The sequence below is a fragment of the Lemur catta genome, chromosome X (assembly GCF_020740605.2).
Source record: "Lemur catta isolate mLemCat1 chromosome X, mLemCat1.pri, whole genome shotgun sequence".
In the NCBI taxonomy this organism is placed as follows: Eukaryota; Metazoa; Chordata; class Mammalia; order Primates; family Lemuridae; genus Lemur; species Lemur catta.
The window spans coordinates 6,504,228-6,626,123 of NC_059155.1; the positions used below are offsets into that span (position 1 = coordinate 6,504,228).

A 121,896-nucleotide genomic window follows, 5' to 3' on the forward strand; every position below is an offset into this window, starting at 1 on the left:
CATGAAACTGCCGCGTCCGAGGGCCAGTCAGCTCTGCAGAAGTTGGAAAGAATCCACTGCCCACAATACTGCGCTAGTCTCAAACTGGCCAGGTTTTTTTTTGTTTGTTTTTTGTTTTTTTTTCTAGTAGCAGGCTGTTTTACCTGCAAAGTGGGCTGACTTCTAGACTGTAGCATTCCGTGGCCTACAGCTGACAACAGATGCCCTAAATATTTCACCTCCGCAGAGACCTCATGTCCCCGCCAAGGAGAAAGTGCGGTAAAGCCAGAGCACCGGTTGTGCGCTGCTTTGTACTTTCTGGGTCTGCTAGCAAGTCATCTGCATGCTGAATAATCAGAGATTCCTCTGACGGGACAAATTTCCTCTAAGTGACTAGACAAAATAACAGCAGAGTCCAAAACCCTTGAGAAATCCTTTGCTGTAAATATTGGACTTTCTCATTAGCAAAAGCAAACAAGATCTCAGACCTGTCTGCCAGAGGAGCGGAAAGAAAGAAGATGTGGGAAATGCATCAACCACAGAGAAAAACTTCCCGACAGCAGAACCCGCGCCAGACCCATCACTGGGGCTGATGGAGCAGCACGTTCATTGACTTCTCCGGGAGCTCGCACACAGTTACATAGTGCCTGACTGTCTTTATCAGATTTCCCTTCCTTCTCTTTTGGAAGTGTGACAGCAGGACAGGGCAGGTGCCCTTTGTAAATTCTCCCTTGTTTTTGTTGTTCTTTTATAACCAGTTTCATTCCTTTGAATTGAGCCCTCAACAAAGGATATTGTTTTACACACAGCTATCTATGGCTTAGCCCTTGGCAAACTGATTTTATTGGTTCTATTTTTCAAATCAAACTGGTGTTTTGATTTTCTAGGGTTCAAAATGATGCATTGATTTGTTTCAGCTCGGGGAGGGGGCTTTTCCAGCACAGACCTGGTAGGTATTAAGGTGCACAGCAGGTTTCTCACCAGTAGGTTTACAGGAGACTCAAGAGAAAGGAAGAGCATGTTCCTCAGGCAGAGGACCAGTCTGTACAGGCATCATGGAGGTCATGGAGCAGGTAGAAGAAGGCTGAGCCAGATACCAACAACCTGGACAGATGGAACTGTGTTGAGAACCTTCCCAGAAAATTGCAGACTAAGTAGCACGAGTGTCTACCAGAAGAGGCAGGGATGGATTAGCCTGAGCAACAGTGACGACACATACCGCCAACTCTAACCCGGTCCCACCTCCACCATTCCCTCCATCTGTCCATTTTGAGCCACTTGCCAAACGTTTCCTAGCTGAGGGTTTTGTCCTTCTAGGCTCCCCTGATTCTCTTGTCCCTGCCATCCTGCATGTTCCAAAGTGTCTTTTGACAACCTCTCTTCCAACATCTGGCTTCTTGCAGTAACAACACAGTGTCTTGCTTCCTTTCTTCCCTTTCTAGGTTGGCCAGAGCAAGAATTATTCATTTGAGTAAGGAGTTCTAACTGAACAACTAACACAACAGCTTTTCAGTTTCTTCTGTCTTCATTGCCTTTCCCTAGAGTCCCAAACATTGAGTAGCTGCTGCCAAGATGGAGTCATAGTCCTTGCCATCCTACAACCTTTTCCCTTTTCCATTATTTGAGTTTTGAGAGTCGGAGAGAGAGCTGAGACAAAGGCGGTTAGGGCGGGAGGGTGATTGGGTCTGCCTTGGATCCACGCTGACGTTTAGAGAAAGCCTCGGCCAGCCACTGATGGAGTCAGTGAGGGACTCTTCCATCTTCTGGGCCCACCACTGCAACTTCTCCCAGCTCGCCTTTAGCAGAAAGGCTTCCGGTGTGGCCCTGAGCAGCCCCTCTGGATGGGTTTCCAATGCCGTCAGTCCTTCTCTAGTTGTGGGACGGAGGCAGATAGTTGGCTTCCCCTGGCCACCAAACCTCGAGATGTGGTGTCCCAATCCTGACATGCTTGCTCTATCAAGCATGTTTCCAAAAGTCGACTCACTCTTACCGTATGAACCAGCAATCGCACTCCTTGGTGTCTACCCAAAAGAGCTGAAAACTTACATCCACACAAAAACCTGCACATGCATGTTTACAGCAGCTTTATTCATAATTGCCAAACAAACTGTGGTACATCCAAACAATGGAATATTATTCAGTGCTAAAAAATAAATGAGCTATCAAAGCATGAAAAGACATGGAGGAAGCTTAAATGCATATTACTAAGTGAAAGAAGCCAGTCTGAAAAGGCTACAGGATGCATGATTCCAAATTCACGACGTTCTGGAAAAGGCAAAGGTATAGAGACAGTAAAGATCAGTGGTTGCCAGGGGTTGGGAGGGGGGAGGGTGGGATGAACAGGAGGAGAACGGAGGATTTTTAGGGCATTGAAACTACTCTGGATGATACTTTGTATTTATTCATTTATTTAGAGGCAGGGTCTTGCTGTGTCACCCAGGCTGGAGTGCAGTGGCGCAATCACAGCTCACTGTAACCTCAAACTCCTGGGCTCAAAAGATTCTCCTGCCTCAGCCTCTAGAGTAACTGGTACTAAACATATCTAAACATAGAAAAGGTACAGTAAAAATATGGTATAAAAGATAAAAAATGGTATACCAGGCCAGGCAGAGTGGCTCTCACACCTATAATCCCAGCATATTGAGAGGCTAAGGCAGGAGGATCACTTGAGGCCAGGAGTTCAAGACCAGCCTGGGCAACATAATGAGATCCTGTTTCTACAAAATTAAAAAAAAAAATTAGCCAGATGTGGTGGTGCACACCTGTAGTCCCAGCTACTCAGGAAGCTGAGGCAAGAGAATCACTTGAGCCCAGCAATTTGAGGCTTCAGTGAGCTGTGATCCTGCCACTGTATTCCAGCCTGGGTGACAGAATGAGGCCCTGTCTCAAAAAAAAAAAAAAAAGAAAGAAAAAAAGAAAAAGAAAAGAAAAGAAGGGTGCACCTGTATAGGGCACTTACCATGAATGGAGATTGTAGGACTGAAAGTTGCTTTGGGTGAGTCAAGTGAGCGCTGAGTGAATGTGAAGGCCTAGGACATTACTGTATATCACTGTAGACTTTATAAACACTGCACACTTAGGCTATGCTAAATTTATAAAAAATAATGTAATTGCACTACAACATTATGATTACTACAACATCACTAGACCATAGGAAATTTTCAGCTCTATTATAATCTTATGGGACCACCATCGTATATACAGTCTGTTGTTGAGCAAAACGGTTGTTATATGGCAAGTGACTATAGAGTGGTAATGGTTCGCAAACTACACTCTCAGTAGCACTGGTCTAAATGATACTTCTCTGGTCTGAATGTCCCCCTAAATTCATGTGTTGAAACTCATGCCAATTTGATAGTATTAATAGGTAAGGCTTTTAGGAGGTGATTAAGTCATGCAGGTGGAATTCTCATGAATGAAATGAGTAGCCATATAAGAAGGCTTAAAGGGGCGAGTTTCCCCCTTCCATCCCTTCTTCCATGTGAGGACACAGCGTTCCTCCCCTCCAGAGGATGCAGCAGCAAGGCACCATTTTGGAAGTGCAGACCAGGCCCTCACCAGACACTAAACCTGCTGGCAACTTCTTTGACGTTCCAGCTTTCAGAACTGTAAAAAATAAATTTCTGTTGTTTATAAGTTACCCAGTCTGTGGTATTTTGTTATAGTGGCACAAATGGACAAAGACAAATTACCCTTTAGTACTTTCTTTACTGAATTTGTTCAAGGTGGTTTTCTCTCTGTCAATGTCTTTATTTAACTTCATCCTCAGAGAATATTGTATCAGTTAGCTTTTGCTACATAATGAACCACCATCAACTAATTTATTAGTTCACAATTATATAGGTCAGCAATTTGGGTTGGGCTCAGTGGGGTGGTTCTTCTTATGGTCTTGCTTAGGCTCACTCATGTGGTTATAGTCAGCTGAAAGGTTGGCTGGAGTGACTGGGTTGACTGGGGAATGTATTCCCAGCACACAAGCCCAGGTCACATGGTGGCCACAACATTCCAAAGAGAAGCAAGGGAGAAAGGCCCAATGCACTAGCACTTTCTAAGCCTCATGTTTGTTAACATTCTATTGACCAAAGCAAAATCACACGGCCAAACCCAGATCTGAGAGGGTGGAAAAATGGACTCCACCTCTTGAGGGAAAGAGCTGAAGAGTTTCATTGCAAAGGGGTTTGCATCCAGGGATGGGAATAATTTACGGCCATATTTCTGATCTGCCCAGATATTTTCATTAGGCATAAAATTCAAGGCTGACAATTTTTTTTTTGTCATCATATCAAATGTACCATTGCCTTCTTTTCTGGTTTCTGTAGTTTGTGTTGAGAAATTGGCTGTCAGTCTAACTGAATAACTATTACTATAAAAGTAATCACCCCCACCCCTGCCATTTTGAATATTTTCTCTTTGTCTTTGCTTTTCCTTAGTTTTATTATGATGTGCCAAGATGTGGTTTTCAATTTTTTTTATTCTTCTTTGGTTTCATATGACTTCTAGAAACTGTGACTTGATGTCTTTCCATGATTTTGGAAAACTTTCAGCCATTATCTCTTCAAATATTATCTGTGCCCCATTCTTTTCCTCCTTTTTTCCTAGACTCCAATTAAATATACACAAGACCTTCTTTTTGTATCCCCTATGTCTTTTACCTCCTTTTGCTTTGTCTTTTACTATTCTCTTACCTCTCCAAGCTTTATTCTGGCAATTTTCTTCTGACCTATCTTCCAATTCACTAATTCTCTCTTTAGCACCTGTATAACACACCCATTGAGCTCTTAATTTTGATTAGTATATTTTATATTTCTAAAATTTTCATTAGTTTTTTTGTAGTTTCAAATTGTCTGCCAAATTTCTCGACTTTGCCTTTTATTTCTTTGAATGTATTAAGTGTAATTATTTTAAAGTCTGTATCTGATAATACCATCATTTGGAGTCCCTGTGGCTTAGTTTCTATTAATATTATCTGTAACTTTTCTAATTTTCTTTTTATTACATTTTCTTCTCTCCCTATGGCCTGGCTATTTTCGATTGAGTGTTGGACATTGTATATGGAAAACTATAAATAATTTGAGGCCAAGGACAATGTTATCTTCCTCCTGAGAAGATTTATATTTGCTTCTGGCAGGCAGCTGGGACACTAGAAATCCTGGATCACCTTAATCCAATTTCCAGGGATTGAAATAGCTCAAATCTTGACTACAATCCCTTAGGTGACAAGGCTACCATCCTTTAGAGGGCTACTCTATTTCCAGTTTACATTTATTCCTAGACCTTTGGGATTCCAACCCAAAGCATGAGAGGTTTACCAGGGTCCCCCTCCTTGGTGGGCCCTGAACTCCAATTTTTGACCCCTTACCTCATAAGTCTGTTAACAGCTCTATTCAGTTTCTCAGGCTCTCAGCTGCCTCTTCTCGAATTAGCAGGTGGCCTTTGGGGATAAGCAGCCTTAAATGCTGAGCTCGTCCCTTAGGTCATTTCTTCTCTCTCCTGTCCCTTGTTCCCGTACACTTCATTGCCTGTTGTCATTCGGATATTCTCAAGCAAACATTTTTCCTATTTTGTTGAGCTTGTCTAGTTGCTCTCAGTGGGAGCTGTGGTTCAAATTACTTATTTTGTCATTATTAGACACAGAAGTCATTCAGCACTATGTTTTTAGGCTCTATTTATATTACTGGGTCTACACATAACCTTGCTTAAAGTACTGCACAGAGCTGCCTCCAACTCCCAGTCACTGCAAAGAATGTTGCAATGAACTTTGTCACACGGGCACCTTACACCTTGTGTAAGAATTTCTTTGTGATGTATAACCAAAAGCAGAATTACAACATCTTAGGTTTGACCTAGTGTATACTTAATTTGACTAGATACTGACATATTGTTCTCTAGAATGGTTGTGCCAGTCTATATTTCTACCAGCAGTATATGAGCACCCCTATGTCTCCAAATCCCTGATAGCAGTTACTATTACCTGCATTTCTAGGTGTCCGTGTGCATGTGTGTGTGTGTGTGTGTGTGTGTGTGTGTGTGTGTGTGTGTGTGTGTGTCTAGCAATGTAGCAGGCATAGTGATATCTCACTGTTGTTTTCATTTGCATTCCTCTGATAATCAATGGGCTTGTGCATCGTGGGTGCTGAATGGCTGCAACACGTGGTAGGGTGCATAGATCTGGGACTCAGACCTCTTGGGAGGGTGTGTCGTCTGGCTGATTCTGAGAATGCTGAAATTAGCTGGAGACTAAAACCAACTGATGGTGCTACGGCAACAGGAACAGAAAGCAAAAACAGGAAAGAGCAAGACCCTTCTCTCCTTCCCCAGCTTGTCAGTCTCCTTCCAGTGTCCCAATTGCTGGAAGCTACCAGACAGACAGAGACAAAGACTAAATGTGAGTGCAGAGCCCCAGTGTCAGCCTCACGTAGCCTAGTGCAGCACAGTCTCCACCCCCACCCACCTTGGCTTCCCAGAATCAATTCAAAACCTTCTGCGTATATTTGAACTTCCATCAGCAGTGATGACAACTTTATGTTCCTGCGTAACAACATGCAAGTATCCCTCATAAAAATATGCTCCTACCCTCTCCCCAAGAGGGGAGACACAAAGTCCCAACATTCTTTGTAATCATCTCCAAATGACAGTCACAGTATTGATGATATTACTTTCTCCTCTAAGTAAATCGTAATACCACGTGAATATTCTGTGACCTAGAGACTAAGTTGTAAAGTTAACCATCAAAATAATTGCCATATAAAGTCATAAGGAGAAGGAAAAGAAGAAGAAAATAAATTAGTTAATAACATATATACTGGGCCAAGTGCGGTGGCCCACACCTGTAAATCCAGCACTTTGGGAGGCTGAAGCAAGAGGATGGCTTGAGGCCAGGAGTGTGAAGTTTCAGTGAGCTGTGATGACACCACTGCACTCTAGCAGGAGTGACAGACCCTGTCTCTAAATATATACATATATATTTAACATATATTTTAGCTAATATAATCAAGAAAGAAATTATACATAGCCGTTCTTATTTCTATAACAACCAGGAGTCCAAAATTGATTTGTATAACTTCCTTCTACTACTCCATATTTCTTTTGCCCTCAGCTGGCATCTTGGTGGGTTGGGGTTTTCTGCCTGGCAGAGTAACTCAGATCTTCATTTCCAAAGGATCTGAATCCTCCGTGGTCTTGTCTTTCAGGGAGCCATCTTTGGCAGAAGGCTGGCTGTCCCCCGGGGAATGGGGCCACATCTGGGGCAGAGCTGGCCTTGGTGAGGGATGTCCATGTTCCTGAGCCTGTCCTGGCTGCTGTGGCCACCTTGCTCATGGGCCCATCGAGCACGGAGGTGGCTGGCAATTATAGAGCCTGTCATTTAGTCCTCCTGCTTATCGACAGTCTCCTAGGCAGTGTGTGCCCTTCTGAGAGGTCCACCCACATTCCTCTTCCTCAAACCTTCTGTCACCAAACTTCCACAATCATTCAGCCAAATTACTGGCACTTTCCTATGACTCAACATAGAGCCATACTTCTGGCTACCTTAGTCCCTTCAGAAACAACAGTCAGCTGTACGGCTCAAGGTCCTTCCCACTTGAAGGATTTTCCTTTGCTTCTGTCCTTCGGAGTCACCATCTCCAGCAGGCTTGAGTTACTCTCCCATAGTCAGCTGGCGATACAGAACATTCCAGGAAGCCAGAGGCAAGGCATGAGTGAAAGAAGGACATGCTGTACAGTTGGCGACGAAGGAATCAGAGCCACTTGCTCGTGCAGCTGTGCTTTCTGAAACCGCCTGAGCTTATGTCTCTTAGATCTCATTGGCATGGAATGAGATGCCAGTGCTGCATGTGGCCACCCTGCGACTCAGTGGGTCAGAAGGCCCCGGTCCTGTGGTCACTGTAGTCCTCAGAGTCTCCACCAGGACCCAATAATAGGTCAAATCTGTTTCTCAAAAGGAGAATAGTTGTGGGAAGTAAAGGGCATGGCTTTTCTAGAAAACCCTAGAGGCCTGTCCAGTGATTTCCTGCTGGTGCTTGCCAGAGGCTCCACGTGACCCCACTATTCACCAGACACTTTGTGTGGGTCGTAAGGCTGCAGAGCCATCTCTTGCCCTGGTCCCTGTGCAAAGCTGGTGGCCTCATGAAGCATGCAGTAAATGTGCCAACATAGCACCCACATGCGTGATGCATATTCCAAAATCCAAACAAGTCCACCAAACATTGTTTTTAGAAGTGGGTGGTGTGAGGTGCCTCAGGAGCACTGAACTTCCAGAAGCTGCTGAGGTCTGATGCCCCGGGCTCATCTGTCTTATGGGGGCATTTAAAGTGCTTTCTGCTTCTTGCTCATCAGATGCAATCGGGATGATGTCATCAGTGCAGTGGTGTCCCAGGTGTAGCACTGGCCCACCAGGTTAAAAAAAATAAGTGCTCTGGTGTCTTTGCAAATTGGTGTGGGGCACGAACGTATTTGCCAGGGCAGTAGCTGCACGTCGGAGCCAGGGGCTATGATGCTTTGCTTCAGTAAAGAACGACCTCTGGGCCGGGCGCGGTGGCTCACGCCTGTAATCCTAGCACTCTGGGAGGCCGAGGCGGGTGGATCGCTCGAGGTCAGGAGTTCGAGACCAGCCTGAGCAAGAGCGAGACCCTGTCTCTACTAAAAATAGAAACAAATTATCTGGCCAACTAAAATATATATAGAAAAAATTAGCCGGGCATGGTGGCGCATGCCTATAGTCCCAGCTACTCGGGAGGCTGAGGCAGAAGGATCACTTGAGCCCAGGAGTTTGAGGTTGCTGTGAGCTAGGCTGACGCCACGGCACTCACTCTAGCCAGGGCAACAAAGTGACATTCTGTCTCAAAAAAAAAAAAAAAAAGAAAAAGAAAAAGACCTCTGGAACAGTAGCTACAACTAGAGTCACTGCCTGATTAACTTTACATTAATATACTGTCATTCTCCAAGAGCCATCCACCTTCTACACAGGGCCTAATGACAAATGGGCACCTGAGGGATATCCCAACTGCAACCTTCAAGTTCAAGGCACCAATCTCTGCAATTCCCCTAAGAATTACAACTTCGGGTTCCTTTCTCTACATCAAGCCAGAGTTGTTCTGGCATCTTGTTATCATTGAATTTAGGCCACAGTTGAGTTCAAGTTTAAGTCAACCAACCAAATAGGCTGTTAGAGTCACTCTCAGTTGCATGAACTAACATTAAACAGACTCTCTGGTAAAACGCACTCAGCTCAATAAATTGTGCCCAACCCAATGTTACATTCCATCCCTTTTGGTATAACATCCTTAGAATTCACTCCCGCACATATTTATTAGCAAAAAGCTCGGGATTTTTTTTTTTTATAAGCTATTTCCTCCTGGGTCTTGGTGTGTACCTGTCCCATGGAGTGTGCTGAGACTGGACCCCAGTTACGGGTCTAATGGGTCATGAGGAGAATGGTTGTCCTCCTACAAGGCACTAGAGGGCTTCCAGGACAGGCCTAAAAGTTCTCTTGCTCCTTGTACCTGCAGGGCTGACAGTGCTAAAGTCAAACACAAAGGCAGTGTCAGTTGAATTCCCAGCCTTGCCGTGTGTCCCATATGAAATGCCAGACAGTGGCTGGGAGGATCAAGACCTTCAAACTTATCACTGCTTTCAAGGCAAACCAATCCCCAAGCCCCATATTTCAGGATAGGGCTCCTGACACCACTCCAGGTACCAACTTTTTACCAGTCTGGATCCAATCGGGAAGCAGAAATGTGACAGATGCTCCCCTAGGGCACGCAGGGGACCACAGACCTGCAGACATCTTATCTGGGACTTCTGCCCTCTGGAACTGTAAGAGAATCGATTTCTGCTGTTGAAGCCACTCTGTGGCACTTTGCTTGGAAACTCTGGCGAACTAGCACGGCCTCCACAGCTGGGAACAAAGGGAAATAGGTAGAACTCTTCAAACTTAGAAACCCGGGAGCGGGGCCAGCAGAGCTGAAGCACTGGGGTCTCCAAGCTCCGAGGCTCACCTGGTGCTCTGACCTCCGAGCAGGGGTGCTGGGTGCCTGGCGTTGGTGTCTCAGAGCTGTGGTGTGAAGAAGCTGGTTTTGCAACTGTCGGAAAATCTGAAAATTGGATTCAGCTGGTACCACGAAATGCCCCACTTGCTGCCACGGTGAGAAGCCGTCTAAAGCGGTGCCTACAGAAGGAGCAAGCACCCTCTGCCTCCTCCAGCCCTGCAGTCTCCCTCGCACACCCCTCCTAGCAAAGCTGAAGAGGGAGCCATCGGCAAAGCACAAACATCCCTGTCCCCCGTCACCAAGCAGAGGACAGCAGAGTGGTTGGCACAGCGACTTCACATCCAGCAATTCTCCTAGGGCATAGATCCCAGAGAAAAGATGGCATGTGCCCACTTCATCCACCGTGGCTAAAACTGGAGACAACCCACACGCCCACCGATGCGAGAACGGGCATGTGGTGTGCAGCACGGCTGTGCGGTGGCGGCTGCTCGACAATGCAGAGGAGGGCACACGAGGGCGCGTCTCACGGGCCTGAGGAGAGAAAGAAGCCGGCACAACAGGTTCCAGGGCATTTGGTTCCATTTCTACACACAGCAGGAGCAGGCGAGACACCTCTAACAGCCACAGGTGGCAAGAGAGGTTAGCTCTGTGGCAGGCTACCGGCTGGCTGGAGGCAGGAAGCTTTCTGCAGTGATGCGAACGTGCCGCTGTTTGATGCGGGTGCTGGCTGCACAGGTGCACATTATTACATGCACACTAGCCCTCAATGAAGACATGTAGAGTGGACTCTTGGGGCAGCGAGACTACTCCGCATGACGCTGTGATGGTGGATACGTGCCATCAGATATTTGTCCAAACCCACAGAACACACAACACCAGAGTGAACCCTAATGTCGACTGTGGCCTTCAGTTAACGTGAGTGTCTCACTATTGGCTTATCAGTTGTAACAATGGTCCGTGCATCAGCAGGATGTTAATAATAGGGGACATGTCGGGGGGCACGGGAACGTCTACTTTCTGATCAATTTTTCTATAAACTTAAAATTGCTCTAAAAACCAAAGTGCATTAACTTTTTTTTTTTTTGAGACACAGTCTCACTCTGTCACCCTGGGTAGAGTGCAGTGGCATCATCATAGCTCACTGCAGCCTCAAACTCCTGGGCTCAAGGAATCCTCCTGCCTCAGCCTCCCGAGTAGCTGGGACTACAGGTGCCATCTTGCCTGGCTAATTTTTCTATTTTTGGTACAGATGGGGGTCTCCCTCTTGCTCAGGCTGGCATCGAACTCCTGAGCTCAAGCAATCCTTCCTCCTCCACCTCACAGAGTGCTGGGACTATAGGTATGCCCACCATGCCCAGCACTAAGTGTATTAATTTTTTAAAATCCAGAGAAACAGCCCAGGGCCACTGCAGAAGCCCTGGATCCTGAGGCCCATGGGCTCCCTTTATGTTGCTGCTCTCTGCCATCCTCATCCTCAACGTCCAACTTCCAGTCGGCGCTCCCAGGTGGCTCCTCACAGCCAGGAGCACAGATCACATTTGCCTTCCGGCTGGCGAGGAGACAGAGAGGGACTAGCTGAGGCAAGCTCTGCCTCCGTGCGGGCACAGCCCAGTGGCGCACACGGACTCACGTCCCGCCAGCCACAGCTCAGGTGCACGGCCCCCGCTGGATGCAGAGGAGGCTGGGAAATGGATCTTCAGCTGAGCCGCCACGTGCCCAAGCCCAAAGTCTAGTATTATGGAAGAACAGGAAGACAGACATTGGAGGCCAACAGACAGACGCTGTTACAGGTGGGGCTCAGGTGTGCTTGGTGCATGTAGACAAGTCTGCAGGGTTTGGCTGTAGAGCAGTGACCTTGGGCAAGAGCAGGAGAGGCATGTGTAGTTAGGAGCTGGTGCATTAGTGACAGCAGCTGGTACAGCATGTTTATATGCTGGGACTGACCCAACAGGGACAGAAAAATTAGAGCTACAGAAAAAAGGAGGCGAGGCAGGGCAGGAGAGAAAGGCTTGGGTGGGCCTTGGGGGCAGGGGTGGTGCCTGGGCAGAGGGGCTGCCCGCAGGGCTGGGGCTGGGGCGCAGGTTTCACTGTGGGGATGTGGGAAGGAAATTCTCCTCTCATGCTCTCTACCTGCTCGGTTAGAGATGAAAAAAAGCCCCCAGCCAAGGGTGCAGGGGCTGCGGCTTGGGGAGAAGGCGTGAGGCCGCAGAGGGCCAGCGAGGAAACCGTGAAACTCCCAAGGAGAGCTGGCCATCCCCGGGTCCACTCAAGGTTTGTGGTCGTTAGTTTAAAGTGCTTCACAGCGGTCTAGAGGGCAGAGGACCGCAGGGAGGACCACTCCACCAGAGCACGTCGTGCTGCTTCTGCCAAGCCACGGAGCCAGGCAGACGCTTGTAGGTGGCTGTGGGTGTTCATGTGCCCTTAGACAGCGAAGAGGCCCTGGGACCTCAGGGGCCTTGGCCACACTCTACTCCCACATGTGACCCCGCAGAGATGAATGGCCCAACCGTGGTGAAAGCCTAAGCTTGGTCCCACCAACAGTGTGGCAGCAACACCCGAGGGGCAGGCAGCAAGGCCTGCAGAGCAGGCAGAACGTGTGGGCCCCCGGGCCGTGGGGCTGTCCTGGCGATCCCTTGCGGTGCGGGGCGTGGATGGCAGACACAGAGCTCGGCACAGTGACGAAAGGCCTCCTTCATTTCCAGGTTTTATTTACCTGTTATAATTCTGATATTTATGTACATATATATATATACTTTTGTTTTTTGAAGAGGGCTCATTGACAGACCAAGCAAAGGCATATGGGGAGCCCGAACTGCTGGGCGGGGCGCAGCAGCGCTGGGGGGACCAAGGTTTCCTTTTTTTTTGTCTGTTTTTATTTTTCTGGGGATGGGTTCATCAAAGCTAATTGCTATAAAACCTAGAAACCACCTAGAGACTCAGACATCTGCCTACACACTAGTGGCATATGGGGTCAGGGCGAGGGTACAAACTCTCAAAGTCACGGTGTATTTACATTCCCAAGGTGGGGTTCGGGAGGAGGCTGAGGAATAAAACTGTTCAGACAACAGGGCATGGTGGGCAGGGCTGCTAAGGGTCCTGGGGGGTGGCGGCAGCTGGGAGGGGCTGGCCGGTGGGCAGTGGGAGGAGGTGTGCCCACCCTGCACCCCGGCAGTGACAGAGGCCACTTGGATGTTGCGTGGTGGGTACTGAAGGCAGCGTGTGTATGGAGCTCCTGACAGCCAGCCGCGGGGTGGGGCGGGCGGCGGGAGGAGGGTGGTGACCTAGTGTGATTTGGGGGCGGGGACTCTGGGCTCTGCAGATGGCCTCCCCAGCACTCGTGGCCAGCTTGCTCAGCCCTCTTCCTGGTTGGAGCAGAGATGGCAAAGAAAAGGGAGCAGATGGCAGGGACACCGAGTTCCGTCCGCAGTCCCAGCCAGGCTGGCCAGGGAGTGGCTGAGGGTCGGGAAAGGTGCCAACCCTGGTCCTGGGGAGACCCCACCATGTCTGCCCCAGGCAGAGAGCGAGGAGGACAGCGTCATGGAGATCGTTCCGGGGCCACCTCACTTCTGCTCCCCGAAACCATGGCCCGTCTGCCCAAACAGGCTGGCAAGGCAGCACCCAAAGGCCCCTGACACGTAGGTGATCTGCCCCTGAGCTGGAGCAAAGCAGCGTGTGCCCAGGAAGGGGTGCAGCTGGATTTTGGCAATAAAGTGGGGACCAGGTGGCAAGAAGGGGCCTGTCCTCTGCCCCAACTCAGGCTTCCCACGGGCCTGCTGGAGAGAGGGAGGGGCCTCAACCCCAAGGTCACGGGCACAGCACAGGCCCCGCCTTGCCTAGCTGGACTCCACTATTCTAGGGTCACAGCAGGGTTGATGGGGGAGGTGGCCCCTGAGCTATCGTTGCCCCCTGCCGCCTCCTTCTCCTTCTTGCCGCTGTACTGGCCAATGAAAGAGCCGTCCTCGTTGAACTGTACATCCACGCTGCCCCCATAATCAGCCAGGCTGTCGTCACTGCCCAGGGGCTTGATGTCTCCGTTGAGTGATGGCTGGCTGCTGCCAAAGGCCTTCTCCTCGTTGTCACTGCAGAGGCAGAGGGTGGGTGCAGGTGAGGGGATGAGGCAGGTTCCCACCTGCCCTCCGTTTGCTCTGAGTGTGTGCGGGGAAGAGCAGCTCTGAGCACCCTGGCAGGTGGCTCTGGGGTCTTGTCCTTGACATACTCCCGGGAGGGCTGGCCTGGGCATTCGCAGGGTCCTGATGACTGGGCAGGAGCGAGTGGGCGCTCGGCCTGGTAGCTCACAGGGCCTGGCTCCGTGCCTGGTCCCCTGGCACTGTGTACGTGAGCCTGACAGGGACACCACTCTGGCTGTCAGCCCTTGTGGTGCCTGCTGTCTGGGGCCTCCCTTAGGGAGAGGAGCTGGGAAGGCGACAGGGAGGCCCGGAAGCTGGGATGTCAGTGTGGGGAAGCGGGGCTGGGGTGTGTTAGCTTCTCCCTGAAATGGGGGGTGCTGGGCCAGAGGGCTGGGAACGAGTCCTGTCAGAGCCCCGGCAACCAGGGGACAATGGTGCTCCCAGGCGCACACTGTGCATAGGGGGTCCCTGCCGTTGGGGTCTGATGTCCACCTCCACCGCCCCTGCCTTACCTCTCCAGGGACCTGAAGTCACCCAGCAGCACAGAGAAGAGAGAGAGAGAGGGTCAGGCGTGAGAGCCAGGGTACAGCCGGGCGCCGGCAGCTGCCCCTGCCCTACTCACCTGTACTCGCCAAACGTCTCGTCTTTCATGGGTCGGGCCTCGGAGTCCACCTGGGTGTCCTCCTTGTCCTTCACTGCAGACACACAGACAGGCCGGCTCCCTCCCCTCTGTGCTCTGAAGCGCCCCGGCCTGGGAGGAAGAGCCCTGGCGCCCTGCCCACCCCCAGCACGCCGTGCCGCCCGGCCACCCTCCCCCCAGCGCAGCAGTCACCTGAGTACTTGCCCCCCTTGCTGCGCTTGATGAAGCAGAAGATGAGCAGGATGAGCAGCAGCAGGACCACGGCGCTGACGAAGCCGATGAACCAGCCCTCGGTGGCGAAGCCCGCGGCAGGGAGGCGCACGCGGCCTGCGGGAGGGCAGGAAGGACACGCGGCCCCAGGTGAGCCACTGCCTGGCGGAGGGACCGCTGCCCTCTGGGGCCGCGCATGAGGCTTGGGCGGCGGTGGCCATGGCAGGGACGGGGAGAAGCGGACTTGGTGCCTCACCGGTACCGTTGGTCTTCACGACCATCCTGTGCAGCAGCTCCCGCTCCCTCAGCAGGTGGATCTCGTAGTCGGTGTCGGGCTGCAGGTCCCACTGCGTGTAGGAGCTCTGGTTGTAGCTGACGTACTGCGCCAGGTAGGCGCCCCCCTTCTCCTCTGCGCGGGCGAGAGGGCAGTGGCGGGATGAGGGCGGTGCTGGGCAGCCCCCAGCCCAGAGCCCCCTCCTGCACCCCGCCCAGGGCCCCCTTCGGGCTCACCTCCCAGGGCTTTGAACCGGATGTGGAACCGGAAGTTGCACTGGCCCTCCTTGGGAACCCAGGAGACGACGCTGTAGTTTTCGCCCGCCATGGCAGAGATGTTGCCGAAATCTGGGGTCCCTGGGGGGCGAGGGAGTGAGGGGAGTGTGTGGGACCAGCCAAGCAGCCGAAGGCTCACCCTCCTGGGCCACCTCCCGGCCAGGCCCTCCCTCCTGCTCACCAGACAAGGCCATGGTGCCTCCTTCCCGCACAATGGCCTCGCCAGGGCCCTTCTTTGTGGTGGCCTGAAGCTGGAAGCGGTACCGCAGGTTCGGGCTGAGGTTGGTCAGGTTGTGTGTTCGAAGCTCAGGGTCCGGAAGGTCAAAGGACAGCTGCTCCTTGCCCGCCTCATCCACTGTGGGGACGGGCGGGGGTTGGCTTGGGCTGCCAGTTCTGGCCCCCCCTCCAAGTCACACCCGCCTCCCTGCCACTGCTACACGCACAAGGGTGGTAGGAGAGCACGTAGCCGGTGAGCACGCCGTTGTGGCTGAGTGGCGGCTGCCAGTGCAGCAGCAGGCTGGTGTCAGACTGGCACTCCAGATGCAACGCCTCAGGGTGGCCGGGCACTGCGGGACACAGACGCCGGCAGGTAGGTCCTTGCCCAGTCTGGGGAGGAAGGGTGGGAGGTGGAGGCGTGGGCTGAAAGACTCACCTCCCTCTGGGGTGCTGAACGGGAAGTCGCTGGCAGGCCCCAGTCCTCGCCCGTTGAAGGCCTGCACCTCCAGGTGGTAGAAGCTGTAGGGCCGCAGGCCCCCAAGGATGACGCTGGTGGTGTTGGCAGGCACCACCACGTGGCCCTTGTGGACGTGCCTCTTGCTGTGCTTCCTCTGACTGCCCTTCCACCAGTACGTCACCTGCACAGGGGGACAGCAGACCTCGTAGGGTCAGAAGACATCTAGCAGGGACTCCTAGTGCATGCGCCCCATCGCCCTTGACAGGGGCTCTTTCCTCTTGACCCCAGGCTACCAGGAGGAAGCCCCCGATCCTGTGACTTCACCTGGTGATCGCCCCAACCCCAGCTCACATGCCTTGGGCCCTTACATTGTATCCCCGGAGGTGGCCCTTGACCTGGGCCAGGTCCACAGGCCACCACCTGACCAGCACGGTGCTCGAGTTGAGGATCTGGACGCCTTCCACCTCGGGGCTCACCTGTGGGTCTGGAAACAGCCGGGGACTTGCAGAGGGCCCACATGGAGCCCTCCCACATGGGGAAGATGGCCCTGCGTGCTACATGGGGGAGTCTGGTGAGGAGCGGTGCATTTGCATGGTCTGGAGATCTCTCCCTGGACTGCTTATTAGTTGTAAAGGTGAAAACAGTAACTTAGAGGAGAAACCAGAAAAAGCCTTGACAGGGTGGTTAAAGTTAAGGTCTGGTAACGGTCCCGACTCAAGGACAGCAGAGAAGCAGAGTGACTAAATGCTTGTTGTACTGGGTTCCTGTAGCGCAGGGAGGAAGTGCTACAAATGACATCGTTGATTGACACCACTGGAATATTGGTTGCCAATTATAGAATTGTATCAGTGGGAAGTGTCCAGAATGTCATATCACTCTGGTTATGTAAGAGAATATCCTTATTCATAGGAAATGTGCACCCAAGTATTGGGAGCTGGGGACCAGCATGGTGGCGGGCAGTAGGCCACACATGTGCACACAGTGACACGCAGGTGGACTCCACCGGATACTCACAGTCCTCCCCGGAGTAGCCGATGGTGACCTGGGGCTCAGGGCCTTTGCCCTGGCTGTTGACGGCCTGGACTTTGATTTCATAGGGCACAAAGGTGGACGTGTTGGACACCACCAGGAACGGGTCACTCACAATCTGCTCCTGCCAGGTCCCCCGTGTCCCCTGAGGGCGCCACTGCACACGGTACTGAACCTGGGGGGCATTCCAGTCCATCCACCGGAGCGGCTGGAGGGAGGTGGCAGAAAAGGAGCTGATTGGCCAAGAGCACAGGCCTTCTGTGGCCCAGCCCCAGCCCAGACTTGCATCCCCAGCCACTGGCCTCATCCTTAGCACAGCCAAAGGAGAGCGGCAAACACCTGGGGCCCGGCCTCCTGTCCAGGGCGAGCTCAGCCCAGGGCTCCTCACCTTCCACGTGATGACCATATTGTTGGTCTCATTCCCTTCCCCCTTCACGTCCACAGGGTTCTTCTCTGGGGCTGGGAAGTAACATATTAGCACATCAATGCTGCAGGCAGACAGGGGCCAGCAGCCCCAGGGAACCCCGCTCCCCCCAGCTCCCCCTGGAAATTTGAAAGCAGAGGCACCTGGGCACAGTCCAGGGCCCTGGGGACTGAGGCCCCCTTCCAGGTGGCATGGGAGTGGGCACCATGCTGGCTTACCTGCCTCAGGCGTGACCACAGTCTCGGAGGCCGGGCTGGGCTCCCCGGGGCCGTATTTGTTGATGGCAGTAACCCTAAAGGTGTAGTGGACATAGGGCGACAGCTTGAGGGTGGTAGAGGTCTGGTTCCCTGGCACCTTGCCCAGACTGTACCATTTCTCGGGTGCCATTTCCTTGTCCTCAAATTCAATGTCATACTCTGCCAAGAAGTGAACCGGCAATGCAGTCATCGGCGTGTGGCTTAAGGGAAGGGCCATGGGGTTGCTGGGTACAAGCCTGGCTCTCCCCTGAGCACCCCAAACACAAGCGCACGCCGAGCGAGGGGAGGCCCTGGGGGTGGGGCGGTGGGGTGGCACCATGCTCGGGCCTCTTACTCTCGATGGGAGCATTGTGGTCTTCAGCGGGGCTCCAGGACAGGCGCACCTGGCTCTGCTTCAGCAGGTGGAGGTCAGACAGCTCCAGCTGGGGCACCGGCCCAGGGCTCCCTGAGGGCCACGGAGGGTGGATTCTCTGGCACCCTCGAGAGCCACACCCCCCGCCCGCCAGCTCGAAAGGGCCCAGAAGTACGAGCCTGGGCCCCCGATGCCCCAGGACCCCATCCTAGGACTCACCCACCACCAGGAGCTGCGCCCTGCTCTCCACCACGTCCAGCTCGGTGCTGGCCACGCAGCTGTAGTTGCCCTGGTCGCTGTAGTCCAGGCTGCGGATGACCAGGTGCCCGTCCTCTATGAAGTACCTGGGGAGAGGGCCCTGTTCGCCCTTCGGCTCCCAGCAGACCCAGCACTTCCCTCCTCTCCCCTTCCTCTCCTGCCAGAACCTTCCCCGCAAAGCACGGAGGCTCCTCCATGGATGAGGCCAAGAGGTCTGGCCTTCTAGTTTTTCTCACTCTGCCCTTCCATCAAGCCTAGCTTAGGGCTGGGCCCTCACTTGTCACTGTCCCCAAGCTCCTGGAGGTCTCGACCATCCCCACGCCAGGTGATGCTGCGCTGCAAGGAGGGGTCAAAGGAGGCCTGGCACGTGAATGTCACCCTCGAGCCTTTCTTCTCGATTGCGCTCCGGGGCCCCTGCGTGATCTGAGTTGCATCTGAGGGCAACGTAGGGGAGGGTCAGGGTCACTCCGGAGATCCTGACCCTCCCTCCCAGAGGCACTGCCAGTCACATGGTGGAAGTCATCTGACCTTTAACCTGCAGGTTAGCCACGATGGTCACATTGTTTTGGTCATTGGCAGCCTGGCAGAAGTAGCGTCCTGTGTCATTGGCCTGGAGGTCTCGGATGCCAAGGGTCCCGTTGGCATAGGGGAAGAAGCGCTCGTCCTGAAGCACTGTCATCCCCTCCTCGTCCAGCCTAGAGTGAGCAGCGCAGGCCTGGCTCAGGCCCACTGGGCTCCCCGGGACGGGTGATGGCTTAGAGGTCCCCGCACCAGGAAGGGGCACTCACCACTGGACACTGGGCACAGGGGCTCCGAAGGCCTTGCACAGAAGGTAGGCGGTGCTGCCCTCGACAGCCATGTATGTCTGATTGTCGCTAGTCAGGATCTTGGCCGGCAGCTCTGGGGGAGAAACGGCAGGACTCAGGGCCACGATCGTGACAGAAGCCAGTGACTCTCCATTTGGCATCCTCAGGCCCCCGGGAACCCTGCACATCTTCCTGTGCCACTCCCACCTCTGGCCCCCACCAGGCTGAGGCCCTCTCTGCCTTCAGACACAGATGTGTCTCCAGTCCCGACCGTCCAAGTTTTACCAACGATTCGAGGCCAAACTGACAGTCTGCCTCTTCCCGAAAGCCTTTCTGGCCCAGCCCCCAGTGTCCCCTGGGGCTCATGTCTAGGGTGAGCCTCCACGTGTCATGGCTGCTGGCTGAGTGGCTGTGGAGGCCTTCCCGGCGGGCTGCTACTCACGGACGACGTAGATGTAGGCATTAGCCAACAGGAGCCCATGCCGGTTGCGGGCCTCGCACTGGGTCACCATCGTGTCGCTGGGCTGCACGTTGCTCAGGATCAGGGCGCCACGCTGGATCTGGTACTTCTGGTCCTTGGCCAGCTCTGTGCATACAGCAGGAGGCCCACGGGCCCAGGCAGAGAGCACTGAGCTGTGCAGAGGCCCCCACTCCCCTTCCTCCCCTACAGTGCCCGGGGCTCACCACGCTCACCCTGCCCGAGGCCCTGCTCACCCTCCACGGGGATCCCGTTGATTCTCCAGGTGACCTCTGGTTGCGGCCTGCCCTGGACTTGGCATTCCAGGCGGGCAGTCTCTCCTGGTCCGTACAGGTGGCTCTGGGGCTGGCGCAGCCAGTACGGGGCGGCTGTGAGGAACAGGAGAACTGTCCTGAGCCCACAGCCCACAGCCGGTTCTTGCCCCCGGCACAGACCCTGCTCTCCCCGTGACAGCGGGCACTGCAGGCCACCATCCCAGGAGGTCGTTCCGGGGAGCCTGCGGCAACTGGGGGAGGATGCACCTGGCAGAGCCACCATACCCTCCACAGTGACATAGTAGGCGTGCCGGGCACTGCCCAGCGAATTCTCGGCCAGGCAGCGGTACTCGCCGTCATCCTCCTCGCCCACGTTCAGCAGTTGCAGGGTCTTGTTGTGGTTCTGGTAGGTGACGCGGTCGGCCGGCATGGGGCCACTGGGGCGCAGCCACTGGATGGTGGGTGTGGGGCTGCCCAGGGCCATGGTGCAGGGAGGCCAAGGGAGGAGGGCAGAGGGGAGACAGGACAAGGCTGCTCAGCCCAGCCCCCTTCAGCCCCCCCACAGAGGCCTGAGCCCCTGCCAGGCCCCTCTCACCTCCCGCCCTGGGTGCCCAGACTCACAAGCCCTCGGCAATGCACTCCAGGACTAAAGGCTGGCCCTGCAAGGCCACCAGGTGGCTGCTGGAGTTGGTGGGGAAGAGCAGGCGTGGCTTCCTGTCAATCATGCTGTTGGCTGCATGGGGGGGCGGTGAGCAGTGGGTGGCTGGCCCACTCCTCCCTCCCCACCCATGGACTCACAAGGCCAGGTGGCTCTGCGCACCCCAGCAAGGCCCTGGGGCCTCAGTGTGCTCCCCTGTTAAACAAAATGCCCTATCTCTGCTCTGGCCACCTGGGAGGGGCCTGGGCGGGCTCAAGGTGGGAGCCAAGCCGTTCTTGAGGAAGACCAGGGTTGTCCAATCTGCTGTGGGGGAGAAGAGCCAGGGAGGGGGTGTCAGGGCCCTTGAGACTCACTGGCCTTGACCCGGAGGTCGATGGGCTCCTTCTGAATGATGGTGCGCGTGCCTGGGAAATGGGCGTGGCAGATGTAGTCCGAGTGGTTGTCCGAGGTGAGCACGTTGGCGAAGTACAGGTTGCCGTTCTGGCCCATCGTCACCCGCTCATCCTGTTTGATGTGCAAGATCTCTGCGGGGGACAGGGAAGCAGTGGTCAGGACTCCCACCCAGGAATACATCCCCATGACTCCCAGGCGTCAGCTCTCGCCGGCACCCACTGCTGTTCATCCAGTAGATCCGAAGCGGCTCTGCGCTGGGTGGCGGGTGGCAAGGCAGGATCACAGACTCCCCTTCCTCCACCTCGACAGGTTTCACTGTCTCCTTTGGCCACTTGGGGGCACCTAGAAGGGACAGAGAGGCTGGCACTCTCCTCCCCATCAAGGAAGTGCAGGGCAGGAGGAGGAGGACTATATTGGGGAAGGACCAGTGGGTGAGGGGTCAGGCCACATGAAGGGCGGCAGTGACTCTGGTCCTTTCTGGGCTCTGGGCGGAGGCTGGCGCCCCACAGGGAGGGACAGGGTGAGCAGGAGCCCAGGTGGCCGGGAAGGGTTAACCCCGCGCAGTTCTCAGCTGTCCCTGCCCGCCCAGGGAGGACGGGTGGGGGAGGCTGAGGTGCAGTGCTGGGGGAGGGGAGCCGTGGACGGATGCGGGAGTCACAGACCCTTCCATCATCCTGACACGGAAACCATGGCAATGGTTCCCAAGGTAACGCCAGGGGCAGGGAGGGGAAAGGAGAGCGCTCAGGAGGCAGAAAGCTCAGGGAGGATGGAACGGAGGAAAAACCCCAGGGAAAGGGCGACACAGATAACTACGGAGCCCAGAGCAGGAAGAGAGGGTGGACGCCAGCAGAGGCCAGGGAGCAAGGGAGAGCCGAGAGAGGAGGGAGGCAGCAGAGACGGAGGGGAAAAGCTGAGGCAAGAGGAGCCAGATAAGCACGGGAGATGGACAGAGATGGCCTGAGAGGGGTGAAGGAAACCAAACAGAAACACAAGCCACCAAGCCCAAGGCCACTCAGTGACTCAGACAGGGTGCCATTCACCCCTGGGCCCAGCGGCAGCTGCCAGGCAGGCACTGGAAAAGCCCGAGGGAGCGCAGGGGACGGGGGACGGGACATCCCACAGTGCAGAGGAGAGAGGGTGGGGAAGGAGGACACCGCGGGGGAAGAGGCCGGGCAGGGGGCTGGCAGGGCACTCAGACCCTTGCACACTAAACAACCAGCTGCAGGACAGCGGCTTCCAGCCAGACTCCCACACGAGCTCCCGGGGCCTGTCTGAGGGAGCCTCCCATGTGCCCAGGCCCTCCCTGGCCCCTGCAGGGCGTCGCACCCTCGGCCATGAGCTGGATCTCGTGGGACATGGCAGTGCCCAGATTATTGCTGGCAAAGCAGCGATAGATGCCCTGGAATCTCTGGGCAAAGTTACTGTTGTTGCCCGTGATGGTGAAGGAGCCAGAGTGGGGTGACTCGTGCACGGTCACACCCAGCTCTTCCTTGGGTTTGAAGTGGACACCGTCCTTCGTCCAGCGGAACCTGTGGGCAGAAAAAAGCTCAGAGGCCAAGGCCCTAGGGGGCCAGAGCAGGCCCACGGCAGGAGTGTGAGCAGCTGGAGTCCTCAGGGGACGGGCGGGGAGCAGCTGGGTGCAGAGGTTTGGTGGCCCGGGGAGGCGTGAGGGCTGGAGGCTGAGGTTGCAGAGGCCACTCACTGCACTTCGGGTTTGCCACTGGCCTCACACTTGAGGCTGATGTCATCTGTGGGGAAGACGACCAGACGCCGTGGAGACTGTTCCGTGATGACAGGTGGCTCCATCACTGGGGACAGGATGGGGAGAGTAGTGGTGAGGATGGGCCTCCCACCACGAGGGACACAGGAGCTTGTGGGACACAAAGAGATGGAGAGAGAAAGAGACACACACAAAATGTAAAAAGAGACAGGGACAGAGAGAAGACAGCAAGAAACGTCACAAAGGCAGATGCCTGAGAGAGACAAAGGGTGTGAAAGAAAGAAGACAGAGGCGACAAAAGCCAAAGACACAGAAACTAAGGACAAACCTGTGTTGGAGAGAGAGGGGACCAGACATAAGGACAGAGACAATACAAAGACAGCCCCACGCAGGTGACAGAGAGACAGGCTGAGAGGAGCCTCTGACACAGGGACCCAAGAGCACAGGGCACATGGCCCCTTCTGCGACTTACCGTGGTGTCCCTCATCTGAGCAGTCCCAGGCAGCAGGGAGAGAAGGAGAGAAACTCTGAGAGACAGCACCCCCGCCCCAGGAAAGAGAAGGCGAAGAGAAGGCGGGAGAGGAGGCTGAGGTGGTGACAACAAGGGGCACATGCTGGGCTGGAGCAGTGGCAGGTGCCCAGGGAGAGGGGTAGAGGCACAGGGCAGTACTCCAGGCGGACCCAGCTCCAACGGGCAGGGAGAGAGAAATTCTTGCCTTTAACAAGGAGCGTCCTTGCAGCCCGCTGGCAGGGCCTGGTGGGGCCCACAGAACTGACCCCATCCCGGCCAGGAGGCCCTGCAAGGCTGGAAGGCAGACAGCCTCCAGCCAGGGCACCCTCCCTGGCTCCAGCCCACTTCCCCGCTAATCCAATTAGCACAGCTCAGTGTTTTCAATTACCAATTACCAAGGCCTTCAGAGCCCTGCGCCCCTCCCCCTCAAAACTCTCCCAAAGGCCTCGCTGCTGCATCTGAGTCTTCACAGCCTGCAGGGCTGGTGCCAGCCCTCCTTCCCTTTCCTCCTCCCTCCCAACCAGCCACCAAGCTCCCTGGGGCAGAGGCCAGAGGGATGGTCCCAGCCCCAGGACTCAGCCCGCACTGGCCAGGGGCGCTGGGAGGCAGGCAGGCAGGGAGGGAGGGGGACAGGGATGGAAGTGAGCCGCCTCTGAAAGCTTTGTCTCTGCAGAAGACCTCGGTGTAAAGCCTCTGGGAAGAAGGACCAGGCTCCCTGGGGATGCTGCGCAGGGCCCTGAGTTGGGGAGGGGCCAGTGTAGGCAGCCCAAGAGCAAGAGACAGGGACAAGGATGACAGGGTGGGGAAAACCAACCAGGTGGAAGAAGCAGGAAAGAGACAAAGAGGCTGGGGTAGCTGGGAAGGGACAGATGGAGGGCAGCTTCCGGCAGGGAGGCGCCTGGCTGCCTCGTAGCAGGGTCAGTACAAGTGCTGGTCAGTGCCCAGGGCAGCCTTGGTACTGCCATGGTCTTTGGCCTCGTGCTGTCCCCACACCCATCTTCCCCTACACAGAATGCACTACTTGCACGTCGGTGGATGATGTTGTATTATACGTCCACCTGTGTCCTCTGTGGCTAAAAACCTCACTGTGTGTGTTTCTGCTCATGTGTGTTTCTCCCGGTATCTTTGCCCCTTTCCTGTCTCTGTGCCTGGCAGGATACAAGTATCTGGCTCCTCTGCATCTACCTGTGAGTGCGTGTCCACGTGCACCTGTGGCAGCGGAGTCTGCCTGGGTGTGACTATGGGGACCTCCACGTATGTCTCTAAGGGGCATCCCAACCTTTGTCTCATCAGCCCCTCTTCACCCCCTCCACACCCTTGCTGTCCCTGATGCCAGGAGCCCCTGTCCTATTCCTGGCACAGTGTTCCCCACCCCTAGCCCCCAGCTCATCTCTCAGTGACACTGTCCTCCCCTATGTCCAGGCTCAGAGACAAAGGTGGCAAGGTGAGGTGAGGGAGGCACTGGAGCCTGCCCTCAAGATGCCCTGTGAAATGCCCCCTCACAAAGCCCAATGGCCCCTTAGAGCAGTGTCTTTACAAGTCTTACGCTCAAGAGAAAACATCACCGTAACACACTCCCCACGTGCAAATAGGTACTCACATCCAGCCCACCACACATACTCACAGCCCACCGCAACCCAACGTCACAGTCAAATGCCTCAGCCCTTCACAAACCCCAACTCAAGTAACAGCCATCGTGACTCACAGACTTGCCCATACAGGAAGTCAAAACCACACTCGCAAAGACCCATGCTCTCAGTCCATCGCAACCACACACACTCACACATGCAAAGACAGTCTTTCCAACTGACAAGCATACACAAGTAAGTTCAGTCACAACGCTACAGCTGTACTCCCCGACAGCCACATACCTGCCTGTGGCCTCCCCCTACAAGTGTGACAATCACAGACACATGCTCCAGCAGCCCCGCCCCCATCCTCACCAAATAACCACGGGTCGGAAAGCACCCAGAGGGCTGCTGGGCCGGGCCGGCTGTCTCAGTTCAGAGACAGGGCTACCAAGGGCCCAGAATTACCCAAGTCAGAAATAGGGACAAGACTCGAATCTGGACCTTTGCACAAGCTGGCTGAAGACAGGGGACAGCCTCAGTCTCCTGTCCGCCACAGCCCTAGGGTGTGGGGTGGAAGCGTGAGTGGGAGGGAGGTGGGCCGGGCAGAGCAGGCGTGTGGAGGCGGCCCAAGGCCTCGGCCCGGCCGTGGTTGCGCTGTCCGCGGTGCTGAAACCTCCAGCCGCCCGTCCTGGCCCTGTCTGTGGTGCTGACACACCCCACGCCTTCGACCCTGCCCCTCTCCAGAGGTACGCGTCGTCGGGGTACCTCCCGCCCTCCCCATGCCCAGGTGATCAGGGTGCGGGCTGAGGGCCCGGAACAGGGAGAAGGCGAGGAGGCTACTCACATTCCTCGGGGATCTGGATGAGCAGGCAGGGGCTGCAGAGGAGCAGAGGCCACACGTACCGCAGCGCCACGACCATCTTCCTGCCGGCGCTGGCGGCTCAGCGCGGCGGCACAGCCGGCCGGCTCGGCCGAGGGAAGCGGGCTGGTGGGCGGCCTGGGGCGGAAGCTGGGGTGGGGGCACTGGGAGAAGGGAGAAGGGAAGGTGGGGTGGAGAGAGGAGAGAAGGAAGGATGTTAGCGACTAACATCTGCGCGAGCCCGGCCTGGCCCCGCCCCCAGCCCCGCCCCCGCCGCCGGCTTCCCGTCCCTCCTTCCCCCCCACCCCGGCTGGGCCTCCGGGTTGCCTTTTATTCCCTCTCTATTCTCTGCCAGCTGCTTCCCCAGCACCAACTTGTTGCCCCGTCAGCTGCCCAGTGCATGCCACAGGCCACTCTGCACGGCATCTCCATGTGCCTGTGAGCAGGCATCCGTGGGCATCCGTGTGGGTGCGGATCTGCACGTGGGCAGGGAGCCAGGTACGCTGGTGTTTACGCGCCATGTGTGCAGCACAGGCCATTTGCATGCGTCTTCCCTGGGAGGGTGCACTCAGCAGTGGCTGTGTGCTGGCGTGTGTGTCTGGAGGAGTCCATACGTGGGTCTGCTAGCTGCCTGTGTGTCTTGTGTTTCTGTGTGACTCTGTGGGGGTGAGTCCCTGTGTCCACTATCTCCGTGTGCACACACAAGCACAGTGTGCACGCTTATGTGGATAAGAACTCTCTTTGTACTCCCATTGCTATGGCTTTCAGAGCCACCTGATCCTGGGTGCTGTGGGGCCCAAAGAGCTGATGGGGGCTTGAGGAGCAGAGTAGAGAACAGTTTCAGGATGAGAAAGAATGGGAAAAGAAGCCTTCCCTCAGAATTGGTGGGACAAAGAGAGGAAAGGAGGAAAACACCTCCCTGCTGCCCCTCAGTCCCCTGGGGGGCAATAGAGGTGACCGTGGCCTCCTCCCTTACAGATGCTCCAGGGTCAGGACAGCGCTCACGGAAAGCGCTGGGACATTTCTCAAGACAGAGTTTCTGACCCCTCTCAAGCACCTCACAGTCCCAGCTTGCAAGCCATTTTCTGAGTCAACTGCTATCTGTGTCCACCTAAGCCTAGGCAACACCAGCCATGCCCACAGCCCACCTGTGTGCAAGAGGGGACTCCCCTGACAATGACAAGAAGAAGAAACAGACTCCCAACTGGACAGACCACGTGGATTCCAAAAGGGAAAGGGCATGAGAAAGAGGCAAGGGGTCGAGGTGCAGGAGAGGCAACAAGGGGCGCTGGTGGGTGACCGAGAGCATGGAGGCTGGAGCCCCAGACCAGATGCCCCCACTGCATCTGTACTGGGCATGTCCCCTGTGCCCAGCTAGGACCTTATCACAGGGGGACCAAGCCTCACACAGAACACTGAAAGTGGGCAGAGAAGCCTGGCGTGCTGTGCTGACGCACCTGAGCTCTGTCAGGAGCCACAAATCAATTTTGTGTGAGGGAGTGACCGAGCAGAGTGGGGACTGCAGCAGGTCACGTGGCGGAGAGCAGCAGTCAACGTGGAGCTCTCAGAGGCCCCCACCCAAAGCTGGAGAGAGGGCTGGGGAGGCACGGGGGGCGGGGTCAGCGTGGCCAGCCTGGAGGCCAAGAGAGTGACTTGGAGGGTAGGAAGTAGCAAATGGCTGCAAGAGCTGAGCTGGGGCCCAGAAGGGAGGAGCCACAGTGGGTCTGCTCTGCCCCCACCTCCTCCAACAAAGCCAGTGCGATGAGGGCAGGCCCCAGGCGGCACTGGCCTCAACTTCAAGGCCTGTACGAAGCAGTGGGGGACTCAGATCAGAGAGCGGGCGATCAAACAGCAGCCTTGGGAGCTCCGAGCACTGGTCTTAGGAGGGGGAGGGGAGAAAGACTGGAGCGAAGGGGAAGCTCAAGAAAGGACCCTCCTGCTGCTGGGGGCTCGGGTGCTCTGTTGAAACGATGGTTTCTGCCGTGCCAGTTCCTCTCTTTGTCCTCCAAATCAAGGTTCCCGGAATGCTGTTTGGCATGTATACCCAGGGGGTACACACAGGGTCCATACAATATCCCTGACCCTCTGTTCCCCACTCTCTCCCCCATCCCAGCCCCAGCTCGACTCCCCACAGCCTCACATCAAACCTCTCTTTGGTCCCCTGGTACTTGCTACCGAGCCAGCCACCACCCTGGGCACTCAGAGCTAGGCAGGAAGGAACCAGAAGGTGAGAGGCCCGACAGCCAGGAGAGGGCTCTCGCTCCTCCCCTGCCACTGCCGCGGGGTCTCTGATCTGCCTCATTCCTCAGGCAATTACAGAGCAAGCGCTAAGGTTGTCATCTCAGCAGGCGCCTACCCCCATCAGCCACCGAGGGCAAGGGAGCAGAGAGGGGGAGCGCTCCACAGATGGAGCCAAGGTCGGTCTGCCGAGGGGTGACAGACAGAGGGAGACAGGCAGGAGGGAGCAGGGGAGGCTGAGAAGTGGGGCTGGGGAACAGGAGACAAAGACAGGCATTGGAAGACCGTGATAACCAAGATGGAAACTGTTAGGGAGCCGGAGAAATCCAGAAACAGAGACCTAGGCGGCGGGAAAGGGAGACAAGAGGAAAAGGAGTACAAAGGCTGAGAGCCAGCAGCAGAAAGCACTGCTGAGAAACGGCAGAAAGAGCGAGAAGAGTGAGGGGCGGGGGTGGGCGGGTGCGCGTGCGCGCAGGCCGCCTGCGCAGCATCCTTGTCCCTGGGGGGGTGTGCCAGGCAAGGGGCGGGGGAGTAGGGAAGAGGAGCCTGGGTCAGTGGCGGCCTTCCCAGGCTTGGAGGTCAGGCTGGACTGAGAGGAGGGCGGAGAGACAGACAGAGGTGGAGCAGCCGTGAGCTGGGGCCAGAGACACCAACAAAGCCCTTGGTGACAGCGGCAAGGCCCCGTCCACTTGTGGCACTGGGGTAAGAGGCCGAGTGTAAGACAAGATGAATGACCTGCTGCTGGCTGCCCCATGCCATCCCAGGGAACAGGTGGAGGTCCCTGCGGCGGGGAGGGGTAGGGGAAAGACAAGCACCAGGGAATCGCAGAGGATCCTTCCAAGGTTGCTGCCAGCCCGGAGTGGGCACGACAGTGAGCGCGTGTGCCCGTGTGCATGCATGCACACGCACTGTGTACACCGGCCGCTGTGCTGGGGGTGCAGGACAGAGGTAGGGCTGCTCCAAACCCACACTGCCCAGGTGTGAGGGCCTCACACACTGCACTGGGCAGGCAGGAAGACAGGGCACTGAGGCGACAAGGCCAGGGAGATGAGGGCAGGCCACCCACCCCCTGCCCCTTGAGCTGCCCCTGGGTCCCACAGGGAGTCCTCTCCTCTCCTCTGCACCAGCATTGTCTGACCATTGTCTGACCGGAAACAGGTTGCCAGGGAGGGATAGGGAGGTGGTGGAGCCTGTCTGAGACGTGGGTCGCTACTTCCCTTCCTGAACGTCCAAGAGTGCCCTGAGCATGCACACTGCACCACGCCTGCGGCTCCCGGGCTCTGCCTTGAGTTCTTCTCAAAGGACAAGCAACAGGAGGCCCTCCAAGAAAGGGGCAAAAGATCTCCTGGCCCTCCTGCCCGTCCACTGTGGATGGCAGCGCCTGCTAATTGGGACGCTGGAGCGGGGGTGGGGCTGGGGGCTCAGCACCCAGGTACACGGGAGGGTCAAAGTGTGGGGGCCAGGTTCATGCACTTGTAGCCTGGGGGGCTAAGGGGGCCTTTGTGCCTGTCGGTGTGTATGTCACCTACACCCCATACACTGTGTCCCTTTAAGGCTTCCCCTCGCCCTGCCCCCCAGGCTGTGGCAGGTGGGTTTCTATGGTGATGGAGCCCAACTCCCTGGCTAGCAGAGGTGGGGGAAGGCTTGCTGTAGCCTACTGGCTTATTGAGATAATACGCAAAGGAGGCTGCTCCAGGGAGCCCCCACAGGTACCTGGGGAACCGCAATTCTTAAAGGACTGCTGTGTAGTCCTCTGCACTGCCCACCTCACCCCTCCTTAAGGGGGGACCCCCAGAGAGTGCACCCTCAGCCCCTCAGCAGCCTGAGGCTTCGGTCTCCAAGGCAACTACAGCTTACCTGTAAGGGACCATTCTCCTTAAAAAATGGGGAAGAAAAGGACAGGGCTTAACCCTTTGTGGGGAGGCAGGGAGGACGGTCATGGATTGTCACCTTTGGCCAGCCCTGCTCCACCCCGGGATCTCAGGCAGCCGCCCTCGCTGTTAAATACAGTCGTGGGTCGCACTGATCACACACCAGAAGTCTTCTAAACATGCTTTCAGACATCGACTCATGTAATCCTCAGCATTCCCCCGTGAAGGAGGTGCTAGCCATCATTATTCCCATTTTACAGAGGGGGAAACTGAGGCTCATAGGACTGGAGAACTGTGTCCAAGGTTGCAGAGCTGGCACTGGCACTCACCAGGGGTGGCGTTCTAGATGGGGTGGAGGCTCCCAAAGCTGCCAAAGGCAACTCTGGGGTCAGCTGGCCTCTCTGAGACTCTGGCATCCGGACATGTGTGCCTGCTTGGGTTCCCAGGGGACCAGGGGCCATTGTGCCCTGGGGAAGGGCCTGTTTGCCAGGCAGATGGCAGGCAAACACGGGGGCAGGGAGCAAACTCGGGAGGGAGGCCATGTGGAAGCAGGATGTGACCAACATCATATCTCAGCACAGAGCAGGAACCTGGCCCCAAACAAACCCTCCCATCCCGGCTGGGGTCCCCGGCTGGAGTCCCTGTGGCCTACGGCTCTGTGGGACTTTACGTGACTTAGCCCAAGAGAAGGCAAACTCCTTTCCCTGCTGGGCTTGGGCACATGCTGGGTCTCTTGCCCCCATCCCTGCTATCCGGAATCCAGAATCTTGGTGCACTCTGACCCCTTTCTTGCCACACAGAGGCCTCAGCTGCCTGCAAGGCTCCTCTCTCCAGTCAGAGCTTAGTCAAAGGCCCCATGGAGCAGGGGCCAAGGCTCCAGCTCCCAGACCCCTAGAAGGCCAGAGAAATGAGGCAGTAGCAGGGCCCCTCCCAGGCACCAGGCTTCCTCAGGACCTGAGCCCTAGAGGGGCTTCAGGGACAATGTGCATCCGGTTGGGGGTCCCTGGGGCTATGGGACTACGGAACAGGTAGGCAGTGGGGAGAGGGAGGGAGCCGGGCCCTGGCCTGAGCCTTGGGGTTTGCTGCTTAGACCAGCAGGCCTGGGCCACCTGGCCCAAGCGTGTTGGTGTTGGGGTAGGGGGGCCTGGAAACAGCTCAGACACCGTCAGGCCCCACAGGCCCCCTTGGGCTCCCCACTCCCAAAGGGTTAAAGGGCAGAGGGGGGCACAGGAAGCCTGGGGGCGGACAATGGAGCCTCTGTCCTCCCCAGGGCTTCAGCATTCCTCAGGCATGAAGCAGACAGCTGGGGGAGGGGGCCAAAGGGAACAGCCCCCTCCACTGAAGCCACAAGCCTGGGTTGGCCAGAGGCTCTGCATCACGTAGCTCTGCATCCAGCCGCTGCAGCCACCACCCTCAGCCACACCCCTTCCCAGCACAGGCCCTGTTGGGGCCCGTGAGGAAGTCTGTGTGCGCGTCTCTCGTGGACATGCACACGGATGTATACATGCAACCACACACATGACCTTCAGCCAGACGAACAGGAATACTGCACATTACACACACACATGCAAATACACACATGCAACCAGATATATGAGCTCCACATATGCAAATAAGAATACTAGAAGCCACACACACCCACGCTCCCAAAGTGCCCCCAGCAACCCAACTATCCCATGCAAACCTCCAGACTGGGCCTGCCCTGTCCCCACACCTGCCTGGCACTGGATCCTTTAGACCACAGTGGTAGGGAGGGAGTGGGCCCCTGAGGACTCAGTCCCTTCCAAGCTCCACCCTCAGACTGACATTGAGTAGGAGGGGCTCAGAAGTCTCCCTTGGCCAAGTGCATAAAGCCCAGGGTGCTGGCACCCTCCCGCCCCACCCGATTCCTGGCCCACACCTTGCCCCTGCTAGGTTTAGGGGCCAGAGCCCGGCAGGAGTTGCTGAGTGGCGGAGACAGTGGCTAGGCACTCCCTCTGCAGCTTTCCAACCTGGAGGGAACACAGAAGGGCCAAGGCAAGCTCCTGAGGCCTTGGGCAGGGGCCCCGGACAAAGAAAAGCTGCTAGGAGACCAGTAGTGCAGACCCTCCTACTAAGGACCTCCTGCCCTGGCCCGCTCCTCCCTCTCTCTCCAATGGCAGCCTTTAGGAAGCCCACGACCTCCACCACTGCTCATCTGCCTGGCCACCACCAGGCGCCCCCATCCACCCTCCAGGTCGGACAAGGCCCCCACGGGGGCGGGGGGAGGGTCTGGGCCCAACCCAAAGGCCTGGAGCCCAGCTGAGTGTGCTGAGTGGCTGCTGGACAGGGCACAGCCTCAGGCCATCAGGGGGAGGCAGGGGCAGCTTTGGGGAGGTGGGGACAGGAGCAGAGAGGTGGAAGACAGACAAAAGCAAGTGGAGCTGGAGCAGTGGGCCAAGGCCCAGGGAGGGTGGAGGGGCATACACCGCTCCCACCCCACAAGCTCCACTGAGCAGGAAGGGGAAAGCGATGGTCTGGGGGACAGGGAGAACTGGGAGGCTGCCGAGGAGAGGGCAAGGGGGAGAAGCAGGAGAAGGGGGTGTCTAGGATGGGCCAATCAGAGCAAGGGGGAGAGAGAAAGCTTTTGGGGGTGAGGGCGGCTGAGGGCCATTGCAGAGGGCCCCACCCCGGGATCTAACCCCAGCCTTCCCAATCATAGCAGCAGGGGCCTATGAGACCCTAGAGCAAGTGTCTGGAGCACAGGGCGGGGCCGCCACTCAGCCTGCAGAGCAGGGGATGGGCTGGCACCTCCGTCCGCCCCCACTCTGGCAGGACCTGCACAGGACCCCACCCCGACTCCACGCCCTCCTCTGGAACACACCTTCCTGGAGCCTGGTCCAGCGCCACAGGCGGTGATGAGTGACTGGAGTGGCTGGGCCACTCTGCAAGGCCACATCACCCTCATGCCCAGAAGAGTGCCAGCTGCAGCCATTTCAAGTGGTACCAGGGACCATTTGCCTTGAAAGGGACCTTGGAGATCAGTGAGTCTGCCCCTCATTGGACACCTGACTGTCCCAAGCCACCAGGCTGGGGAACGGCCAATATGGCACATGGGGCTGCCTCCTTGCCCCTTGCCAGCCAGCCTTGGCCAATGCGTGCCATAGAAGACACCACACCCCAGTGTGGACCAGGGATCTGTGCTGACTGGGGGCACAGCCCAGGCACCCTGTGCACCAGAGGAGCCGACGGACCAGGCCCTTCCTCACTGACTCTGCTTCCCTTTTCCCTTCAGAGAACTATGAGAAAATAAAATAGAAAGAAAATGAGCCCGCACCCCATGCGGACAAGGACAGGGTTGGTCCAGTTTGTTACTGGCTCTTCCACAGCCAGCTGGAGCCTGGCCCAAGCGGGCACTGGCCGTGAGCAGCCGCCCGTGAACAACTGCCCACCCTGGGCAGGGGACCCTGCCTCCAGGTGCTGACTGTCTTGGTGCTGAGCAGGGAACGGGGGGAAGGGCCTTCACGGAGGTGGCGGCTGCTGAGCAGGGCTTTCCCTCTCCATGATCAGATCCCCAGACTCTTAATTTCTTTTGTTCTTTCCTGTATATTTCAGGTGTACCACACACAGTGAGGTGTGTTACTTTTGGGATCACACACACACAAACACAAATAAATATGGAGAAGCAGAGGGAGACTGGACTGCACCAAAGAGAAATGGCCAGGAGCCAGGGAGGTGGGGAGGTCCCAGTCCCACCCATCCCAGCCCTCCTAAGAACTCCCGAAGTGGCCACAGTCAAGTCCCCAAGGCCCAGGATCCCGCAGATACGCACGTGCAGGTGCTGCATGGGTGGGTGCTGTGCCAGGTGAGAGGCCAGGCCAGGCAGAGTCCCACTGCCTGCCCCAGCCACCTCACGGGGGACAAGAACGATGGGGCTCGGCAGCAGTTCCAGGGAAGAAGGGCTGGCTGGGCTTATTCACTGTCAGGACCACGTGAGTCAGCAGAGATGGCACTGGGCTGCCCAGAAGCCCCTACCCTCCAGGCGGCGTCACCCAGGAGCAGGGCATCCACCTAATGGGGCAGGGGGGTGCCAGGCCCCCACTCCTTGGGGCGATGGGGACAGGCAGGCAGGGCTGAGACAGGCAGGGATGGGCAGGGGTCCAGATACCCTGTTGGGAGCAGCCGGCTGTACTAAGTGTTCTTTGCAATCCCTGATAACCAAGAGACCCCACAAATCTAACCTAGAAAGGAGGGAATGGAATCACAGACCCCTCCCATAACTGAACAGAGATAGGAGACTTGGCAATGGGCAAAAGACCTGCAGCAGGCAGGGACAGGGCCCAGGCATCTTGTTTTTCAGAAGTCCCTAGCCCTGAGCCAATGAAGCCCTCCCTCCCTCACCCCTATCTGATGGACCCACATTCGACACCCATGTGCACGGGAGGCACATCAGTGGGTGCCCAAACCGACCTCACCCAGTGCACCCTTTATTGGCCACAGAGCCGGTGAAAACAGGCTGCAGACGCACCCTGCGCCTCCAGAGAGGAGACTCCGGTTCTACCGCAGGCTTTGAGGGGAACCCCGTGGAGCCCAGGCTGGGGTCTGGAAAGAAGGGGGAGAACAAAGCCCCCCTAACCTCGGGGTGGGGGGGCAGGCAGCGCCCAGCCCTGGTCCCTCCCCTCCCCCCATTGCAGGGGCGGCTTAGCCCAATCGCCACCCCCAACGCTGGCGGCCGGGTTTTCAGCCAAACAGGGCTCCCCTCTAGGGAAGGGGGCAGCCACGCCCAGGGCCACACCCCAAGGCGGTCGACCCGGGAGCACTGGGCTCCGATCTCTCTTTCTCGCACACGCACACACGCACAGGGACACGCCGACTTCAGCCCCCACTCGCCCACGCAGACCCTGCCTGACCCCCCCCGTGCCCCTCCCCAGGTCAGTATTTAGGGCGCCGCCCGGGTACCCCTCACCTGTCGGGCTGCAGCAGGCACCTGGCCTCTTTCCCCGCCCCGCTCCCGTCCGCGGTGCCCGGAGCCTGGAGCCCGGCTTGAGTGGGGCTCTGGCCGCAACGCCGGTGACCGCGGGCCGGACCGGGCTGCGCTGCCCAGTCTGCCACCCGGGGCAGGGCTGGGGCGGGGGCGCAGGGGGTCGCCACCACAGCCGGGGCGCCAGGGCCGGCCAGCCCGCCTTACCTGCGCTGCGGCCGCTGCTCGGGCTGCCCGCCCAGTCTCCGCGCACGCCGGCCTCGGACCCGCCGCCCGAGCGCGTCTGCGGTGCAGCTGCAGCGGCGGCGGCGGTGGCGGGGCGGGGGCGGGGCGGGGCGGGCGTTCGCGGAGGGGAGGGGGAGGGGAGCGGAGCGAGGCGGGGGAGGGAGCAGTGAGATCACCTCGCGGCCGCCGGCCCCGCCCCACCGCGCCCTACCCACTAGCCCCGGCGATCCCGGCCGCCGCGCCCGGTGCGGGTTGGGAACCTCCCGGTGGCCCACTCCTGGAGCTCAGTGGAACCCCCGCCCGCAGCCGGAGGTCCCCAGCCCGGGAGTGTCCCCAGCGCAACCACTGGGGAGCCTCCGGAGGCTCGGAGCGGGAATCGGGGGCGGGAGTGCTCCCGCGGGCATGGGGCCTGGCGGTGGAGAGGAGTCGGATGGGGAAACAGCTTCTCCCCCAGTCCCCTCCTGGCCCTCTAGGGCGCCGGCCAACGATAGGCACCCATCCGCTACACGGTCCGGGCCGCGCCCTGGTGTCATGCGTTTAGGTCGCCCCCTCCCCAGCCCCGACTCCCAGAGCAGGACTTCAGCGTCCCTGAGCCCTCCCCGAATGCCTCCCCACCCTGGCGCCTGGTCCAGATCCTTCCGGGAGGGGCGCGCAGGCCTCGATCCCCAGCCATAGGGGAGGCACGCCGCGACGCGGGATCCTGCGCACCACAGAGCCCCGGCGGGCGGCGGGTCGAGAGCTGAGCCCAGGGATGAGAGGGTCACTGAGAGGGTGTCCCGCGAGCTGCCAGGCCCAACTCCCAGATATTCCTCCAACCCCCCCTCCAGCCAGGTTTCCCAGGTGTTGTATTTCTTTGTCCTAGGGATTTGCCTCCTCCAACCTATCCCGCTGGCCCCACTCTGGAGCACCTCCCCAGCGTCCCTCCTAGGTTCATGGCCATGACCTCCGAGGGGAGGCGAGATGGAGGGAGGCAAGAATTCCGGAGCCAGCCAGCTGGCCGCAGCCTCAGGGCAAGGAAGGCCTAGGGCCCAGATGGCAGATTGCAGCCCTGGTGGCCACGGTATTTTTATGGGCATGCCTGTTGCCCAGTGAAGCATCCCCCAGGGCCCTCAACACAGCTTCCCAAGACCCCCCCTCCCGCAAGCGGTGCAGGGCTCTCCTCCAGAGGGACCACATGGTAGGGCCCTGGCATCCTTGCCTGCGTGCCCACCCCTATTAGACCACCTTCTGCCAGCTTCGGTTCCCCTGGAAGGGGAGGCTTGAGGTGGCCCCACCTGCCCCCAGAGAGGGTCTGGATGCGATGTTTCTAAGGGCCTCTTGCAAGAGAATGGACAAGCCTAGGAGCCTGAGTGAAGGGCTGCCAGAATGGGGGTGCTGGCAGGGCTCTGGAAGTGCCACCGGTCTAGCATCTTCAGGAGACAGCAGAGGAAACTGAGCCCACCTGGGTCACAAGGCCAGTGGCCCCATGAGCTGGGTGGAGAAGGGGGGTATTTTCCATGAAGCACTGAGCTGTGGTCAGCTTCCTGCTCGCGCTGATCTGGGCTCCGATAGGCCTGGGCAGAGCTGGTGCTGGCCTCTCCACTCATGCTCTGGAGTTCCTGGCCTTTCCCCAAGCCCCACCTCTTGCCAGTCTCCTACCTAATCTAGGGTTTGATGCCGGTCACCAAGAGGACACTGATGGGGCTGAAGCGAGAAGGGAATGCGCACCTGCTAATGCACAATGACGGCTCCGGTCTCCACTTATAATAGTCAAATCCTAATTACTGTTATCACACCAGATCACACGTAGCAAGCACGGCCATGAACTCGCCATCACTGTGCTTCATGCACATTTATCTTGTACACCAACCTCGGGAGGGCCGTCTGAGCGCAGTGGGGGGGGCACGTTGCAGACGAGGAAACTGAAGCCCCAGGGGCTCGGGAGTGGGGCCAGCGAGCACACCTACAGAGAGTCTCTTTCTCTCCTTAGTGCCCATCCGCACACGCTCCCAGGAAGGAGGCTCTGTTGTTACCCCCACTCTCCAGGTGACGGGCCTCACTGTGAAGTAGGCACTATTATTGCCCCCATTTCACGGGTGAGGGAACTGAACTTCAGAGGGGTCAAGCGCCTTACCCAAGATCACCCAGAAGGTAAATGGCAGAGCTAGGATCTGAACTCCCTCTGCTTGACTGTGACAGCCATTCTCTCACTTGCAAGCGTCGAGGTGGAGTGGCCAATGGGAGCAAGAGCGGGAAGGCGAGAGGACTGTAGGCAGAGCAAGTCCCAGGCGAACGAAGCAGGAGGGATGGCCCTGAGCAAGAGGTGACCGACCATCCGCCATGGCCACACACTGGCTGTGCAGGGCGGGGGCACTGGACGGGCAAATGGCTGTGTCTTGCCCTTCAACATCGAGTACTTCTCATAGCCTCTGCAGTTTGGTCACTCTGCTCCCTGTGACCCACCCTTCATAGGCACAGTCAGCTGCATAAGGGAAGCCCTGGAGGGTCTGGCCGGAGCTCCAGATGAGGGGCCATGTGAAGGGGAGGGAGTTGCGGGAGGCAGCAGGCAGGGGGCAGGAAGGAAGTGGCAGGGGACAGGGTGGACACTGGGGCTGACACTTCCTTCTCTATTCTCTCTTCCATCTCTCTGTGTCTTCACAGCTTAGGTGTAGCTCTTGGAAACAGTATATGGCTGGATTTTGGTTTGATCCAGTCTGACAATTCTTGTCTTTTTAAAAAATCAGCTTCATTGAAGTATAATTTATATACAATAGAATTCGCCCTTTTCAGTGTAAATGTCATGTAACCACAACCAAAATCAAGCCGTAGGACATTTCCATCACCTCCCCAAGTTCCTTCATGCCCCTTTGCAGCCAAGCACCCCCTTCACCCCCGGTCCCTGGCCCCTGGCCACCACCGATTTGATTTCTGACTTTTCTAGAATGTATGACAAATGGAACCATACAATGTGTATTCTCTTGTCTGTCTTTCCCGCAGCACAGCTTTGCCGCTCCTCCGTGCTGAGTGTGCGCGTGCGTGTCAATAGTGTTCCTTTTCACTGCTGAGTAGTGCTCCGCGGTTCGTGTGTGTCACTCTGCTTCGCCACTCACGCGCTGAAGGACAGCGGATTGCTTCCAGCTTTCAGTGACGACAATGGAGCCGCTGTGAATATTTGTGTCCGGGCTGCTCGGCCATGCGGCAAACTTGCCTTCGCCCGTCTTTCCCACGGAGTCAGTCAGTCACATCCATGACAACTGCTGCTCTATTGGGATGTATTCGGCCAATCATTGTGTGCTTTCCATTTGTCCTGCTGCCCCAGTTTCTCTCCCCCACCCCCACTTTACATAAGCCAAGGCTCAGGGCAGGAGGCAGGGAGGCCTCTATTGATCAGAAACAGAAAGGGACTTTGTACAGGGACGCGGATGCTTACACAGCCACTAGATGGGCCAGAGCAGTGGGACGTGCTCCCTGTGCCACCATCGGGAGGCCACAGTGTAACCTTTGAGTTCAAGAAGACATCACTGTAGCCATGACCTAGGAATCAGCAAGTTGGGAACAGGACACTGTTGCTGCCACAAGTGCCCCCAACAGCCAGGAAGTGGAGGCTGGACACTTGGCACCCAGAGGGAGGACGGCGCCCTCCCTGCAGTTGTGCAGCCCACGCAGCGCGCCCCATGCGGCACAGAGGCCGGCCTGGTAGCAGGTGGTAGGAACGCGCGCTGATGGCAGTCACCAGGCCCAGGCAGACCTTCTGTTCTTGGTCATCTTTGAGGTGGATTGAATTTGTTTTCTTGTTTCGTTTTCCCTTCATTTGTTCAGAAGTGTTCTGTGACTTTTTTAGTAGTTCCTCTAGCTATTTTAACATATGTTCTTAACAAAGTCTACAGTTAATCAATATCTCTGCCCTGGTGGTTTTCAGGCAGGTCCACAAATTCTTTGCTACCCCTGTCTCGGGCAGGTGGTGCCTAATCTTCCTCCCCTTGAGTATGGGCTGGACTTGGGAGCTCACTTCTAATGGATAGAATAAAGCAGAAGTGACGGCTGCAACTTTGGGGACCAGGCCATAGAGGCACCGCTGCTTTCTCCTTGTTCTCTCCCTTGGATCACTGTGTCTGGGAGGAGAAATCCGCAGCCCCCTGGAAGGACTCACATGGAGAGGAGCCAAGGCTTCCTGCCAACAACAATAAGTGCGCCATTTTGAAAATGGATCTTCCAGCCCCAGCAAGCCTTCATATGACTTCAGTCCTGGCCAAAATCTCAACTGCAACCTCATAAGAGACTTGGAGCTAGAACCATCCAACTAAGCCACTCCTGAATCCCGACCTGCAGATGTCACGTGGTAATAAACGGTTGCCCTGATTGGAAATCACTGTGTTTGGGGTGATTTGTTACACAGCAATAGATCACTAATACATCTTCCCTCCTCCTCAACAGTTCAGGGCCTTAGATCACATAGTAGCTACAGGAGGTCGATCCCATTATTATCCCCAGTGTTGCAGAGGAAGAAACTGAGGCACGAAGAGGAGTGCTTGCCCTGCAGCTGCTCAGAAGCAGAACCAGGTCTCTAGCGTGGCAGTCTCAGCCCAGAGCTCACGTGCTCACCCTCTGTCCCACCCAATTAGAAATCCCACAAGTGCTGTGGATACCCTGTTCCACAGTTGACAAACCCGCACTCTTCCCTGAATGCCAGCTGAAGCCTGTGGCCACCGTCCTTGCAGCTTCTCCAGGGTCAGGGCTCCCCACCTCTGGGTCAGGAAGTGGAGCCGTGTCTGCCGCCTGCTGTGTGCTATCTCTGTGCCTTGGCACCGATGCTCACACTCTTGCCCTCACCCAGACAACGCCCCCACCTCTTAGTTTTTTGACCTTTGTGTCTCCAAAGACCCTGTTGACCTCACCTCAGCCTCCCCGCTCACAGCTGCTCTGCCATGGTAAATCCCAGATGCACGCTCTGGGCACAGCCTCCAACCTGTCCCCTCTGGTTCTCCAACTTCCTCCCTCCACCACCCCTGCAATTTGACCTCGCAGAGCTTTTGTGTCCCTTCCCTGCACTGACCCCTCAGCTCCCGCTTGGCCTTTCTTTCTGCCAGCCCCTGCCGAGGCCCCAGAGTGTATCTCTTTGACCTCCTTGAGTGTCTCCACTGAGGGTTCGTGCAGGCGTGAGGAAGGCGGTGAACTCAGCCGTGTGCACAGGAACCCAGGCAGCATCACTCACCAGAGCTTCGGGGAGCGTGGAGCCAGGAGGGTTTTAAGCAGCAGTAGGGACCAGCGTATCCTGCCCACGCCACAACCTCCCACCCTCATCTGCCATGGTGACTCAGCCCCGCTGCGCCTGGCACCACCCACCAGCCGCCTCCCCCTCCCCTCTGCATCCATGTTTCCTTCATCTCTTGGCTGCTGCTTAATCCAAGTCTCCGCCTCCCCTTGCCTTCTGCTGCCCCATGACAAACACACGTCGCTTTTTCTGCACATGTCTTCTGGCTTCTAATCTCTTCAACTGCAGTTCAAATTGTAAGAGAAAGAGGCTTATCTGCCCAAATACTCACCCCCCTTATTTGAGCAGAGCCTGCGTGCCAGGTAACTTGCTAGGCAACCAATAAGCCTGTTCTTGGGCAGGTACTGGCTCCTGGTCCAAGCAGCTGAGGCCAAGGTTGGTGCAGGCTATGTGACACACAGCAGGGCCAACTGTTACGGACTGGATGTTTGTTTTGCCCTAAATCCGTATGTCGAAGCCCTGACCCCAGCGTGGCAACACTGGGAGACGGGGCCTGGGAAGAAGTAAGGAAGTTAAATGAGGCCAGAAGGGCAGGGCCGACTCCCACCCCCAAGAGAGAACACAGCGAGAAGGCAGCTGTCTGCAAACCAGGAGGAGAGCCCTCCCCAGAAACTGACCCCATCGGCATACAGTGACATGCCATCCACGTGCAGGTGGCCGGCTGGCGGTGCTCCCGCAGCAGGGAGCAGCGTCTTGGTAGGCATTTTGCTCGGCCTGTTCCGTCTAAGCACGCTGACGTAATCCATTCCCTTGTTTTTCCTTTATACTCAGCCGACGAAGCCTCCGACTTGGAACAGAATTGCCATTTGACTTCTCTGCTCCCCCTTGCAGCCTGGAGAAAACCACAGAAGTGTGGAGACTGGTGTCCCCAGGGCTTCATGGGCTCCACGCAAGCGGTCTCATGAATACCACAATCCTACCACATACCCCAGCCAGTCCCCTTCCTTTCCACTCAGTGGATCTGCCGGATTTTCTCCATGTCCCGTTAACTTGGAAGTGAAGGTGACAGATTAAACATATGAATTTACTTTCTCTCCCTCCCGAAACCCCGCTAAAATGACAGTAAATGATGTTCTAAAAAGCAAAAATTCCCAAGGACAAAAATAATAGAAGAGATAACAGCAACAAAATTGTGATAGCTGTGCAGGAACTGATGTCTCGGACCCAAGAGAGCTGGGGCGACAGGGAGCGCAGCGCATTATCTGAAGTCCACTGCAGAGCTTACACACTGTGTAGAATTAGCAGCGGGAAAGGGGTGAGTAAGGAGGTGTGGTTGAATGTTTAAGAGGCAGTTAGACCTAGCACTCTGGGAGGCCGAGGCGGGAGGATCATTTGAGCTCAGGAGTTCGAGACCAGCCTGAGCAAGAGCGAGACCCCGTCTCTACTAAAAAGAGAAAGAAATTAGCCAAACAACTAAAAATAGAAAAAATGAGCGCATGCCTGTAGTCCCAGCTACTCGGGAGGCCGAGGCAGGAGGATCGCTTGAGCCCAGGAGTTTGAGGTTGCTGTGAGCTAGGCTGACGCCACGGCACTCACTCTAGCCCGGGCAACAAAGCGAGACTCTGTCTCCAAAAGAAAAAAAAGAGGCAATTAGAGCTCCACATGCCTTCCTCCATCCCTTCCTCCATCCCAGAACAGGAAGTTTGTTCTTTGGAGATGATGAAACAAAGGGTGTCTCAACTGGGGAACACCAGGACCCACACTGAAAATGCGAATATTAAATGAATATTTACCTGTTGAACGTGGACCACTCTGGGCCCTCATGGCCCCAATCAGTTCTCGGCCTCAGGCATCAGACTGAAGACCTTTCCCCGGGCTATTTAGCCATCCCAAGATGAAGGAACTGAAGGTAGTGACCTTGGGGCTCCCCAATGAAACAGCCCAGCTAGATCATCACCCTACAGCGAAGCCAGGAGTCAACAAGCCCATCCTTTCCCATCAGCCCATTACTGCCCCATTCTCAGACATGAGAAGACAACCAAGGGCCATCAGATGCCAGAGGAAAGCCTCTAACATGAAATCAGGAAAGATGGAGATCAAAACAAAAAGGATAATTTCCTCTGGGAGATAAAAGAATGTAAATATATCCATGAAACAAGAATAGGATGCTATAAAAAGGTACATTCAGAGAACAAACAAGAGCTTTTTGTGGAAGCATAAATTAAAAATTCAGTAGATGGATATTTTACTTCTGCGTAAAATATAGGAAGTTGCAAGACAACATCACTCCCACTCTAGCTACAAGAAGAAGCCGGATAACCTACAAAATCAGAGTTTCTTCTTTTCTTTTAAGCCTATCAGGAAGCTGAGGTTGGGGAAAAAAAGAATCAAAATGTTAAGAAGCCTTTTGTAGGAGAAAAGAGCCCCACGGCTGCTTTTATCCTTGGCAGAGCAGCAGCAGGAAGAGGAGGCTGCCATGGACTAGTGTAAGAAGGAAACAGAAATTTTATTAAAATAACAAATTTTTAAAGGTCGAGTGTGGGATGGTGTGATGGTACAGAATCGCCAGGCCTCAAACTCAAGGGAGTTTGCGTGCACCCACCAATTCTTTTCCGCAGGCCATTGCCGGGAAAGTCTGAGGGCAGGTGGGCCAGGAGATGCCCTCTGAGGTGTAGATATGCTAAGACTGCTGCAGTCTGAACGCTGGGCAGAGCTGAGAGAAACACCGCCAGGACGCCAGACCTCACACTGCGTACAAAGCGGCAGCAACTGGTGACTGCAGAGGGGCAGGTGAGCTGACAGACATCGTCCCCAGGCTGAGGGACACAGGGTCTGCTGAGGTCTTAAGGCAGGATAGGAGAACCGAAAGAAACCTTCCAGGCTCTCTAAGGCTTAGCTCGAGTACGAAGCAGAAGGCAGCTGTGGCTGGAGTTGAGGTAGAAAACCTGAAAGATACATTCCTGAAGCACATGTTCGTGGAGCTGCTAAAGTCTATGGCGGAGGCAGGAGAATGGAAACAAATCCCTCAGGCACCATTCAGACCACAAGTCTTGCTAAGGAGAAGGTTCTGATCCTGCTCTGAAATAATCTGAAGTGTGTAAGGAACTGAGTCTGCCTAAAGCAACAAGAAACCCCACACTTAGCTTAACTACAGACCAGATTCACTCAATACCACCCTCTAACACACACACACACACACACACACACACACTAATGGCCTGACAGAAGGAGAGCCCTTTTTTGGGCATAAATGTTATTTATCATACTCCCCAATGCTCTGTTACATACAATATCTGGCATTCATTAAAAAATTAAGATTTATGTGAAGAATCAAGGAAATATGACCTCTCATCAAGAGAAAACACAGTCAATAGAACCAGATTCATAGTTGGCCTACATGTTGGCATTATCAGGCAGATACTTTAAAATAATAGTGATAAATATGTTAAATAATCTAGTGTAAAAAGATGGACGATGTGTGTGAACAGATGGGAAATTTCAGTAGAGACATGAAAACTATTAAAAAGTGCCAGAGGGCCAGGGAGACATTTGTTAAAGGATAGAAAATTACAGCTAGATAGAAGGAATAAGTTCTAGTGTCCTATACCAGTGGTCCCCAACCTTTTTGGCACCAGGGACCAGTTTCATGGAAGACAATTTTTCCACAGACCAGGGATTGTGGGAGGGCATGGTTTCAGGATGACTCAAGCACATTACATTTATTGTGCAGTCAAACCTCTCTGCCGATGAGAATCTGTGTTTGCAGCTGCTCCCCAGTGCTGGCATCACCACCTCAGCTCCACCTCAGATCATCAGGCATTAGATTCTCATAAAAAGAGCGCACAGCCTAGATCCCTCACACTGCGTGCAGTTTACAGTAGGGTTTGTGCTCCTATGAGAAGCTAATGCCGCCGATCTGACAGGAGGCGGACCTCAGGTGGTGATGCTAGTGATGGGGAGTGGCTGTAAATACAGATAAAGCTTCACTCCCTCGCTGGCCCACCGCTCACCTCCTGCTATGTGGCCCGGTTCCTAACAGGCCACAGGTACCAGTCTATGGCCCCGGGGTTGGGGACCACAGTTCTATGCCACTATAGGATGACTATAGTTACCAATAATATATTATACAGTTCCAAATAGCTAGAAGGAGGATACTGAATGTTTCCAACACAAAGAAATGATAAATGTTTGAGATTATGGAGATGTTAATTACCCTGATCTGATCACTATACATTATATGTATTGAAACATCACTGTATACCCCATGAATAAGTACAATTATTTGTCAATCAAAAAATAAAATAAAATGGCCAAATAGACCTGAGACTGCTATCCTTGGAAAGACCTGCTTGCAAGATTGGCCCTTAGCTGGCATCTGGGAACTTGGACTTGGGGAGTGCTCCCACTATTCCTTAACTCATAACAGGGGCTTATCAGTTTATCAGTTAGGGAATGTCTTAAATGTTTGTATTATACAAACAATGTGGCTTATGCTGAACACCTGTTTTCCTTCTAAGAATCTGGAATTTTGGTACATACTAGGCAGAGGGTGCCTATGAAACTGATCCCAGTAAAAACTCTGGACTCATAGGCTCAGACGATATTCTCTAGTAGACAACACTCACACCTTTGTCACAATTCGATGCTGATTAAGCATGTCCTGTGTGACTCTGCTGGGAGAGGACTCTTGGAAGCAGGTACCTGGCTTCCTCCAAACTTCCTCCAATGCACCTTCTCACTTTGCTATTTTTCTTTGTATCCTTTTGCTGTAATAAATCTTAGCCATGAGTACAAGCTTAAAAACTGTCAAATGGAAATGCTAGAAATGAAAATTATGATATGAGAGATAAATGACTTTGACGAACTTACTGGCAGACTGGGCATGACAGAGGAAAGGAATGAATCAGTGAACTTGAAGATGGTAAGTAGAAATTACCCAGGCTAAAATACAAAGAGAAACAAGATTTTCCTGAAACTCTGTGCTTGGGATGGGGGAAAAAAGAATAAAAGGCTGGGCACAGTGGCTCACTCTGCAATCTCACATTCTGGGAGGCCGAGGTGGAAGGATCACTTGAGGCCAGGAGTTTGAGACCAGCCTGGGCAACATAGCAAGACCCTGTATCTACAAAAAATTATAAAAAATTAGGTGAGCATAGTGGCTCATGCCTGTAGTCCCAGCTACTCAGGAAGCTGAGGTGGGAGAATCGCTTGACCCCAGAAGTTCAAGGCTACAGTGAGCTATGATCATGCCACTTCACTGCAGCCTGGGTGACAGAGATCCTTTCTCAAAAAAAAAAAAAAAAAAAGAGGCAAGGAAAAAAAGAGCCAGGTGAGGTGGCTCATGCTTGTAATCCTAGCATTCTGGGAGGCTGAGGCAAGAGGATTGCTTGACCTCAGGAGTTTGAAACTAGCCTGAGCAGGAATGAGACCCCATCTCTACTAAAAATAGAAAAAAATTATCTGGGCATGGTGGTGCACACCTAGAGTCCCAGCTACTTGGAAGGCTGAGGCGGGAGGATCACCTGAGCCCAGGAGTTTGAGGCTGCAGTGAGCTATGATGACGCTACTGCACTCTACCCAGGGTGACAGAGTAAGAGTCTGTCTCAAAAACAAAAAAAAAGGAAAAAAAGAGAAACAAGAGTGGGGGAAAAAAAGAACCAAATCAAGCACAAGAGATCAATGGAACAAAAGCTAACAGTATAACATATGTGCAAAGAGAGAATGAAGCAAAGGAAATGTTGACCCCAAACTATGACCAAAAATTTTCCAAAACTGATGAAACACATTATCAATTCATAAATCTGAAGAGCTTAGTGAACCTTAAGCAGGATAAACATAATAAAACCCTCCTATAGGCACATCTTAGTCAAACTGCTGAAAAACAAAAATAAAGAGAAAATCTTGAAAGCAATGCGAGGAAAAAAGACATGCTACTTACAGGGAATGATAAGAGTGACAGCTCACTCCTCATCTGAAACGACAGAGGCCAGAAAATAATGAAATAACATCTTCAAAGCTAAAAGAAAAATAAAAATTGTCAATCTAGAATTCTATATCTAGTGAAAATATCCTACAAAAATTAAGGCAAAATAAAGTTTCATCCCTGGATGAGAGTGAATAAAGAATTCATTTCCTACAGACATAAAGTTACAGAAATGCTAAAGTAAATTCATTAGGTAGAAGACAAATGATGCCAAACTGAAGGAAGGAATGAAAAACACCGGAAGGAGAAGGGGTAAATATATACTATTATTTATCTCTTAAAGTAAAAAATAATAACAATGTGGCTGAGCGCAGTGGCTCATTCCTGTAAACCCAGCACTTTGGGAAGCCGCAGCAGGAAGATCACTTGAGGCCAGGAGTTTGAGATCAGCCTGGGCAATGTAGCAAGACCCTGTCTCTACCAAAAATTAAAAAAAATTAGCCGGGCGTGGTGTGCGTGCCTGTAGGCCCAGCTACTCAGGAGGCTGAGGCAGGAGGATCGCTTGAGCCCAGGAGTTTGAGATTGCTGTGAGCTAGGCTGACACCACGGCACTCTAGCCTGAACAACAGAGCAAGACCCTGTCTCAAAAACAAAACAGTAATAATAACAATGTAATGTGGAGTTATCTTTGGTGTACTGCATGTAAAAGCAAAATATATGACAGCAAGAACACAAAGGGTGGGACTGTGGCTGTTGGAGTATTGATGTAATACTATTACATTGTCTGTGAAGTAGTAGAATATTGTTTTGAAGGTATTGTGTTAAGAATAGATTGTGTTAAGTTAGGAAAACAAATTGTAATCTCTACAGAAACAGCTAAAAAAAAAGATAACTAAAAAGTCAATAAAGAAGAGGAAATTCTTTTAAAAATTCAGTTTGTGCCCCCAAAATGGCAGAAAAGGAAAAGAAGAGGAATAAAAACAGATGGAACAAATAGAAATGAAACATCAAGCTGGTAGACATAAACCCAAAGAAATCAATTACTACATTAAATATAAATGGACTAACGGACTAAAACTCTATTCCAGTTATTATTGCTACATAACAAGATTACCCCAAAATTTAATGTTTCAAAACAACACCTATTATTTTCTTATTGCTCATGGTTTCTATGAGTCAAGAATATGGGAAAGTATTCCTCGAAAATCTAAACATAGAATTATCATGTGATCCAGCAATTCCACTCCTAGGTATGCCCACGAAAGAACTGAAAACAGGGACTCAGACAGGTGTTTGCATGCCAAAGTTCAGCACAGCATTATTCACAACAGCCAAAGGCAGGAACAACTGAAATGTTCATCAACAGAAGAACGGAGAAATAAACTGTGGTGTAGCCATACAATGGGATATTATTCGGCCCCCAAAAAGGAATGAAGTTTGGATACATGTCACAATGTGAATGAACCTTGAAAACATGCTATGTGAAATAAGCCAGACACAAAAGGACAAATAGTATATGATTCCACTTATATGAAATATCTAAGATAGGCAAATTCCTATAGAAAGAATGTAGCTTGGAGGTTACCAGGGGTGGGGGGGTGGGGAGGATGCAGAGGTCTTGCTCGGTGGGTACAGAACTTCTGCTTGTTTGGAGTGATGAGAAAAGTTTTGGGAACAGTGATGATGGCTGCACAACGCTATGGATGTAATTAATGCCACTGAACTGTATATTTAAAATGGTTAAGATGTCAAATTACATATATCCGTATCTATATATCTCTCTGTGTATTATAATTTATTTTAAAAAAAGAATTTAGGAACTGCTCACCTGGGCAGTTCTGGCCCAGGGTGGTTCACGTGGTGGCTGGCAGTCAGGGGAAGCTGGAACCGCGTGGCGCCAAAGCCACTTACAGCTGACTGGGCCTCTCTCCCTCTTCACGTTGTCTCAGAGCCCTCGTGTGTGGTCTCTCCATCACAGGCAGTGTGGGTTTCCTCCTAGCACGGTAGCCTCAGGGAAGCCGGACTGCTCACGTGGTAGCTAAGGCTTGCAGAGTGAGTATCCCCGATAACAGGGCAGAAGCTACATTGCCTTTTCTGACCTAGCCTCAGGCATCAATCAGCACCACCAGCCCGGTGGCTCATGCCTGTAATCCCAGCACTTTGGGAGGCCAAAGTGGGAGGATCACTGGAGGCCAGGAGTTCAAAACCAGCCTGAGCAACATAGTGAGACCTCCTCTCTACAAAAATTAGAAAAATTAACTGGGTGTGGTGGTGCACACCTGTAGTTCCAACTACTCGGGAGGCTGAAGTGAGGGGATTGCTTTTGCCTGGGAGTTCAAGGTTGCAGTGAGCTATGATGAGGCCACTGTACTCCAGCCTGGGCAACAGAATGAGACCCTGTCTCAAAAAAAAAAAAAAAAGGAAAAGAGAGAAAGAAAGAAATCAATCAATCAGCACCACTTTTGCCACGTTATCTTGATTACCAGCAAGTCACAAGCCTGCCTGGATTATAGGGGGGAGGGTTAAATTCCACCTCTTGATGCGGAAGTGGCAAGGTTCCAGAGGAGCATGTGGGATGGAAGATACTGTTGGGGCTACCTTTGGACAACACAGTCTGCCACACACACCAGTTAAAAAGCAGAGACTGTCAGGCTGGATAAAATAGCTATGTTATTTACAAGAAGCACATTTTAAGCATAAAGACACAGACATATTGAAAGTAAAAGTATGGAAAAAGATATACCAAGCAAACACTGAGCACGAGAAAGCTGCTATGACTATACTAATATCAGATACAGTAGAATTCAAGACAAACAGTATTACCAGAGATAAAGAGAGACATTTCACAATGAAAAAGGAAAAATCATCAAAAAAATTAACCATTTCAAGTATGCAAGCACCTGATAACAAATCTCCCAAATACGTGAAACAAAACTGGTGGCACCAAAGGGTTGTAGAAACAGACAAATCTCCAAACATACTTGTAGACTTTAACATCATTTTCTCAGTACTTGATAAAACAAGTAAGAAAAAAATCAGTAAGAATATAGATTTGAACATTATCAACCTAATTTACCTAATCGATACTTATGGACTACTCTACCCAGCAACAGCAGAATTCACATCCTTCTCAAGTGCAGATGGAACATCCACCAACACAGACAACATTTTGTGCCACTGAACAACCACCAATAAATTACAAAGGATAGAAATCTTACAAAGTATGATTTCTGACCACAGTGATGGTGAACTAGAAATCATCAACAAAAAGATATCTAGAAAATTTCTAAATATTTTGAAATGAGCAAAATATATACTTCCAAATAACCCGTGGACCAAATAAGAAAGTACAAATGAAATTAGAAAATATCTTTAGCACTGCAACCTCACAAAAGAATTTGAAAAAAAAACAAAAAAGGATTTAAAAAAGAAAATATCTTTATCTGGGCCGGGCGTGGTGGGCCATGCCTGTAATCCTAGCACTCTGGGAGGCCAAGGCGGGAGGATTGCTTGAGCTCAGGAGTTCGAGACCAGCCTGAGCAAGAGTGAGACCCCCATCTCTATTAAAAAGAGAAAAGAAATTAGCCAAACAACTAAAAATAGAAAAAATGAGCCGGGCATGGTGGCACATGCCTGTAGTCCCAGCTACTCGGGAGGCTGAGGCAGGAGGATTGCTTGAGCCCAGGAGTTTGAGGTTGCTGTGAGCTAGGCTGACGCCATGGCACTCTAGCCCAGGCAACAGAGTGAGACTGTCTCAAAAAAAAAAAAAATCTTTATCTGAATAGAAATAAAAACATAAAATACTAAAATTTGGGAATTCAACTAAATAAATGATTAGAGAAAAATGTATAACATTAGCTGCTTATATTAGAATACAATAAAAGTCCCAAATCAATGATTTAAGATTCCACTTTAAGAAATGAGAAAAGGGCCGGGCGCGGTGGCTCACGCGTGTAATCCTAGCACTCTGGGAGGCCGAGGCGGGTGGATCGCTCGAGGTCAGGAGTTTGAGACCAGCCTGAGCAAGAGCGAGACCCCCGTCTCTACCAAAAATAGAAAGAAATGATTTGGACAGCTAAAAATCTATATAGAAAAAATTAGCCGGGCATGGTGGCGCATGCCTGTAGTCCCAGCTACTTGGGAGGCTGAGGCAGGAGGATCGCTTGAGCCCAGGAGTCTGAGGTTGCTGTGAGCTAGGCTGACGCCACGGCACTCACTCTAGCCCGGGCAACAGAGCAAGACTCTGTCTCAAAAAAAAAAAAAAGAAATGAGAAAAGGAAGAACAAATGAAATTCAAAAGAAACATAAGGGAGGAATAATAAAGAGTTGAAATCAATAAAATAGAAAACAAAAAAGAGTAAATATATAAAAACAAAAGCTGCTTCTTTGAAAAGATCAATGAAATTAATAAACCCCTAGCCAGACTGATCAGAAAAAAAACGGAGAGAAGATATGGAGAATGACAGAGGGGACGTCATTAAGGATTCTACAAACATTAAAAAGACAATAAGAGGATACTGTGCCAATTACCAGAGATAAAGAGGGACATTTCATAAAGAAAGAGACAAGAAAACATAACCATTTCAAATATGGAAGCACCTAATAACAAGTCTCTCAAATACAAGAAATAATTGGTAGCATTAAAGGTTTCTAGAAATAGACAAATCTCCAAACATACTTGCAGACTTCATATTTATGTCAATACATTCAACAACTTAGATAAAATGGACAAATTCCTTGAAAGATACACAAACTCGTCCAGAAAATAGAAAAGGAAGAAATATTTCCCAACTCCTTTTCACACTCATCCCCAAACCAAAGACATTACATGAAGAGAAAACTATAGACAGTTATCCTTCATACGTACAGATGTAAAAATACTAAACAAAATTTTAGCAAATCAGCTCTAGCAATATATAAAAAGATAATACACCATGACCAAGTAGGGTTCCTCCCAGGAAATCAAGGTTGCTTTGACATTTGAAAATCAGTCAGTGTGATTAACTACATTAACAGAAGAACAAGAAAAAGAAAAACCACATAATCATCTAAATAGACACAGAAAAGACATTTGACAAAATTCAACACCCACCTGTGATAAAAGCTTTTAGTAAACTAGGAATACAGGGAAACATTCTCAGCCTGCTAACAGGCATCTGTGAAAAAACCAGTTAACATCATATTTAATGGTGACACACCGATTGCTTTTTCCTTATGATCAGGAACAAGACAAGGATGTCCGCTCTCACCACTTCTATTCTTTGTTGTACTGGAGGCCCTAGCTAGTGCAGTAAGGTACAAAGATTAGAAAGGAAAAAGTAAAGTGTCTTTTTTCACAGATGACATGATTGTCTATGTAAAAATAAAAATTCTAAGAAATCTGCCAAAAAAGGTACAATTAATAAGTGAATTTAGCAAGACTGTAAGATAAATAGTCAATATGCAAAAAATCCATAGTATTTCTACATGCTAGCAATGGACAATCAGAAACTGACATTTAAAAGTAGCATTTATCAGCCAGGTGTGGTGGTTCACACCTGCAATCCCAGCACTCTGGGAGGCCGAGGCGGGTGTATCGCTTGAGCTCAGGAGTTCGAGACCAGCCTGAGCAAGAGCAAAACCCCTTCTCTACCAAAAATAGAAAAATTAGCAGGGTGTGGTGGCACGTGCCTGTAGTCCCAGCTACTCGGGAAGCTGAGGCAGAAGGATTGCTTGATCCAGGAGTTTGAGGTTGCTGTGAGCCAGGCTGACACCACAGCACTCTAGCCCAGGTGACAGAGTGAGACCTTGTCCCCCTCAAAATTTTTTTAATTAAAAATAAAAGTACCATTTACAATGGCATCAAAACTATGAACTACTGGCAGGAGTGGTGGCTTGTGTCCCAGCTGGCTGCAGGGAGCGCCGCTGTGGGAATGAGGCCCCAGAGGGAGCTCAGCTACCAGAGCGTGTAGATTCTTCGCCCAGAGCTCAAATCTTCTGGCTCTTGGCATCAGACCTTCCAGCTCCCTCTCCGCATGTATTTGCCTGGGGGCGGGGGAGGGCACAGCGATCAGGAGTGAATTCACAGTTGGTCTACCATGAAATGGAAGGTTCTTGAACATGTGCCCCTGATGCTGTATATCTTGGCAGCAAAAACCTTAATTCTCTGCCTGGCATTTGCTGGAGTGAAAATATACCAGAGGAAAAGGTTGGAAGGAAAACAGCAAAAACTGGAGGCTGAAAGCAAGAAGCAATCGGAGAAGAAAGATAACTGAAGGGAAATCCAAGATTTTGCAATGTGAATGTCGGCTTGAGTGGACTCCAGCTGAGAAGAAAGAGGAAACAGACTTAATTGTTGAATGACTTATCGAGGATCAATGCCCAGCCTATACCTTTAACTTAAAACAATGTGCATTTTTATATGCTTATGAAAGAAGCAGTATTTTGTTTACCAAAATAAAATATCTTTGTAAAAACAATATGAACTACTTAGGGATAATTCAACGTGTGCAAAACCTATACACTGAAAGCTAAAAATGTCACTAAGAGAAATTACGGAAACCTAAATAAAGGGAGAGAAAGAGCATATTCATTGGCTGAAAGACTCATTGTCGTTAAGACGTCGGTTCTCCCAGGACGGATCTGCAGAGCCAAAGCAATCACAGCAAAGTCCCAGCAGCCTTTCACCCCATGTAAACTGACAAGCTGATTCTAAAATTCATACGGCAATGCAAATTACCTGGACTAGCGAAAAGGATTTTGAGAAAGAACAAAGTTGAAGGATGTATATGATTGGATTTCCAGACTTACTCTAATTCTACAGTAATCAGGACAGTGTAGCCAGCCAAGGCTTCACGTGGGCCATTGAGCTGAGCGGGCCTGGAGGAGGCAGCAGGGACCGAAGTGACCAGGGCAGTGGCCGGGGAGACTCACTTTACCCAGTCGGTTACTTGGACAAGCAAGTGCCTGATACGAGCGTGTGAGAGACAGACGGTTCGGGAGAAGTCCAGGGAAGCGCTGCTGGGATGTTGCCTTGGGTCCCCTCAAACAGATTCCCACGAACCTCTTCATCACGTACATAGCAGGCAATGCTGTCTCCATCTTGCCTACTATGATGGTGGCTGTGATGGCCTGGCGACCCATTCAAGTCCTTATGGCCATTTCAGCCACTTTCAAAATGTTAGAAAGTTCAAGCCAGAAGTTTCTTCAGGGTTTGGTCTATATTATTGGGAACCTGATGGGTTTGGCTTTGGCCAGTTACAAGTGCCAGTGCACGGGACAGTCGCCGACACGTGCATCACATTGGTTAGCCTGCGTCGAGCCTCAGAGTTCAGCGGTGGAGGATTGCTCCGTGACCCTGAGAAAGAAGCACCCGGTGCCTGTGTGCTTGGGTCCTGTTTATATCCTCCTTTCAGCCCAGTGGCTCCTCATCATACTCTTAAAATAATCACATGTTGAAAAAAAACCCGAAAGCTCTCTTTTCTCCGTGGTGAGGAGACAGATCGTAGAAGGACGATGCGCACATTACTACAAACACAAATAAACTCTACCACAAGCCCTGACTGCAAATAATGCAGAAAACTTTATCCACGTTTCCAGTACAGAGCAAAACTACACACAAAGCCTAACTCCACGCACATGGGAGAATGGTTGCTGCTACATCAAGAGCCATAGCATCTCCTTGCAATAAATCACGTGCTTGAGAGCAACGCTTTAAAAAAAGTTGCACAGGCTTCCTTGAAGTCTACTTTCCTTAATATTTCTCTTCTATTTAATGCAAGCTGGGACATAAAAATGCTGTCAGAGACACCTGTGGAAGATGTGAGAAACTAATGGTGGACTCAGATTATATGCGATGGAAAGAAAAGTAAACCAGGCAAAAAGAGCACATAAAAAATAAAATGAATCACACCTAAATGTAAGAGATACAAACATACATAAAGCTTCTAGAAGAAATCATAGGAGATTGTCTTTGTGACATTGGACTAGGCAAGGACTTTTTAGATAGGACACAAAAAAACACAAACTATGAGCCAGGCGTGGTGGCATGTGCCTGTAGTTCCAGCCACTCAGGAGGCTGGGGCAGGAGTTCAAGGCCAGCCTGGGCAACACTGTGAGACCCTGTCTGCATGAAAAACCAAAAACTCACAAACCATGAAAGAAAAAGATTGATAAATTAGGCTCCATCAAAACTAAAAATGTGTGCTTTTTAAGACAGTACAATGAAAAGACAAGCCACATACTGGGAGAAAATATTTGCAAAACACATATGCGTTAAAGGCCTTATATTCAGAATATATGAAAAACAAAAAATCTCTTACAAGAGCTTCTCTTTAAGAGAGAAAACTCTCTTAAAAATTGGCAAAAATTTGACTACATACGTCACCAAAGAAGATATACAAATGGCCCATAAGCATGTGGGAAGATGCGCCGTATCATCAGCCGTAAGGGAAATGCAAATTAAAATCCCGGCAAAATCCCACTGAAATGGTTAAAGTTCAAGGCTAGAAATAGTTAAAGACTGATAATACCCAGTCTCTGGGAAGACACGGTGCCGGTGGGAGCGGTACAAGGAGCCCGGGAAGCAACCTGGCAGTTCCCTGTAAGCCCCCACTGTGGTCAATGGGCAAGTGTTCGGTGGCGGCTCTGTTGCGCAGCCTCCCGCTGGGAACAGCCCAGGCGCCTGTCACCTACCTGGCAGTGGGAGAAGGAATGTGGCTCATTCACACAAGCGCAGACTGCTTAGCACTGAAAAGGAGCACGTGAGGGGAGCCACACGCAGCATGCTACACACTCGACGGTCCTGCTTATGTCAAATTCCAGAGAGGGCAAATCTACAGTGACAGATCAGTGGTTGCCAGGCTCCAGGTCAGGGAAAGATATGGACTGCAAAAGGCCAGGAGGGAACTTTCAGGAACAATGCAAGTGTTTGTTCTACATCATGATTGTGGTGATGGTGACATGACTGTATACAGTTGTCAAATGTCATCAAACAGCACAATTAAACTTAGTATATTTTATTGCATGCTAATCTTTAAAAGTCATTCCGGAGAAGGAGAGAAACGATCGCCTATTCGTGGCGTGGCTACGGGTGGCAGTTACACCGTCACGGGCATGTGAACTGACGCTGCATCGATAACGAGGAAGAACTTGTGGTTAGAACACGAGGGAGTCTGCCTGAGCCACCCACCGGCCATGACCCAAGAGCCCCCCGAGCGACTGACATTGTTGCGGCTGGGAAGGGAAACCAAGAAAGGACTCCTCCCGCCCGCAGCCCAACCCTCAGATGATGACATCAAGACCCTCCTGGGTCCAGCACCTGCTGGGGACCTGGCTCTCTTTCCCATCCTGCCCCTTATATGCCATTCAGGGGGTGTGACAGCCATTCACGGTGACATGAGCATAGCTCATTCCTCCTTCCCGTTGCCCACAGGACAGGCCCAGCCATCTGCACATGCGTGCCCTCCAGACACGACTGGGGGCTTCCTTCCTTCCCTTGGGGCACCTGGCTCTCCGCTGGCCCCGCAGCCACAGGTTTGTGCAGCTTTTTCCTTACTTCTTCTCCACGTCCAGGCTCCTCTTTCCCTTCCATCTGTTAAGTATCTTCCAAGGGCCTGTCCAGGGCCGCCTAATGTTTGCGTTCCCCACTGCCCCACGCTAACCCATAACTGTTCCTGGGTGACAGTGACAGCCTCCGCAGGCCTCCACTCCTCTCTGCACAGGCCCGTGCACTCCTGGGGCAGGGCCCGGGTCCTTTCATCTCCACACCCGCAGCGCAGGGCCCGCTTCTGATCATGGGGGACCAACCAGTGGGTAGAGAAGGACAGGTAGACCCAGGGGTCCTGCCATTTCTGCCCCTCGCCCATCCCCCGCCACCTTCCTCTTCTGCTCACACACCCGGCTGGGGGAGATCAGAGGGCCACACCTTGGCCACCCACGAGGCCCCTTCTGCAAATCTTAGTGGGATGGGGGCATGCAGAGGGGGCTGCACTGGGGGGGCCTGGCACCCCCCGACCCTATTAGGTGGATGCCCAGCTCCTGGGTGACGCCGCCTGGAGGGTAGGGGCTTCTGGGCAGCCCAGTGCCATCTCTGCTGACTCACGTGGTCCTGACGGTGAATAAGCCCAGCCAGCCCTTCTTCCCTGGAACTGCTGCCGAGCCCCATCGTTCTTGTCCCTCGTGAGGTGGCTGGGGCAGGCAGTGGGACTCTGCCTGGCCTGGCCTCTCACCCGGCACAGCACCCACCCATGCAGCACCTGCACGTGCATACCTGTGGGATCCTGGGCCTTGGGGACTCTTGGCTGTGGAGCCAAGCTCTCCCTGGCACACTGTCTTGCCTTGGTGGCTCTTGGTTCCTCCTGAAGGTCCCCTGCACTTGTCCTAGCTGAGCAGGGTAGAGCTGGGTCCTGGCTTTGGGGTGGACACAAACTCTGCTTCTTGGAGCCCAGAAGAGGCTGCGGTGGGGGCCCTGCCTCAAGACTTTTCCCTGTGCTTGACAACAGGACACAGGAGTCCAGGGAGCAGAGATGGCCACAGGCCTGGCCACATTGTTCAGGGGTCCCAGCGTGTTGCTGGGATCTAGCCCTGTACGGTCACATTTGGGCAGAGAAACCAATGGCCACCTGTTTACCCCAAAAGCTGGCATCACTTACTCCACCTGCTGGCTCTGGTGGAGTGAAAGAAGCAGCCACAGACCTGCCAGCCGCACGTCGCCACCCACCTCCTTGCCATTGTTCAGCCTCCAGTTGTCTGCCTCTTACAGAAGTGGAAGCCGAGACGCAGAGACTTGGGTGCAGCCTGGGTGGTGCAGAGCAGGGACCTGAGCCTTGCTTTGTCTTATTCCCAAGCCAGGGCCCTTAACGTCTCTGCCAATGGAGAGGTGTCATCATACGACAAGGACATTTGTCTTCTGGATACTGAGTCCCAGAGGCCACTCTGGGCCAGCACCTGGGGGATGGGCGCAAGGGAAGGAAGAGAGAAAGTGTGGGTGGGGTGGGACTTTTCCCTCTAGAATCTGGCCCAGGGTAGACTCTACTTTCTGCCCTTTTGTCAATCAAGGAAAGTTGTTTTTATGCTACTAAGTTAGTAATGGCATGTGGCTACGAGGACAGTGTGAGGACGTGTGCTCTGAGGAGCTGCGGCTGTAATGTTCAGGCCTAGGGTCAGCATTCTGCAGCCGACATCCAAAGGGCTCAGCAAAAGCAGGATAAGCATGCATGTGTGTGGTGTGTGCATGTGTGTGGTGTGTTCATGTGTGTGGTATGTGTGTATGTGTGGTGTGTGCATGTGTGTGGTGTGTTCATGTGTGTGTGGTGTGTGCATGTGTGTGGTATGTGTGTGGTGTGTGCATGTGTGTGGTGTGTGCATGTGTGTGGTATGTGTGTATGTGTGGTGTGTGCATGTGTGTGGTGTGTTCATGTGTGTGGTATGTGTGTATGTGTGGTATGTGCATGTGTGTGGTGTGTTCATGTGTGTGGTATGTGTGTATGTGTGGTGTGTGCATGTGTGTGGTATGTGTGTGGTGTGTGCATGTGTGTGGTGTGTGCATGTGTGTGGTATGTGTGGTGTGTGCATGTGTGTGGTGTGTGTATGTGTGTGGTATGTGTGTATGTGTGGTGTGTGCATGTGTGTGGTGTGTGCATGTGTGTGGTATGTGTGTATGTGTGGTGTGTGCATGTGTGTGGTGTGTGCATGTGTGTGACGTGTGTGCATCTGTGTGGTGTGTGTGGCTGCTGTGTGCATGTGTGTACAGCGTGTGTGTGGTGTTTGTATGGTGTGTGTGGTGTGGTGTGTGGTGTGTGATGTGTGGTGCTGTACGGGTGGGGGTGGTGAGTGCCTACGTCTTGGGAAAACGGCCACCCCGTGTCCCCTCTGCCCCTTGGGGCTGGGAGGGCCTCAGGCCGCGCCAGGCTCTCTGGGCAGGAAGAGCAGGCCTTGGCCGTGGGCCGCACGTAGGCCTGCTCAGCGGGCGGGTGTTTGGTCACGAGAGTCACAGGTCGACAGTAAAAAGGGAGCTGCCTTGGGCCGGGCTGTGCCGGCCTGGGCTGAGCGGCAGGGGCCTGGGGGAAGAGAGTGCCTGGGCTGGGGGCTGGGGGCAGAGCTGAGGGCCCAGCCGAAGGCGGGCATGGAGGCTCCCTTCTGGCTCAGGCCCCTCCACATGCAACAGGTACCAGGAATGCATGCCCCGGCATGTGGCACGTGGCATGTGTCCATGAACATGAATGTGCGACTATGTCAAGTGTGAGCCTTAGTGGGCATGTGGCTGTATCGCGTGAGAGAGAGACGTGAGCACATGGAGGTCCCCAGCCCCCTCCTCCAAGGACAGCTAGTTGCAGGTGGGGGAGGAGGAAGAGGGTGGGGGTGGCCCTGGCTGCCACAGGACCCTGGGGAGGAAGCTGCATCTCACAGGGGCACATTAAGCCCTGGCTTGGCCCCTGCCCCACCCCCTCCCTTCCTGTCCCTCATCTCCGGCCAACCTAATTGAGGAGGAGGAGGGGCCTGCGTGGCCTGGGAGGGGCCCAAAGAGGGTGCCTTTACCCCTTGCTTGGCCGAGCCCAAAGAGGCAGAAGCAGCCCGGCCAGGGAAAAGGAGTGAAGCTCTGCCGCGAAAAAGCTGCGTGATCCTGCGCCAGGCCCACCCATCTGTGGCCTCGGTTTCCCCGCTTATAGAATGGAGGTGCTGAGCTAAGTCATCTCCCGGAGCACGGCCAGGCCAGATGGTCTGATAAGGTGGGCCCTGCGGGTCTGGGGCTGGGGGAGAGCGGGCGGCGGCATGGAGGCTGCAGTGGCAGTTGGGGGGGGCGCGGGAAGGAGGCCTGGGGACAGAGCAGAGAGGCATGTGGGAGGGGGAAGGAGGAAGGGGAGGAAGTCCCCTCTTGGGCAGGTCACTCCCAGAGGCTGGGTTGGGGCGGGGCGGCGGTGGAGAGCAGATCCCAGCACCCCGGCCACCTTCACGCTGCCACCCAGCTGCCCAGGAGCCCAGGAGCCTGGCCAGGTAAGGGGCTGCAAAAGGTCCCCTCCTGCGCAGTCCTCAGCCCTCTGACAGTGGCCTCTCTTGGCCTCTGCAGGGTGGGAGGTCTATGTGTCTGCCTTGGGTGCCCACTCCCAAATCCCACTCTCACGGGCCGCCTGGGTGGGTCCCGGGCTGTGTCTGACTGTCATCTTCCCTGCCCAGGGCCGAGCGCACACACACTGACGGGCGTGCGCCACCGGCGCCTCCCGAGGGCTCCCATCCAGAGACCGCGGGCAGCAGGGCTGGCCTCTCGGGTGGAGGCTGAGTTCACCCTCTGTCTCCCCCAGGCATTCAGGACACCTGCCTCGGCCCCACCATGTTCGTGGCGTCCACCACCTCGGGTAAGGCTCCAGCGCTGCCTCCCCCGAGCCAGGTGGGCAGAGTGGGTTTGAGGACGCAGAGAAGCCCCTCTTTCTAGAGACCTCCTCCACCATCCTCTCTGGGGCTGGGGACGAAATGTCTGTCTCTCCAGGCTGTCAATGAGCAGGGAGGGGCGGGCATGGGGCTGTAATTCCCCCCAGATGTGGCTTCCTTGGAGGAGTCCCCTCTGCTGGGAGCCAGGAAGCGGCGTCCAGAGAGGAGTGAGGGAAACAGGAGGCCCAGGGTGATGGCTGCCCAGGCCACCGCTCTGGCGGCAGGTGGGAGCCTCCCTGGGCCTGAGGCCCCTGCATGGCACCGCCTAACTCGGCCTTCTTCCCCCGCCCTGCCCAGCTGTGTCAGGGCCCGTCTCTCCACCCAGCCTGCCCGGCAACGGCAGTCAGCAGCCACCGCTGGACACCCGGGACCCGTTGCTAGCCCGGGCAGAGCTGGCCCTGCTGTCCACGGTGTTCGTGGCCGTGGCCCTGAGCAATGGCCTGGTGCTGGGGGTCCTGGCACGGCGGGGCCGGCGAGGCCGCTGGGCGCCCATGCACGTCTTCATCGGCCACTTGTGCCTGGCCGACCTGGCCGTGGCTCTGTTCCAAGTGCTGCCTCAGCTGGCCTGGGATGCCACTGACCGCTTCCACGGGCCCGATGCCCTGTGTCGGGCTGTCAAGTACCTGCAGATGGTGGGCATGTACGCCTCCTCCTACATGATACTGGCCATGACGCTGGACCGCCACCGTGCCATCTGCCGTCCCATGCTGGCATACCGCCACGGAGGTGGGGCTCACTGGAACCGGCCAGTGCTGGTGGCCTGGGCCTTCTCGCTCCTTCTCAGCCTGCCCCAGCTCTTCATCTTTGCCCAGCGTGATGTGGGAGATGGCAGTGGGGTCCTCGACTGCTGGGCCCACTTTGCGGAGCCCTGGGGCCTTCGTGCCTATGTCACCTGGATTGCCCTGATGGTGTTCGTGGCACCTGCCCTGGGTATTGCCGCCTGCCAGGTCCTCATATTCAGGGAGATTCATGCCAGTCTGGTGCCGGGGCCGTCAGAGAGGGCTGGGGGGCGCCGTGGCGGGTGCCGGACAGGCAGTGCCGGCGAGGGAGCCCGGGTGTCGGCAGCCGTGACCAAGACTGTGAGGATGACACTGGTGATTGTGATTGTCTACGTGCTGTGCTGGGCGCCCTTCTTCCTCGTGCAGCTGTGGGCAGCGTGGGACCCGGAGGCGCCTCGGGAAGGTGGGTGTGGTTGGGGCTGGGGCCACAGGGGCTACTCGGGCTTGGCTGCACACACACCTTTGTCTCCCGTGCACACGTGGGCTGCTGGCCCCCGGTGGGCATGCAGGGTCACAGCCCCACCTGGATCCCCCCCCAGGGCCACCCTTCGTACTGCTCATGCTGCTGGCCAGCCTCAACAGCTGCACCAACCCTTGGATCTACGCCTCCTTCAGCAGCAGCGTGTCCTCGGAGCTGCGCAGCCTGCTCTGCTGCGCCCGTGGGCGCACCCCGCCCGGCCTGGGGCCCCCAGACGAGTCCTGTGCCACTGCCAGCTCCTCCCTGGCCAAAGACACTTCTCCCTGAGGGGCCAGCGACTGCCTTCCTTCCAGAGGTGCTACGAGCTCAGCTGCCTGGGGGATTGTCATGGAGAATCGGTCACAGCCTGTGGCCCCAGACAAGCCTCACCATCCCCAGCTCGTCCCGGGAGCTCGAACAGGCCTCAGCGCCAGGACGTAAGGCCGAGGGGCCCCTTAGGTTAGCCCCTCCATGCCAGGCCCTGGGCAACCCGGGAGCACGTGCCCGCCACCCTGGCAGTAACCGCCAGGTGAGACAGGCGCCCTGGGCAGCCAGAGAGGAAGGACCAGGGTGAGGCCAGGGCACCCTCCTATCCACGCCTCCCTAGTCCCTCCCTTCTTCTCTCCCTCCTCATTCTCTCCTTAATAAAAGTCGCAGCTCATCTTCCACGCGGTGAGGGCCTCCTTGAAGGAGGGTAACATGGGCACAGCTCCGGAACCCACGATGCAGGCAACTGAGCCTTCAAAGTCGCAGGTCCCCAAGAGGTAGAGCCCTCACATGGACAGCTCTGTGCCAGGAGAGCCCCAGTGGAAGCTGTACTGGTCACCTAACCTGTTGTTCTGGTGTCGCCTCCAGCATGGGGGTGCTGGGGCCCTGTATCCACCTGCCCGGCCCCCGAAGACAGTCAGCTCATACTGGGGAACCAATGCATAGGTCTTTATGAATCGCTGCCACCCTTGCCGGGCAGCTGAGGAGGAGCCAGGCTGGGTGCTGGCGGGCCTGCTCACTTGAGCGACGGTGCCCGCCACCCAACAGCTACCGCCAACCCCCCAGAGCAAAGCCTCCTTGCTCGGCTGCCTCCCAAAGGGGCTACACCAGGGCTGGCCGCGGGCAGGGGCGTGGAGCGGGGCCCCCTGTCTGGGCGGCCTCACCCTCCTCTGTACTTGCCAGACAGGGCCAGGGAGAAGCAGAGGGCTGGGGAGAGTCCCCGGCCAGGTGGCCACCGGGGGCAGGGGCAGGCCTACAGAGGCTCCACCTGCAGCACTTCAGTGTGGCTTCAAGGCCGAGTCCAGGCCCTGGGCATGGGACGCTGAGGGTGAGGCCGGGGCCCCAGGGCCACGGGAGAAGCCCTTGTTCCTGCCTAGGCGGCTACGGGGCCCGAGGCTGGGGGAGGTGGCAGATGCCAGCCCGAGGCCCTGGCAGACAGCAGTCTTCCCCAGGAGCTCCTTAAACACAGACTCCATGTTCTGCGCCACAGCCTGGCAGAGAGAGGGAGGGTGTTCAGTGAGCGCGTCCCTCATCTGCAGACCCTGCCCAGGCCTCCACCTGAGCTCCTCCCACTCCAGAAACACAGGCCTCAGCCGGCACCCTGTCACCAGGGCCCCTCCTCTCCACGGGCCACACAGTGCTGGGCACGACTGCCTGCCCCTCCTCCCTCAGCCTCCAGGCCACCTCCCCCACTCCACACCGGGTTTCCCTCTTGCCACTTTGGTGTCTCTGTCACAGTCTCCTCTGGGAACAGCAACTGCTTGGTCTAGTCCTGGAGTGGGGGCCCCTCTGCCTGGGCCCTGGGCGCACTCTCTCCCTGGCTGAGATCACATTCCCCTGCCAGCCTCGGGGACCACCAGCACGCTGGGGACTTCCAGGCGAATGTCCTCCCCTAGGGTCTCCCGGCTACCCTCCTCAGGCCTCCACTGCCTGGCTCCTGCTCCTGCGTGTCCCCCAGACCTTTCCGGGCTCCCTAGGCCTCGGGCTGGGCCACACCTGGGGCTCAGTGACTGTCCTCAGAGCTTCCGTGCTCAGCCCACCAGTGCTCACGGGGCCCATCGTACAAAGCAGGGAGCCAGGTCCCCCTACTGTGCCCCTTGCCAGCCATGTCCTGAGCCTGCTCTCTGCTCCCAGCCAGCCACCCGCTCCTGCCTCCCTGCCATCTGTCTCTCTCATCCTCCCCGGCCTGCCAAGACCCTGCCATGTCACCGCCTGGTACCTAGCCTGGCTACAGATGCCCAGGAGCCCCTTGTCCACACCAGTGCAGACAGCCTCAGCTCGAGCCTGCCACTCCCTGCTCAGGAACCAAACTCAAAGGCCAATGCGTGAGCCCCAGGCCCCTCGTCCCTGTCCCTGACTGCCCCCACCCCACCCTCTTTCCCTTCCTTGGGCTCCGCCTTGGGCTTGCTTATCTGGTGACAAGTAACCCTGAGCTGAGGCCACAGATGGCAGAGACTTGAACCCCAGGGAGGGAGGAGTTTGGTCCGTAAGGGGAGGCAGAGACCCCCAAGGAGCGGCACGCCTCACCTGCCACACGCCCAGTGTCCGCTCTCACCTTGTCCAACTCCACGTGTGGCTCTGGAGAGGCTGGGACCAAGCAGTGCCGTCTCTGCCCAGAGGGGCTCACGGTCTCGGGGAGGGCGCACGGCTCTGGCCTGCAGGGCACACACAGTGAGCCTGGCGGGGGCCCTGGTATACCAGGCCCTGACCTAACTCGGCAGTGACTCCCCCATCCTGGGGTACAGCCAGGAGAACAGGCTGTGACTCCCCCATCCCTCAGCAGCCCTCGCCTGACAACCTCCACCCCCGTGTGGCCCAGCCTGACCCCAGACCCCTCTGGCCTTCCCCGTGCTCACCGATGCGTGAACTCCAAGGCCAGGAGCCTCTCCGGACTGCTCACCGGCTCCCCTGTGGCCTGTGGCCCTGGGCCCGCCACCTGCTTCTCTGCCCTGGGGGAAGAGCAGAGTGGGGTCCTGGGGCCAGCAGCCTCAGTGCCAGCCAGAAGTGGTCAGAAATGCTCATTCTCAGGCCCAGCCCAGACCCACAGAACCTGACTTGGGATGGGGGAAGGGCAGCAACCTCGGTTTGGACAACTCCAGTGTGAGCACCTCTGGGTGAGCGCAGTGACTTCCACAGCGCACTGGGTGAAGGGCCTCGCTGGGCGACAGTCTCAGGCCTGGAGACCCAGGAGGGCAAGGCGGAACCGTGGACCATCCCCCAGGCTGGGGCCCACTCACCCCGCGGGCAGCATGATGTACTTGTGGGGAATGAGTCCCCGCGTGCCGGCATGTTCTCCTCGCCACCAGTCGCTCGAGGCGCGCTCGTGCAGCCGCAGCACGTCCCCACGTTGGAACGTCAGCTCCTGGGCCGTGCGGCCAGTGTAGGCAAAGCAGGCCACAGCCTCCACGACCCCCTCCAGGTCTGGGGAGAAGAGGGGGTCCAAGTAGGGGGTGGAGTGGGCACCCAGGGTGGGGACGGGGGCGCTCCTGCCCGACCCCTCACCATCCTCCTGCGCTGTGCTCTCGGCTTCTGGCTCTGGCTCGTTCTCCCCGGCCAGGCTCTCCAGCTGGGTGTCCCTGAGGTTTGGAGCAAAGCAAGGAGCATGAGGGGGCCTCCCCTCCATGGGACCCCCCCTAGGCAGCACCAAGACCATACCCCAGGCAGCTGGTGGAAGGCGGTGCCATGCACTTCTCGTACACAGGGCCTGGCAGCACCGTCAGGGGCGGAAAAACCTGGGCTGGCTGCACGATGAGCGTCTGCACCAGCTGGTTCACCCGGCCCTGCAGGGCCACGGGGTCCTGCCCCACCGGCACGGGCAGCAGTGTCGGCCCAAAGCACACGGCCAGGTTGTAGGGATCCATCATGTTCTCGTCGCTGTACTGGGCCAGGCTGCAGGCACACGTGGGTCATAGGCAGGGAACTCCCCCCGTGTCCCCTCCACCCCCACCACCAGCCGGCCCCCGGAAGCACTCACTGGCCGAGGAAGGCGAAGAGGTAGCGCAGCACCACTAGCACCGCCGCAGGTAGCCGGGCCAGCAGGCGGCTCACGCGCTCCACGCGCTCCGCCGCGGCCTCCAGCTCTGTGGCCAGGGCCACCCCCAGAGAGAGCCTCGTGAGTGGGGCACCACCACTAGCAAGTGGCCCTCCCACTCAGCCGGCATGGGGCCCTGGCCTCACCTGAAGTAGCTAGCAGCTCCCCAAACAGGTCCGGGGGGAAGAGCGGGGGCTCCAGGCTTCGGAAGTAGAGCTTCAGCACCCCAGCCACTGAGTCCAGGTCGTGGGCAGTGCAGCCTTCCACCAGTGGGTCCTCCCCTGCGGGCAGGTGACACGGTGGGGTGAGGAGGCAGATGGTGCACTCCCGCCTCCACCACACCCCAGCCTGCCTGTCCTTACCCCTCTCAAAGGCATCGCGGATCTCTGAGACCCGGAGCTGGGCACCCGACACCCGGAAGATGCCTTCGTGCTGCAGGCCTGCGGGAGGACACGGAGCTGGTGGGCACCAGGCCCCTCCCCCGGCCAGGTGGCCGGGGCGGCAGGAGGGCTGGGCCTTGCTTACCGTTGAGGTTAATGAAGCGGATGCAGCTCTCCACCACCAGGGGCACGGGCTGGCCTGAGCTCTGGGGACAGAGAGAGTGTTTACTTCACACACACATCTTGCCTTGTCACTCAGTGGCTTTTTATTTACCCTTAACAATAGGGGGAAAAAATAATGTCACCATAGAGGCCTAGGACGCAGTTTGTTAAATTCACTCCTAAGTGTCCAATATTTCTGATGCTATCGTAGGTAGTGCCTCGCGCCTTATTTGCAAACTATTTGTTGCTGGAATGTAGAAATGCAATCACATTCTGTATGTTGACCTTGAATCAAGTAACATTGCAAAACTCAAATTTGTTCACTTAAATAGCCCGTTGAGGCCAAGCGAGGTGGCTCACGCCTGTAATCCCAGCATTTTGGGAGGCTGAAGTGGGAGGATCCCTTAAGGTCAGGAGTTTGAGACCAGCCTGAGCAATATAGTGAGACCCTGTCTCTATAAAACATGAAATAATTAGCCGGGTCTGGTGGCACACACCTGTGGTCCCAGCTACTTGGGAGGCTTAGGTGGGAGGATCATTTGAGCCCAGGAGTTCGAGGCTGCAGTGAGCTATGATGATGCCACTGCACTCTACCCGGACAACAGAGCAAGACCCTGCCCCAATAAATAAATAAATAGCTGGTAAATTCTTTTGATTCTTTTGTTCCATATACATAATCACATCATTGCAAATGACAGTGTTATTTCTTCCTTTCTGATCTTTCTTGCTTCCCTTGTGTCACTGTCAGGGTCCCCCCGTACCATGTTGGCCATGGGCGGGGCTTGTGGACGTCTGTGCTGATCCCGCTTGCAGGGGAACCCTCAGCATCTCACCCTAGAAGCTGCGCCGTTACTAGTTAGGATGTGCCCTTCAATCAGTGGAGGCCATTGGGGAGACCAGCAGGGGCCTGAAAAAGGCCCACTCAAGAAGGGACAGTTGACTAGTGACGAAGAACGGAGGATGCTGGGGTCAAGCAGCTGCTCGGCCACGGAACATGCAGGCGGGGCTGCGAGCAGGAGGAGCGCAAGGCAAAGCACGTACCTGGATAAACTTCTCCATGTCTCCCCCAAAGAGTCTCTGGTTATACTGGGAGCTGGGGCGGGGATGGCGGCTCTTCTGGAGTTTTCTCTGTGTGTACTGGGTCCTACAGTGAACAGGAGCGGGCATGGGGCACAGGGTGCCTCATCCCCAGCCAGCCAGGCAGGGCTCTGGACCGCTTTTCCCTGGTTTTTTTTTTTTGAGACAGACTCTCACTCTGTCGCCCTGGGTAGAGTACAGTGGTGTCATCATAGCTCACTGCAGCCTCCAACTCCTGACCTCGAGCAATCCTCCCGCCTCGGCCTCCCAGAGTGCTAGGATTACAGGGGTGAGCCACCGCATCCTGCCGGGACCTCTTGAGTTATTCCAGAATTCATTGGGCAGCAGAGCTGAGCCCTGGGTCCTTGGAACAAGCCAGCCCCTCATGAAAGACTCACCAACACATCTCCCGCTCCTCCTTGTCACCTGCGGAGGAAAAAAATGCTGGTCTACCTCTCAAGCGAGAAGGCTTCAACGCACCCCAGAGGGAAAGGTGTGGCCTAGAGGCTCAGGGCCAAGGAGAGAGGCCAGGACCCTTGCTGGGTCAGTCCCCACACGCCAACCAACCTCTCTGGGTGGGGAGGAACCTGGGCTGGGCAGGGGTCGCCAGGCAGGGGAGAAGGGGGCGGTTGTGTCTCTGCCCTGGCGGAGGCAGGGAGGAGGGGCCCACCTCGTTGGATGGCCTCCTGCAGCTTCTCGTGTTTGGCCTGTAGCTTGGCAAGGACGCTCCGCCCGCTCAGGTACTCCTGGAGCTTCTGGGAAGCCCCAAGAAAAGCCCAGAGTTTTAGTCCTGGCTCCAGCCCTCCCTCTGCCCCAACCACACCCCTGCATGTCCCCTCCTCCCGCCCCGCCCGTCCCTCCCCACCGTGATGTAGAAGGTCTCAGTCTCCTGCTGCTGGCCCCGTCTCCGGCCTGCCTGCCGGGTGCCTGGGTCTGAGCTGGTGGACTTGAGGGACTCAGTGGAGGGGCTGGTCTGGAAGGAGTCAAGCACGTCCCCATCATCTGATGCCACCACCTCCAGCAGGGCCTGCAGCGTTGCCTTCAGCGTCTTGTTCACCTGGGGAGGGGACAGCACCAGGGCAGTAAGAAGTGGGGGAAGAGGTGGAGGACAGAGGAAGGGGAAGAGGAGGCCACTGCAGACCCCTGTCCCCACCCAGGCCAGCCACCCATACCTCCTCTGTCTCTATGGTCTGTCGGTCCAAGCGGCTCTGGATATTCTGGGCTCTGGGCACAATCTCATCCCGCAGTTCCATCTCAACCCGGATCTCGGCCACCTGCAAAGGGGCAGCACGCAGGGGCTGGGGGCTGGGCCTGGGCACAGAGAGCCCAGGTGTGGGAGGGGGGATGAACAGCAGACGCCCAGACCCCCGCGGCATAAGGGAACCAACACACTCCTGCTGCCTGGTGGCCGAGTACAGGACCCACAGCCCTCGCCACCTAAACTGAAGAACAGGAAGCTGTCTCCACGAGAGAAACCTATGTGCACGCCAAGACTTGTCCATGAACGTTTGTGGCAGCATTGCTCACAACAGTCCAGAGGTGCAAACGGTTCAGGTGTCTACCAACTGGTGGATGGATGGATGAGCAAACTGTGGTCTGTCCACACAGTGGACACCACGCAGCCACGAAAGGTACGAAGCCCTGCCCCACACACAGCACGGAAGGACCCCGAAAGTGTGAAGCCGTGTAGCTTACGGATCCATTCCCACCAAACGGCCGGACAGGCGAACGCAGACACCGCGGCCGGGGGAGGAGGAGGGGGAGTGTCAGCTAACGAGTACAGAGTTTCATTTTGGGATAAGGAAAATGTTCTGGAATTAGATACTGGTGATAGTTGTACAACTGTGAATATGCTAAAAACCATTGAATTGTATACTTTAAATGGGTGAATTGTATGGTATGTGAATTATATTTCAACAAAACTGTTTACTTAAAACAGAACGGCAGGCAGGCTGGGAGCAGTGGCTCATGCCTGTAATCCTCCAGCCAAGCCAGGAGGATCACTTGAGCCCAGGAGTTCGAGAGCAGCGTGGGCAATGTAACAACACCCTGTCTCTACAGAAAATGAAAAACAGCCAGGCATGGTAGCATGTGCCTGTAGTCCCAGCTACTTGGGAAGCTAAGGTGTGAGGATCACTTGAGCCCAGGAGTTCAAGGTTACAGTGAGCTATGATTGTGCCACTGCGCTCTAGCCTGGGCAACAGAGTGAGAGCCTGTCGAAAAGAAAAGAAAAGAAAAGAAAAGGAAAGAAAAGAAAAGGAAAGAAAAGAAAAGAAAAGAAAAGAAAAGAAAAGAAAAGAAAAGAAAAGAAAAGAAAAGAGAAAGAAATGCAGCATCGTGGACTGGGGAGGTGAGTCCCCCCGCAACGAGAGCTGTAGAGAGGCGGACACGGCACTGAGCAGTTCAGCAGGAAAGACTCACAACACCAATATTTGGGGCTCCCCCAACAGAAGACCTGAGTCGCTGCCCAGTCGCCCTGTGGGGCAGCCCACTGTTGACAAGCTCTGTTCACACACAGGAAATGTCTAATCTGCCCTCAGTGCCTCCTCGTAACTGTGAACTGATGGCCGAGAATCGGCCCTTGCGGGAAGCTCGACAATGGACCGCAGAGAGCAAATGCAGGAGCAGAGGGACACCAAGAAGATACTGTGTCCACAAAACAAGAATAAAGGGTTACTTTAAACAGGAATTCAGAGAACAAAACAGAACTCTTAGAAATAAAAAACATAAAAGTAAAATCTGTTTTTAATTCAACAAGAGGTTGGAAGAGATAGTGGAAGGAAATCTCTAAGAAAGCAGAATTATAAGGTATGAAAAGAGAAAACAAAAGGAAATTAGAGAATCAACTCATGAGGTCCAATATCCACTACCAAGCATCGCCAAAGAGAGAGAAAAGGAAATTAAGGGGAGGGCATTATCAAAGGAATAATACAAGCCCTAAATCTCAGGACATAACTTTCCAGATGCACAGGACCCACTGGCTGCCCAGCACCATGAAGTAAAAAGGACGCCCAAGGCTTATCGTCATGAAATGCTACAACAGGGTGGGAGGGAGAAAAATCACAGGTCACGTGCAAAACTTCAGAGATTGGAATGGCATTGGACTTCGCAGCTGCAATCCTGAAAGCTTGAAGACAAAGAAGTCATGCCTTTAACATCCTAAAGTGAAAATAACTTTCACCCTTGAACTCTACACCATCCAAACTACCAATCAATTGCAAGGACAATATACATTTTCAGATGCACAAAGCCAGGAAACCACTGTGGGAGGCATCCACCAAAATGAAGCTGAAAAAACAAGAAAGATGCAGACATGGCATCCAGGAAACACAGGATCCAATGCAGGAGGAGCAGCAGGATTTCTTGGGGCGATGGGGGTGGGATCCCCAGGCAGCAGCTTTGCAGGAGGCCGAGAAGTCAAGCAGTGCACGCCGCAGGACTCCAGGGAGGGTGCAGAGGAGACAGGAGTGCCTGGTGTGGAGACAGCCCTGGGAGGCCTGATCTGGCCAAGACTGTGGGCATGAGGTGGCAATGAGCACATAGCAATGAGCATGTGCTGGTGATAATGACCTAGAAAGCTAAGCAGCATTCTAAGATGGGGCAATTATTAATTCCAGAAGAAAATGCAAAGTTGTCCAAGGAAGGACAAGTAATCCTAATACAGTACATGGCTCAGCTGGGAACAGTATTTATTGTCAGCATAATTTTTTTTCTTGCATTGTCACCCAGGCTGGAGAGCAGTGGTGAGATCATGGCTCACTGCAGCCTTGAACTCCTGGGCTGAAGAGATCCTCCCGCCTCAGCCTCCCGAGTATCTGGGACTACAGGCATGAGCCACCGCATCAGGCCTGTTTGTCATCATAATGTAAACACTGAATGTTAATTTAGCCAAAAATTCTGGGATGAATGCACTGGGAGAATGAGACGGGGACTCGTGTGCGCAGCCATGGGGGACGATGGTGGTGGAAGACGGCGGAGCCCACCTGTGGCTGTTTCTGGGGGTGGGAGATAGGAACGGGGAGGGTTAGAGAATGGCTGCATGCCTTTGTAAGCCCTGGGTAATGTTGGACTTTTTAAACTATGTTACTTTGGTCAAAATACAGAATAAATCAAGTTTTGGCCAGGCCCGATGGCTCACGCCTGTAGGATTAGCACTCTGGGAAGCCGAGGAGAAAGGACTGCTTGAGCTTAGGAGTTCAGACCAGAATAAATCAAGTTCCAAGTCAGCCCCAAAGGTGCCTCAGGTAATCCCAGCCCACACTCAATGCCCATTAGGATAACCTGTTGAAGCAAAAAACAACGCAAGGGACAAGTAAAAAGATGCCTAATCGTATCTTACTGCTTGTACGGTCCATTTCCTCCCACGTTTATATTGTGAAAGTTTTAAAACATACAGAAACATTGCAAGAACAGTATGTGGACAGCTACCTAGCCACCCATCACCAAGCGTCAACAGCTAATACTGTGGCCGTTGTGGGCACGTGTGTAGGCTGTACCCTCCGACAATGGGCTCTTGCAAATGGAAGCGAGAAACCTTCTCTAGTGAGCTGCATTCGCCCAAAGCCAAGTGTGAATCATGTGACCAACCCACCATTACAGTGAAGACCAGAGAATGCAAAGCCCTTTGGAACCATGCTCGGGGAATTCAGGGCAGCAGGGGGTGACCCTCACCTCATCCCCCTCATGGGGCTGGTAGTCAAAACGTAGTGGAGGACAGAAGGCGGTGGCATGCACCTCGAGCACCTTGGCCTTGTCCCCTGGGGGATCCAGGGCTTCCAGAGCTTCCTCCAGGCTGCTCAGGCCCTGCCTCTGGGAGGCCTGGGTGCGGCTCTCAGCAGCCGTGTAGCTCCGGAGCACCTGCCCCAGGGCCAAGTGGAACCCTGTGTCACAGCACTGAGGAGGAAGCAAGGAGACATTCGGGTGGGCCCTGGGCTGTGGCCTCTGAGCCCAGGTGTGCTGGGCACCTCTCTCTGCCCGCCCACTGAGGACTCACGTCCATGAGGTCCAAGACGTCATGCAAATAGTAGTTGCTGACAGCGGCGTTGACGCTGGCCAGGCTGAGCAGGTACTCGTTGCGAGCCTTTGTGCACTTGAGTTTGTGCTCCAAGAACTTGGCCTGACGCTACTCAAGACAAAGCAAGTGCAGCAGGGTCACCGGCTTGGCTGGCCTACCCCCATCTCCGGTCTCCCATGTAACATCCAGCCCTCCCCTTGCCCTGTGGACAACTACACCCCGTGTCCCACAGGCCCCTCAAACTCAGTGCAGCCCAGAAGTCCTGCAGGGAGGCACTGGAGGGCACTCTGAGTACCACAGCAGGGGAGCTTCCCAAACCCAACCCCACTCTGTCACTGCCCCCAAGAACATTCGAAGATGCCCAACTCCCTCCTCTGCTCCCAGAGTCTCAGGCCAGCAGCCCCAGTCCCACCTCACCTGGGCCCAGACCACTGCACTCTGCCCCACCTAGCTTGGTGGCTCCCTCCTGGCATTTCCCAACCCCCCCAGTCTCTCTTCAGGGGCCACCTCGAATGCTCTTTCTACTTGCACGTCACCCAATCACCCATCCTAAGTGTCTTCATGGCACAGCCGGAAGGCAGGGCTGTGGGGGAACCAGCTTGGAGCCCGGGCATGGGGAGGGGGGTGGGGGGGGCAGACGGCATGGGGCTGTCTCGGGCCTAGTGACTGTTCTCCTCCCCGCTTGTCTCTCAGGCCAATGGAGCCTTCTATATTCAATCCCTGTAACCCAATGGCATTGTCCTGCCACTACCACCCCTAGCTTGGGGACCCGTCTAGAGCCAGGAGGGCTGGCTGGGCCAGGGCCCTGCCCCCATCCAGCTCTGGCTTCCCCCTGCACATGGCAGGCCCCAGTGAGGGCCGGGGACTCTCAGGGACAAAGGAAAGGAGCCAGGGCCTTCAGAGACAGATAGGCAGACGGCCCAGAGCCCGCAGGCTGAGTCCAAGGTGCCCCCCAGGCCCACCTTCTCCACCAGCCGCCCTCCCTTCTTGAGGGAGCTCTTGCGCAGTGGCCCTGCCTCGGTGGTGACGGCAGTGGTGGCAGGGGGACTCCGGCCTGCCCGCTTCTCCTCCTGCCGCTCGGCTTCACGGAGCTTGGCCTCGGCATTCATGCTCTCTGTGTGGTATACCTGGTATGTCTTCTTGGCCTGCAGGGAGGCCCAAGGCAAGGCAGCCCGCTGAGGGCCGCGGCCACAGCCAGCCCCTCCTCCCCACCCCCTGCAGTCCGGGACTCAGACCTGAGCTGGGCAATCCCACATGAGCACTCAGCCCTGCGCCAGGAGCAGGGTGCTGGGGCCTAGAGAGAGGGCGCCGTGGCCCCGGCCCCCCAAACCCAAGTCTCCCCTGGGCACCTGCTTCTCCTTAAGCCTGGCTTGGGGATGTGTGATGGCGTGGGGGTGTCCTCGCCTCCCTCGGATTGGCGTTTCTCCCTGGGCCATCGAGGCGGGCCCTTCCCCTGCCGTGTCCTCACCGTCTGGAGCTCTGAGACCACCTCCATGAGCTCATCCTGCAGCTGTTGCTCCAGATCCTTACTCTAGGGGTGGAGGGGGGAGTGTGACCACAGCACTGCCCCAGTGCAGCACCTGCCACAGTCCTGGGATGACCCACTGTGCCTCAGCTTGGCACTCAAGGCTCCGCCCAGCTCAAGCCTGTTCTGCCTCATGCCCTCCTGGCCTCCCGTGCCCTCCCCATGGCAGCACCTCTGGATTGAGCCCCATGGACTGCCCCTACTAGACCCTGAAGCCTCCAACACCTCTCATGGCCCAGGACAAGAGCCACACCTTCCTCACGATGCGCCCCACGTCCTCCGAGATGTGGCTCAAGCGCTGGGCCAGGGGCCCACCCAGCGCCTCACTGAGGGCAGCACTCTCCCGGCTCTGCTGCCGCGTCTGCTGCAGCAACACAGCCCAGCAGTGCAAGGGCGACAGGAGGGACGGCTCCTTCCTGGAGGCAAAGGGGCACTCAGACGGAGGAGTGGGAGCCTCGGGCCCTGCCATGGCCATCGCGCAGCGTGTTGCCTACCGGAAGCTTTGGTGCTCCCGGCTGCTGCCCCCCAGGCGGCCCCCGCGGCTGGAGAAGCGCTCGGCCAGCTTGTCCAGGCCCCGGGAGTACTCCAGCTCCACCTCGGCGCGGCGCCGCATGAACTCGGCCAGCTCCTGCAGCAGCTCCCGCCGCAGCTCGCCCTGCAGCTCCAGGCAGCGCAGCTGCTCGCTCAGCTGCCAGCGCATCTCTGCAGAGGGGACCACGGCTCAGGCCCCGCCAGCAGCGTGGGGTGGGAGAGACAGAGACACGCAGACAGCCGTCCCATTTGCCCTGAGGGCACCGTCGTACCTAGCCTAGGCTAAGAGCTGGAGCTAAAAGAGGAGGAAGGAGGCAGGAAGTTCTGGGCTCGCCTGTCCTGCTGGGCTCGGGGAAGGCTCCTGCGAAAGGGACCTCTGTGAGGAGGCTAAAGGAAAATGGCTAGACCCAACTGGTTGAGGAGGAAGGGGAAGGGTGTCCCACAGGGAGGCGAGAGCTATGCAAAGGCCCAGGGATGAGAGGCAGCATGGCAGCTCTGGGAAGGCTGAAGCCGTTCATGATGGGCGGGACAAGGCCACCCAATACCCATCCCTCCCTGGTTCCTGGAAAGCCCCTGATAGTTTCCCCTGCCACTTCCTTCCCCTGGGGTACCCAGGACCCCGGGTGCAGCAGCCTCCCCACAAACACACAGATATACAGGGCTGCTCGGGCGAGGCTGCTGCGGTGCTCTGCTGAACCTGCAGGGAAAGGACAGTCCCCCAGTGAGGCCCTGATATGTGGAGGGATGGGCAGATTGGCCTGTGTCTTCTGTCCCCAGTCCCCCACCCTGCCCCCCACTCCACTGGCCTTCTGACACCTTATCACTGGCTTGATTTGGCAATGCTGCTTCCTCCATACAGACCTAAAGCAAAGAACTGCCTGCCTGACAAGCGTAAGCAACCTGCTGAAAAACGCTTTTGCCACCCACCGAGTGCCCAGGCAAGCACTGAGTAAACAAGACACTGTCTTGGCTTCTGGCAGGCAGACTGCCCACTTACCAATCTCCGTCCACATCCCCAGGGAGGGACATTAATTGATTTTTACATTTATCAGAATGTTGATTATGCACCCATTTTGTGGCAGGCACATTCTAGATACAGTGGCAAAGAGGGCTGGCCAAGCACCTGCCCTCCAGGAGCTGGGACTGGAATGGGGCACAGATAGCAAGGGGACAGCCACATGCTAGAATGTCCAGGAGCAACGGGCGCTGAGAAGACAAACACACAGTCATGGTCAGAATGGGAGGCGGGGGCAGGGAGGTTCTCTTAGCAGAGGATGGGCAACAGCGAGCAACGCAGCCAGTTAGAATAGGAGGCTGGAGCTGGCTGTGCCGGGGCAGGCGAGGGCAGGTGGCACAGAGCCTGTGGTCTCTGGAGGGCTCACAGCTGGACTCTGAGGGAGGGGGCGCCACAGCAGCAGAGTGATGTAGTCTGCCTTTGCTTTAGGGCCCCTCCCTGCCCGGTGGAGCCCAAGTTGCAGCTACTGCACTAATCCAGGCAAAAGACAGCGTGGGCTCAGAGCAGGGAGCCAGGGTGGAGGCAGGACCTGGGCTGGCTGTTCGCTGTCCCACCAGTCATTTCCTGGGGGCTGTTGCATGGGGCCTCCCCATCTCTCATCATCCTCTGATTTCCTCTTGGAGAGTGTCCCCTCCCTATTCTCAGACCCTGGGGTTCAGCGGGGTTGACCTCTCACTCCCTGACTCCAGCCGCTCCCCTCCCAGCCCCCACCAGCCTGGCCGGGTGATGGGCCCAGGGGCCCCAGCCCTAACCCTCCCACTGGAATTACTTTCCACACTGGGTAGGGGAAGCCTGGGGAGGAGGGTACTTCCCGAAAGCGACAGCAATGCAGTGCAGGGCAGAGCCCCCAACGCCAAGTGAGAGAGGGAACGAGTCTCCTCATGCCACCCAAGGTACACCATCAGGGTAACATTTTGGGGGGATAAAAGTAAATCTCATTTCATTTCAAGAAAGGCCTCAGATGACTGGGCTCACCTCACCTTCCCTCTGGAGCCTGTCCCACCCTGTGCTGCCCTCCTGGAGGAATGCGATCCCTGGGGCCCAAGAACAGCAGACCCAACCCCGGCCTTTGTTCTTCCCTGCCAGCAGTGAAAGAAAGCCGAGTGGAAGCCGTGGCTGGGCCCAGATCCATGCGCGCTGGCTGGTGTCAGGTAGAAGGCTGGTGAATTGCAAGCCAGTTGCATTCATGGCCTTCCCAGGGAGCACACGCAGCTGGTGCCTAGCCCCCAGCCCCTGGGCTGTGCCACTGCAGACTTTCCAGATCTCGGCTCAGACGCAAAGTCATAAGAGAACCCTTCCCTGACCTCTCCCCAAACCAGGTCTGGCCCTCCTGCCACCCGCTTCATGGCTCCCTGCACTTTCCCTTCGTAGTGGTTTTCATCACTGAAACTCATCATGTGCTCAGTTGTCTACTTTATGTCTCCCCCACTAGATCTGTGAGCCACATGAGGGCAGGGACTGGTTCTCTCTTGTTCAGCAGTATATTCCCAGGGCCCGGGACAGAACAGCTGTATACAAAATGTCTGGCAAAAGGAGAGCTAGAACCCACGGATGCTTGATTACAGAGCTGGGCCTCAGGCCCCACCGACACTTCCTGTGAACAAGGCATTCGGTCTCACTTCTGCTGACAAGCAAAACAGAAGAGAAGATGGCCTCCCAAACCAGGACTATGCTGACCTTTCAGAATTTAGGGTGTCGAGACAGTGACCCTATTTTTCTAGCATGGTAGGAAGTTTTATGGGGGGTGGGGGGGTGGGATGGAGACGCAGAGCAAGTAAAGAACATCCTAGACCTGCGGTCCCCAAGCCCAGGCTGCCCGGTACCAGTCTGTGACCTGTCAGGAAATGGGCTGCGCATCTCCGCCTGAGCTCCGCACCCCTCCCCCAGCCGCCACACTCCCCAGCCCCCAGCCCCGTCCGTGGAAAGATTGTCTTCCATGAAACAGGTCCCTGGTGCCAAAATGGTTGGGGACCACTGTCTTAAACAGTCTTGCTCAAACCCCAATTTTTCAGTGTGAATTAACTGACCCCCATTTCCTGACTGCAGAGTTTTCAAAGTCCTTCAGATGCACGGCAGTTTGGGGAAGCAGGATGGGGATCACTATCCCCATCTGAGCAATGATGACACCTGGCTTACCCTGTGCAACCACCTCAAACTGGCTCTGCACGCAGGCTGCCTCTCCCAAAGGCGGATAACTGCGGCGCACTTGCGTATAGATTGCTTGTGCTGAATAATTATGTTGGAACCTGCATCTCTGGGTTGGAAGGTACTTCAAGGGTCATTTCATTCTACCTCCGAGGAGCTGTAGTGCTGTGACCACGGGCAAGTCACTGTACCTCTCTGAGCTTGTTTCTGTAGTCAGTAAAACAGAGCTCTTGAGAGAATGCAGGGGTCAGACATCTGAAGGCCCATGGGAACAGCTGGCGCTTAGGTGCTGCCTTCTTTCCTTTGCAAAGTTACCATGTCCTGAGTAAGACTGGCAGAAGCTGTTGGCTAAGAGTTTGCAAAGCTGATTTGCATGTGATTTGCACAGGGCTGTTTATCAGAACCCAAAGAGGTTTGATTTCAGGAGGCTGAGAAGCCAACCCTGTTGAATCTCTGAAGCCAAGATTCATTCCACCAGCTTGGCCCAGAGACATTGGCCCTCGCCTCTGAGCCACCTCAGTGCCAAGGGGAGGCCAAAGGTGCTGGGGCTCTAAGGACTGCAGTGGTGTCAGGGCAAGGTGCTCACCAATATACCAATCTACTCACTTCGACTCCCTTACCCCTCCCCAAAGTCAAGGTGGTTGATTTCACTTGAGCTAAAATGCCGCCTTCTTGGGGGGCACCTTGGTGCACCTGGTCCCCCCTTCCGTGAGACCACCAGCGTGTCCACTGAGCCTCAAGTAGGGAGGGGGATGGCAGGCGGTTGAAGCCAAAGGACAAGGGAGGTGGGCGGGAGGCTCGGCTCCCTTCACCTCCTCCTCCAGAGGTCGCTGGGGGAGAGCTGCGCCAGGCCAGCTGCCGACACTTGGGGTCCCTCACTACCCAGCGCCCTCTCACCTTTGACTTGCGTCTCATACTCAGCCTGCAGCCCCCGCTCCCGCCGCAGCTTCCCGTGCCCGGCCATGGTGGCCGGGCCGCGCCGTCAAAACCCGCTGCTCCCACGCGGCCACCAGCGGGCCGGGCGCCAGGACCTGGGTCCCTCCAGCCAGCACCCTGCGCCGGCTCCGCCCCGCCCCGCCCTCAGGGCTGCTCCCAGTGGGGCGGGGCGGCCCAGGCCCAGCATTGCCTGCAAGGGGCTCCTGGGGGCAGGGAACCCCTCGAGCCCCACTGTGTCCCAGGGCTTGTCACCCCCTGCCAATGGGCCTGCACCTAGGCTGCCTTGTGCCCAAAAGCCCCATTGCGAAGCAGCCAGGGCAGATGTCCCCAAGGTGTCCAGCAAGCTGGTATCCTCGGCTGCCAACCCCCCAACTCCAGAAGGCTCTCTCTGGTGACCACTGCCAGACTGCACCCTTCTTCACACATGGCTACTGACCCACAATACCAGTGGGCATTAACACCATAGCTGCTCCAGGCCCTGGGCTCCCTCTGGGTAACTTGCTTCCCCTAGACATCCGATGGGGCCTCCCTTCCCAAGTCACAACCCTGAGAGAGGCCCAAGGAGCCTTGAGAGCTGAGGTGGGAAGTTTCAGAGGAGGGGTGAGGGTGGGGGGAGGAACCTCAGCAGCTGTTGTTCCCTCCAGGCCCCCTTGGGGGAAGGGAGCAGGGTTCAGCCACGGTTCCCCTTCTGCTCAGCCCCATAGGGGGAACAAGCCCCATTTCCCCATAGGCGGTTACCACTTCCTGCTGCCGGAAGAGACTCTTCTGCCTCCTTTCCCCTGCAGCTTGCACCTGCCCTGTCCTAGGCCTGGGGGTGGAGAGAGTCCCCCCAGATCAAGGTCTTAGCTAGGCTGGGGGCAAGTCTTAGGGCCTCCTTCACCCAGAGCACCCCTCTCTACCACAAAGCAGCAGCTTCTCTCCAGTAAATTGGGAAGGCAGGTTGTGGGCGGCAGGCAGACTAGACAACTGTCTTCAGTTTGGTGGGAGGGAAATTCCTGGGGTACAGATGGTAGGAGAGGTGCAAAGCACTTAGGCACTGGTGTGTGTGTGTGTGTCAGGGAGACAGGCCTGCAGGCACTAGTGCAGGGATCCAGGCATGTGTATGCATGGACGTCAAAGTCAGGCTCTGTGCAAATGTGGGCAAACATGACCTTGACCTGCGGATCTGGCGGGGAGGGGAGGCTGTGCAGGTACTTCCTGCCTTTCAACTAAGAGCAATTCTCTTGCCCAGAAGGAAAAAACACACTCCTTCAGCTCCCCGCCCCCTTCAGCTCACTTCCAAGGCTCTTCTCTAAGATACCATGTGTCCACAGGGCCTGGGGCTTCAAGGCCTGGGTGCTGGCCAGACCCTGGCAAGCCCAGAACCTGGATGGACTTCCAGCAGCTGGCCCCAGAAGTACCAATGTTCAAATTCTCCAGCAAGGCCAGCGAGCCCCAACCCCCTCCCACAACAGGCACAGGCACCCCCACACCTTAACCCGCTCTTGTGTCAGGAGAGACGCGTCCTGCGCCCCACCGCTGCCTCAGGCCAAGAGGAACCAGGGACTCCTGCCCCTCCCTAGCTAACCAACACACCCCGCCCACCCCCTAGCCCTCCATCGGAGCCCAGACTGGTCCCCGAAGGTCCCTCATTCATCCAGCAGAGCCAGGCACAGGGCTTAAGCACACAGGGAATGGCTGCTGAACTGGCCTCAGCCCGTGCCTTCAAATGCTCTCATTAGTCCTTTTCTGACTCCAGAAATATTCACATGATGCCCCCATTCAGCCCTGCTTTAAAACCTTGAGTGTTTGACACTTAAGGCCCTCCCTGAATGAAACCGGCCCCTACTGCTCGCTCTACCCTTAGCTCCATTGTTCCCCTTTAGAGACCCAAAAGCCAGTTATCCCGCAGAAGGTGAGGACCTAACCGCTAACCGCTTGGGGGCGGAGGGAGCGGCCGAGAGGCCACGGGCCCGACAGGGACGCAGGGAACGGAGGACAGAGGGCGGGCCGGGTCCACGCAGGGGAGGAAGGAAGACGCAACTGGGCGCCGCAGGAGCCCCAACTCCCTCCCTTCCACCGGGGCTAGGGCGCGGCCGAGCCAGTGCGCATGCCCGCGCTCCCAGCCGCGCAAAGCCCGGCCCGCCGCAAGCCTGCGAACCGGGAGTGACGCCAGGCGCCGAGGGCGGGCAGAGGTTCCGCCTCCGACCCATAAAAAGGAAGCTCTCGACTTGAGCTAATCAGAACACAGCCTCGCCCCAGCTAGGGAGCCGGAGAGCAGCGCGCGTGCGCAGGCGCGTCTTTCGGGACCGGCCCCCGCCCTCCCGCGCTCTAGTCACTGCTAAGCCGGCTGCCGGCTGTCTTAATTACGTGCCAGGCGCCAGTCAAAGGGAGAACGGAGGTACAGGCTGGGATGGCGAATTGTTCAACCTAGAGGGAGAGCAGTGTGCCACGTACAGTAGCAGGGACATAAAGTATAGTGTCAGGTCAGGAGTGCAGAACCCGCCCAGGGGCCAGAAGCAGCAAATAGTGGCATTGCAGCCAGAGGGAAGGACAGGGAGGAAAGGCGCAGGAGCAAGGGTTAGGTTAGAGTGAGGCCACGGAAAACAGGATTTATATTCTGCTTGAAACTGTAATGGTGGATACATGACTTTATGCATTTGTCAAACCCCACAGAAACGGTACAACGCAGAGGGAACCCTAAACTGGGGACTATAGTTGACGGTAATGTATCGGTATTGGCTCATCAATAGTTAACAAATACGCCACCTAATACAAGATGTTAATAACACGGGAAACTGAGCAGAGAAGGGGTGGGTGGAACTCTGTACTGTCTGAATAATTCTGTAAATCTAGAACTACTAAAAATAAAGTCTTAATTATTTTCAAATGCGGCCTCAGGTTAGGGAATACATTCAAGAGGTATTATGGAGGCTGAACACAGAGCACTTGCTGACCATTTGGGTGGCAGGGGAGGGAGGAATCAAGGATAGTTGACAGGGCTTGAGCAATTGGGTAGATGGTTGGGCCATTACCCAGGTAGGACATCTGTAGGTAAGCCCAGTGAGCAGCTGGACTCCACATCTGGAGCCCAGGAGGTATAAACTGGAGCTGTTGTAGCTGAAAGCAGATAGGAGTAGGGAGAGAAAGGGGCTGAAGGTGGGACACTCAAGGACCAGGCAGAGGCAGTGAAGGCCACCAGGAATGGGAAAACCACCTTTGACATTTGAAGCTGACTAGCCCAGTCTTGCCCCTCAAAACACATTCAGCGTGGGAGAGCTAGAAGGGCCCCGAGGGATCATGTAGCTCAGCCCTGGGACGTTAAGAAGGATGTGAAAGCCTATGGAGACAGTGGCAGAGCAGGGCTCCAAAGGCAGAGGTCTGCCCAGAAGCCCAGGGTCTCCTTCACCAGGCCCAACACTGCTGAAAGCCATCAGACTTGGGAGTCCCACCTCCAAAGCGCAAAGCTCTTCCCTTCTACTTGGGCTCAGCAGGATGCTCTGGAGAGAAGCACCCCCGCCCCGAATGTGCACACACACACAAACTCCCCAGGGCCACGGGGTGAAATTTATTGTGAAAGCTCATGGGGTGAGGATGGGATGCAGTAGGCTCTAGGAGGCTGAGTCAGAGGCTTCCGAGCTGTCCTTGACGTCTGTGCTCTCTGTGGTCTCGCTGACCTCGCTGAGGTCCTTGCTGTCCCCACCACTATCCTCAGCAGCCAGGCCCTTCTCCTCACGACAGGCCTCTCCAGAGCTCGGAAGTGCATTGCCTTTGCTGTCCACCTTGTTCTCGATGGCACCCAGCACCACGTGCCTGCCCTTCTCCTTCAGCTCCAGGTGCCGCCTCAGCTGCCGCCAAGAGCCCAGGGAGAAGCAGGAGCAAAGAAACAAGGCCTAAGTCTCCAGACATGGGGTAGGAGGTGGCAGCAGCAAGGGGAGCCTGGCCCTGTCACTTGCTGGGGGGAGGGACGTAATGAGAGGCAGCAGGGCCAGGGCAGGAAACCCAGGACTGAGTGGAGAGACTAGGCCTGAGTCCTGGCTCTGCTCTCTCTGGGCCTGTTTCTATACCTTTAATATGAGGACGATCATACCTCTCTCATGTGGGCTGCTGTGAAGCCCCCAAGACAGAACCATGCCCCTTGAACAGCCCTGTCCCCCAAGGAGCCTTGGGCAGGACCCTGGCATGCTCTGCAGCCCAGTTTTGTCTTACCTGAGCAGGCAGGCCATGGCTGCCCCACTTCCCTATAAAGCCTCCTCCCTGCCTCTCATATCATGCCCACAGGCTGCTTCTTCAGACAACAGAATCCTGGGTGGATGGCCTCCTCTGAAGCACAGCCTAGGCCCACCTCCCCATGTGACAGCTTAGGAAACTGAGATGAAGGGGGGCCACAACTCCTGGCAATGTAGCCACAAGGGCTGGCACCCAAAGTCAGTCTCACCTCCAGCTAGCGTGGGCCTCCTCCTGTCTCAGGGCTCCCAAGTGCCACCATCTGCCCCCCAGCACGGCCTCCCCGACCTGCCTTGCTTTTCTTCGCGGTGGGGACTGCCACCCTGGCCCAGCTGACTCTTACCTCATCAGCCATCTGGGTGAGATCCCGCTTCATGGCATACGCATCTTCCCCGTCTGCATAGTATTTGGGCTCCACTTCGCTGATCCTGGGGGCAGAGGGTAGAGAGCCAAGGAAGACCCAAACCTGGTGGCAGATTTTCCTCAGCCTCCTAGTATCTGATGCTAATGGAGCAAGGCATCATGTCTTCTCCCTGATGGCCCTTCCTCCTGGATGTGCTTTCTCCTGTCTTCTGCTCTTACTTGAGGTTTCTAGGTGCCTGGTCCCTTGGAGTCCTGCTCTTCAGCATCTGCTCATGCCCTGGGCCCACATCTCTCTCTTCCAGACTTTCACTAAAAAGCGCTCCTCACCACACCGCACTTCACCAGCCTCAGCCAGCACCCAGCCATCACGCCTCCCAAAGCAGACGCACCAAACCTCCTCCCCATCACAACATGCATTGAGCGTATTTTAGCAGGTAGGTGCCGTTTCCATGCCAGCTTTTCAATCAACAGCCTGGGGTCCATGGCCTCCTCCCCGTCTCCACCACCCCCAACCCTCTGACTGGAAGGCTGCTCAGCCCTTCTCAGCCACCTTGATGGGCTAGACATGGGACCAGCCCCAGCCCATTAGGAAAATCTAGATCTACTTACTGAAAGTTGAGGGTGTTGGAATAGAGGTGCAGGGCGGCCCGGTTACTGCAGGAGAATAAGGCACTGCTGAGCTGCACAGACTTGGCCGGGCAGGGACAGCATGTCCAGGTCCTGCCCCTCCTCCTGGTCCCCTCTTCCCAGATCGTCTCCAAAAGCCCAGGTACCCCAGGACCCCTGCCAAGACAGTAGCTCTTCCTCCCCCTCCCCTCCACCAATTCTCCCTCCCCTCTGTCCGACTTCCACCTCTTCCTGACATGCAAGGAGACGTATTTGGCATTGAAGTTCTCTATCATGGCTCGGGACGCCTGGTCCATCAGCTTCTGAGCCAGGCCGAGGCGCCGGTGGGAACGCTTCACAGCCTGGTAGGGGAAGAGTGGGCAGAGGGTGGGACCCTGAAGGCTGCCCCAACTAACCCTCACTTCCACCCCTGCCAGAGCCTGGGTGGGCCCTATGTACCAGTGAGGTGATATGTCCGTGGGGCACATCATCTGGGTCCTCTTCCCTAGAGGAGAAAGGAGAGAGGCTAGAAAGGAACCTGGTGCAGATGCAGCCACACTCCTCCCCCAGCACGTATGTAGAGCAAGCACACAAACTCCCGTAGGCTGGCCCTATAGCCGCCCCCAAGACTGGGGTTGGGGGAGAGATGTGAACCTCTCAGATCAGAGCAGCTGATGCTGCCACCTTCTGCTCCCTCAGAACCCCACACACGCCAGGCGCACTGGCGCACACCTGTAGTCCCAGCTACTCAGGAGGCTGAGGCAGGAGGATCACTTGAGCCCATTAATTCAAGGCTGTAGTGTGCCATGATCGGGCCTGTGAAGAGCCACTGTGTTCCAGCCTAGGCAACACAGTGAGACTCTGTCCCTAAAAAAAAATCCACATGTAGCATCTACCAGATATATGCAGTGTTGAGAGAATATTGTTCTGTGATAAAAAGAAATGAGCTGTCGGCCGGGCACTATGGCTCACACCTGTAATTGCAGCACTTTGGGAGGACGAGGTGGGAGGATCACTTAAGGCTGAGAGTTCAAGACCAGCTTGAGCAACACAGCGAGACCCCACTGCTACAAAAAATAAAAAATTAGCCAGGCATGGCAGGGCACAACTGTAGTCCCAGCTACTCGCGAGGCTGAGGTAGCGGGATCGCTTGAGCCCAGGAGTTCAGGGATGCAGTGAGCTGTGATCACACCACTGCACTCTAGCCTGAGCAACAGAGTAAGACCGTATCTCCAAAAAAGAAAAGAGAGAGAGAGAAAAATGAGTTATCGAGCCACAAAAAGACAAGGACCAACCTTAAATGAATAAGTTAAAAAATCCTGTCTGAAAAGGTTACACATACTCTATAATTCCAACTATGTGACATTCTGAAAAAGGCAAAAGTATGGAGACAGTAAAGGAACAGGGGCTGCCAGAGGTTGGAGGGAGGGAGGGATGAATGGGTGGATAATATAAAGGTGAACACACGTCATTCGTCCAAACCCATAGAACACACCACACAGTGAGAATGATGGTAATGTAAACTATAAGTTTAGTTACTAATAATATATTGGTTTGTCACTTGTAACAAATCTAGCATACAAAGGCAACACATTAATAGAGGAAACTGGGGAGAGGGGACCGTGAGAGGCTATACAGGAACTTTCTGTCTTTTCTGCTCAATTCTTCTGTAAACTTTAAACTGTACTAATAAAAAGACTATGAGGCCACAGCAGCATCCACCAGACATGTGCGGCATTGCCCCAGCCCCCAAGCGCTGGGCTTCCCTCCTCCTTGGTGACTCACATTTTGGCCAGGACGTACCCCACAATCTTCCCATTCTCATCCTCAGCAATGTAGGAGAGCTGGTGGCGGAGAGGAAAAGGGAGTCAGAAAACAACTTCATGGCAGAGCTGGAGGAGCCCTTGGAGGACACCTGGTCCCAACGCCTGCCTCTTGCTGTGTTCAAGAGAGACAGAAGCTGGTCAAGTGATGAGTTCTGTGATGCCTCATGATCTCCAGGCTAAGTGACTGAGTTTCCCCCCCACCACATTGTGCCCGGTTCTTGACCTGGAAGAAGACAGACACAAGGTGGGAATCCTGTCCCTCTTCTACACTCCCTCCAGGCACCTCCTTTTCATTTGCCCCTGCCCCCATGTCAGCTGGAAAACACAGTGGTCATGCAACTGTGCAGCGTCCTCGGCTCTTGTGGCCTCGCCCACTACTCCCTGGACAACCCAACTTGGATTTTCCTGGCCTGGTTTCCCTCACCCTCAAATTCAAAAGCTGCCCACCTGGGGCCAGGAGAGGCCATGGTAGAAGTAGTATTTCATCTGGTAGTTCTCAGGCAGGCAGAGGAGGTTGCAGTGCTGCATGTTCATCAGGTCCTCTGGCTGCAGGGGAGTAGGGCAGTGGAATGCGGTCAGTCCAGGGCCGGTGACTAAGTAGGCCTCAGTCGGGTGAGAGCCCTGCTCCCTGTCTACTCAGTTCCTCCCCAGGGACTGGGCAGGCGCTGTGAATATCTGAGTGTGCCCAGGCTTGGCGCACAGCCGCTGTGCAAAACTTGTCTGTTCCAGGAATAAGAGTGGGCGCCGGGAGCTCCCGGAGACCACCAGACCGGCCCCGACATCCCGCAAACAGGAGGCGTTCGCGGCCCAGACCCTGCGCCCCGGCTCCGCCGGCCTCCTCTTCGAGTTGGTCCAGCCCCACGGGTACGGAGGCCGCAGGCACGCAGGGTCGCCGGGCCGGGCTCGGCCGGGGCCCTCGGGAGCATGCGCACGCAGCCACCCGTCCCGGCGCCCACGCGGCGCGGACAGCCTCCCACCCCGGACCCTCACCCTCGCATTGCGGATGTTCATAACGGCGGCGGGTCGCGGGTCCCAGAGAGTCGTGAACGCGCAGTCAGCTGCCCCCGCGCTCCGAAGCGATGCCGGGGCGGCCGGGGCCGAGGCTGGGGCTGGGGCCGGGGCCGGGGCCGGGCTCGCGGGGGCGGCGGCGGAAGGGGAGGTGCGCGCCGGGCTGGACACCGGCCGGAAGTGCGCGGCCGCGGGCCCGCCCTCCTGGCCGTTCGGCCAATGCGCGGGGAGGCCCGGCGCTCGGGGCGGGCCCGCCGGGGCGGGCGCTGGCCCTGCAAGCCGGGGCCTGCCCGGTCGCCCGGTGAGGCGCGGCGGCCGCCCCTCCCGCGAGCCCACAGACACGCGTACACAGGCAGGTGGAGCAGGCCTAGCTTTATTCTGCGCCTCGGCGGGCGGGGACGGGGGCGGGCGCCGGGGCGGGGCGGTTCAGCAGGGCGCCCAGCATCTCCTCACACATGGCTAGGCACCGTGGCACGTGGAAGCAGCCTGCGGGGAGAGGCGGGCGGGCGGTTGGGAGGACCGGGGCAGTGGAGTGTCATGAGCCCCTGTGGCCCTGCCCTGTACCCCACTCACCTTTGAAAGGACCCCCCTTGATGGTGAGGGCAACCTTTCCCTCTCGATTCAGGTAGCCAAACCATTCCCCGTACTCGGGATCCCGAAACTGTAATAACAATGTGACAGTGACAGCGCCTGCAGGATCCGCTCAGAAGCCACGGCCTGGGTAAGGTGTGCTCTCTGTCCCCACGTCACCGCTACCGGGGGTCAGAGCCTGGACTGACCCTAGGTAACACTGCTCCAAAACCAGTGCTCTTAACCGTGACACCATGTCCTGAACAAGATGAAAGCAGGGGATGAGAGGCACCGAATAGTCTGCAGCTGCATAACCGACTGGGGAAGGGGCTGCGGCCTGTGACATGAAACAGTACCAGATGAAATCGAAGAACGCTGCTCTAGGATGATACAAATGTTCTACATCTTGATTGTGGTGGTGCTTACATACTGTATACATTGTCATAACTCACTGAAATGAACCTGTCAAATGTATCCATTTTAGGGTATGTAAATTGTACTTCAATACAATTGATTTAAAGGGGCCGGGTGCGGTGGCTCAGGCCGGCAATCCTAGCACTCTGGGAGGCCGAGGAGGGCGTATCGTTTGAGCGCAGGAGTTCGACTCTGTCTCTGCTAAAAATAGAAAAAAATTAACTGTCGAAAAAAATGTACATAAATAAATAAAAAATAAGAAAAAGACGGAAAAAATCAATTGATTTAAAGGAACAAAGAACCCTGATGGACAACATAAGCTGCCATGAAACTTTCTAACAAGTGACTCCCCTGGAGCTCCTGTTCCTTGCTTGACAGGCCTGTCTTCCAGTAGATGAGATTGTGCACATCTGGAACCAAGACTTGACTGCTATCTTCACTCACCGTGGGTCTTGAACACATCTTGTCCTCCCTCTGCCCCTGCCCAGTGCCCAACTGCTTCTGATGGAGGGAACAGCAGTTCAGTTGACCCATTCCACACTCCTTCCCTCTGTCCTGCTCGCATCCCATCAGGCACTTGTCCTGGGAAGGCTTGTCAGTTGAGCCCCTTCTCAGAAGGACCATAGAAGAAGTCAATTACAATGAACTCCACTATCTGTCTCTAAATTATGGCCTATAAGAATTTGCATTCTTCTTTGTAGTGCGTTCATTATATCTTTTTTTTTTTTTTGAGACAGAGTCTCACTCTGTTGCCCGGGCTAGAGTGCCATGGCGTCAGCCTAGCTCACAGCAACCTCAAACTCCTGGGCTCAAGCGATCCTATTGCCTCAGCCTCCCGAGTAGCTGGGACTACAGGCATGCGCCACCATGCCCGGCTAATTTTTTCTATATATTTTTAGTTGTCCAGCTAATGTCTTTCTATTTTTAGTAGAGACAGGGTCTCATTCTTGCTCAGGCTGGTCTCGAACTCCTGAGCTCAAACGATCCTCCCACCTCGGCCTCCCAGAGTGCTAGGATTACGGGCGTGAGCCACCGCGCCCGGCTCATCGTATCTTTTGAGTTACATTGTTTAAGTCTTTACATTTTGACTGCCTGATCTGACACAGGAAGATAATGAAGAATTTTTAAATTTCCCACATTAATTGACTTTCTTTCCAGTTTTTCCTTGGATGTCTGGATTTTTGCTTTCTCTATTCTGTTATTTTGGTTAGTGCATGATTTACTTGTTGATTATAACTTTTGGAATTGTTTAATGTTATCTCTACCTTGCTACAATGTATTCCTTCAGTATCATTTTATAGAGTTAAAACTGGTGACTCTTGATGAATACTTTCAATATTAAGATACACCTGCAGGCCTGATGACTCCTGTGGTTTGGAAGTAGTGATGAGCACGTCATATAAACACATCCATTCATAATGGAAGCAAATGCTAGATTTCCGTTAGAGGTTAGTGCAAATAAAGGTGTCATTTTCCACCAGGTTTTGCAGCCCACGGACCTTAGAATAAGCTGCCCTGCTATACAGTCCTTCCGGCGCCTGTGCTTACCGAGGGAATGAGTCAGAGTTGTGGCTTCAGAAACACATCCCAAGTCTTCCTTCATTTACCACCCAGGCCTTGTCACCACTGGGTGCCCTGCCCTGGCAACAGTCAGTACAGCTTATCACTGCGTTCCTAACGCTTGGGCCTCTGGGGGGGCCCCTGGCTCTGTTTCCTTCCTACCTCACAACTGCTTCTTGCCGCCTCTGCTGGGCCTCCTATTTCCTCTTCTCCTTCTGTATGCAACAGTGAACTTCGCCTCACAGCTCTTGGTGTCATCTCTATTCTTTTTTTTTTTTTTGAGATAGGGTCTCGCTTTTGCCCAGGCTAGGCTTATATTTGAGATCCTCCCACCTCAGTCTCCCAAGCTATATTCGTATGACAGTTAAACATTTGTGCCCAGCTGAACTCTCCCTCTGAACTCAGAAATCCCACTGTTGCCCAACCAGACTCTGACCCCTCTGCCCCCCATCTCCCACCCCTGGCCAGACCTCACTGGCTGGTGACAATGAACCCCTCCTCCACTCTCCCAGCTTCTGCCCTGTTTCCCACCACCTCCCCAGGACCCAGGCAACCCCTGCCCCTTTCCCCCTATCCCCTCCCACCTGCCCTCCTCTTCCCAAGGCTGGGAGGCCTGCTTACTGGGCTCCAGCAGGTCAGGCGGTTGCCCCCTCCCCCGCTGGACACACCCCTCCCTACTCTGTGGATTGACTCAGGCCCTTGCTCGGTGCCCCAAGGGAAAGAGCGCCCAGTCCCTCCCCTGCTTTCTATCTTCCAGAGCTCTGGCTGCCACCACGTTTGCTTGTTTACTTGTTTATACTCTCCCCCCACCAAAATGATGGCTCTAGAAGGACAGGGGCTTCTCTGCTGACTGAGCAAAGGGCGCTGAAGCTCCAGAACCGCTCCAACCAGCTGAGGGACTGTGCCCAGTGAGGCAGGCTGGGGGGCAGGGGGAAGAGGCTCCCCCTACATGCCGCCCAGTGCCTGAGCCTCTAGAGGGGACAAGGAGGCAGCACTCACCTGGCGGAAGGTGTACTCAGCCACCTGGTAGAACAGATGTAGCAACACAGGGTCCCCACTGTCACTGTAGCCCATGAGGAAGGCGATCATGGCTTCGCTGTGCGGCCACCAGAGCTTCATGGCCCACTCCAGCTGAGAGCAGAGCAGAGGCAGCATCTGAGAACCCTGGGTTCCCCCTCCTGCCCTGACAGTCCTCTCAGCAGGACACTCACCCCCCATCTTTCCAGACCTGGCTCGGTCTCCATCTAGCTCAAGCACTTGGAGCTTAAATCATGGGACATCTCTGCGGGGCCTAAAGGGCGCCTCAGAACGAGATGAGCTTCCTGACCTGGATGCACCCCAAGTACCCCTTCTAAAAGGACAAGGGTGGGGTGGGCTCCCTTTTAGCCTGTTTTGTTAGTTAATCTGTCTTTAAGCCCCTTAAAACTCCTGCCCATGGGGCGGGACAGCCACCATCTGCAGATCTCTGGCAGGATCAAGGCACAATCAGGCCGGGCGCGGTGGCTCACGCCTGTAATCCTAGCACTCTGGGAGGCCGAGGCAGGCGGATCGCTCAAGGTCAGGAGTTCGAGACCAGCCTGAGCAAGAGCGAGACCCTGTCTCTACTAAAAGTAGAAAGAAATGATCTGGACAGCTAAAAATATATATAGAAAAAATTAGCCAGGCATGGTGGCATGTGCCTATAGTCCCAGCTACTCAGGAGGCTGAGGCAGTAGGATCGCCTGAGCCCAGGAGTTTGAGGCTGCTGTGAGCTAGGCTGACACCACGGCACTCTAGCCTGGGCAACAGACTGAGACTCTGTCTCAAAAAAAAAAAAAAAAAGGCACAATCAGAGGCAACGTAGCATAAGGGAACAATTCCACTCCTGGCTGCCAATGCACTAGAATCACCTGGAGAAACTTTCAAAGACACCAGGGCCCCAGACAAAGGGGACAAATGTTAGAGTATCAGCATTTGCACAAGCTCCCTAATGGCTTCCATGTGACATGGGTTGGGATCCAGTAGCACAGAAGTCAAAATCTGGCATCTAAGATCAAATGTAGCCCTGGGTCCCCTCTATAAGATAAGGATGATGACAGAACCCATCTCCCAGGACAGAAAGCCCTAGAACAGGGCTAGGAACACATGGCCCTGGGCACTGTCCCACCTGGGTGGGGCAGAGGTCATCGGCATCCTGGAAGTAGAAGAGGCCTCCATGCTCAGGGTCCCATCCAGAGCGGAAGGGCAACAACAGGAACTTGTCAATAATGTGGGCTCGAAGTTCGGGGTCACCTTTCCGGATGGAGTGACGGAGCAGGAACCAGCCAGCTTCTAGAGCGTGACCTGACCAGGGGTTTGGGTAAGGCAGGAACCAGATTCTCCCCCCGGTGCCGGGGATAGTGGAGGGGGTGAGGGCATGGGGGAACTCAAGCCTTGGTGCCTCCCTGCCTCCCTCCCCAGCAGTGAACCTCTCCACCTGGGAAGCCCAAAAGCTCCCCAGCTCATGCACCCGCCACCACCGACGACCAAGGCACTCCCCACATCTGAAGCCCAGAACCCAAAGCCCAGTGCTCCCCTCCTCCTGGGCAGCCCCCAGCCCACCCTGCCCCTCACCTGGGTTCTGGTGTCTCCCGAGGCAACCAGAAAGTTCCTTGCCATCCTCTGACACATTCTCCAGCACAGCTTGGCCATCCCTCTGCCAGGCAAGGAGCAGAAGGTAATTCTGCCTTGAGCCCACCCACCCAGCCACCTAACTGGAAAGACCCAGCCTCAGAAATCCCCCCTCCCTCCCTCCCACCCAAGCCTCTGGACCCACTGGCTTGGGCTAGCTTGGCTCAGAGGGGCACTGGAGGATGAGCAGTTCACTGCCATGGGTCTAGGAGGCTCTAACTCTTGCACCAGGCCTGGGCCTCTCCAGGGGGGATGGTGAAACATTGAATGGGGGCAGACAAGGCATGCTTGGCTGCCCACAGAGGCCTGGGAGGGGCCTGGGTCTGGCCGGGTCTCCCGCCCTCAGCCCCATGGGCTCTCTCTGCCATGGGCTCCCTGGGCCCCCCCACCTTCCCAAGGGGCCTGGGCCGCAGCTCACCCAGGCCGAGCCTCCCCGCGGCTCCGGGTCTGTAAGGCTGGAGGGTGGGTGTGGGCGGAGGAGGCGCCGGGGGAGCGGGGGGAGGGGCAGTGGGGGGCACCCCCACCTGCACGTGCTGCAGGATCCGCAGGGCGCACCAGTCCCCCAGCTCGGCGTATCTGCCCGCCAGCTCCGCGTCCGCCTCCCCGAGCTGCTCCACCAGGTTGAGCAGCATCATGGGCACCGCCATGGGCTCCGCGGCCGGGGCCCCTGCCAGCTGGGGCCGGCCCAGCCCCGACGGGTCGTCACGCACCCAGTGGACAATCTGATCCATCATCTCCACCGCTTCAGTCTAGGGGGTGGGGGCAGGAGACGGGGACAGGCTGAGGCTGTATCCAGTCCCATCTGTGTCATCCCCCAGGTACCTGCAGGGTCCCGTGGACAGGGCCTTGGGATGGGAGAGCCGATTCCTCTCACGAGCTCCAAGGACACCTTGACAGGGCCCACTGTGGCCATGGGCCTGGCCCTGGAGTCAGGTGCTGGGGGCCAGGTAGACGGGCACCACCCTGCCTCAGGGGACCCCAGTCTGGGGGTGCAGACCACTGCCAGGCTGTGGGGTCAGGGTCTGGCAGCACAGGGAGCCCCAGGGAGGACGGAGAGGCCCCCTCCCAGTTGAAGGCAGGGCATGGATAGAGCCCTCTCTGCCCAGGACCCCTGTGGAGGTATGGGGGTGTTCACAGGTGAAGGAGCCGTGGGCAGGAGGGCAGAAACCGTAGACGCGTGATGACAGTACAGCACAATAAAGGGGGGTGTTGCTCGAAGCCCCTATGGGGGCCAGGGGAGGGGACTTGCACACTGAGTGGAACTACATCAAACAACCATGGCAGAGTACCAGGGTGGGATCTTCAGGGCTCATCCTTAGACCCAGCAGTCACCTAGGGAAACCTCCTCTCACGCACCTGGTAACGCACTTCCCCTGTCACCCTCCACAGCTCATTCATGGCCATGGTGTAGAAGCACTCGCTGAAGATGGTCCGCTGCACCTTGACTGGGCGGCCATCCCGAGTTAGCACAAAGGCACACTTCTTGCCAGGAGGTGCCACCCGGGCATAGCGCAGCAAGAATTCGCCACCTGGTGGTTGGTAAGTTGGCACGCTAAGACTAAAGTGAGGGCTCCGTTTGCACACACACCGCCTTGGCGCCTCCCCAGGCCCTTGGCTGCTCCTAACCCCCCCCCATGGAACTAGCACACACGCCCCACTGAGTAAATTGGGAAGATGGGGGGCAGGAAGGGGTACCTGCTTTTGCTGCGTCCAGGAGCTCAGAGTGGTGGAAGCGCTCGAATTTGCGGTACAGGCGACAATACATCCATACCTGTGGGGGAACATGGCTTCAGGGGCAGTGGCTAACGAGGGCGAGTCCTAGATGTCTCTATTGTTGGGAAGAAGAGTGTTGGGATGATGGGCCGGTGTGCGTGTGGACCGAGGCAGGACTTCCACCCCTGGGAGAGGCTCAGCTGCACCAAGTGATCCCCTACCTGCCTCCCCTGCAGCCAGACATATTTGAGGTCGTCATACACCCGCCCATCGCGGCCAAGGCACGTGAAGAAGCCCCTGTGGGACGTGCAGGATTAGCAGGGGGAAGGGCCCTGAACCGCCACAAGCCCCTTGCCCGCTGGAGCCAGCAGATCAGTGAGTTGCCAGTGAGTGAGGTGGGGGCTGGGAAGGGGCAAAGAGCCCGCAAGGGCCGGCGCACCCGTGCTCCTGGTCATGGGAGTGCTCCGTCCAGAAAGCCAGCACGCGGTCCAGCTCCTGCCCCACACGCTGCTTCCAGGCCTGCAGAGTCTCCCGCTCCTCCTCCATGTCCTAGGGGGACCCGGGCTTGGAGGCGCAGTTTCCTGAGCGGGGCCAAGCGGGTCCCAGGGCTGCCAGACCCGTTCCCCCAGAGGCCTCCAGCCCCGGGCCCCAACCCTCGGGGATCCCCCCACCTCTGCGGGGGCTTCTGACCTCACCATCCCCCGGGACCCTCCAAAACAGCACTCCCCCCACCGGCCCCAACACTAGCCTGTTGCACTTGGAGACCCCCGCTCATCCCTCCCTCTCCTCCAGGAAGCCAGACTGAGCTAGTCGCGGTCTCGTGACTGCCACTCAGCTGACCGAGCTGCGCCCCACCCACCCCCTCCTCTTCAGGATTCCGCAAGGCCTGGGGGCGGGGCCCGCGGCGGGGGCGGGGCTTGGTGGATCCGCCCCCGCGCTTGGCCCCGCCGCGACCCTCAGACAGACGAGTCTCGCGATGGCCTCTGCCAGACGCCCTCAGTTCATGATCTTCCTGGTGAGAAATGCTGGGCAGGCAGGACAGTCTGGGACAAGGGCGGAGCGCGGGGCTGCCCCACCCCGACCCCCAACCAGTCACCTTTAACTGAGCCGGAGAGGGGCCCTGGTGGGGGGCCGGAGGCAGGGCAGGGCAGGGCAGGGCAGGGCAGGGCGGCTGAGGGCGGGAGTGCAGCAGGCCAGGGAACCGCTGGAAATACCTGAATTCAGAGGCCCTTCTGACCTGTGACCACACGGGGTGGCCAAGTCCTCTCTGTTGAATCGGTTTGTCACCAACTACTTCAGCAGTCAGTAAGGGGCAACCATTGGTGCTGACTTCTTTACCCAAGTGATGCAGCCAAAGGCCAGACAGTAACTGTGCAGGTAAGAGCTGGCGCCCCCTCCTCTGGGCCCGTTTTCCAGCCGCCCAGGCTTGGTTGGTTTGTGTTGTTCTAAGGCTGTCTGACCCACCAGATGCTACCAGGCAGGCTGGCTGAGCCGTCGGTCACTTTCCCTGACAACTGGGCGCTTTACTGCTCCGTAGAATTATGCCAGAATGCCTGAGGTCCCTGGGCTCCCAGCGTGGCTTGGAGAATCTTGGATTTCTGTGTCGTCCCTTCTTCTGGAAAGGTGGATTGCAGCCCAGGAGCATAACCTGGTCTTTCGGCCTCTTTGGTGCAGCTCTGGGACACAGCCAACACTGAGAGGTTCCAACCCCTGGATGTGGCACTGGACTGGGGCTCCCACTGCCATGTGTTGCTGTTTGATGCCACAGTGGCCACCTCCTTCCAGGTTACGGCTGCCTGGTGGGCAGGCGGGGGGCCTCCCAAACAGTTACCCTTTGTGATGCTAGGGGACAAGACTTACCTCGCTGGCCAGCAAGTGGGTGTCCACTCCAGCTGCTCTAGGTTCATGTGCACCCTCAACTTTAGTTCATGCTTTGGGAATCCTGGCTTTGTGCCCTGCTGGGCTTACGTCCACCTGCTCTGCTCACAGGTGCCTGTCATTGTGTGTGGTGTATCAGTTCATGTCCAGCCTCTCCCCTGCCTCCCTTGCACATACCACCCCCCTTGTGCCTAGCCAAGGCCAAGCCTAGGTGTGTGGAAGGTTCTAGGTTCCTATGGGTGGTCCGCATAGCCCTGGGTCCAGTGGTCGGTGTCTTAGCCAATCCAGACATGGAGAAGTGGAAGAGCTTTCCCTGGCAGCAGGTGAGAATAGAGGACATGCTGCCTCTCCCTGCCCAGGGCTCTCCCCAGGAGGCTGAGGAGTGGTGTGCTCAGACTCCAGCCCAGTGTTTTGAGAGCAGCACGAGAGACTACTGATGTGGCCCCTGCCTTCCAGAGTGCCATGCAGGCCACCACGAGGCAGGTCAGCATAGGGAAGGTGGAGCGTGGGTGGCCTCATAGGTGCTGGCTACAGGAAGAACCCTTGTACCCCTCTCCAGGCTGTGTCCACAAAACCGTTTGTCAAACGTCTGGCAAATCTACAAGGCCCCTCCCCTTCTGGGGCCAGCCCCACATGGACTCTTCACCCCAGCTGGTCCATGTTCCCACCCCCCCACCCCCAGCATTGCTCCTACTGCTCTGCTCTGAGAACACTTTCCTGCCCTGGGCCCCGTCTGCGAAGCCACTCTCCTGAGCTCCCCAGGACCGGGTGTAGTGGGTAAGACAGCTATGGCTCTGGGCTTCAAGACCAACAGGCTATGGCGGGGGGGACACAGCAGATCACATGATACAACACACCGGAAGGCCCAGTAGAGTGGGCACCAGGCAAAGAGCTCGCTTTGGGGAGGCCGAGTTGGACTGAGCCTTGGCTTGGCCCACCAGCACGCGCCCTGCACTCCATGCACACACCCCCGCCACTGTGGGCAGGTGGAGGTTCCAGGCACCCAGCAGCTTCTGGTAGCAGAGGCTTCAGGGAGAAAGCGGAGGGGTGCTGGGGAAGCCCCAGCAGAGCAGTGTCGCTCCCCTCTACCACACCCAAGACCTGTGCCACTTGGGCTGCCACACCGAAGAATTCAGCTATCTAATCCTGTGCCACCCTAGTGTCAGCTTGCTTCAACAGGAGCCTGGCTTGTGCGTAAGAGGGAGCTCAATAAGAAGATTCATTGCTTCTGCAGTCCCCGAGTGCCCACCGTGTGCCTGACATGGACCAAGTCCTGCCGGAGTGGACACTCTGAAAGGCTGAGGTCCTGAGCTTGTGGTGGACAGCACTTGGGAGCTGCGACCCATCCCCTCCCCCCAAACTGCCCAAGGAGGCCAGGCCTTGGTGGCCTGCCAGACCTTTGTCCCATCCCTGTCCTCTAGTGAGGGAGGGGAGGGAAGGTGACCCAGCCTCCAAACACAGGGAGCCAGCAGCAGCTGCCACTGAGGGACCTGCAACAGCCTAGTGTGACTCGGTCCAAAGGCCATAGGCCATGGTGGGGTGGGGGGGCTGCCCTGGAGGCTTCTGTGCTGTGGGCACACAATTGGGAAGCAGGGTCCCACTCACCCACAGACCCTGGGGGCAAGAGGCCCAAGGGTCTGGGACAGTGTGACACCAGGTGGTTATTTCAAAAAAAGTCTTTTAATTGTTCAAAATAGCACAAAACGACATCGCACTATGGTAATATTGAGTCACAGGGGTTACTCTACAATAGTGAACAGGCGCACTGTTCTCAGAAACAAGAGAAATCAAAGGGTGCTTGGGAGAAGGGACTGGGGTAAAACAATGGGACCAGGTGGGCGGGCTCCAAGGTGACTAAACATGACGTTTTCCACAGTGAAATATACTATAATACAACAAACCAGAGGCCCTGGAGGGCATGGGCCAGAGGTGGGGGCCACTCCCCCTACCACTGCATCTCCAGGCAGAGATGGGGGGCTGACAGATTGGCTGCTCGTTTCAAATCCTTCCACGACCTGCCTGCAAGCCCTGCACCTTGCCTAAAACTCGAGTGTAGGGCAGAAAACTCCAAGCAGAACCGCACCCCGAGTCTGGCCCAGTCTGGTACAGTGCTACAAGTTCATAAAACCGGTGGCTGGTGTCCCCGCCTCCCCTGCAGATGACACCACACATGCCCTTCCTGGCCTGCCTCCAGGAGACCTAGTCTCCCCTCCACTCTCCACCCCTTTCTGTTAGAACTTGGGGGCGGGGAGGGGCTGCAGAAAGCAGCAGTCCGGAGGGTCAGAATCTCCAAGCTGCTAATGCCAACGGCTTTGGGCTTCTCAGCCTCAATGCTGGCCAGGGACTGGGGAGAACTGGGAATCCAGGACACAAAGAGGCTCTAGCCCAGCCCCAAGCTGCCCCCATAGGTGCAAAGCAATCACCTATGTGGAGTGAGGTTTGACAGCTCACTCTTCCTTTGTCCCAGAGGCCTGGGGACAGGCAAAGGGCAGGGGGCAGGGGCCAGCAACAGGAAATCAGGCTGGGCAGCGAATCCCAGGCCCCATGTGGGAGTTTCTTCTCCTGTCCCGGCTGCCCCCAGCTTTTTCTCCACAAAGATCCCTGCCAAGGATTAGCCAAGGAGAAAAAAATTAAACAAAAATAAAAACTAAGAAAAAAAAAAGAAAAAGAAAAGAAAGATACACATTCTGTACACAGCTAACAAAAAAGGGACAAAACCCCACACGCTAAGGCTAAAATTACAATAAAAATGTTAACTTCATCAATTTCAACTTAAAAAAAATACAACAAATGCAGCAGTTGGCGATGTGGCTCCAGCCTCAGGCTGGGCAAGGCCGAAGCCAGGCTAGGTGGGGGCCACTCCCAGCCCGTCAGGAGGTTTTCACAGAACGCTGCTCAGGCCCCATGAAGCTCCTTTCCCTCCTTTTTCTTTCTTTTCTTTTTTTAAACAGGAAAGGGGGGAGAAGTAGGAGCACAAAGGCCTCTGAGGAAATGTGTGAGCTTCCTGTGGGGCCACCAGGCAGGGCGGGCTGGATGAGCCTGAGGAAGGGACATTAGGCGGCTGAAACACAAGGGCAACAAAATAAAACAGAACCAGACACATGCCCAGGACAGGGCACCTCCCCTCGCCCACCCCCACCTGGCCCTCGGCTGCCCCCTCAGGCCAAGGGCAATGAACCCCGAAACGTGCAGGCCTGGAAGTGTGGGTCCTTTCTGTCTTCTGTAAGTTCCAATTTCTCTCCCTCAAAGGTCTCTGAACTCTCCAGTCCCGCTCGGCCGGGAAGAAGACAGGCGGAGCCCTACTCTCATTGGCTCACTGCTCCTTCCAGCCTGCCTCTGCTTCCTCCCCACAGCAAGGTAAAATGTGCTTTCTTTAGTTCATTTTAAAACAGGGAGAGAGAAAAGGGGGGAGAGAGTGAATGGCGGCCAGTGGCTCGTGACAGCGAAGTGCAAATGCTGGGAGGGGTGGGAGAGGTGGGCCCTGGGCCCTGGCGGGTGGTTCCTGAAGCGGGGTGAGGCGGGGGTCTGGAGAAGAATCCAGGTGCTGGCCAGTATCCTCTCACTGACCATCTGCCTTAGATTTCTTTGGAGCAGATTTCCTTGGATGACAGAAAAGGGAGGGAGACAGTCAGTGTGAGTCCTAAGCGCACTGCAGGACCCAGGCAGAACTCATCAGCGGCCGGTTATGCCCCGCCCATCTGCTGAAGGCCCGAGCCCTATTTCCACCCCCAGCCTTAGAGGGTTCCTGAAAGGGCCTCCTGCTTACATTTCTGGAGAGGACAGGGGCCGCTTGCCGGCCGGCTTGGTGCCGGAGCCGTCTTTACTGGTTTCTGAAAGGGACAAGGGATAAGGACTGAGCGAGAGAACGAGAGCAGAGAATACACACTCCCCACCCGCCACCACCCCGCAACGGCACGGCACGAGCAGCGAGCAGCCACGAGCAGCGAGCAGCGGCCTGCAAGCTGCCAGCGTGGTGGGCCTTTGGGGGGAGGAGGGGGGAGCAGATTGCTCCCGAGGTCCAGCCACCTACACACCGCAGCCTGGGGCCAGAACAGGGTGCCACTCCCCACTGATTGCCCCTGGACCCTGGATGCAGGTTTAGAAACCCTCTCAGCTCAGTCCCCGGACTTTCGCTGCCTCCCTGGCCCCAAGCTGAGCTCTCCACCGAAACCGCCACCCTGCCCCTCCACCACTGGACTCCGCTTCAGGGGCCCTCCCTCCATCTTTTACCTCAGACACCTCGGACAAGCATTCCCTGCACCCCCAGGCCAGGATCCCAAAACATCCCATAACGCCCTATGCTGTCACACCCCCAGACTCCTAAGTCCAACTTGCATCTGGGTCCCCCTGCCCTACTCAACAGCTGCTCCAGTGGGGAGGGTGGGGTGTTCAGGACAAGGCAGGGGAGACAGCCTGTAGGAACACAGCTCAGATGGAGATGACTCCTGCAGTCAGTCCCAGCCTCCTGCCACGCCAGGCTCCCCGTGCCTTTCCTGGAGGCCGCCCAAGGCACCCCACAAATGACACTCACCTTGCAACCACCTCACTTGCGTGGCTGGGCCATAGCCCTTCTCGTTGCGGGCAGCGATGCGGAAGATGATGGCGGGCTTGGTGGTATAGTCGATGTGGGCGTTGGAAAGGCTGGAGGACTGCACGAGGCAGGAGGGGCTAGGCCCGCAGTACACCCTCATGAAGGCCAGCTGAGCCGGGGTGGAGCTCTTGGGCTCGCCACCTGCCGGCGAGCTCTGGATGGCCAGGTACACTGAGTACTCGATGATCTTGCCGGAGGTCACAGAGGGTGGCTCCCAGGTGAGGTGAGCACCGTCTGGACTCTAGAACCAAGGGGGCAGAAGGTCAAGCCTTACTTTCTTCCTTGTGGCCATAGTCTTTCCTGCCCGAACCCGGAACAACAGAGGGGGCTAAAAGCTTCTAGAACTGCCTGCTCATGCTTCAGTCAAGCCATTTTCCCCTGACACAATGGAGATATTCTACATCAAAATTCAAAGAGCTTCAAATAGATCTGCCCCCGAGTAGGAGAAATAAAATGAACGGGGACTCACAACACAGCCTTTCTATACCTACTCTTGTCACCTACTATGTGACTTGTCACTTAGCCTCTTGGTGCCTCAGCTCTCCATCTGAAAAATGGAGCTAAAACCAGGACCCAGGTCTCCTTCAGATGTTGCCAGGGTTAGATAAAACAACATGTCGAACAGCACAACGTGTGGCACACAGTGGACGCTCAGCTAGCAGGTTACAGAGGAAGAAACTGAGGCAGAGGCCCTTGTCACCCTGGCAACTGGTGACAGAGCCAGGGTTCCTGACATTACCCAATAGGCAGTGGCCTCTGTTCACCAAAGGCAGGCCCTGCCGACTTTGGCCACATCCTGGGGACCCTTCCAAGTCAGCCCCACCTGGCCCTGCTCCCGCAGGCCTCCCCTCAGCTGAGGTCTGCTCTGCTCCAAGCATGCGGGACACCCACTGGAGACACAAAGCCACCCCACAGCAACACTCACTTTGCTGATTTTAATGGCACAAGGGGCCCCTGGGAAACCAGGCAGACATGTCTTAAAGGCTGAGATCTCACTGAAGGGCCCCCGGCCACAGGCATTGATCCCAGCAACACGGAACTTGTAGGCTGTGCCTGGCTGCAGTTCCTGCTTCTTCAGCTGGGTATAGTCAGGGACAGTGCCTGAGTCATCCTGGGGAAAGAGGAGAGAAAAAGAACAGGGAAACAGAGAGAAAACAAAGTGGCATGAAGCTCGGTTATCAAGAAGTCAGTTCCAAGGCCAGCACAGCAGTTTCCCCCAGGAACGTCACAGGTCCGTGGTGACCCTGCTGCAGGGCAAAGAGGTCAGCAATGGCTGCCCCTTCACGACAAGGCCGACTGCGGCCGCACGCTGCTGGGAAGAACCAAAAGCTCCCACTTCTGTTCTACTGCTCCAGGGGTCAGGTGCTCTGCCTGGCTGGCCTCGGGTTCCCCGCCATTCAAGTTGGCCCAAAGATGGAGTGTTTTTGCCAGCGCCCACTCAGGGCAGCAGAGGCAAGATCCACCCATCTGAGGGCAGGTATCAGCTCCTGGGACACTTACATCTGATGGGACAGCATCATCTGGTGGCAGGAAATAGTGTGTCACCATTACATTGGTGCCCTTAACAACCCCCACATCAAACCACTGGTTCTCCTTCTTCACGGGTGCTTTGCTGGGCGGGGGTGGCAGGTCCGGCTTCTGGAAGACAGACAGGAGAAGATGGGATGAGGCTCCCAGGGCCCCAAGGCAGCGTTGCCACCCCTAATCCCAGGGCCCCTGTCACACCCGACTCACCACGCCTAGGGACTCGATGCCATTGGCCACTTCAGTCAGGGTCGCAGCAGCTTGCAGCTTTGCTGGGCTTGCTACCACAACCGGCTGGGGGGCCACAAATGTGTTGGATGGAGCCAGGCCTGGGAAGAAAGGAAGTTTCATCGGGAAAGGCTCCGGACACCGGACTCCCTGGGGGTCTGGGCCTCCTGGGACCCGACCTGCCCCGTTCTCCCCTGCCAAGCTCCCAGCTGCTCTAGCACTGATTCACCCTCAGCTGAGACCCCTCTCCCTAGTCAACAGAGTTCCTTGGAAGCAGGGCCCTGCTTACTCTCTGTGGCCGTTGAGGGTAGCAGGGCCACCGTGCTGGGGACAGCACCAGCCAGCTCGTTGAGGCAGTTGCTCTCGATGGTCGGGTCGTTGAGGCTGTCGGCAGGGGCTAGGGCCTCCGTGGGGAGGTGGTGGTGCTGCTGCTGGGCCTGCGCCTGCGCCTCCTGCAGCTGCTGCTGCTGCTGCACCAGGGCGGCCAGCTCTTGCTGCGTCAGCACAATGGGGATGGTGGTGGCCTGGCCCTCCTGACCCTCGGCTGACAGGTGACCCAGCTCCGCCTGTGTCACGGCCGCTGCTGCCTCGGAAGTATCCATGGGCTCCCCAGTGCCTGCTCCAGGGTTGAGAAAAACACTACTCAAAAGGAAGGCCAGTGTGCTTGTCTCAGCGGACAGAGATGAATGGCCCTGATGGAGGCCCTCAGAGCTGTCCCTGCAGACCTTGTTTCCCTGACCACTTTTATTCCAGTCACACCCCACTGCAGGTTAAGCCTTGGCCAAACGACCCTGGCTCCTACCGGGGTGCTCACCCCGTCCCACCTGGGGCCCCACTGTGCCCATCTTCTCTATCATGTCTGACTCATGCCACCCTTGCACAGAGCGGCCCACCTCAGGATGGCTCTGTTGCCTGTCAACTTAGCCCTCTGTCTAGGGCCGTCACTTCTCCCAAGGGGCCTGTCACGCTCATGGATCCCAGCTGGCACCTACCCATGACAGCCTGCTGTGCGGCCTGGAGCACCGCCTGGATGGCCAGGGCCTGAGCTTCCTCTGTGGCTGCGGCCTGGGCAGCTGCTTCGGCAGCAGCAGTCACTGCCAGCTCCTCAGGGGTGAGCCCTGTCACCATGAGGGTAGTGGTGCCTGCCTGGGTCTCAGCCATCAGCTCTTGGGGAAGTGATAACTGGTCTACTTCAGACTGTGTGGGTGGAGGTGGCTGGACCACCACAGTGGCCACTACCGCTGAGCTGGCAGGCTCCTGGCCTGAAGATGGGTCCCCTGTGCTGCTCAGATCCACGGCGTCCGGGAGCTCTGGGGTCTGGGAGGCTGACAGGACCTCAGTGGACTCCCCCATCAGGGGTGCGGAGGCAGACTGCAGGAGTTGCCGTGGCGGCAGCTGTGGGCGAGGCCCTGGTGAGACCTGGAGCTCCTCTGGGGGCTGCAGGATGTCAACAGCAGAGAAGGGGTTGTCAGAAGTTTCTGTGTTGGCTACGGTCACCGTTATCGTGGCTGGGATGGGGACTTCGGTAGTCAGAGCCCCTGGGGTAGTCTCAGTCATTGATGAGATCTTCTAGAAAGGGAGAGAAGCCCCCGTCAGAGGGGAGGGGAGGGGAGGGGAGGGAGGACAGCCCAGGCAGTGGCACAGAGAAGCAAGACAGCCTTCACCTTCCCCTGGAGGCCTGAGTTTTCATTCTTGATGGGCTAGCTAGACCCCGTGTTAAATGGGGACGGGGACGGTAGTTCACGGAGCAGCACGAGGGGTGCAGCAAGAGGGGTTGGGTCCTTGAGATCCCGGGTCAAGTTTAACCCATCCTCAGAGAGGCCTCCAGGAATAGATGACTGTCTCATCTTACAGGCTACAGTGAGGGGACAAGCGATGGGAAACAATGACGGAAACAAAAGCACCCTGGAGATGCTGAGCACTATCACAGTCCTGCCTCCTGTGTGTCAGGCACGGAGGCTGCCCTTTTATGGTCTGGAAAAGGGACCAGGAGCAGCACCGTTCCTGGTGCAAGAGTGACATCTAGCGTGTGACTCTGGAACAGCACAGGCCAAAGGCTCGGCAGGCAGGAAGGAGGGAAAGGGGCCCTTCTGGGCTCTTACCGGCACAGAGGGGCCAGGAACTGGTGTGGACTGTGTCACGGTGGTTACAGCCCGTGTCAGTGTTGAGGACACGGTTGTTGTGATCGCACTGGAGCTGGTGATGTTCACGATGTCGCCCTGGGTGCTCTCCACCTCTCCCTGATCGCTGGCGGCTGGTGGGGGATCTGTAGGGGTGACGGGCAGAAGGCTGGTCAGCAAGAGCCCCGAGGCCTCCACTTGGCTTTACCACACGGCAGGCTTACGCTGTCCTCAAGGGGAGGGCCAGAGAGGACAGGACGGAAACTCCTGGAGACACCCCGTATGTGTCTGACAGGGCCAGGAAAAGCCCAGCCCACCGTTGGTAAACTGGGAGCCAAAGGCTGTCAAGTCCAGACAGATCTTCCTGCCATGGTTTCAGCCCTGCAGCCCTGGGAGCCCAGGACTGCCAGGCCAGCTGCCTTCACTCACCTTGGTTTGAGCTCATGTTGGAGGTGACGGTGGTGGCTGTGTGCGTGGTGCCTGTCTCATGGGTCTCACACGGGGGGTTGGAGCACACCCTCTGTGTTGGGAAAGGAGCCAGCAACGCGGTGCTGGCCTGGGGGGTGATGCTGGGCGGTGCTGCTGCATCCAAGCCAGACTCCAGGGTCCTGTGGGAGGGCGTGGTGTCGGGGAGCAGGGTACCCACGCTGACCGACATGGTAGTGCCAGTGGAAGTGGTCTGGTGTGTCTCACAAGGGTGGCTGGCAGGGGCCTGCTGCACACCTTCAGGCTGGCCTATGCCCCCACTGGAGGTGGCGGTGGTGGCTGTGTGGGTGGTGCCTGTCTCATGGGTCTCACAGGGTGGGTTGGAGCACACCCGCTGGGCGCTGCCAGCATTGGAGGTAGTGGCAGTGTTGGTGGTGCCCGTCTCGTGGGTCTCGCACGGTGGGTTGGAACAGACATGGGTCGTGGTGGCCGAGGAGCACAGCAGTGCCTCCAGGGCTGTCACAGTCACGGCGGTGCTGGGCGGGCTGCCCTGGGGGCTCTCATACGCGGGCACAGGGGCCCCTCGTGCTGTGCCAGGCTCCCCAGCACCCAGGCTGGGGCGAGCCGTGGTGGGGGTGTTAGCCGTGTGGGTGTGATGCATTTCCAGCTGGCGCCCCACGGGCCCGACCTTGCCACTCAGAGAGGCCAACTGCACAAAAGCTGGGCTGTGGCCCCCCAGGAGCGGGCTGGCAGAGCACGGGGCCCCGGTGGCCATCACAGTCATTGTGGTGCTAGTTGCACTGGTGTGACGGGTTTGGCACTGGGGCTTAGGACCCTGGCCTCCCTCCACTGTCCCGGTGGCCACATTGATCCGGACCACAGTGGGGTTGCTGGCCACATAGACCCGGCGGGCATCTCGCTGTTGGCTGGCGCCGACATTTGACATGGCTGTGGTGGCAGTGCTGGTGGTGCCCGTCTCGTGGGTCTCGCAGGGCGGGTTTGAGCAACTATGCTGCCCAGCCATGTTGGAGGTGGCGGTGGTAGCGGTGTTGGTGGTGCCCGTCTCGTGGGTCTCGCACGGCGGGTTGGAGCAGACTCGGACCACACTACCATTCTGCTGCCCCATGGTTGAGGTCACAAGAGAAGCAGCTGCCTCCTGCCTGTCACAGACGAACTGCACTTGTGTGGGCTGGGGGTGGCCCCCAAGGTTAGCCACAACAGTGGTGGTGGCTGTGTTGGTGGTGCCCGTCTCGTGGGTCTCACACGGTGGGTTGGAGCACACCAGCGTCACGGTGCCAGGCTGCACATCACCCTGGCCCGAGTCAGCAATGGTGACTGTGGCTGTGGGCTGTTCGGTAGTAGGAGAGGCCAGGATAGACACAGGGAGGTCGTGCACAGGCTGTGCCTCAACCCCACTGGGTGCTGTGATCAGAGTCACCTGGGTAGGCTGGGAGACAGGCTGCGGGGAGACACAAGACCACAGGAGTTAGGGCTGCAATTTTGTCTGTCCCTCCCTGCACTGTCACCTGCACCAGTTGGCCTACTGACTCTGCTCCTAAACACAGCCCTGGCAAATACACCACCCACTTGCCGTCTGATTTGAAGACACTGACTTGCTCAGGGGCACCAGAAAAAGAGGCGCCACTGTGGCTCAAGGGCAACTGGGACAGGGAAGGGGCAGTAGGGAGTGGGCAAGGGGGAGGCGGAGCCCGGGCTGGAGTCAAGCCCTCCGTCGGGGAACGGGACTCCCCCCATGACGCACAAAAGCCAACACCAGATACTTCACCGCTTCCAGGAATTCAGCTTAAGAAAATGTATAAAGAGAAGAAAAACACCATGTACATGCGGAGACAAATCATTAAAGCCTCTGTAACGGAAGTCCTCAACTTTTTTGGCACCAGGGACCGGTTTCATGGAAGACAATTTTTCCAAGGACGGGGGTGGGTGGTGATGCCAGCCATGGGAGCCGCTGGAAATACTAACTCTAGCCCACCGCTCACCCCTGCTGTGCACCTCCGACCCCCGTTCCTAAGTTTCCTGGGAGACAATTATTCCACAGATGAGGGTATGGGGTCGGGGGACGGAGGAGCTCTGCGGCCTGGTCCCTAATGGGCCACAGACCGGTACCCGACCAGGGCCAGGGGTGGGGACCGCAGCTCTATAACATTACAAGAGAAAGGACCTGGTGTTTAAACACCAGACATGGTATCTCACCACAAGGGACTATGAACTAAGGACTACACAACAGCAGGGAAAATGTCTACACACAGCAGCAGAACGCCGCCTGGAAGGAAAGCCCGGACGCAGGGAGTGCAATCCTCACGTGCTTTCACGTGGGGGTCACGGCCTTGCTCCCGTGCCCTCGGGCCCTGCCCTACCTGCATGGTGATGGTGGGAGTGGTGAGCCCACCGGCCGCTGTCAGCGTGGTCTGCGCGGCTGACACGGTGATGGCAGTGGGGTTGATCACCTGGCTTGAGAGGGTGGCAATGGTGCCCAAGGTAGTGATGGGTGTCGCCAGGGAGGCGCTGGTGCCATGGCCCCCAGCTCCAGCAAGGCTGGTGGAGACCGTGCCTGTGACTGTGCCTAGGGTTGTGACACCTAAAGGAAAGGAGGCAGAAGTGGAACGAGGCCTGCTGCTGCTACCTCCTTTCAGACAGCTTTTTCTCCCCAGATGGGGTACTGGGCACTCTGGAGCCACCGGGAACAGAAAAAGCTCTGGACAGTGCCTGCCATCCTCCCCCAGCCACACTACAGGGAAGCGGTCACAAGTCCATAGGGGTTGGAACCCAGTCGCTGCTGAGGCCCTGGCCCCTATGGGCTACACACCTGTGGTGCCCTTCACAACCAGTGTGGTGACGGCCGGCTTGACGGCAGAGACAGTGACGGGGGTGACCAGGCGGACGCCCCCCATGGGCACGGTGCGGAGGATGGTGCCTGGCTGTCCAGGGGCCCCCTTCAGCACCACCTGGAACACCAGAGGAAAGTGCCGCCAATGTCACTCCCAGGCTGGTCAGGAGGACACATGTTGCCTGGCCAGGGTGGACTGTACTCAACGCTGGGGAGAGGAGAGGGCCAGTTGTGCCTCACCTGGGTAACTCCTTGCTGCCCGTGGCCAGTGGCAATTTTAGGGACAGCAGTGATGATTTTGGCAGGTGTCCCCGTTCCTGAAGTCATCACCTTGGTAGTGATGATGGTAATGGGGGACTTGATGCCAGGACTGCTGGTCACACCTAGATGGCGGAAAGTGGGGGCCCAGAGAAGACAGGCTCTGTGATGGCTTCCCATGTCTCCTGTGTCCCTCAGGCCCCCTTTGCAAGCACTTACCCCTACTCTCTGCCCCTAGATTAAAATGAAGCTTTACCAATCATAGCCATAGCCCTGCCATCTCCCTACAAATCTTAAAACCAAACAAAAAGAGCAAGGAAAAGCTGAAGAGAGGAGAAACCAAACACCAGAGAGCTGTGCCCAGCCTCCACTGCCCCTGCTGGCTCTGACCCCGACAGTCACTCGCCAGCACCCACACGCAAGGGAGGCCCCTACCCGCTGCGCCCGCCTGGGTGATGATGGCCGACATGGGAATGGTCTTGATGATGGTGGTCGTGCCGGGCTTGGTGGTGCTAGGGGACACACTGCTAATGCCCAGGATGGTGGGCTTGGCCCCTGCCCCGCTGGCTTGCGTGGTAGTGATGATGGTGGTAGGCTTGCCATCTGCCGAGGTCACCAGCTTCAGGATTGTCCCCGCTGGCAGAGGTCCTTTGGTCTGAAACAGGGAAGCAGGTGGGTGAACTGGCATCAGTATTGGGAAGGAATTTTTGGTCTGGACATCATGGGTGATGGGACTAAGGAACCAATGTGCTCACGGGACCTTCTGTAGGCAGGGATACAAGTGTTCTCCTTGCCCCAGTACCCACTCTTGCTTATGCAGCAGTCTGGGGACCACTTCCAGCAGGGACACCAAGAGCTCACCTGGATGATCTGAGTCACAGGGCCTGTGGACGCCTGGCCTGTGACTGCTGAAGTCTGAACTGGTTTGGTCTGGACCACTGACATCACTTTGCCCAGATTGGAAATCTGAAAAGGAAAGGATGGAGCAGGGAGTGATCCAGAAACCAAATAAGGGCATGTCCTGGGCTGGGACTCTCCTGGAGCTGGCCCAGGGCAGTGAATTACCACTGGCAGTCGCTACGGCCTGCCAGCTGTCACCAGCAGCCGGGTGGCACCTGTCACTCACCAGAGCACTGCCTCCTGGGACAGAGATGGGGCTCTTCACCAAGGTGATGGTCTTGGTGACCCCGCCCACCACCGTGGTCACCACCTGGGCTTGCTGAGCCACTGTCACAGTCCCCGACTTGTGCACCGTGATGATAGGGCGGGTAGATGTGTTGGTGGCAGAAGAGACAGATGTTCCCACCTGGGCGGCTGCAGTCTTCAGCATTCGGGTGGCCGGGTTGCTCACCTGGAGGAGGCAGAGACAAGTGACAGGCAAGGCAGAGAGAGACAGGGCCACCACCTGGAACGTCCACGGCAGGCCCACAGCTCTGGCCTCGATGCTTCCCCTTCTCCCCATCCCGAGCTGCACAACAGCTTGTCCTTTAACAAGGCAAGGGAACAGAACGAACCACCAGAGGTCTAGCCTAAGGGTGCCACGCACCCAATGGCAACAGCTTATTCTATAGCCCACAGCAAGCACCAATTATGGACAAATGGATTGATTGGTCCATAGCTCGAAGGAGTGACTGCTACTGTCCCATCACAGTGACCAGAGCCCCTAGCTCCAAGGCTGCTGGCGCCAAAACTGGCCCAGAAGATGCTCACCATGACTGGCGAGGAGGCCACCTTCACAGTGGCCGGGAGGGTAGTAGTGCCAGGTGTCACAGCCACGGTCTTGACAATGGTGGTACCCGCTGGGACACTCAGCACTGTGGGCGCCGAGGAAGGAGGGATCTTCTGGGTGGCAGCAGCTGCAGCTGCCAGCGCAGCCATCCCGCTCATCTGCGGGTTGCTGCCGATCACCTGTGGCAGGTACAGGGCACGTGAGCCCCAGGGAGTGCTACCTACCTCCTAGTGCTGAGTACCTCACCAGAACCTGCCCAAGGCCTCAGCCCTGCTCCAGGAAGCCTCCATACTGCCACCATCTCTCAGCTTTTCCTACTCCAGACCCTGCTCTCCTGGCCCCATACATGGAGGGCTTCCCGCAACTGGGCACAGCAACCCCAGTGGCAGGAGCTGGCCATGAGCGCTAGATCTTTTTTAAGGACTACAGAGACAAATACATTTCTCACGGGCCTCGGTCAAACCCAGCTGGCTGCATTCTCCCCTCAGGCTTCAGAACAACAAAGTCCACATTTAAAATGCCCTTAGGGTCGGACAGAAGGTTAGGGCCCTTGGAGGCATTAATTGATTCTTGCTGTGACCCTGCCAGAGATCTCACCATGAGCACTTCACAGATGGGAAGGCACAGGACACACAGTACCAGAGCCGGGTGGGACTGGAAGCCCGCCAGTACGCGTTCCACTTATTCCACTGGACCACCAGAAAGTCCCACCCCTACCCCACACCAGCCCTGAGCACTCACCGTCCCCTGGGCACTCTGTGTCGGCACAACCATTCGCACACCAGCGGGCAGGGAGGTCACAGTGACAGGGGCTTTCCCAGCCTGGCTGGCAGGTCTCATGGTGACCAGCGGGGTTCCTGTTGTAGCCTGAGGACCAGTCACTTTGAGAACAGCAGGGACACCTGATGAGAGAAGGGGTTAGCCATCAGCAAGCCACCTTCCACACAATGGTCCCCAGCCCCTTTGCCGAGTTCAGCACACAGACTTAAACTACTTTTGTTGAGCTGCTTGTGCTGTGAGTCCGGTTCTTCTCTGTGCCCTGACTGATCAGCTTGCACCCTCCCCGGGGCACTCAGTAACGAGCCCGCCAGGCCTGCTGTCTGTTCGGTAGCAGTCCCCACTAGGCACCGAATTTCCCCGGAGGGCAGCCCCTACCTGCCAATGCCCTGGCTCCCCGGTTTACCTTGAGTCCTGGCTGCTGTGGGCACGGAAATGGAGCTGCCGGGCACCGTCGGCAAAACCTGGATGGTGGTGGTAGTTGGGGGCGCGGCAGCAGCCTGGGGCAGGAGCGTGATTCCTACTTGGGTCAGCGGCTGCACAGCAGGTGCGGCTGCTGCCGGGGCAGGGCTCTTGGGAGGGTTGGCAGGCACAGACGGGACTGGATTGGGTGTGGGGGAGGTGGCAGTAGCAGCCGTGGCAGGAATGTCATATTTCTGGAGCTGCAGAAGGTAACTGTCGGCTGTCGCCACTGCCCCCCAGCTCACCTCCAGGGAATTCGTGTTGGCTCGAACCAGCTGTACCCGGGCTGGGGGCGGTGGCTTTTCTGTTGAAGAACACAGCTGGTGAGAAGAGAAAGGAAGCTGAGGCTCCAGCCTATAGCAGGCCTCAGCAGGACTGCACCTTACCTGTCTCCAGGTACCAGAGGTCCTTGCAGCAGACCTGGTTGTTCCAGGCCTTGCGGTAGCCGTCACGTCCACTCCAAATGTACAGGCGGGTGTTGATGGCGACTGCGCAGTGGCCAGCTCGAGCCCGGGGAATGTTGTCCTCCAGCGTGTCCATGAGGATGGTCTCCCAGGCCATGGTATCTAGAGGGTGCACAGGGGGAGTCAGCAGGGAAGGCAGAGAAAACCCACCACCCCCAGCTGCCCCCTATTCTATTGTTGTCAGGGTGGGGAATTAAAACCAGAAAGCTGGCAGATTACTAAAACAAAAACGGCAACAACAAAAAACCCCAAAGCCCAACTCTGTGTGGCAAAAAGCACCATAAAAACTAAAATTATAAGCCACAAACGACAAACTAGGAAAACTACTTGAAATGCATAAATGTCGTCTTTTTACATGTCAAACAGTACAACCCAGAGAGACTTGGGCAGAGGGGAACGTAATTTATGGAAAAGACAATAGAAGGACCTTAAGAAAAAACACACACTCTCACTCAAGATAAGACAAACTTAAGTTTAAACCATATAGCGCCTGGCAGTTTGATTTCTGTGCCCGCTGCAGCTGGGCTCAAGGTGAGCCGGGGCAGGGGTCTGGCCGGTGGGAAGCTTCAGCCGCCTATCGGGCTTGGCAAAGAGCAGTCTGACTGCGTGGCTAGCGCCAGTTCCAGGAAGTCAGGCACCGCCGGGGGTGCCTGCGCTGGTACAGCCTCTGCAGGGCGATTCTGCAACATCTGACAGCAGCTCCACTTCTAGGTTTGTACCCTTCCAATGTACTTGCACATGAGTGGAAACGGTGCAAGGGTACTCACAGACCAGCGTCTGTGCGTGTCACAGCACCACAACAGCGATTCAAAAGAATGAAGCTGCTTGCTGCGCAGCGAGTGCAGCGATCTCCGAGACACAGTGAAAAGGGTCAGGCACAGCACTGCGTGCAGCAGGCTGCCGTCGCTGTTTGCTTTGAAAGGGACCTATGGCTAACGCTCATCTATGTAGAAGAGCCCCTGCAGGTGGACAGAAACCACCCGTGTGGCTGCCTGTGAGAACTGGGAGGGAGGCTCTGCACCATATGCTTCTGGACGTCTGGCTGTCAGAGCCTATTCAAAAACGTAAAGGGGAGCATCACTTCAGAGCGCTCTGCCCACTGGATACTTCTGGCGGATTCTAGAGGGTGCCACGGGCCGGCTTCGCTCCCTGCACACCCCACGCAGCTCTCAGGGCTGAGAAGGGTCAGCCTCCTGCAGCCTCCCGCAGGCCACTCGGAGCCCCAGGAGGCCATACCCAGGTTGAGACAAGCCAGCGTGTTGGTACACTTCCACTCCTTCTCATGTGTGGCCACTTTGACGTCATCCATGACGAGAGGCACCCAGCCACCAAACACGTACATTCTGAGAGGGGAGGGAAGAGTGGGAGAGGACTGTAGAGGAGGTGCCGACATAGAGGCATCCCTCCTACCCAGTTCTAGAGCTCAGCCATCTAGCTCTCCCCTAGGAGAGTCCCCCAGGATGCACGGGCCTTGAGGCGGCCCTCTCCTACCTGGTGGCTCAGCCCTCACAAGAACTGTGTCACCTCTACTGAGAAAAAAACCACCATTTGGCTCATCTAAACCTCACTTTCATCTCCCATCGTTCCTAGATTCCCTTTAGGACCTTTGCATTCAGAAAGACACCCAGCTGCTTGCGTAGAGATCTAGAACAATCTCCACCCTTGATTGGGTGGAGCCTCACAGGCCCAGGAAGGGTCTTGGGCTGGGCTTGCGTGTGGCCCCCTCCACCCTGAATCTGTCTTCTCTTGGTCCCCCAGGGTCATAATAGAAAAACGGGGCTGCTGAACGCCAGCCCAGCAGGGAAGAGAAGTCCACAGGCCTTAAGGACTGTCATAACAAACTGACAGAGAACCCCGTGGGAACAGGGCCAGGCTAGAGAGGAGAAAGACGAGGGAATAGCCACTCACTTATTTCCGATGGTGGTTGCTGAGTGGAGACTGCGAGGAAGAGGAGCCACCCCGCTGAGACTGGGCTTGTTCCATGTCAGAGTCTCTGTGCAGAGAGATGAAGAAGAGAAAGGGTTACCTGCGCTGGATCAGACCTAGAATGTTCCTCGGACTTGGGGAAGGCTCTGGAAGGCAGGTTCTGACCCAGTGTGACAATTCCATCCCTGGCCTCCCCACAACCCCTGGCAGACCCTCTGAATGTTGTCGTAGCTGCCAGATGCCAGTGTTTTCCAAACACTTTTGACCATCCTAGCGACAGTATTTCTTCAGATATGTACTGAGCACCTGCTCTGATCCGGCACTGTTGTCGGAACGAGCTCACCCTTAAGCCGCGCCAGCTTCGCTCCTTACTCTCCACGAATGCATTCATCCCTGCACCACCTCAGCCTACAGACGCTTCAGCAAACACTGCTGGAAATTTCTCCCACACTACATTGCTTCTCTTGAGTCTCGACTCTGATCCACAGGACAGCATAACCTCCAGAGACCTGTGGTTAGCAATCTCCCCCAACCACTCCTGATATGACCCCCTGGTTACCTGCCCACATAGCCCCCAAGGGCCTAATGGTTTAACAACATCCAATTATACCGTAACAGTCAGACCAGATGCACCAGTCCTCGCACGGTCTGGCCGCTGATAAGTCGAGAGGAACTAATGCTACCCAAATCAAGATAATTCCATTCTAGAAAAGCCTCAATCTCTCCCCTTATTCTTCTATAAGCTAGCAGACCAACTCAGGCAACTGAGCCTTGCTCTTTCCTAAAAGCAATGCCACCACTGCAGAGCAAGGATAACAGCCCCAAACCTAGGGACAATCTAGGGTCCTACCCCACCCCAGCATGACAAGAGACAAGAGCTAAGTGGGATGTTCCACTGCCCTACAAGCCCCACCTCACCACCCGATGAGGCCACTCATGAGATCAGCCAACCGGCAGACCTCTGTCCACTGCTGCACTCACCAATGTCCAGGGTCCAGAGGTCCCCCAGCCTGCAGCCACTCATCCCTCCGTAGATCACCAGCTTGGATTTCTTGTTATCTTTTTCAGTGTACACCACAGCAGTGTGACTCTCCCGGGGTGGGGGCAGGACCCCATAAGTAATAGGGATGTCCCAGGCTACCACTCCGGAGCCTGGCCGCAATTCCAGGATGTATAAGTCGTTCAGATACCTGATAAAGAAAGACTGGTTATGGCCAGCCTCAACTCTATGAACCAGAGGCTTCAGTGGGTAACTACCAGCGAATAGTGAATTCCCTGGCATACAAAGGGGCTGAGGCCACGTGATCTCTCCCAAGTTGTTCTTCTACCCTTGCTCCCGAGAAAAGGCTGCCAGATGCTCCCTAGGGTGAGTACAACTGGAGCAGAGGACTGGGGTGTATGAGGTTGTGTGGGAGTCTCAAATTCACACCCAGTGGCGGCCCCTCTGGGCTGCCATGCACACACAAAGCTGGGCATTATACGAAGGCCTCCACAGAGCAAGAGGGGGCATTGGCTTGGGACTACCTCCAAACAGAAAGGCCCTTGGCTACGGGCCTTGGAAAATACCCATCAGGAAACCTGTAGGCAGCAGAGGCTGAGAAGCAAAGCCACCAGCTCTAAACCAGGTCTGAGGAGCAGGGACCAGCCCAAGACAAAGTGAGCTTCCACCTCCTGGCCCAGCCCTCCTCCCACAAGGCCTGCTCAAGGTTAGAGATTTTGGAAAGCTCCTTAGAGGGCATCTAGTGCCAACCTCTCATTTTACAACTCAGCGTGGGAAGGGGATTTGGCCGCAGTGGGGTTAGTCAACACAGACCTCAGGATCCACAGGCCCAACACATGCTTGAGGACACCCGCCCTCGTGGGATTCTACAAAGAACGAAGCCTCACCTCGGAATGTTGTTCTTGGGGTCCTCGCTATCATTGGCCAGACCCCCAAACAGGTAGCATTTGTTGCCAACGAGGGAGAAGCTGTGCCCGAGCCGAGGACATGGCGGGGGCCCATTTTTGGGCGTCTTTGCTTTAAGCCTCTTCCATTCCCAGCGGCTTGCCTGCAAAGTCAAAACTTGGAGACTGAGCCCTGGGATGGGGAGGCCGCCGCTGGGGGCCTGGGGCAACTTGTGCCGTGGGGAGGAGACGGGCTGGGGTGAGGAGTGAGCCTTGCTGGAGCTGTCTGGGCCCTGCCTTCTCCTCTGAGGCTAGCCAAGTTCAGCTCCTTCTGCAGTCTGTTCGCTCAGATCTGACCAAAACCAGCATAGCGGCACGGAGTCAGATGTGCATCTGGCTCCTCGTGTGGGGTTTGGGGAGACAGTGTGATGTATCCTCCACCTCCTTGCTTGACCCAAACCCCCAGGCCACTACCACGAGGAACCCTAGGAGAGGGTCGTGCAGGGTGAGGAGGCGGCAGCTCCTGAGGGCTCTCCACTATGTTACCTGGAGCTCGTAGAGGTCATTGCTGTATTTTCCATACTCCACCATCCCACCAAACACCAGCAGGCGAGTCCCATCACACACGAAGCCGTACGCTGCACACCCAGGAGGGATGTCCCCTCTCACAGCCGGGATGAACCACTGGTTGGTTGCTGAGGATGAAAAGGAAACAGAAGTCAGCACACCCCAGAGCTCCCAGAACCACAGCCCCCATTCCTCCCATTCTCCAAATCCACTGGCCTTCAAACTTGGCCAGAGAGGGCCAAGCCAGCACCCTGTCTCTATAGGGGCTCCATCAACCTGAACTTCCGCACATCAGTGTCCAGCTCCGGCTACTCTATCCACGCCATTTTCCAAACCCCTGGAATTCAGACCACCACAAACAGCCTGTGACCACCCTGCTTCTCGTCAAGGTCATCTAAACAAGCAGGAAGTCACTGACCGAGATAATTCACCAGCGTCTGGGCATCTGGCCACTGACTTCCTTCCCCTACCAATTGGGGGGTCATCAGAAATAAACTTCTATACTCAAAATCCCCTGTGTGGCCCAGGTTTCTCTCCATGTACCACAGGGGCATGACAGCCAGAGCCCACAGCTGCACCTCTGCGTGCCCAAAAGAGTGACTGCTGCAGGCTGGGAAGAGCCACGGGGACAAGAACCAGTCTGTGCTCTGACCTCACAGGGCCTCCCTCATCTCTGCTGACTTCCCCGGGCCTTCTCTCGTCTCCTAGGTGATGGTCCCCAGGCTCTGTGGTAACGCCAGCGCCCCTCCCCCACCACGGCTATGCCTACGCTACTACATTCGCAAGCCAGAGGTGGCAGCCTGGGCAGGGCTTCTGTGACAGAAGCTTCTCAAAAGCCTGTGGGGGTGGGGAGACCACCGAGAAATAGGGCGAGACAGACTCCAAGCACCAGACTCCAGGCACCGACTGGCTTCCCCAAGACAGCAGGGCCCAGCCTTTAGCTGTGAGCAGGGAGCCTGTGTCCTCACTGCCCCCTCATACCTGCTGTGCCAGGGCTTCCTGGAAAATCTTCTCCTCCTTTGAGGGGTCCCTCCCTGTCCCCCAGAGGATACACCACACTGTCTCCCCAAACCCCACACGAGGAGCCAGATGCACATCTGACTCTGCGCTGCTACGCTGGTTTTGGTCAGATCTGAGCGAACAGACTGCAGAGGGAGCTGAGGCTGGGGTGGGGCAGGCAGAGAAGGGGCGAGGGCCTCTCCATGCGACTGGAGAATCAAGAGTGTTCCTCCTGGGATTTAATGGGAGGTGGGGGTTGGGGGTCCCCATGTGGAGGGAACTTGGGAGGCTTCTATGGCCCGGTGCCAGTTGCTCACTGCTTCTCGGCCTGACTTTCCACACAGGGATACTGCGATACAGTATGAAAAACATTTAATTTGGTGAGCAAAAGCACTGTGAGAGCACAGAAAAACACTTGTTTTTTCCTTATTCAGGTGCATCTGGGGAAAGGGGGCCAGCCATGGTCATTACTACATTGCCCCACATCCTGCATTGTCACCCCCAGGGCTCAACACAGGACTCTGCCAAGGCTTGCCGTCATGGCTCCTCCGAGGGAAGGAGGGAAGAATGCCACCCCTCGCCCGCCAGTACCCAGCTCTCCAGGTGCATCTGAAATGGCTGTGGGTCTCCGCAGCCGTTCAGCTGAGTCACTGGAACTCCAGCACGCCTAGCACCAGAGCTCCTCTGCCATTTCCCTACAGCTGAGGGGCAGCACTGGCGCTGCTGTGCACACGCCTGCGCCCAGGGCCAGGTCTCTCACTCCTAGTGCAAAAACCACCCAAGAGAAGCAGGAGCTTTCTGATGCTGAGGCAGATTAACCCTGCACAAACGATCCCTGGAAAGAGTCCACGTGAGTTACCGCAGACCTTGGTGAAGTGGCGGGTGGGCAGCAGAAAGACAAAAACCTCTCTTGGTAGATAAAGGAACAGAGCCCAGGAGGGGAAGTAACTTACCTGAGGTTACAGATTAAAACAGAGAGAGAGAGACAAGAACCTTGTCACTGACTTGACGTGATCGCTACGTGCCCGCCCAAGGGTCCCACGTACAGGCAGCCACCAGCCACCCTCACTCATGTGAGTACCCCCGTGGCCAAGGCACATAGCTATGGGGCCATCAGTCAGGATTTGGGACAAAGCTAAATGGCAAATGGGTTCAGCCTGTGGCTTTTCCATTGTACCCTGATCACCAACCCAGCTGGCCAGGCTAGAAGCGACCTGTGGGCTCCCAATCACCAGATCCTTCTATGGGACCCAAGAGGTGCTGATCTCATTCTAGAATACTCCAGGTAGGGCAGGGCCCACCCCCCCCCCACCCCATCAAGAGAAGTCTGCCAGGGAATGCATGCAGTTCCTGGTACAGAGTCCCACCGCCCTCTGAGCCCCCTGAGGACACACAGCAAGTGAGCTCTTCTCCCCTTCCACTGTCTTTCAAATCCACAGCTCTTCTCGCCCTCAATCATCTAGGGGGGTGCATCATGTAACCCAATGCCTGAACCCCTCATTCTGGATAGACTGGCTTGTCACCACCCTCCAGGCTGGCTCTCAGCTGGGAGGAGAGTTTGGGGAAAGGAGGTCATCCTTCTGCAGGACCCTGCATGGGCCAAACACCACCCTACTTTCCCCCTCCTCAGCAAGACTGAAATCCCAGCTGCTGTTCATTTCACAGGCCCCCCCACCCCTTTTCATGCTGCCAGCTCCATTTGTAGTTGCTGCTGTCTCACCACCAACCAAGAAACCAATGCCCAGGCAGCAGGGCAGATGGGCAAGTTTGAGGAATTGCCGCCTTCTTTGTTCAATCTCTCACATCAGAGCATTTCCTGTGTGGCAGACACCATGCCCAGTGCTGAGAAGCACAGAAGATATCACTCTAGTACTCATACTCCCCCATCTGGTAGGAAGGCTGTGCGCCCTTCTCCCACGATGGGACAAATATCCCGGAAGAGCTCTGAACCAAGCCCAGCTCTTGGGAGCACAGAACAAGGGCGATTGGTGGGGAGGACAGGAGGGGAAAGGGCTTCTCAGAAAAGGTGACATTTGAGCCAGACCTTGAAGGGTGAACAGAATTTCCCAACAAATGAAACTAGCAGGGCCAATCAGGAAGTGACTGTAAGAGCCCAGTAAGAGGCTAGGAGAACCTGGAATGGAGGGGAACAAATTTGATACCAGCTTGACTTGGGACCAATTAGACACAGGGACAGAGGAAAAGGGAGGCGTTTCAAAGGTGGTGGCCTGCAGCCTGTTAACCGAAGAAAGATACAGACAAGTGGGAACAGTCTCTGTGAAGGTCTGCACTCCTGCCCAATCCTGCCACCAGCTGGCAGGGTGACCCTGGACCTGTCACTTCCCCTCTTGGACCCCAATTTCCTCATCTGCAGAAAGAAGGAAGTTCCACTAGATATTTTCCAAGGTTCTTTCCAGCTCTAACAGTCCATGGATATTAAAGAACCACTGAGGCAAAAACAGCCTTAGGCAAGCACCTCAACTCTGACAGCACTCTGAATTCTCTGGCTTACCAGGTGGAAATAAAATTCCCTGGGGACAAGGACAGCAGCTACCCTATGACCTCCCCAAGGCCAACAAAGTATCCCACAACCACCGTGGCAACTGCTGCTGAAGGCCACGCACTTGCTTCCTCTCTCATATTCACATACACACCCTTCAAGTGCACACGCTCCCCCCACCCGTCACCCCAACGCAGAGCTACCCAAGACAGTGAGGAGCACACACACCCCTGGAGCTTTCTTATCTTAACAACAGGGAATGCTTCCAGATCAGATCTGTCTCCAAAGGGGCAAGTCTTTTTGAAGACTGATCCCACAGAAAGAAAAGTACAGAAGCAGAGATATGTGGGGAATATGCCTTGACCTCATTTAAAACAACAAAAGGAAACAAAACAAAGGTAAGCTGCAGAGGCAGCTGCTGGGCTGGCCACTGGCCGCTGGAGAGGGGCTGGAGCCCAGTGGGCAGCTGACAAAGGCAAAGTAACAGATAAGAAGCACATAAGGAGTAGGGAGCTGGGTCACCCAAGGAACTCGTTATGACAGTCTCCAAAATGCTACCCTGCAGGATCCCAGGGCGTCGTCTCAAGCAGCCCTTTGGAAGGCTGGCTACTCTCTTATACACAACCTGTCTTTGCAGACTGGTAATTCATTAATGCCAAAGTGGTCAATTCATTTTAATAAACTAATGAATATGCACAGGCCCCAGGAAGCCAAGGCGGTGGACTTTGGAGCTGATTGTAATTAGGCCCCTGCCCTACTTTCTAAAATTGCATTTCCCTGCCAGGGAGCCTGCTCCAGGCCTTATGAGAAGACAAAGTGGGTCCAAGGAGCTGAGATACTGCTGCTCACAGCGATGACATCTCTAAAAACAGCCCTACCACTTGATAAGCTGTATCCCTTCCCTTCGGCCTCAGCTTACTGGGCCTAATTCCTGCCACTGCAGCTGCCTAGGCTGGCAAGGAGCACCACCAACCACCCCCAGGAGGGACTGAGAAAGGCCCTGCTCCCCGGAGGCAACAGGTGCTGACAGACTCGGAATGAAAAAGCTTACCAGCCTTTCAAAGTCAACCTGGTAGGGGCAATAACCTACAACGTACAGGGAAGCCTGCACTCTCCACCTTGCAGGGTAGGGAGGGGAGCCCCAACCTCCCACTCCTCAAACCAACTTTCTCCCTCCAGGCAGCTCCACTAACTTCCCACCCCCAGAGTGACAGGCCACTGGGGGCAACATGAAGCCCACCCACTGAGGGCTTGTCTTCAGGGGTGAGGAAGTGCTAAGGATCGCCAGATGGACACAGAATGAAAAGGGTTTGTGAGCTGTGGCGGCAAGGCGGAAAGTGCTGGAAGATGGGCCTCCCTGCTGAGAAAGAGCTTCCTAAAGCCCAAGGTTCAGCGCAGGGGCTTTCTCCTGCACCCGATGAGCTACCATATCTGGCACAAAGCTACCATGTCTATGACAGAACTCCCACAGACCCTTCCTTCAGGGCCAGTCAACAGGTTATTCAGGAGCTGACCTCGTGCTAGGTGCACAAAACGGCTGAGTGGCTACCGTGGGGAAAGGATGCAACAAAGCTGCCATAGAAGGCAGCAGGCTTTCTGCCCTGGAGACCGAGCAAGGCCACCAGGCAAGGGGCGACGGTATGTGGCTCCCACGAGGGAGACGTAGAAAGTTAACCGGCACATCAGTGATACCTGGAAACAGGGAGAGGTTCCTCCTTCCTCCCGACTACCAAGTGCTTGGGTTTTAGGAGGAGGCAGAACCGGTGAGATCTTCCCCTTGATCTCACAGAATAGGTGAGATACAGGACTACCCAGCCTGCTGAGAAATAAATGGAATTCATCTTGCAAACCAGAAGGCACCAGATTAGGAAAATAGATGATTTGAAAAGATATAACGCAGAAGTAAACGCCTAAGGGGGAGGCAGATTGCTGCCCATCCTATAGGTCCCCAAGGCTCCATCATAACCCAGGTCGGATTAGAATGTTAAAGGCTGCCCCTTAAGAACACGTCCCTCCCTTTTTCTAGAGACAGAGAGCTAATCTATAATCTAGAAATTATCATTTCTCCAGAATGGGCACTAGAGATGAGGAAGAGCTGAGCAGGCGCAGAAGGAGGGAGGGAGGACTCTGTCTGCGCCAAGGGGACACATCCACCCGCCCTAGCCTGCCGGGTAATGGTGTCTGTCTGAAGTCACCACCACTGGCCAACACCCCCTCGCCCTCACCACTTGGACTAGAGGGTTTTTCTCAACTAAGGAAAAGCAACCCTCAGACACAGGAGAGTCAAAGGGTTTAAGAACCAGCAGAAGATCAGGGAAAAGCACAGAAGCCTGGCAGAGCAAAGACGAGGGGAAAGCAGATCCGTGGGGGGGGCCCCCTCGGAGGGCTTCGGAGGGGGAGTGAGGGATGGGAGAAGGGGTGGGAGGGATGGGAGAAGGGGAGGGAGGGAGGCGGATGGAAGGAGGGGGAAGGAGGGAGGTGGGAGGGAGGGGGAAGGGAGGGAGGTGGGAGGGAGGTGGGAGGGAGGGGGAAGGGAGGGAGGTGGGAGGGGGAAGGAGGGAAGGGGGAGGGAAGGGGGAGGGAGGGGGGAGGGAAGGGGGAGGGAGGGGGGAGGGAGGGGGGAGGGGGAGGAGGGAGAGAGGAGAGGAGAAGGGAGGAGGGGGAAGAGGGGGAGGGAGGGAAGAGGGAGAGGGAGGAGATGGAGGGAGGGAGAAAAGAGAGGGAAGAGATGAAGGGAGGGAAAGATCTGAGGACCCAGCGGGCTTTGCACTCACCCGTGTTGTACACGTGCAGTTCGTCCACTATTCCCTCGTTGCCACCACCAAACACCACGATGAGCTCCTTGATGGCCACAGCGCGGTGGCCGTGGCGGGGCCGGGGCACCGGACCTGACCAGCCCACCACTCGCTTCCAGCGGGGCTGCAAGAGCACCGCCGGCGAGTTGGCGGGCGACACGGCCGAAGCCATAGTTCCGGGAAAGGGTGCGGTGGGAAGAAGTCAACGAGCGGGCAGAGAGCTCCTGAATTCCTTTCACACACACCCCCTTTCGCCTAAGGCAGCTCTCACGAAGAAGCGGTTCCTCACACAGCGGTGGACGACTCCATGGAGGCCGCCATCTTAACTACCCTCCTTCCCTTCGGCTCTTCCCCTTCTTCTTGCTCACCCTGTGTCCTCAAGAGCCTCCGGAACTGTCCAGCGCCTAGGCTCGAGAAGCTGGAGGCCGCTGAGTCCCGTCGCCCTGACTACTTGCGCGGGCACTCCCGCTTACAAGCTCGAGCGGGAGGCCCTGGGAGCCGCCATCTTGAGGCGCCTCTCTCTCCTCCCTTCCTCAGTCGTAGCCCTCCCCCGCCGGAAATGGCGGAGCCCCGGCCCGGTTCCCACACCCCCAAGTCCCCAGCACTGGCCGGCTTCCGGGGCGGGTGGAAAGGAGCCACAAGAGCCGCGGTCGTCCCAGTCCCGCCGGCGCTCAGACCACAATTGTGGGAGCCGCCATCTTGAAACCGTCCCACTTCCCCGCCCAGCGCTTAGTGCACCCGCAGCTCCCGAAACAGACTCGACACCCCTAAGGAATACAAACGCGCCGGAGGCCGGTGGAACCAGCTCGAATTCTTGGGGGCTGCTTGGGGGCTCGCGCCGTACGGCTCGTGAGGTCTCGCACCTCTCCCCTTAGTCCGCCTCTGCTGCTCAGGCTGCGCCTGCCGCCCTGGGAGCCGCCATCTTGAGACTAGCTTTCCCTTCCCCCCTATTCTCTTACTCCTGGGTCAGTTCTTCCACTGCAAACCAAACGCAAGGCAGTATCCGATCCTCACTTCCCTCCTTATGACTCCTTCCACAGGAGCCGCTCCAAACAGCCAGAGTTAGGCCCCGAAGTGGCAACTGTACGGCAGAAGGAGCGGTAACGGCAGGGCGCTCATGCCTCCTCCCTGGGAGCCGCCATCTTGAGTAAAGAAGTAACAACTAAACATGGCGGCGGCGGTCGGGCGAGGGGGCGGAGCCAGTCGACGTCACTGCTTACCCCGCCCGCCCTCGCACCGCTTCGCCTCTGGACCCAAGCCTCTTAAAGGACCCCGCGCAGCCTCGCGGCGGGGATGGAGATCGGCGCCATTGCGCGCTGGGCTAGAGCTCAAGCCCGGCTCAGGTCAGGTGCAGGCGCGCCTCGCCCCACGGCTCCCCACCCACCCCCCCGCCGAGTGCGCCTCCACGCCTCCGCCCTGGGAGCCGCCATCTTGCCACTTC

At 56.2% G+C, this 121,896-nt stretch overlaps 7 protein-coding genes, 2 long non-coding RNA genes and 1 pseudogene across 22 annotated transcripts; 4 read left to right on the forward strand and 6 right to left on the reverse strand.

The window, feature by feature from the left end:
• Positions 1–12,656: 12,656 nt before the first annotated feature.
• L1CAM (L1 cell adhesion molecule) lies at positions 12,657–25,968 on the reverse strand. 2 transcript variants are annotated; one of them, XM_045538194.1, is made up of 27 exons: positions 25,720–25,968; positions 22,776–22,881; positions 22,400–22,602; positions 21,293–21,415; positions 21,034–21,204; positions 20,644–20,755; positions 20,308–20,492; positions 20,005–20,136; positions 19,733–19,876; positions 19,273–19,384; positions 19,013–19,179; positions 18,762–18,918; positions 18,446–18,570; positions 18,209–18,319; positions 17,836–18,033; positions 17,582–17,652; positions 17,179–17,401; positions 16,533–16,648; positions 16,144–16,345; positions 15,935–16,057; positions 15,673–15,846; positions 15,453–15,572; positions 15,199–15,351; positions 14,925–15,059; positions 14,715–14,787; positions 14,605–14,616; positions 12,657–14,044 (listed from the first exon to the last, which is right to left on the reverse strand). In XM_045538194.1, exons 1-27 carry the CDS (start codon positions 25,793–25,795, stop codon positions 13,813–13,815), a joined length of 3,756 nt encoding a protein of 1,251 aa, XP_045394150.1. In that variant the 5' UTR covers positions 25,796–25,968; the 3' UTR covers positions 12,657–13,812. The 2 variants fall into 2 exon arrangements, with proteins under 2 accessions (XP_045394150.1, XP_045394152.1); XM_045538196.1 differs by lacking the exon at positions 14,605–14,616.
• A 26,230-nt stretch (positions 25,969–52,198) lies between these two features.
• Positions 52,199–52,375, forward strand: LOC123628466 (small integral membrane protein 11-like). Its single transcript, XM_045538197.1, has one exon. The coding sequence runs from the start codon at positions 52,199–52,201 to the stop codon at positions 52,373–52,375; it is 177 nt and encodes a 58-aa protein (XP_045394153.1).
• An 84-nt stretch (positions 52,376–52,459) lies between these two features.
• Positions 52,460–55,065, forward strand: LOC123628832 (annotated as a pseudogene).
• Positions 55,066–55,101: 36 nt separating this feature from the next.
• Positions 55,102–57,386, reverse strand: LOC123628467. Its single transcript, XR_006731650.1, has 2 exons — positions 56,371–57,386; positions 55,102–55,227 (listed from the first exon to the last, which is right to left on the reverse strand). It is a non-coding gene; the product is annotated as an uncharacterized LOC123628467 (long non-coding RNA).
• A 1,281-nt stretch (positions 57,387–58,667) lies between these two features.
• On the forward strand, positions 58,668–61,429 carry AVPR2 (arginine vasopressin receptor 2). Of its 2 annotated transcripts, none has more exons than XM_045538202.1 (4): positions 58,668–58,828; positions 59,399–59,452; positions 59,823–60,707; positions 60,844–61,429. In XM_045538202.1, the coding sequence occupies exons 2-4, from the start codon at positions 59,428–59,430 to the stop codon at positions 61,047–61,049; spliced, it is 1,116 nt and encodes a 371-aa protein (XP_045394158.1). In that variant the 5' UTR covers positions 58,668–58,828; positions 59,399–59,427; the 3' UTR covers positions 61,050–61,429. The 2 variants fall into 2 exon arrangements, with proteins under 2 accessions (XP_045394158.1, XP_045394160.1); XM_045538204.1 differs by lacking the exon at positions 58,668–58,828 and adding an exon at positions 59,014–59,093.
• A 244-nt stretch (positions 61,430–61,673) lies between these two features.
• ARHGAP4 (Rho GTPase activating protein 4) lies at positions 61,674–77,715 on the reverse strand. 4 transcript variants are annotated; one of them, XM_045538198.1, is made up of 22 exons: positions 77,526–77,715; positions 73,432–73,639; positions 73,191–73,353; positions 72,881–72,943; positions 72,375–72,557; positions 71,392–71,520; positions 71,070–71,291; positions 67,571–67,672; positions 67,264–67,455; positions 67,069–67,153; positions 66,797–66,824; positions 66,363–66,465; positions 65,305–65,365; positions 65,142–65,219; positions 64,926–65,060; positions 64,723–64,828; positions 64,404–64,637; positions 64,251–64,324; positions 63,986–64,169; positions 63,605–63,697; positions 63,304–63,403; positions 61,674–62,239 (listed from the first exon to the last, which is right to left on the reverse strand). In XM_045538198.1, the coding sequence occupies exons 1-22, from the start codon at positions 77,590–77,592 to the stop codon at positions 62,027–62,029; spliced, it is 2,823 nt and encodes a 940-aa protein (XP_045394154.1). In that variant the 5' UTR covers positions 77,593–77,715; the 3' UTR covers positions 61,674–62,026. The 4 variants fall into 4 exon arrangements, with proteins under 4 accessions (XP_045394154.1, XP_045394155.1, XP_045394156.1 ...); XM_045538199.1 differs by lacking the exon at positions 72,881–72,943 and having other exon boundaries at positions 77,526–77,683; XM_045538200.1 differs by lacking the exons at positions 72,881–72,943; positions 73,191–73,353; positions 73,432–73,639; positions 77,526–77,715 and adding an exon at positions 72,762–72,872.
• Positions 77,716–81,090: 3,375 nt separating this feature from the next.
• On the reverse strand, positions 81,091–85,830 carry NAA10 (N-alpha-acetyltransferase 10, NatA catalytic subunit). Of its 2 annotated transcripts, XM_045538215.1 has the most exons (8): positions 85,556–85,830; positions 85,013–85,111; positions 84,525–84,583; positions 83,199–83,244; positions 82,986–83,101; positions 82,743–82,787; positions 82,114–82,198; positions 81,091–81,391 (listed from the first exon to the last, which is right to left on the reverse strand). In XM_045538215.1, the coding sequence occupies exons 1-8, from the start codon at positions 85,574–85,576 to the stop codon at positions 81,155–81,157; spliced, it is 708 nt and encodes a 235-aa protein (XP_045394171.1). In that variant the 5' UTR covers positions 85,577–85,830; the 3' UTR covers positions 81,091–81,154. The 2 variants fall into 2 exon arrangements, with proteins under 2 accessions (XP_045394171.1, XP_045394170.1); XM_045538214.1 differs by having other exon boundaries at positions 82,743–83,101; positions 85,556–85,819.
• Positions 85,831–85,930: 100 nt separating this feature from the next.
• On the reverse strand, positions 85,931–93,319 carry LOC123628471 (renin binding protein). 2 transcript variants are annotated; one of them, XM_045538211.1, is made up of 11 exons: positions 93,228–93,319; positions 92,919–93,028; positions 92,701–92,776; positions 92,462–92,537; positions 92,123–92,295; positions 91,291–91,515; positions 90,710–90,791; positions 90,264–90,439; positions 89,117–89,248; positions 86,147–86,234; positions 85,931–86,059 (listed from the first exon to the last, which is right to left on the reverse strand). In XM_045538211.1, the coding sequence occupies exons 1-11, from the start codon at positions 93,252–93,254 to the stop codon at positions 85,947–85,949; spliced, it is 1,278 nt and encodes a 425-aa protein (XP_045394167.1). In that variant the 5' UTR covers positions 93,255–93,319; the 3' UTR covers positions 85,931–85,946. The 2 variants fall into 2 exon arrangements, with proteins under 2 accessions (XP_045394167.1, XP_045394168.1); XM_045538212.1 differs by lacking the exons at positions 92,701–92,776; positions 93,228–93,319 and having other exon boundaries at positions 92,919–93,004.
• Positions 93,320–93,411: 92 nt separating this feature from the next.
• On the forward strand, positions 93,412–99,382 carry LOC123628473. Of its 2 annotated transcripts, none has more exons than XR_006731651.1 (3): positions 93,412–93,494; positions 97,607–97,714; positions 99,243–99,382. It is a non-coding gene; the product is annotated as an uncharacterized LOC123628473 (long non-coding RNA). The 2 variants fall into 2 exon arrangements; XR_006731652.1 differs by lacking the exon at positions 93,412–93,494 and adding an exon at positions 93,689–93,856.
• HCFC1 (host cell factor C1) lies at positions 96,019–121,637 on the reverse strand. 6 transcript variants are annotated; one of them, XM_045538210.1, is made up of 27 exons: positions 120,435–121,637; positions 114,141–114,289; positions 113,598–113,758; positions 112,692–112,900; positions 111,693–111,777; positions 111,021–111,127; positions 109,707–109,886; positions 109,566–109,624; positions 109,265–109,322; positions 108,823–108,983; positions 108,063–108,260; positions 107,479–107,703; positions 107,214–107,318; positions 106,788–107,007; positions 106,335–106,477; positions 106,074–106,212; positions 105,625–105,845; positions 103,250–104,705; positions 102,803–102,966; positions 101,693–102,269; positions 100,990–101,319; positions 100,683–100,801; positions 100,449–100,586; positions 99,874–100,059; positions 98,889–99,189; positions 98,124–98,187; positions 96,019–97,956 (listed from the first exon to the last, which is right to left on the reverse strand). In XM_045538210.1, the coding sequence occupies exons 1-27, from the start codon at positions 120,625–120,627 to the stop codon at positions 97,917–97,919; spliced, it is 5,988 nt and encodes a 1,995-aa protein (XP_045394166.1). In that variant the 5' UTR covers positions 120,628–121,637; the 3' UTR covers positions 96,019–97,916. The 6 variants fall into 6 exon arrangements, with proteins under 6 accessions (XP_045394166.1, XP_045394165.1, XP_045394164.1 ...); XM_045538209.1 differs by having other exon boundaries at positions 100,990–101,316; positions 101,693–102,137; positions 109,265–109,624; XM_045538208.1 differs by having other exon boundaries at positions 101,693–102,137; positions 109,265–109,624.
• Between the last annotated feature and the right edge of the window lie 259 nt (positions 121,638–121,896).

What these genes read in the sequence shown, in the direction of transcription:
- LOC123628471 (XM_045538211.1), bottom strand. Translation starts at nt 93,254, where the DNA reads ATGAGCGGGGGTCTCCAAGTGCAACAG. An exon ending in CAGGGGAAGTGCGTTACCAG is followed by an intron (nt 91,516 to 92,122) that starts GTGCGTGAGAGG and finishes CCCACCCCCTAG; the next exon opens with ACTGAAGCGGTGGAGATGAT. An exon ending in ATGACCTCTGCCCCACCCAG is followed by an intron (nt 89,249 to 90,263) that starts GTGGGACAGTGC and finishes CTCTGCTCTCAG; the next exon opens with CTGGAGTGGGCCATGAAGCT.
- AVPR2 (XM_045538202.1), top strand. Translation starts at nt 59,428, where the DNA reads ATGTTCGTGGCGTCCACCACCTCGG. An exon ending in CGTGGCGTCCACCACCTCGG is followed by an intron (nt 59,453 to 59,822) that starts GTAAGGCTCCAG and finishes CGCCCTGCCCAG; the next exon opens with CTGTGTCAGGGCCCGTCTCT. An exon ending in CCCGGAGGCGCCTCGGGAAG is followed by an intron (nt 60,708 to 60,843) that starts GTGGGTGTGGTT and finishes ATCCCCCCCCAG; the next exon opens with GGCCACCCTTCGTACTGCTC.
- NAA10 (XM_045538214.1), bottom strand. Translation starts at nt 85,576, where the DNA reads ATGAACATCCGCAATGCGAGG. An exon ending in TGAACATCCGCAATGCGAGG is followed by an intron (nt 85,112 to 85,555) that starts GTGAGGGTCCGG and finishes ACTCCCCTGCAG; the next exon opens with CCAGAGGACCTGATGAACAT. An exon ending in ATGGCCTCTCCTGGCCCCAG is followed by an intron (nt 84,584 to 85,012) that starts GTGGGCAGCTTT and finishes CTCCGCCACCAG; the next exon opens with CTCTCCTACATTGCTGAGGA.
- LOC123628466 (XM_045538197.1), top strand. Translation starts at nt 52,199, where the DNA reads ATGAAATGGAAGGTTCTTGAACATGTGCCCCTGATGCTGTATATCTTG.
- L1CAM (XM_045538194.1), bottom strand. Translation starts at nt 25,795, where the DNA reads ATGGTCGTGGCGCTGCGGTACGTGTGGCCTCTGCTCCTCTGCAGCCCC. An exon ending in CATCCAGATCCCCGAGGAAT is followed by an intron (nt 22,882 to 25,719) that starts GTGAGTAGCCTC and finishes TCCTGTCCCCAG; the next exon opens with TGATGGAGCCACCTGTCATC. An exon ending in GATCCAGCTCATGGCCGAGG is followed by an intron (nt 21,416 to 22,399) that starts GTGCGACGCCCT and finishes TGTCCCTTCTAG; the next exon opens with GTGCCCCCAAGTGGCCAAAG.
- HCFC1 (XM_045538205.1), bottom strand. Translation starts at nt 120,627, where the DNA reads ATGGCTTCGGCCGTGTCGCCCGCCAACTCGCCGGCGGTGCTCTTGCAG. An exon ending in CCTCTGGTACCTGGAGACAG is followed by an intron (nt 109,625 to 109,706) that starts GTAAGGTGCAGT and finishes GTTCTTCAACAG; the next exon opens with AAAAGCCACCGCCCCCAGCC. An exon ending in CACAGCAGCCAGGACTCAAG is followed by an intron (nt 108,984 to 109,264) that starts GTAAACCGGGGA and finishes TTCTCTCATCAG; the next exon opens with GTGTCCCTGCTGTTCTCAAA.
- ARHGAP4 (XM_045538198.1), bottom strand. Translation starts at nt 77,592, where the DNA reads ATGGCCGGGCACGGGAAGCTGCGGCGGGAGCGGGGGCTGCAGGCTGAG. An exon ending in GCAGGAGGCCATCCAACGAG is followed by an intron (nt 66,825 to 67,068) that starts GTGGGCCCCTCC and finishes TTTCCTCCGCAG; the next exon opens with GTGACAAGGAGGAGCGGGAG. An exon ending in GCCTTGGAGTTCACGCATCG is followed by an intron (nt 63,404 to 63,604) that starts GTGAGCACGGGG and finishes TGTGCCCTGCAG; the next exon opens with GCCAGAGCCGTGCGCCCTCC.